At 47.0% G+C, this 144179-nt stretch overlaps 1 protein-coding gene across 1 annotated transcript; it reads left to right on the top strand.

Annotated features, from left to right (window-relative positions):
* The first annotated feature begins 66668 nt into the window (after positions 1-66668).
* Positions 66669-126995, top strand: UBE2S (ubiquitin conjugating enzyme E2 S). The gene is made up of 4 exons (XM_086930419.1): positions 66669-66855; positions 84939-85086; positions 95521-95711; positions 126498-126995. The coding sequence occupies exons 1-4, from the start codon at positions 66853-66855 to the stop codon at positions 126783-126785; spliced, it is 630 nt and encodes a 209-aa protein (XP_086786545.1). The 5' UTR covers positions 66669-66852; the 3' UTR covers positions 126786-126995.
* Positions 126996-144179: the final 17184 nt, after the last annotated feature.

Raw genomic sequence — 144179 nt, 5'->3', positions numbered from 1 at the left:
TTGGCGTTTGGATAGCTCTTCTGCCAGAACTCGAATGGGCTTTAAACGTTACGCCTTTGGTCGTCCAGATGAAGGCGGATCTCAGGCGGTGGCAGATTCTCCCCCTTAACCCCCTGGGCAGGAGTGCGCTTTGCAAAATGATTGGCCTCCCCCGTTTTCTTTACATAATGCAAAACATTATTATCCACCTGCCGGGTAGTTGGTTTCGCGAGCTTGACAGTGTCCTCACCCGGTTTCTCTGGGGAGGGGGGGAGACCACGCTTATCTCTGGCGCACTGTCGTATTCCCCGCTTTTATTGAGGTATGGGGGTAACCAATCTCCACCTTTACTACCTGGCCACGAAGCACATCGTCGTCCACGATTGGTATGCGGGCGGCTGGTCCGACCCTGCCTACCGCGTGGAACTCAGCATGTCGGACTTTACAGAGATCCAGGTTTTTTTGTATGGTAGCCCAGTCCCATAGGCCCTGTCCTCTGTCACCAGGACGGTGTTTCTGGCCTGTCCTACGGCCCTCCGCCACGTGCGGTGGGACCGGAAACTCACTCGACAAACGCCACTTTGGCACGGGTCCTGGATGCAAGAGGTCTCGTTCTTGCAGGAGTTCCGGCAGTGGGACCTCATAGGAGTCTCAGTGCTCGGAGATGTTTGGGTGGGGGACCACATCCGCTCCTTTGCGGACCTATAGCAGCGTCACGCCCTTCCACACTCCTAACATTATAAATACCCACAACTCAGACACGCCCTTCATACACATGTCTCACCCCCTATCTCCCTTCCAGAGTTCAGCCCGTTGGAAGCTCAGGTGATGATGGGAAAGCTAGCTATGGGAGGAGTGTCTCGTATCTACCGATCCTTGGTGAACAATGGTCCCGCTTCTCTGGACCGACTCAGGGCTCGATGGGAGGGTTGGTTGGGCCCCCTAGAAGAGGCGGACTGGAGGGATGCCCTTATGGCGCCCAAAACCCTGACCACACCCTCCAAGCTACGCCGGGTCCAACTCTATTACCTGCACGCAGCATATCTTACCCCGACACGGCTATTCCCGGCCCGGCTGATACCCTCTCCAGCATGCACATAGTGTGCCTCCGCCCCAGCCGATTTCTATCACATGGTATGATGCTGTCCGGTTTTGGCGCCGTTTTAAAAGGGGGTGGAGCTTGAGCTCACGCAAGCCCTGAGCTGGGAGGTTCCCCATGACCCACTACGTATGTTGCTAGGGGTGTTCGACGGCTTGGATTGCTCGAGGGCAGACAAGCGCCTACTGGGAACAGCTGTGGCAGTGGCCAAGAGAGACATAGCGGCGCATTGGTCCCAGGCTAAGGCGCCTACGATAAAAGGTTGGAGGAGGGGAGTGGACTGGTGCGGGATCCAGGAGGAAGCCATGTTCGACGCCCGGGGGTGCCCAGACTTATTTAGTAAAGTGTGGGGTAAATGGTTTAACATGCTTCCCCCCTGATGATCTGCCTTTGCCTCCTTTTATTTTAGTTTTATTTTATCTTCCTTCATGTACAATTATCTCTAATGTATGGACTGCCATGAGCTACCATGAGAGACAGCTATTCTCCATGTCAATTGTATGTATTGTCATGCTTTTCCCGATGTTTATTGATCTGCAACCAAGGAACTTATATGTTGTTATAAATCCAATAAAACTGATTATCAAAAAAAAAGTGTCACTTCCTTCTTCTGTTCTTCCTTCTTCACAGCAACTTTCTTGGTCTTGGAGGACCTGGTACCTGCTTTCTTTGGGCCCATCTTCTTCAGATGTCAGCAGCAATCAGTTTCACAAGTTGCAGAGATTTCTGGTCAGGTTACACCACACGTCACGTACAACAGCAGGATGTCTGTCTGGCAGTACAACGGGCGATGAATGATCACAGACACCTCCTCCTCAGTCTTTTGTGACTACGCTGAAGAGTGTAAAGAATTCTACAACTTCGCGTTCACTGTGAAGCGCAAAGTTGCCGAAACTTCGCAAACTCCGCGAGCGGAGCGTAGTTTACCGCCCAGGGTTAATTACGATCTTGCCAGGAAAGGCTCCCAACAGGATCCGGATTAAGCGAATCCGATTCGGAGCCTATGTTTCTGACCGAATCGTCCAGATGACGAAGTAGATGCGAGGAAGCCGGCTGGGCTGATCGAATTGGTTCCGAGCGCGATTCAGGCAGTCTGACTCGTTCAGAGCCGATTCATGCAGCGCAATGCGGACGGTTTCCGACTGAGCCAGTACGATGATCTATTCTGACACAGCCGTACCGACTCGGTTTTGCTGAGACTAAACGGCTGTGGGAATCGGACTTTGGGGGCCCTTAGGAGGTCCCCATCACCTGGGGCCCTCTGAATCGGCATGTGGGGTACCCCCATTTCCATGCATGCACAGTGTGGAGGGCACCGCGGAGTGCCCACGGCAGGGTGCACGGTTCTCCCCACCCACCCCTTTTTTCAATGGGAGTCTGTGTTCACATTGGGTACACAGGCTCCCAAGAAATGTAATGGGAGTCCGACCAAACTGAGTCCTTAAATATACAAACACATCATAATCCAAAAATCTAGGTGTCTTGTTTGACACCAAGTGTGCCTTTGAAGCACAAATCATCGCTACAACTTCTGCATGCTTCTCTATTCTGAAAATGTTGAGGAAAATCCTCCCGGTAATACATATGGATTTAAGGAATTCAGTGGTTTCAGTGTTGATCTCCTCATGACTCGACTACTGTAATGCTCTCTTTTCTAGTGCTCCAATGGCGTAGCATCAACAAACTTCAAACGGCCCAGAGCGCAGCTGAAAGATTATTGTTGGGCATCTCTAAATTTGACTCAGTCTCAGCAGCTTTGATCAAGACTCCACTGACTACTGGTGACTAAGAGGATCCAATTTAAATTATTATGTATCGCTCTTAAATCTCTCAAAAACATGGGGCCACTACAGCTGATGACATTTCTTAAGCCTTGCACTCCTGCCAGATCGGCCTAATTGAGAAACAAAATTGCTTCCAGAATCAGCAAGGTGAGATGGGGCGGTAAGAGCTTCACAGCCACAACAGCCAACCTTTGGAATTCCTTGCCTATCACGTTGAAAAATGAGAATAGTCTCTTTAAATTTAGGAAGGGCCTCAAAACTTGGTTGTTTTCGGTTTCATTGTTTTACTTCCTCTGTACTGATTGTAGCAAAGGCAGCGCCTAGACACCCCATGGGTATTTGTCGCGCTCTGCAAATTTCTCATGATCATCATTAATCTGTCAGTCGGTGGGACTCCCTGAGTGCGATTCGTATGGATAGCTTTCCGGAACCAACTCGTCCAGAAGGCTTTCTTAACGAGATCGTAATCAGCCCCAAAGTGTTATCGACATTTATTAGGAAGAGGAGTGTTGCAGAAGGGGAATCAGCAAAGGCAGTTTCTAGTTGCCTCAAATTTGTTTCCAAATACTGTAATTACGTGTGGAATACTCCACAAACCCCCACAGAGGCACTCATGCAGGTGCATTTAATATAAACCCTCAATTATTCCCATTCTATAATCATATCATTAGTGGAGCCTGAGTTCACAACAAAAAAGGCAGTGATTGCCTCAGAAATAGTGTGTTTGTAGACAGTGTCACAAAGGTCTGAAAGCTGAAATCGTCAAGTGTATATGCATGTTTGCTCTATAGCCCACTGTAACATCAACAATAGCATATTATTGTCTGGCACAGTCTCAGCGAGATATTCAACATCAGGTATTGGCATTGTGGCAAAAAATAAATCAATGCACGAGTGTGGAAAATAAGGAGTACAACTCAGTGAAGTGGAACACTGCCCTCCACAGTAACACCACCCCCTCAATTTGACATCCACTTTGTACTGCAGATCTGGGTGCCGGGTAATGGAGGGAGCATATCAAGCCAGCCAACAAATGAGGTATAATGTCTAAAATAGCAATTTTACCTAGATAAGGAGTGTACAGAACCAAAACATGAAGTTAACTGCCATCTACCCTCGCTGAGATACACACATATCTACCTTTAGGGTCAACCTTCTGCACCATTGGGGTAAATGGGATGCCAGGTTTTACCCATAACAAAACACCTCGGACATGAACTGAATGAGTATTACAGAATAGCTGGCTATTCCACCCAAGGTCAATCTTCAAGCTGTCAGATTTAGTCAGGAGGGTTTTTAGAAAAATTGCGAAGTCAGTCTCACGCTGTTAAGAAATGAATGTACTTGGTGTGTCTTGATTGGTTGGCCTAGTCCTCGGACATTCTATGAGGAGAAATGATATCTAATCCTTGGGGAGATAGTCAGGGGCCACCAGGAACTATACGTACTGGATTATCATGTATTGATGACCAGAGCCATGTTTGGATAGCGCGCCAGTAGTGGGGAGTGGAGAGGGATCCTTCTAGATAACAAAATACCTCAACTTTCAATAAAATATGGGCCCTTCGTTGCTGTCAGCATCTTGTGAACTCACATATGAGAATAAAAGGTAAGTAATATCAACAAAAATCAGTTCATCATGAACTCCTCTCAAGGGGCCAATTTTAGAAATACCTCATGCCCGGAATTAATAAACAAGTAGTGCACGTGTGAGGGTATGTGGTACGGTTGACGTGCACTTCCAGGACAGGCACAGACTCCAATCTATGTGCTGAGAGGGGATGACAACAATAGCGCCTGTTACTGCTAGAGATAAGGACAGGGAGCAAATATGTAGCACCAGGGCGAAACAATAATTCATGACAAGCATGTGAGAGCCAGGGGAGGTCTGGAATTAAACAATGCCTGGAGTTCAGCCTTCACTCAGTGTCAATCTAATAAGGAGTGGGCACTGCTAATAGAGGAGCACAGTGTAAGACAAAACATTAAAATTTTGTTTCAGCAGCATAACAGGGTGTATTCCCATACAGTTTCCCTTACAAGCAACCCAGAAGTACCTTCAGAAAGAAGCATTACTTATATAGTCATCTGCTGTCTGTGGAGTATTTCTTGGAAGGTCTTCACGGCTGGTGCCCAATGGAGATTCCTTCAAAAAGGACAAAAGACCTCAGTCAATGAGTTGTAGCCGCTGCTATAGTGGCATCTCTGGACTCCATATCTTGTTGTTTTGTGGGAGCAACAGCGCAATGCTGTGAGTTGGTCAATGACTGTCCTAACATCTTCCATCACTGGTTTCTTTTGTTTTGCTGTCTCCACTTGCTGGGCGAAGAGGGGTGCGCTGGCTGGACGAATTATTGGATCCAATCCCAGGCTGCCTTAAGGGATGTGAAGAACCATGATTTTTGATCTGCGACCTTAGGCGTTGCAAGGAATAGTCGTGCATAATGGATACCCCCTGTCTCTGGGCTTCCTCCTACACCCAGTAAAAGAAGCGCTAAAGTATTGTCAGGAAAAATGACCACCTTCTTATCTTCCACCATAAGAGCCATGAAAGACAGCATCATATAATGAAGTAGTTTAGCAACCACTAGCCTCTGCGGAACCAACGGGGGGTTGAGGAGAGGGAAACAATGCACTAGGTTCTTGTGCACCCTCTTGATTGTTAAAAAAGGGGCTACTCCTAGAGCAGCTGCCACCGTATCTCAAAATAGATCGCCATGTTTTGGCTATCCTATGTCTCGGTAGTCCCATCACTCGCACATTGCTTACAGGTCCTTGAAGGCCAAGTAGCTGGCCGGCTCCAGTATGCCTCTCTCCTAATTGGAAAGGGTCTCAAATAAAAAGGGGGGGGAACTCATAGGTGTTCCACACAAGCTACACAAAAATGTTAGCTTCTCAGAACACAGGCCTCAACCCAACTGGTCATAGCATTGCTGTGGAGCTCTTTTACGGCAATGGAACACAGCTGCTTCACAGGTCCCAACCGTAAGGTATCCTGGAAGTTCTCTGATGCGCAAAGCGCAACTGAAATTCGGGAAAACTCAGATGAAAACCCTCTTGACTGTCTCTCAGGAGACATCTCTCCCAAGATCACCACCAGGATGGCTTCTAGAAAAGTCCCAGATGACGGGCTAAGCACCACATGTACAGTACCATATCTTACCACTTTGTCCTTGTAGAAGTCTTCCAGCTCTCGCAAAGAACATATGGGAGTGACAGCTCAAACCTACTCTGTCACAGAGTTAGTATGCGATTGCAAGAGCCTCTGAGTACAGGGCCGACAGGATTTGCATAGATCTTCATATTTCCGATTGCCGACCACTTATGTGTGTGGGACACCCTTTGGAGTGAGGGGACGAACCACCACAGCAAACGCGGTCAGACCCCTTGTTGGCGTTCTCAGGAACAACATTAGTATTTTCAACTGTTGCCAATGCGTTAAAACATGCAAGACTATATTGCAAGTGCAATATTTAGAACAACCAGCAATCATGCGATAGGGCATTATAATTTGTCAGCGACACAGGGCAAATGACTACCATGACAGCAATCAGAGGCCTGCGTTTTTATGTTTCTTCTTTGATGTCTGAGTATGTTATGTTATGAGCACTTGTGTGATGTGCATCTCACCGGGCAGGGTATCCTGGCGCCTAAAGAAAGGAGGTACCGCCATTGTGTGGATCTGTTGAAAGAGCTACTCTTTTAGCTCCTTGTGAAATTCAAAGACTGAACTATTTCTTTGATGTGCAAGTGGCGGTTGTTCCAGGCTTTAACGGCCAGGAAATTAGAAAGCATAACAGCTGGCTCTAGCTCTTCTGATACAGAGGGTGAGCAGGAGGACAGCAGAGTAGAGGTTTCTGATCAGGGCACAGAATCTAATGTAGCTGTTCAGGTAAGCGGGGCCTGGAATGTGTAGAGCTTTGTACGTGTGTGTGAGGAGCTGGAGGAGGGCACATTTGTAAACTGGATGCCAATTAAGGTCTTTGAGTTGTGTGGAAATGTGAGTGTGGGGTGGGAGTTTTAGAGCGAGTCTGGCAGCAGTATTTTGGATGAACTGGAGTCTTCTGGTGAGGTGTGCGGAGATACCAACATGAAGAGTGTTCCTGTGTTCCATGTTGCTGGAAACCAAGGCCTGTGTAACAGTTTTTAATGTGAAACAATGGTAATATTTTCTGAAGAGGCTGAGGGTGAGAAGCAGGATGCAAACATGTTGATCTGGCAAGTCATTGAGAGATGGTTGTACACTACTATCCTGAGGTTACTGACTGCGTCACAAACGCAGGGGATGCCTGGTTTCACCTTGGAGACTCCCAGGAGGGACTATCTCACAGGGAAAGCCAGGACGGGTTCCCCAGCGGTCTATAGCGCTACGAGGCCTGCGGTGCGGGTAGCAGTGCGCTTTACAAGACACACAATTAATTAATTAATTAATTAATTGGTTCGAAGGGTTAAGTGTTGGCCCCAGTTTGACCAGTCAGAAGGCTAGGTCTACAGCGAGGAGTCCTTATCGAAGAATACCACGTCAGGCTTGTCGGAGTTGAACTTTAGGCAGTTAGGCTTCATCCAAATGACAGTTCAGACATGCAAATAGTGAATTTCATCTGGGTGTTGGAAGTCATCAGTAGTCTGAGACGGAGAGTTTCAGCTGGGTGTCCTCAACATATGAGATGATGCGGATTTTGTGAGCATGGACAATGTTGGCGACTCATGCTGTGCTAACATTGTGGGGCTGAGTGAAGATCCTTGGGGGACTCCGCAGATTCATTTGGCAGTAGCAGAGGTGTACGATGCTGACAGACTGGGTGCGTCCAGTAAGGAAGGAGTTAATCTTCTGGAGGGCGGGTCCTTGTATGCTGGTTTCATGGAAGTGTTAGTTGAGGATGGGATGGGAGACGATGTCAAAGAAAGCTGAGAGGTCAAGCGGAATGTGTGCCACTGTGTCTCCTCTGTCCATGATCAAGCAGATGGCAGCAATGAAGGAAGTCTTGGGTGATTTGGCCTGAATCCAGATTGAGAGAGCTATAGGAGGTAGTTATTGAGGTGGTTGGCCAGTAGGTTTGTTTACACATTTTTACAGGACCATGGCTGGGTAAGGAAGTAAAGAGATTGGTCTGTAGTTAGTCAGAGACTTCGGGTCTGCTGAGGGCTTTTTCAGGGTGGGTAGTATGGCAGAGTATTTCCAGGTGTCTAGAAGGCAGTTGTGGTGAAGGAGTTGTTTAGTGTTGGGATGAATTAGCACCAAAGAGGTCAAGTCCTTTGGTGAAGAAGAAGTTAGGGCATGCAACTGGTCCAGTATAACTTCAGTGCAATATGCACTTGTGGATTATATACACGTTATACCATAATTGCATTATTCTGTGTGCACTGTATTTATCAATTAATTGGTGGCTGTATACATTTTAGTAAGAGCCACACAAGTATTGGAAGTGTCATCACAACTTATATTTTTGTGTTAATTGTAAGTGTTTGGAATTCATTTTAATGCTAAGTTAGTCTAACGTATAACTAGGCCAGAGTAACATGAATTTAATTTTATTAAATGGCTAGCTTACCCGTCGCATGTTGCTGCGATCTAGGAAGAAAGGAAATTTAAGGAAACTTGTTATGATAACATTCAATGTACATTGTGTCATTTTTATTGAAACATATTCATTTTAATATGGAAAACATTTTAAAGTGTTGTTTTAATTCTATTTATTTTTTCGAGTGCTTGTGGATACACGGTATTTTTTGTTTTTCCTTCTGGTGCGTACACGAATAAATCAGAAGGTTTTCCCACGCGTGAGCTGGCTACGTACAGTTGTCCATGTGAGAAGCACGGATTATCCAAATCTAGTCCACACACTTTCAGCGATTGTCCTTGTGCTTTGTTGATGGTCGCACCGTAAACTGTAAACGTTCAGTATTGGAAAGATTATGAGGGCCCTGGGGGGCCGATATTTAACACATTTTTCTTTATTTTCAACGGCGGCAGAATCAAGGACTGTCTGAGTGCAGTCTTTGCGTGGTTTCAGCGGCACAGCCTGAAATGCAACTCAGACAAGTCTGAGCTGCTCTTTTTCGGCTGTGCCCCTGATCCGGGTTGGAAGACATGGTGGCCCCAGGACATGTTCCCCCCAGAGAAACCATCTTCTCAGGTAAAAAATCTTGGAGTGGTGTTTGACGATGATCTTTCTTTCCGTCCACACATTCTGGGATTAGCAGGGAAATGCTTCGGCATCCTTAAGATGCTTAGGAAATTCCTTCCTCTGCTTTCACTGCAGTATCGTAGGAATGTAGTCCAGGCGCTTGTGGGATCCCGCCTGGACTATGCAAATGCGCTTTTTGCAGGCCTACCTAAGTATCTGTTATCCAGACTGCAAATTGTCCAGAATTCGGTGGCCAGAGCCATCTATGGCCTGCCCAGGAGAGCCAGTGCCTCTGCGCTCCTAGCTAGGTTGCACTGGCTGCCAATCTCTGGGAGAATCAGATTTAAACTCCTCACTCTGGCGTTTAAAGCCCTCCATGCGATTGGTCCCAACTATCTGAGGAAGCGTATTGCTTTTTATGTGCCACGGAGGTCGCTGCGGTCAGCGGACCTGGCCAAAATGGAGGTGCCTGTGGTCAAACGTGTCCGGGTGGGAGGTCGATCCTTCCAACACGTGACAGCTTGCTTGTGGAACGAGCTCCCACTTTCTCTTCGGAAAGCGAACAACCTCCTGGCTTTTAGGAAGGAGTTGAAGACTCTGCTCTTTACCAAGTAATCCGCTGTGACTGTAGTGTGTATGCCTTTGGTTTCTTGTTTCTCTGGGCCCCTTTGCTAAAGCGCCGGGACACCCTTTTGGGGTAGCCGTGCGCTCAAAAAGTTCGGCTTAACATTAACATTTTTTTTTGCCAGAAACCTTCGCGGGAGTGTACTCAACAACTTCCCAAAATTTCATGGCGATCGGATGAATGGTGTAGTAATGCATAAAGGACAAACAGACATACTTTCGTTTTTATATATATAGACTTAACAGTGTCTTGTTTTTTCCCTCTTCTGCAAGTGTCTTATCATGTGGCTCTTTATCTTAGATTAGGCTCACTGTTTATTCTATTAGACTAGAAGGCAACTGAAATTTAGTTAGAAGTTGGCCTCTTATATGGACAGACAGTGGGAGAGATTTTCCTAAACCAGGCAGACCGGACTGATGTTTCATCCAAGGTCACTCAGATAATTAAGCGCTAAGAAATTAAGGAGTCTATCTGCTCCCAGTGGACAATGTCTTTGGATTGGTTTATTTGGTGGAAACTGATATGGAGAAGCTGTCTAGAATCTTCTTCTAGTGCTTTGTGTGATCTTTAGAATAATTGTGGAGACCCTGTCCTGACTTCCTGAGACAAGACTTCTTCTAGACTCTGCTTATTTCCCTTGTCCCGTATTTAGCTTCATGCTTGAGCACTCATGCTTTCCTCTCAGAACTTAAACTTGGGTCATCTGATGCTGCCACCATCCTCCTAGAAATTCCCTTTGCCATTTTCAATGTTTTATTTAGAATAGGAAAGTACCTTTATGGAACTTGCTTAGTTGATATTTTGCTTGCTATATGTGATTCTGTTTTTTATCTTTTCCCTTAGAACATACAAATTCAGATTACATGATCATTTAAATATATATGCTCTTAAAGTATTTTTCTTTCAGTATAGCTGACTAATTTAACATGTAACCTGAATTGTTAATAAAACCCTTTAGGTTTAGACACCATCCTCTCTGTCTGTCTTATGCAGCCAAATTGGTTTCACTGTACTTCAAAGGTATTGGTAGTTGGCTCCTTTCTTACACTTCAAGTCAACAATCAAAGGTCCATCTGACCAGTGAGGAATTCTCTTTGATGAATTTTACTAAGAGGCTGAGAGTCAAGAAACCCTGCTCTATCAAATCCAAGGGGGCTCCTGAATGATTGAGCTTATGGCAGTGGTCTCTTTCAAGGTGATGGTGGGCCAGCAGGTCATTGTAATTTATGGGATGTTCGTATCGCCAGGTTGGAGAGCGGGGAGCGTGGATAGGTCCTGAGTATGACTGCTTTTTGGCTCAGCAATCCCAGGAATTACTGTGAGATGCTAAAATTCAACGTTAAACGCAAATTTGCTATGTTGGAAGCAGTGGGGATGTGAAACTTTTCCCAAATTATTCTAAGACGAGCATTAGAATAGATACTTTTTTTGGGCTATTTTGTTTATGCTCCAAGATTTGTAGTCATCAGTGTAGACCACAGTTTCATCCTCAACTGGCGATTACACTTTCTGTACGCACAGGAGAGCCATAGCCTAGCAGATAAATCTACAAAAAACAATTTTAGATAAGTGATGGAGTATTAAAATTGTGACAAATTTCAATAAAAAGCACAGTAGCCGTTATAAATTTTACATGGACGGACAACCTTAAACTTCTAGGCACACTTCACTAGACAAAGGGCTTTGCATACATCAGAGGGTTCTACACCTATTAATAAATTAAAGTAAACCAAATGAAAAAATCAAGGTATGGTAACACCGCAGAACTTAGAATGAGAGGCCAACAGAATGTGCATGGCAACTAAAGATGGACAAATGGAGATACTGCTGTCTGATGGAAAACAATCTTACTACTTTACACATCATGACAGGAAAATTAATGCATGCAAGCTGTGACATCAATCATTATTTTCAACACTGCCACCCCAAGATATAAACCAGAATTATATTAGACATTACAGTTGGAAAAATTACTCTTTTCGGCAATACATTTACCTAAAAATAAGAATATAAAGCAAATCTGATTAACTATTTAAGTTACTCAGAAATGAATGGCATGGGCAAACTGGAGACCGGAAAAACTGCAGACAATGTAGGAAGGCAGCGAATTCAGCACATGGAAAGAGAAAATAAGAATGCTAAATTAACTAACACAGTAGTAGTCAATAATAAATAGCAGCTACTACAAATAGGAGGAGAAAAAAGCAAATGTATTGACAATCGACAATGGATAAATACAGTCCCACCATACAAAACCCTTCTGCTGCTTTCCATATCTTGCCTACAACAGCACCAAAGAAACTGGAAAAATAATTATTCACTGTGAACCCAGCTGCAAATGAGTAATGAAAGATATGGGAAAGCAGCCTTAAAATGGCTGCTTGATGGCAAAAAGCACATGATGAACGAAATATCTAAAGATAAATTAATCCCATATATTAAATATTGAGTTCACGCCAGATGCAGGTGTGTAGATAGAGCAAGGCAATAAATTAGACCAGATGATTGTTGTAACTAGTAAATGGTGACACAGAATTACAAATAAAAGAAAATAATCAAATTAGACCATTAGAACAAAGGCCAAATTGCATGAATAAAATTAAACCTCACCCTTGTGTATGAACAACACATCAGAATATTAGTTTGAGTAGGGCGACTCAGAATGCATCTAAAAATTAACCAATCCCCAGCAGCTCCCACAACCTTAGTAGTTTATATGATAAAAACAGAGCATAATGTCAACTGCAGCCTTGCACCACCTAGCCTGGTGTGCAAGTGTGTGTATTCAGACAAAAACAAAATATTATAATAATCAAGGAGCAGAAATTATTTTTGTCTTTTAGTATATATTTTAATTGTATGTGTTGTAAATTCTTTGTATAGTTATTATTTGTTTTTATTATAGTTTGTAAATTTATTGTTGTGTTTAAATTTAATTTAATTGTTTATTTGTATTTTAAAGTCATAGCGATTTGTGTTTTTTTAATAGGGGTACAGGGTAGGAAGTGTATTAAGTATAATTGATTTATATTAAATATTTAATTCATAATTATTTAAATTGTGTAATTAATGTTTAATGTTTTAATTATGTTAGGTTTTAGGTGCAGCTTTGGGTGTATGTAGCGGTATATGGTAGGAAGTAATAGCATTATAATTAATTAATAATAATTTAAAATGTATTCATATTTAATCAATAAGTATGTAAATTGTTTAATGACTTTTTTTAATTCATATTTTTGGTGTAGGTTGTGTTTTTTGTAGGGTAAAGGTGTGAAGGAAATGAATTATAATTAATAATTATTAATAATCTAATTGATAATTATGTACATTGTGTAATTTAAAAAAATGTCATGTTATATAGGAGGTGTGAGTTGTGTTTGTAGGGGTAAAGGGTGGTAAGTTCATTAAATATAATTAAATTAGTTAATTGTTATTAATTGTTTAATTGATAATTGTGTAAATTATATAATTAAGATTTGTTTTAAATATATAATAGGTGCGTGGTGTTAGGTTTCTAGGTATAAAGGGTGGGAAGTTAATTAAATATAATTATTTTGCTATTTACTAGTATTTAATTGATAATTATGTCAAATTTGTAATTATTATGATTTCAAGATACACTTTCAAAGTGTGTTGTTTACCTTGTGGTGAATAGGGTTGGAAGTAATTTAAGTAATAATAAACATACAAATTGTTATTTATTGTTTAAAAGATGTGTTATATTATGTTTAAATTGTGTTATGCTTTTTAATAGTAAATATTATTTGTTGGTTGTTATAATTGTGAAAATATAGTGTTATGTTTTAATTATGTTTAAAACATTTATCAAAAATTGTAGTAATATGTAATTTGTTTCATTAAAAAAGTATATAAATTAAATTTAAATATTAATATTGGTTGTTATTTAATCTAGCTGTTAAAATATTTTATTTGTTGGAAGTGAACTACTCTCGCTCTACTGTTAGTGGGAACAGTACATTTCCCCCCTCCACAATCCAAAACTTTCCCTACTGTTACTCTGACTGGAGTGGGAATAGTAAATTTGACCCCTCCTGAGTCCAACAATTTCTTTACTGTTGCATAGATTGGGGTGGGAATATTATATGTATTATTCCTACAATGTTAATGTGTTTTGTTTATATTGTTTACATTTATATTATTATGTTTCTGTGTATTTAACATTATATTATTTATTAATGTTTGTAATGTGGTATATATTTTTTTGTAAAATGTAATTTATTTTGTTTACTTTTTTGTGTGTAATTAAACTGTTGTTTTTAGATTTTTTTCCAATGTATTTGTTACAGTTTGTGATTATACACACTTTTTTTAAGATTACAAAAAAATGATAAAATTGTTAAATAAATTATAATTATTTTAATAGCTTTAAATTATATATGTTTCAAAACATATGAGTTTTTTAAAAAGTATAACATGTATATATCATTTAAAATTATTTAACTATATTTAATTTACATTATATTACTTATTAATGTGAATATATTTCATGTTTACTATGATTATCTGTTTATATTAAAAACAATATTTTTGTGTTCCATATTACTGTATAACAATGTTTTCCCATGTTTTTGTTATTTACATTATAAGTATAAGATAACAATATTTTTGTCACGATAATTCTGTCCCCACAAAAATGCCTGTGGAAAACCATCAAGGATGCCCCATGAAATAGAAATTGTGACAGCATGAACCGATTCGGATTGTCACAATTTGTCTCTCCTCCCACCTCCAATTGGCTGACTGTTATCAGATCTCGGCTGCGTTTTCCGCCGATACACGTCAAGCCCTCTCTCTTCGCCTAGCTGCTTTCTTTGTTATTGATTTGCACTGACGTGCCACGCTATCAGACCTTATGCAGCATGTCATTCTATTGTTCTGATGACTCCAGCCTCCTCTATGCTCCAGACCCTTCTTGATGCTTTTCCACAGGCATTTTGGTCACAGGCATAATTGCTTATGTCCTAATGATGATCCTACATCCTCTTAGGGGGTCGAAATGTCGTCGACCGTAGTACCATTACTCAAATTGTTGATATATAATTGTTCATGTGAACATAGGTACTTAATATTATATGTGACATGAACATTATTATGTTTTCATTGTAGTCAAATGGAGGAATGTCTGACCCTAAAAGTTTTTAAACTTCTCGTGTTTATTCTCCCACTCAATTTATGCATTAATTTTAACCAACTAAATGTATTGATGTTCCATTTGGACACCCAACATAGACCTCATTGTACCTCTATGTATCAATGTTTGTGTTATTTTGCAAGTAAGGGACCAATGATCCTTTAAAAATACTTAGGCCCCATTACGATGACGTGCGGACACTAACGGGAAATAGGACCGATCGCTAGAGGTGCGGCGGTCCCACAATGCCAGTTAGGATGCGGCCGCCACACTGGCGGGCGCATTCTTGTCCAGACTCCCATATCCTGTGACTCTAGCCTGGCTGCTCTAATAGAGGTTTATACTAATTTGTTCAAAGGAAGAGATGCACACCTGGTCATCCCAATTTCTTTTTCTCTTAGACATGTTTGTTTCGAACAGCGCGCATTAACCTGCTTTGCGCTTCGTCTCGGTGCGCTGTGTCGAATTAATTTTCACAAGGATTCCCCGTTTCCGATTCCGTCAGGTTGCACAGCCAGTTTGGAAATTGAATCAAATGATTCAATGTTATGTTAGCTTCTCTCTTACTTGTTAATCATTGTTTTAACTATTTCAAATCGTTTCATCTCATTTTATAGTCAATTCATTTTACTCAATGTTTGATAGATGATGAATGTTTCAAAAAAGCTCGGGGGTCCCATAAGGATTCCACATTCCATAATGTTTATTAAAATCGCCCAATGCATTTTGGAAAGTACATTTCCTTCTTTAGGGTCTTCTACAAATATAAAAACGCATTTTAGCTGACATGTATAACTTGGTTAAATACTTCATCACCTTTAAAATCAAACGTCATCCATTTTATAATCATGACTGGTATCCCAAACCATTCAAACAATGATTACTCTCACAGCCAGAAACATTTCCTTCTTCGTTTCATCATTTGTTTAAAGCACTTTGTAACCCAGTAATTCTAACCCAATATGTGCTACACATCGTTGTTCTCTTATAAGCTAATTTGCGCTTACCATGCACTTTTAACATTGCGGACGGAGCTGCACCCAGCAGCACCGTCCGCAATCTTAAAGGCCAGAATGTGGGGGATGGAAACTAAAGTGAGAAAGGAATGAGAAAGAGGAGAAACACAGCTGGGTGAGACAAAAGGTTTGTAAACAGAATCCTGAGACTCCAAAAGGACCTATCAATATCGGTAAGATATTTACTGACACCCGCCTCAAAAAAACAGCCTACAATATAGTAATATAGTTTTCATCTGACAGCTATGGGGCAAGACCAGAAAATTGATTCAAAAGGTCATATATGTTTTGGACGGCCGAGGGGTAGGGCACTTGTCCTGAATAATAATACAATTTCACTTAAATCAGCTATTTTCTCGTGAAACACTGATGATTGTATCATTGCATTGTTTAGGGCACTGAGGTAATCTCACCCTTTTCTGCAGTGGTCTATCTTGGCACAACAGAAGAAATACTACCCATTCACAACTTACTGAAAATGCTGCAGTCAGACTAATCAATAGAAACAAAAATTTTTACTCACAGTACATTTGGAAGAAATCGCTGGAAAAATGTTGGTCCTGTATAAAACCAGCCCCATTGAAAAGGAATCACTTGTTCTGATTACACAGAGCATACTGGACCCCAAAAAGACTGTCTACATTCAAAGGTAAAAATATAAAATCATGCCCTAAGTGCGGAGAGGCAAAAGCTGATGACGTCCACATGTTCCAGAACTGCCCCGCACTCTCTCCCTACTAGCTCGAGATCAGTAAGACACTAACCAATGTAATGGAAACCCACATAACTGTAAATACACCTCTCATTATTTTTGGGATACACAGCAATATTGAATTTGATACGGGTAACCTAAGTAAAAAGCACGAAAGCTTGTTGTTTATGTTGATTTTGCTAGCGCGAAGAGAGATTTGCATCAATTGGGTCAAACCGGCACCGCCTACACATGAAAGTTGGCTAAATTCCATAATAAAAACTAATAAATTAGATAGGAAAGGGAAACATTCCAAGAGAATAAGATTCTGGGAAATTTGGGAACAGCATTACCAGTCAAATTATTAACTCCTTCATATCACCGGAAATTAAAAATCCAATGATTAAAGCGGAGACAATAATTCCAGGCAGTACTGATCACTGCCGAGTAGCCTACCAGGCTAGCTCCTCCCATATACCTCGGAATTATTTACCACGATAAAGGGTGTTAGGAGTAAACTGGAGAGGGAGAGAAATGATGGATTAAAGAGGGAATTGTTATTAGTGGAGGAAGAACTAAGTAATAGACCAGACGAGAGTAGTAATGGAGATGTATTGGATCCTGTTTGTATGAAACTCGCGAAACTGCGAATGGAAGCAGAAGAATATATAGCAGGGAAGGCGGCAAAACAATATCTGGTCAACAGAGAGAACTCCTACGAGATGGGTGAAAGGGTTGGTAAAATGTTAGCCATTAGAGTAAGGCAGAAGGTATCATTCGGAGAGATTAAAGCAATAAAGGACAGCGCAGGAGGAATTGTAACAAATGTGAAACAAATAAGAGAAGTTTTTAGGAATTTCTATGCAAATTTATATAATGAAACCGATGTAAAAGATCCCAATGATATAATGGAATATTTGAATCACTATGAAGGGGTTGAGCTGGATGAAATAGAGAAGCATAGGTTAGATAACCCACTAGACCAAGAGGAAATAAAAGGTGCTTTGAAGAGTTTACCATCTGGAAAAGCGGCAGGGCCAGACAAGATCCCACTAGAATTTTACAAGGTGTTTTGGGAGGAGGTAGGGGAAGATATGGTACGTACTATGACACAAGCACAGAAAGGAGTGTCAATACCAAACTCCTGGTCCGGGGCTGAAATAGTCGTTATTTTAAAGAAAGGAAAGATACCCACCGAACCGGGATCGTATAGACCAATTACGCTCATGAACACTGACACTAAGGTCTATTCAAAAGCGCTGGCAATAAGGTTCGCTAGTGTAATAACACCATTAGTAACTGCTACCCAACACGGATTTATACCTGGACGAGGGACTACGCATCATACACGAAAACTGATAACTCTCATTGATAAAATGGAGGCTAGCGGGGAGCCGTTTTCGGTTTTATTGTTAGACGCTGAAAAAGCATTCGATCGTGTATCCTGGGTATATTTGTGGAGTGTATTGAAAAGAATGGGGTTTGGAAAAGGTTTCCTTTCAGCAATAAAGACCTTGTACAGGGACCCAGTAGCCACGATCAGAATAAATTCGGGAACAACGGAACAAGTAAAAATAAATAGGGGTACTAGACAGGGATGCCCGTGTTCCCCGTTACTATTCGCAGTATATCTAGATCCGCTGATACGTAGATTAGAAGCAAATATGAGTATACCTCCAGTGGCGACACATAGGGGGGACTGTAAGATACTAGCCTACGCCGATGACGTGGCTGTTGTAACACCATTACCTACAGAGGCTATTAGACATGTGGAGTTGGAGGCTAAAGAATTTGGGAAAGTGTCAGGATACTCTCTGAACACTGGAAAAACACAAATTATAAAAAATAACAAGGCTACATGTGAGGATCCACGGGTGGTACAAACAGGAACGTATCTGGGTATAACTATAACTACAGAATTAGGAAAGCTAGTAGAGTTAAACATAGACCCCATCATACATAAAGTGGGGAAAGAGCTAGATAGATTTAATAACCTACATCTTACACTGGTTGGCAGAGTAAATATCATTAAAATGTTAATACTGCCGAAATTTCTATATTTGTTTAGGACAATTCCGCTGTGGTTTGATAACCTTTGGTTTAAAAAAACTGAACGAATGATTAATAGATTCATCTGGTCTAAAGGCAAAACTAGGAGAGCGGCAAGGTTTATGGCACTTCCACGGGACAGAGGAGGATGGGCTTTACCGGACCTAAAATTCTACTATTGGGCTGCAGCATTACAATACATGACAGGGTTAATAGGTGGCGCAGAAGCAGAAGGAGAAGATGACTTGGGTTCATTAGCTATATATGGTATACTGATGGGAGAAGAAGTTAAAAATATATTTTTGAAACATTTTGACACTGCTTATTTTAAAAGAACACGATTTAAGACCATTCTGGGCGCACATATTATTTGGAAGGGGTTTGTGAAGAAATTTGGACTGGGGAAATTTAATAGTTACACGAGGATAAGAGAGAATACACTATTTCCTGAAGATATATTTTCTGACTCAGTGTATACAGAGTGGTATCGAAAAGGGATAATAAAAGTGGGGGATCTGATGGCCCCACAGGGGATGAAACAATTTACAAACTTACAGGCGGAGTATGCTTTGTCGACAAGACACTTTTTTAAATATTTACAAGTAAGAAGTTTCCTTCAAAATAAAAGGGGGGGAGGGAGAGGATTTGAGAAAAATTGTATACTGGAGGTAATACATAATGGTGCAGACTGTACAATCAGAAGGTTCTACGCAGAGCTACTCGAATCTAAAACAGATGATATGGTTAAATGGGGGCAAAGTTGGTCGGCGAAGCTGGACATAGAGCAGGAGTGTTTTAATATATCAGTAGAACTAGGAAAGAATATTTTGTGCTCTGCGTCGCTGCAGGCTCAGCATTATAAAACGATTTTTCGGTTATATTACACTCCAGCAAAACTTGCACAATGGGGAGCGACTACTGGCATAAATTGTCCTAGATGCGGAAGCTTAGAGGCAGATGATGTTCATATTTTTGCAACTTGCCCATGTCTTGCTACAATTTTGAAAGAGATAGAAACATTCTTCCAAAGGGCATTGAAATTATCTATCAATTTAACACCTGCAATTATTTTGTTGGGGGTAGACTCGGATAATGAATATGAAGAGGGCAACTACTTCATTTTTGTTGGCATGGCAGTCTTTAGATTATGTATTGCCTCAGCCTGGCTAGAACAATCTCCACCAGTATTCCAACAATGGTTAGCCAAGCTCCTAAGTATATATAATCTTGAAAAAGCAATATATTCTAGAAGAGGAAAGAATGCAAGGAAATTAGGATTGAAAATATGGGAGCCAATAACGAATTGGAAGGAAGAAGTATAAAATGTATATAAAGTGTATATAACATGTATATAATGTATAAAATGATAAAGGGATACAAGGGAGGGGCATTGGTAATAATACGTAATACAGTGATTTATAACTTGTTTATAAGTAAATATGTAAGTTCAAATGGATTGGGTGATTTTGAGCTCAGTATGGATTGTGTGAATATTAAGATATGAAGGAGGAATTTTCAGGTGTAATATAAGATATAATGTGTCTTATGATGTGTATACTTTAAGTTTATATATTTGTTTTCTCTTACTCCCATGGTGGAAGCATTGTTGAGTTAATGTTGGAATCTGTTCCTCACCCCCTCTCTGATCCAGAGGGGGAAAAGTAATTGTAAAAACTTGTTAATAAAGAGATTTAAAAAAAAAAAAAAAAAAAAAAGGAGTAAACTGATTGGTTATATAACAATACTCCCCAAGGACAACGGAGAACAACTGGGCAGTGAAAGTTCCGAACGAAAAACCATCAGACTCCCAAAGCCTCCTTATCTAGACATCCGCAAGATGAGGATAAAAAAAAGAAAAAGAAAAAAAAAAAAGAAAGAAACAAAAATTTTTACATGTATTTCCCAAACTATCAACCTTACTGGACCGCTGATTTATCTTTAATGTCTTACAATCTTCATTACGTAATCCAAGCTTCTGCCCCTTCTTTTTTAGCTGCAAAGTTCAAGTGCCATTCCCCTGTATCAAACTTAAAAATCATCCAACCAATTTTTTCTTCATATTTCTTATTTGTGTAAAGTAAGGTCAGGAGATTGAGCTTTCTCTATATCAGTGACAAGACTCTGGAATTCCATTTCTCTTCAAATAAGCTCCCAATCAACGCTGCTCACTTTCTGGAAACTAGTAAAATCCGGGGTCCTCACAATATTGTGTAGTTCTATGGTGAAAGTGTTGTGTGATTGTTACTTTAAAGCCAAGAACCTTTGGCAGCAGTGTGTGCTCAAATAACCAGCAACAATATTGTCCTTAGCATTTGCATTTAGCGGACATTTGTTTCATTGTTGGAAGGCAAAATGTGAGGGATTGGGTCTGACACTTTCAAGCACCTAGTACAAAGAACTGGGTGTCCCGTCATGGATGTCACAGGAAGGGATGCAGACTGTGAGGGCTATTTGTGTCACAAAAAGTAACAAAAACAAACCACCTTTATTTGGTTTCCATACAGTGCCCCTTAATGAAGTTCTTTGCCTATGATAACTGAGACGCTGGCCTGGTATATGATGTCCACTAATGTAAGTGGGCACCTTGCACCAGTCCAGACAACCCTTATGGTGATTTAAGAGGTTTTAGACAACGTTAGAAAGCTCTCTAAGTGGTAGCTCTGAAGAGCAGCCTTCAGTCTCTTCAGCGGCGTGGGTTCGATTCCCACAGCTGCCACCAATGTGATAAGCTGGCCTTGTATATGATGTCCACTAATGTAACTGGGCACATTGCACAAGTTCAGACAATCCTTATGGTGATTTAAGATGTTTTAGAGAACCTTAGAGAGCACTTTAAGTGGTAGCTGTGGAGAGCAGCCTTCAGGCTTAGTGCAGGAGGAGTGTAAAGCACCAGAATGCAATACTATACAATAGATTAAGGGAAAAAGAGCCACACCAAGGGCCTCATTAATATGACGGGCGGATTGCCCCCGCCAGGCCGGCGGGGGCAATCCGCCCGCCATCCCTGTAGAAAAGACACCCCGCCATATTATTATGCCCGGGGGGTCCGCGGCCGACTGAAAGACCGTCCGCTGCTTTTCCGCATGGTTGACATGCTGACCGGGCGGAAAAGGGTTCAATGTGGTGGCGTTGTCTTTCAGACACCGCCAGCCATATTAGATTGTGCCTTTGTGAATGCCTTTAGGTGGCGGCATTGCCGCCATGGAAAGGCATGCGGAGTCTGCTTGGGGGGCCCGTTACGGGCCCCCATGGACTCCGGGGGGGTGCACATGGGGGGTACGAAGCAAGGCGCTTCACGGGATACGGAGCAGGGAGGCCGATTTTCATTATTGCGAAACAAGGACAGGACCGGGAGGGCACCCCCCAGGCTCCACATTTTCCTTTCGCCGTACTGGTGACCCAATTGAGAAAGGTTTCCGAGTTGCAGCGATTGGCCAGTTACAAGGATTTATTAGACACATCCCCCCCTTCGAATAAACATACGGTGGCTCCACCTGACAGCGCATCATCCTTTAAGAACTTAATCCATAAAAATGTTAAAGGTTTCTCAAATGCTCCTGAATTCAAATATAAAGGGCATTGAATACGGAAGAGAATTAATTTATCCCACTCTCCCAAAAGACTGCCGAGACCGGAAGGACCAGCTTATTTTATAGTTAAAAAAAAAAATCCCTGAAAATTGATGAACCACCCAACAGAGTTTTTTCTTCACGAAAAAATACCTACACATAAAAGAATCAGTCCTGAGGAAGGTGTACCACAAAACAAGCCGAAACGCCGCGTCGACTACTTTAAGATTCTTTGTTTTAATTAAAATAGTTGTATATGTTTTTTATAAATTGTTATGATAATGAATTTTTTCATGTGTTTTTAATTGCCGTATGAACTTTTGTATACTTAATAAGAGAATAAAATTGTATATATTTTTTACCATATTACGTTTTGTCATGAGCCTCAATAGCTAAAAATGTCAGTAGTGCTAAAACCTCATACGCATGCTTTATGTTCTGTGCACTGATTTAATTTAAAGAAGTTTATGTTGTTGCCAGTACCACGCACTGACTTTTTGTAACTTTGCCTCTCCCGCTGCAAGACAGCCTGTCTGTGACACACACCACTATTTACACTACACATATAGGATAACCTTAGAGTATCCACCTAAGTAGAACGCTTTTGTCTTTTCCTAGGCACCATGGGGTGCCTGCCACATGGTGCTGGTATATGTATGGGCTTTAACAACAGTTTTACCTCTGACACCATAAATCACACAACATTTTTCAAACACAGATGTCCCTTTTATTGACTCCGTGGTTGTGCTTATTAATTCTATTTCTTTAACAAAACTTTCTTGACAATTAGGTATCCCTACATCTAATACACAATAATCTCAGCAATATTTTGGGTCACAATTATGCACAACACATATACAAAACAAACTTTGCTAAACAACAAAAGACCAATATTGACAAATGAATACAAATATTAGGTTTTGATTCCCTCCTGCCATTAATACTCTCATGTCTAGGGAGTCACCTAAATCGATATGTGTTCCCCGAATTTCTTTAAAGTCCTACTATTGTCCTGCCTGAACCAAACTTATTCCTTCTAGGAACTTTCTGTATTTGGGGTCCTATTAGGGGTCTGAGATTGTTATAGGACTTGCTAGAGTGAGCCCAGACAATCTGGCTCTACTCTCTGAATCAAACAGTGTCCCTTTTGTGTTTTTGTTCAACTCTGGTCCGCTAAAAATGATGCCAACGCATTTTGACCTTGTAGATTCTGGACCATCACTTTATATAAAGGTCTTCATCAGGACGAGGTAAATATGAGGTAGGACATTGTTCAATCTGTGTAGAGAATAATAAAATAACTATTTTTAGTGTTTGGACTTTTAAAATGACTAGGATGTGCAAGTTGGTTCATTCACATCTTACGTATCAACTTTAGTGGCAAAATACTCTTGATGGAGATTTGCTGCCTTTATCAAAGAATAGAAGGACAAATAAGATGTCTTGATGTTCACTATAATTGTCTGAACTAATAGCAGGTTTCTTTGTCATAGACCTACCAGTATAGCTCGTGGGATCTCACTATGGGTCGTCTGTTTTTTTTCTCTTTGTAGTGTATCCAGGCTTGTGTAAAGTTCGTGCAACTGGTGGAGAAAAAGACTCTGAATTACCTCTTTAGTTGAGGAAAAATGTACAGCTTCGGCATATCTTATTTATCTATATTGTATGAGTTGTCATAAAAAGCCATCTTAAGTCCAGCATGGCAGGATGTGATATCGCATACATGCACTGGCCATGCTTTCTTATGGAGGGAGATAATGTGCGGTTTCAATACGAAGCGTGGGGTCACTCTCTAGATTTAATCACTTGTGGCTCTCTCGTGGGTGTGCTCATGCAGCAAGTGTCTGTTAGTTAATCGTGCCTTGGTTTATGAAATTAATCGTCAAAAGCTCGACCGGAGCTAAATACCTGATTAACGCGGCACGTTTCACTGTCTCAAAAGGAGCCCCTCGTTTCAAACGCTCCTGTCTCTCTGCCTCCCGGCGTTTGCGGCTCTGCCCGCGGTCTCTGTTGACAGGGCGTGTGACGTCTTCACTACGCGCAGCGTTTTCATGACGACGCTTCCTTTGCTTTTGGCGTAGTCCTCCTATTTGCGCATGAGTGTTGTGACAAAATTCTTTGTAGTTTCACTTCTTATGTCTGCATTTCCATGGTGGCGCTTCCTGCATCTTGTTGTTTACTCTTGCCTTTCGCACATGCGTATTACGCCCATGTTCGTGGCGTTTTAACTTCAGTTGTACTCCCATTTATTAAACGTTCTCCTCTTGGGTTAGATGTTTTAATTCTCTTATCCTGCTCTATTATTCTTTAGTGGTATTCTAATGGATGAAACAGTGAAGATCCAGTTATACGTGTGTTTCTTGAATGAGAAGAGGGACAGATGTACACACATGCGGTCTGTTTTATCATTTTCCCAGGTTCGTCGGTATGGTCTAGTTTACCATTTTCGCAGCTCTTTGGTATGATTAATCAGGATGGTGAGATTATCCACAGTTAGTATTTCCGACATTTAATTCAGGCCATTATCAGTTGTGCCCAAAAACAGTATGGTCTTGGCTTCTATTTTAGATAAAAGGTTCTCAGTGTCGCTTCCTATTATCTTTCTCAGAACAGTCCATTTCATTTCATTTGGACTGTGGCTTTTTTCAATGCAATGTGAAACTAGAGGGGCATTTGGTGTTTTACATTTAATTTGTGAAAGGTGTTGTGTGATCCGATTTCTTATTGGTTGACTTGTTTTTCCGATATATGCTTTTGCGCAGGGGCAAATAATGCAATAGACCAAGTTATGGGTATTACAATTAGTGAATTTGTCATGTTTTATGAACTTTTTCCCATAAACAAATGTATTGCATTCAATCGTACTGTCGCACGAAGCGCAATTTCCACACTTCCTGTGCTCTTTGATCGGTGGAAGGGATAGCATTGTTCGTAGTGAGGTTTCCTGTTTTCTTATTTTTGTGTTGGCCCGTACTAGTCTATCTCTATTTTTCTTTAAGGCAAAGACTGGAACTTTCCTGAACGGTTCCAAACTTTTGATTGTATTCCAGTTTTTTCTTAAAATCTTTTGAAACTCGTTGGTAATTCCTGAAAAAGTTGTTACGCATACAAGGGGAGTATTCTCGGTCTTGGGTCTTGGTGTCAGCAAGGAATCCCGTGGGAGTATACCAGGCTCTTTTCATCGCCTTTTTCAGCAGCTTATTCGGATAGTTCCTTTCTAGTAGTTTCTTTAGAAGTGCCCCCGCATTCTCAAAGTAGTCTGCTTTTTGGTGCAATTGCGCCGAATTCTTAGGGACTGGCTTAAAAGGAGATTTTCCCGTAAATTTCATTGATGAAAGCTTTCAAAGTGAAGGAATGTGTTCCTGCCCGTTTTTTTGTTGTACAGTGTGGTGTATAGGTCCCCTTCTTCGTGTCTAATCATCAAATCTAGGAAGTTTATCTCCTGTTTGCTGTTGTTAATGGTAAACTGGATGTCCGGGTTCCTATTATTCAGCCACTCTGCAAAGGTTTGAAGATGGTCACGAGGGAGCATATTGGATTTTTCTAATAGAGATTGATTATCTCTCAATATCCGGACAATGTCCGAGTATGCAAAACTTATGTTAGGCTTTCCAACATCGAAACATACTTGACTCCAATAATTTATGCACCAGCACCCCTTACGTACCAACAATTTTACAGACAAACACTTTATGAACTAGTTGTAAATGTCCGAATCAAAGACTCTCAGTATTAGAGAAGAAGACATTGAGGAACTTCTCCGACGTCCATCCACACTTAACCCGGGGAATACTACTATCAACCAGGCTCAACAACAGATGTGGAAAAAATAACTAGACTCAAAAAGAAACAAATAACAGCCCTCCACAGAGAAGTGCTAATAGAACACCTTTGAGCAGGCACTATACCAGTTGGCCTTCAAGTAAAAAACGTACCAGTAATATTCATTGACCAGCCAGAATATTTAGATGGTTACAGTCATATTGGAACTAAATGTTCAAGGGACTGGATGTTCCACTCAATTTAAACAGCTGAACGACACAGTCTCAAAGACCTGGAACTCATTAAAGAACTGGAAGAGGCCCTCCTGAAAAACTCAGCTATAGAAAACGCCCAAGCAATACTGGTTAAAATTGAAAAAGAAAACGAAACATTCAAGAAAAACACCGAAGACACTAAATGATCCAAACTACATAAAGATATCATAAGCTTCTCCGAGAAAATAACGTATCCGTATCTTAACAAAGAATATTAAAACAACCACAAAACACCGGAGCATTATGAACTTACGGTGGACAAAGTAGACAACAGTTTCTAACGTTCTCTGACGCGTCATCCCTTTCAGATAGTTCCAGCGACACAGAGCCATCAACTAGTACAAGAAATAACCCTCCAAGACAATTCTTCCAGCCTGCTCCTTTTTTAGACAGAGGAAACAGACGGCCGAGGGGTCGAGCAAGAGCAAACAGATGGTACAACCCTCAGTCAAATCAATATCAAGGGGAAATAACTACGAGACAGAACGTCTACCGGTGGTAAATGAAGACAAAAGTCCGATCTACAACCTTTCAAACCACAATCTTTCTCGAGATGAAATGAATGTGCTTCAAAAGGGGCTTTCTTTTATACCAACTGTTAAATCAGAATTGGGACGAACAAAATGAGATTAAAAATCTTTTTCAAAGACAATCAAGATCAAGCACCAAGGAGCTATTCAGGATTAAAAAATCCTTCAACGTTTTTTCCCAATACAACCAACATGCCCATAGAACTATTGAGATCAGAGCAACCTGGAAAATAAGAACATTTATACCAAGTCGACCCTTCCCAAAAATGAAAAACTGGCACTGGACCGACTGACGAAAAAGGATCAACTTATTATCAAGCCCGCGGATAAAGGAGGAGGGATCGTGATACTCCGAGAAGCAGAAGTAACACGCCAACTAGCAGATGAGAGTTACTCCAGGAGAACTGAAGAAGATTTGAATAACAAAATATAAAATCCAAATTAGAATCTTTGATCAACATCGGGGAAAAAGAAGGATGACTTTCCAAGAAAGAGGCAGAATATCTGCTAAACAAAAATCCCAGGACCCCATTAATTTATGTCTTGCCAAAGATTAATAAAGACCACACAAAAAACCCGGAAGACCCATAATCTCCGGAGTAAACACATTGTTAGAACGTCCACCTAAATACATTGACACGTTCCTGAAACCACTTGTTAAAGGCACAACTAGCTACATAAGGGATACCATGCAGGACATTGTTCTCCTGGAAGACCAACCCTTTGAAGAAGAGCATTAAATCCTCGTGACCCTCGATATTGTGAGTCTGTACTCCAATATACCTCAAGAAGCAGGATTGGAAGCATTAAACATCTTTCTAGACAAAAGGGACCGTCCCCACAATGTCCCTACTGATTTCCTCCTACATCTAGCTGAGATATGTCTGAAATACAATTTTTTCTATTTTGATGACCAACAATTTTTACAGTACAAAAGGGGGTGGTGATGGACGGAGCATCTGAATCAATCAAACACTCACACCCAGTCAAAAGATCTGGGTTTAATCCATCACCGATCTTTAGCCCACTCTGCCACCCCAGTTCAGACATGGCTATATGCAAATCAGTCAGACCCTGTGCCTCATGGGAACAGTCCAGCCCGAACTGCCAAGCCATGTCTTCCCTGGACCGGAAACAAGCTTCCGAGGACCGGTTTCTGGCATTCCGGCCGTCTTCAGCCCGGCTTGCTTGAATCCAGTGACAAAGTGAGCAAGGGACTCGCGTCTGAGCATACCCTGCCACACTTATCTCTGTAACAATCTCTGACCCCTAATAGGACCCCAAATACAGAAAGTGCCTAGAAGGAATAAGTTTGGTTCAGGCAGGACAATAATAGGACTTTAAAGACACTTTGGGAACACATATCGATTTAGGTGACTCCCCAGACATGAGCGTAGTAATGCCAGGAGGGAATCAAAACATAATATGTGTATAAATATGTTAATACTGGTCTTTTGTTGTTTAGCAAAGTTTATGTTTTGTTTATGTGTTGTGCATAATTGTGACACGAAATATTGCTGAGATTATTATGTATTAGATGTAGGGATACTTAATTGTCAAGAAAGTTTTGTTAAAGAAAAAGTAAGAAGCACAACCACAGAGTCAATAAAAGGGACATCTGTGTTTGAAAAATTTGTGTGATTTATGGTGTCAGAGGTAAAACTGTTGTTAAAGCCTTTTGATCTTTGATTCTGGCCTCTGCCTACCTTAATGGAATCATCCCCCTTAACTTGATATCTGGGATATGTAGGGGGGCACCAGAGGTGCCCCCCAAGTCCCATGTCTGAGGGCCAAGGGGCTAAAGTGGTCCTGCCACGGGCCCCCAATGTTCCTTTGCGCCTGTCTTTTAATGGTGGGTAAACCACCATGAAACGGCCGGCAGGGAGGGACATCATAATCCCTACGGCGATGCCTGGCAGGCACCACCACCAGGGCCGGACTGAGAACCATAACCGGCCCTGGTAAAGTGCTCGGCCAGCCCCCTGGGGGTGCGACCGAGCTCTTTGTCGGGCCGGTTTTCGGCCGATTTTGTTACAGGGCTGCTTTTGCAGCTATGCTGCAAAAACGGCCCTGTAACAAAAACGGCCCCCTGGGCCCAAAACAGGCCCCCACCCTTGCGGCACACCGGGGGATTGCCCGGTGCCCGCAACGGCCAGTCCGGGCCTGACCACCACCATTGTAGGGATTGTGGCTCCCTTCGATGCACCGACGGGCTCCATGAACCCATCGGATGCATGGTGGTCTGTCTTTCCGACCGCCATACATCCGCCTGCCATCGTAATATGTTGGGCGGTGATTCAGTCACCACCGCCATGCTAATCAGCCCCTAACTTTCAGACATTTATTGAAGCACAGACCTCCCCAACATCTTCAAGATTTTCGGTGGATTCTCCCAGTTTCTCTTAAACCGCAGCACAATTTCAGTGGCTCCTATAAATGGCAGAAAGGAAAAAAAATAAAAAACAAGCATTGGCATAGCCAATAGGTCTCCCCTTTGGGGCCTTATAAGTGTTTAGAGAGAGCTATTGGCTTTGTTAATGTTTTTAATATGTTTGATCAACATATCTATAATTACACGGAGGAGGAAAAGAGGATATTGGAAATTATACACTAAAGAATGGGAAAGGATTAAGTTGGCCAACAAAGGAAGGTAGTAGATGAAGGTTGTGATAGCAGACAAAATCTATCGGACAAAGGCCCTCTAAAGTGGTCTACTCTATGTTTGTCAATGCCGTAACTAGCACACCTAGGCGACATTCCTGGCAAGTAGATATCCTGCATCGTTGTGAGGCAAAGTCCCATGCAGGTAATGATGCACCTTTCAATGCCATCAATTGTATTTTTCTGGCCAAGAATGCAATTCTACCTCCCCAGGGCCCCCCACAAACACTCAAACAGACTGATGTGTAAGTGTGGGTTTCATATGAATACATACATTGCACAATTTTATACATTTAATTTAATAATCTTGTAGATCAGTGGTTCCTAACCTGTGGTCCGAGGACCCTTGGGCGTCTGTGAGGCCTACTCAGGGGGTCCGCTACTGTTTAACAGAATTAAATGTTGTTACATTTTTTAAATTAAAATGTATAAAGTATATACTATTAAAGAAGCAAAATCAGAAATTTTGAAATGGGTTCTATATTTTTTATGAATTAAACAACTGTTTTCAATATTTCAGACTTTGTTTGGTGTATACTGGTTTTTGTATTTTTTGTGCATTGTTTTGTGGTCCAAACATTAGGAATTGCTTAGGCTAGGGGGTCCCTGACTTCCAATAAAAACTCATTGGGGGTCCCTGATTTCAAGTGATGATTCAATAGGGAGTCCACAGAAGTCAAAATGTTAAGAACCGAGCAGCCGACGATGGCGGCAGCCTAGAAGGAGAGCTCCGTGATTGAAGCGGCTCCCAGTTAAATCCGCACATTTATCCGCTGACAAAACTTCCCAGGCGGGAAGGCAACGAAGCCCAGGACCAGGCGGCGTCAGTTCGGATTAGCGGGACCTCAATCCGAGGTCGGGAAATACAGTTATTGCCAGCGCCCCGAGCGGACCTGTATGCGACACCCGGACCGGGGGGCACAGTGAGCGGCGTACTGGCAGGAAGTGGCCCGTGTCGGGCAGCGATCTACCGGAAATACCCGGCCACGGAGAGCGACGAGGGGAACGGAGACCGAGCCTTCCAGCCTCCGTCACCGGACTGCGGGGGGCCGATCTGCCTGACGGGAGGCCCGTCTGAGGTGAGGGGGACACGAACCCGGGCGCCCGGCGAGGACGGAGTCCAGCGCCCAGAGCGACGACGTGGGGACCTGGCACCGCCATCTTAAGCAGCGGCGGCCAGAGCGCAGAGTCTGGCGGCGGAGGAACCGCGCTGCCTCATTGACTGCACTGCGGCTCCCCCTCGCCGACCGGAGTGCCTGACAAGACGAAACGGACCCGAAGCCACCCCCGCCCGGACTGGGCCCAGAGACCGGCTGAGCATCTACGCAGGGCATTCGTCCTCACAGCGGTAGGACCTGTCTGAAGACAACTCGGGCCCCCCATCGCCATCAGGGGACCCAAGCACGTAGCTCCAGCGGCCACGAGTCAGGGGCGGTACACGCGGGGCCAGAGGGGGACAGAGGAACTCCCCCAGGGCGGCGACAATCGGTTGCTCGCCCCACGAAATAGTCCGGGACTCGACCGGCCACCGCACACCAGAGGCCCGTTCGTATCTGCAAACATCCTTGGACGCAGGAACCGGTGCACCACACAGGGGCCACTCTTACCCCCCTAAACACAGCGTGGGCCCAGGGACGACCCCCGGTAGCCGTCTGAAGGAGATAGCCCGGCCCAGGCGACACCAAGATGGCTGGAAAGGGGCCTAAAAACGGGGCGACACAATCACGCCTGGACCGCTTTGCATATGACAAACCCGGTTCTCCCTCTCCCTCGCAGGACGCCAAAACACAAGCGAGCAAGACAGCCGAAGTGACCGGAGGCAAGAAAGCGACCATTGATGACGTCATGCGGGCCCTCACGCAAGCCACGGTGGGATCGATCTCGGCCGAGATCACACTTATAAGGGCGGACTTTCATAAAATGACAGAAAAGGTGAACAATATGGAGGTCGTGACCAAATCCTTGGTCGAAGACGTCTCGGAACTCCAGATTAGTATGGAACGCATATCGAAGGAGAACAAAGAACTGCGCGACAAGCTCGATGACCAGGAAGGGCGCTCGAGACGGAACAACATCCGTATAATAGGTGTGCCAGAATCGGAAGACACGAGGGCGATGGACCTATATGTGGAGAGTTTAATCAAAGACACCCTGAAGCCCAAAGGACTCTCCGCCTTTTTCACAGTGGAAAGGGCGCACCGGGTGCCGGGGGGACGCCACAAGACAGGAGCTAACCCCAGACCGATCATAGCGAGGCTCTTCAATTTCAGGGATCGGGACGCCATCCTACAAGCGGCAAGGAACTCGCCCCCCATTAAGATCCAGAATGCGACGCTGGCATTCTTTCCTGACTACACGGCCGAGGTGGCACGGAGGAGACGAACCTTTTTTGAGGTCAAAAAAGAACTCAGAGCCAGAGAAATCCCATACTCAATGCTTTTCCCGGCCAAACTTCGGGTCGTAGCAGACAACAAAACTTGTTTTTTTGACTCCCCAGGGGTGGCGCAAGATTGGCTGGAGGGATGGAGAGCGGCGGGCCCTCGTCGCTCCAATAGACAGAACAAACACCGTACAGCTGGCTCCCGACAGGGCTCACAAGCCAACGACGAAGATGCAGAGCTACATTCCCCTTTATCCGACCGTCATGAGGACAGTGCAGACGGGGATCAATAAGTCACTGCCATGGTCCGGCTGAACGGAAGATGGTATAAGCAGGCAACGCCGCCTCGGACACTGGGCGGAAAGGCCTCCGCAGCTGAAGTAGGGGGCCGCTGACCACGGAGAAACCTTCACCCCAGCGAGCAAGTACTATGTTATGGGTTGGGATCAGGCACTCTGCTGAGTTGGGGGGGCGGGCAGTTCTGAGTCCGTTGAGCAGGGGGGCAGGGAGGGGGGGAGTTGGGGGTAGGAGGGGGTTTTGGTTTTTAGTTTCTGCACAGGGGCAGGGTAGCTACGATGGGGCACACGAGTATAGGATGGTATTGTCACAATGCAACACACAGGGTCACTACACAGACCTCCTAGTCGTCCACGAGCGCAAATTTACAGACCATACACCCAAACAGAATGGGGGAGGACACTAATGTAGGGCAGACGTCCCCGCTACGCCTCATGTCCTGGAATGTAAGGGGCCTAGGTGACAAAATTAAACGTGGGCTGGTCCTGCAAAGTATAAAGAGGCTGAACCCCGCCCTGGTCCTACTACAAGAGACACACCTCACCGGCACAGCTACGAAGGCCCTAGACAGGAAGGGGTACAGCATGGTGGTTCACTCTGGATTTACAAAGGGGTCCCGGGGCACCGGGATATTAATTCACCGCTCGTCCAGGTTCATAACCCAATCAACTGCAACAGACACACAGGGGCGCTTTGCAGCGATACATGGCCAATGGGAGGGGAAACCGCTAAATGTGGTCTCGGTGTACATCCCGCCAGCACTACACACCATAGCTTTCCCGGAACTAGGAAAATTCTTGTTAGACCTTTCAGAAGGGGATCTTGTCGTGGGGGGTGATTTCAATGCAGTGGCACAAGACTCCCTAGACCGCCACCCGATGCGCACACGAACACCAGGGCCCTCCAAATTGCATGACTTCATGGAAGCGCAGGGTTTAGTGGATGTGTGGAGGCGGCTACACCCAGATGTCCGGCAATACACATACCACTCGGCAGTCCACGACAGCCTATCACGGAAAGACTATTTCCTGACGTTGGGGGGGAGTCTCCTCACTTTCACTGATTCACAAATTAGACCAAGAGGGATCTCTGACCACTCCCCGCTTACACTGACTCTGTCCAGTCAGGGAAGGACCCGCAGACGAGTGTACCCTATTTACCCGGGTTACCTTAGAGAACCGGGCGTAACCAAGGCCTTGAAGAAAAGTACACGGTCCTACCTTGCAGAGAATGTGGGATCGGTGGAGTCGCCTACAATACTGTGGGAGGCTTACAAGACAGTCCTCCGCGGGCAGGCGATTTCGGTGATCGCACAGCACAAGCACACACAACGTCAGGAGCTGACAGATCTAGAGGAGCAACTTGATAAGGCAACACAGGAACACGAAGGGAACCCGACTGGGGACACCCAGCACGCGCTCCGACTGGCCCAGCAGCGTCACACCGACTTTCTGCGCCGCAGAGTGCGGGACAATATGTCCGCAACGGCGAGCAGGGTGTACGACATAGGCGATAAGGCAGGGAAGCTCCTGGCGTGGTTGGAGAGGGCGCGGGGAGGCCAGCGGGCGATATTGCAATTGAAGGACTCTAAGGGTGAGATACAAACCAGTCCGGCACACATAGTGGAACTCCTGGCAGACCATTTCCACTCCGTATACTCCCCTGACTATGAGGTCACACGGGAAATGGCAGAAAGCTCACTTGTGGGAGTGCCGACCCGCACTCTCTCCCCAGACCAACGGGACGAGCTCGACTCCGATCTGACGGAGGAAGAAATACAGACAGCCATAGCGGCAATACACCCCGGGAAAGCACTGGGCCCCAATGGTGTGCCAATAGAATGGTACAAACTCATGTCCGAGACACTGTCCGCGCCATTGCTCGATATGTTTCAGGAGTGTCGGGAACAGGGGCGGCTGCCTCCTGATCAGCGCACGGCCACAATCGTCGCGATACCTAAGCCCGGCAAACCCCCTGAGGAGTGCGAATCTTACCGCCCGATCTCCCTCCTTAACGCCGAGAGTAAAATCCTGGCGAAACTGTTGGCCACCAGGCTACTGCCCCATCTGGCACACCTCATACACCCGGACCAATCGGGCTTTATGCCACACCGGAGTACGGCACTGAACTTGCGACAGCTACACGGGGTGTTAGCCCGAGCCCCGCAGTTGGAGGAATCGGCAGCGGTATTGTCACTAGATGCCAAAATGGCATTCGATATGGTGGAGTGGCGCTATCTCTTTGCGGTCCTGGAACACATCGGTATTGGCCCAACGTTCATATCGTGGGTCAGACTACTATACACCGAACCCATGGCAAGAGTAACCGCAAACGGACACATATCAAGGGAGTTTCCGTTGGCAAGGGGCACGAGACAGGGGTGCCCGCTCTCGCCGCTACTGTTCGCCTTAGTGCTAGAACCCCTGGCCACGATTCTCAGAACCACCCAGCTGCTGAAAGGTATACAATGGGAAGGTGGAGGCGAAGATAGGGTATCCCTATATGCCGACGACATGCTTGTCTACCTCATGGACCTCACGAACAGTATCCCGGTCTTACTGGCACTATGTGAAAGCCACGGTACGGCTTCGGGCTATAAACTCAATTGGTCCAAGTCCGTTATCTATATGGTAAAGGGCGACCTTCCAGCCTTGCCTGAGGATTGCCAATTACTCGTAGAACACGTCGCCTTTAAATACCTAGGGATACGGATTACGAGGGAGCACTCGACCTTCCTTGACCTGAATCTTAAGCCCCAGCTGGACAAATTGAAGACAGACGTACGCCTTTGGAAAAATCTCCCCTTAACACTGCTAGGTAGGGCGGCGCTCTTTAAGATGTTGGCGCTCCCTCGCTTCCTTTATGTTCTGGAAAACACGCCGGCAATGGTCCCCGTCTCGTTCTTCCGCCACGTGTCGGAGCAATTGTCCAGCCTTCTGTGGGGAGACAAACCGGCCCGGGTTGCACAGTTGAAACTAACCAGAGACTGGTATAGTGGGGGAATAGCCCTCCCCAACCTTGAACTATACTACTGGGCAGCTCACCTTAAGGTGATTAACCAGTGGATCCACGCAGCGCAGGACGACCCGGCGTTCAGGGCAGATAGACACCAACTGGGCATGTCCACCCTGCTGGCCCCACTCTATAACAAACGGATGGTGAGAAAGTTGGAGGGGCCTACCAAACACACTGTAGCCATATGGCACAAAGCTCAGAGACGGTTGGCATGGGAGGGAGTGATCACCAGACTCACGCCACTATGGGACGCCAAGGCCCTCGGTAACCTGCGCAGTTCCAAAGGGTTCGATCAATGGGACAACATTGGGATCTCCACGGTGGGCGACCTATGGACCAGAGAGGGTGTGCTCTCCTTTACGACCCTAAGGGAGCAATACAGCCTTGCGGAGACCGAAACATACAGATACATACAAATCAGGCACGCACTCCTGTCGGTGTTGGAGACTGGTGTGACGCTTCCGGAGTCGGCTCCGTTAGAGGACCGATTGCTTACAGACTACATGGAGTCCGGTGCGACCTCCCTCACTTACCGCAAACTCATGAATAATCTGCCGGATCCCCTGGGGAAGCTAAAAGAGTACTGGGAGGACGAGATAGGGGACCTAGATGAAACAGACTGGAACGCAGCCCTGGCATCGCCCAGGGAGGCAGGTATTTCCACTCGATTCAGACTGGTCCAATTCAAGGTACTACACAGGGTCTACTACACCCGCACGACACTGCATAAAATACACAGAGCAGAACACCCACATTGCCTGAGGAATTGCGGGGAGGAGGGTACGCTGTATCACACTATATGGACCTGTCCACATATACAGGACTACTGGAGGCGTGTCACACGCACGATCGGCCAGACCCTCCAGAACCCGTTCGCACCTGACCCTAGGGTTTGTCTCCTGAATGTGTGGGGCCCAACAGATCTATCACTACATGCGAAAAGGTGGGTGGTCATTGGTGTAATGCTGGCAAAGCGAGATATCGCGAAAAACTGGGGGGCACAGGAAACACCGACACTGGCGCAATGGTGCAGAAATATGGATGTGCTCATGGTGACTGAGCGGGCAGTATATCAACAGAGACATAATCCTCGAAAATGGAACGGGATTTGGTCACCCTGGAACACATATAGAGGAGACATTTGTGAGCCTCTGCCTGAAGAGGAGGATGGGGACAGCTCAGGGGATGACGAAGATCTAGATTGATGGGAGGGAGGGGGGAGTAGAATGCGGAGACAGTGCATGTTACAGGGCCCTAGGAACCTACATGTAGATGAACATGCTGGAATGTGTATCTGAACCAAGAACTGATAGTTGCATTTGGACACACCTATGTTGATATAGACCAATGTTATGAATCGTGGATTTTAACCCTAAAAGTAGCAAGTTGAAGTTGGGGGGGTAAAATATAAAAGTTGCTCTACTGATTATGGGCAGCTGAATGTTGACGCTGCATTGAAGGCCTACTGTCCGTTACTGTGTACCATGTGATAGCAACAACAAAAATAAAATTTACAAAAAAAAAATTTTAAAAAAATGTTAAGAACCCCTGCTGTAGGTCAAACATTTCATCTCATCTCTAACTGTAAAAGAAGCTCATTCCCTTACAAGTGACAGAAATGCTAAGACTGTGGCATCGCTTCCTGCCATGTCACTCAGAACCAAGTCACTGCGCACTGTCTATTTGTATTGCCTATGCTGACGAGTCCCCCCCACTGTTTTTTTAGGACTCAGGTCTCATAATTAGGTTTTTGGTAGTGCAGTTTCATGGTTTGAAGAAGTATGCTGTTACATACTCTAATCTGTGACTGTCACATTAGCAACAATGGCCTGGCCATAGGAGCTTTAAGTACAGTCAGTGCTGTTAAGTCAAGTATTATTGAAGACACACTGAGGGCACTATCGGCAGCCATTGCTGTCCATATGTCTATTAATGCTCAAAACGTATTAAAAGTAAGTAAAAGTTGCGGGAAACAAGTAACAACTCCCTCCACCGTTATACTGTTCCTGTATTGCTGTGGTGGCTGCAAGGTGATAATGGGCAGACTGCTCTTCTTCTAATGTCTCGGGTGCAGGAATTTATATTTGACTCTATGGTCACAAGTTCAAATTCACTCAGCCTTTCATCCTTCTGAGGTCCATAAAACAAGAACCATTGAGCTGGGTAGCAATAAACATCTGGTAAATAGCGACATGCTGTGGGGAAGTCAGTGTTTACATCACTGCAGATGACCTGTTTATGGTGGTTAGGAGGGAGTAACAAGTGATGGTCACATGCCGCAACCAGCACACACACAAAAAAAAAACATGCGAGTGATGCCCGCCGTGCGCGCTGCACTAATTAACAAGCAACAGCTGTTTTCGGAAGTCTTCACTTTTCAAGCACTACACTTGTGGTGCGCCGCCGCTCGCTAACGCAGGTTGGATGCCGCCACAAGCACGAGTGTGTGCTTGAAAATGAGCAGAGCAACAGCTAAAGGCCCACCTATGAAGCGCATGCGCGCTGCGTAGGCGAGACCTAAAAAGGAGAAGAACTGACAAGAGACCTATGCAGACTTACAGGGATGTGAGAACACAGACAAACCATAAGGAAAACAGTGTATCAATGGAAATGACAGGAGGAAACTTCACTCCCAATGATTGCTCTACAATTAAAGACCCACCAGTGTATTTGCCAGAAAGCACACGGATGGCATGTAGAGAGCAGGATGTGATAGTCGATGATTTAAACCACTGACCATCACTTCATGTGGCGATCCTGTGGATAATGTAGCTCACTGGAGAAACTTTCATTTTTTAGGGGAAAATCATTTATATCACAAAAACATAGGGTCAGATTACGATATTGGGCAGTGCAGTCCACTGTTGTGGCTGTGAAGAGACTGCCCGACATGCAGTCGGTGGTCCGACCGCCCAAATATGATTTGTCCGTCGTAGTGGTGATCGGAAAGCTCATTTACACTGTAGCTTGTGCTGCGCCCCAGGAAGGGCTGCAGCACAAGCCGCAGTGTGAACGAGCACTTTGTGCACATCCATGCACTGTGTGCCATGCGCCATGTGGTGCATGCCACACTGCACATGGATGTGCGTGGGGACACTACATGGGTCCCCTGGGCCACTTTGCAGTGGCCCACGAGGGACAGGGGCCCTGTTTGGGGTCCCCATAGTTCCTTTCATGGCAGTCGGTGAGTTTTCGCGCTAATTGAGGGTGGGCTTTAAAAAGCACTCTGGGGCGATTGTGCAGCGTGAGTTTTCGCGCTGCTGCTGGCTGCATTTTAAAGGGTTGCAGTTACTGCTTTTGTTCATTGCCTATTTGCACACATTACACTCGCTGCTCAGCCTGCCTGTACACAGGATAGATTTTAATCCCGCTTTCTGTCAACTTGCTGTTTCTTGTTGTTTTTATTTTTTCTCTGCCGCAGTTTGGCTGTTGATCAGCCCGACTTCCTCTGCTCTCTTCCGGTTGAGCCCGTCCGTGCGAGCGGGCCCACCGTGTTTCCGGGGTCAGAGCTCTAGCTCTAATTGAGGGTGGGCTTTAAAAAGCACTCTGGGGCGAACGCGCAGCGGGGACGCCGGCGTGCCAAAGGCAAGCCCGTCTGCGCCCGTCCACGTCCCGGAAGCGCACGCGCTGGAAACGCTGCTGGAGGCTCCGCAAGTACTATTGCCCGTCAGACTTTTTCAATAGATAGCCTAAGGGAAATGCGTAAAGGTGTAAGCTGCTGCACCCCACTGTCCCCTGGCAGTATATCTAAGAGCACATTGTGCTCCCACTGTGGTTGGGTGCCCATCCTATCCTTTGAACCTACCAGAATCCCCTTGACCCAAGCTTCCCCTGTGTCCTCTAGCTTGAACAAAGACAGGACGGAAGGCAAACTGCTTTGCCTGCTCCTCAACACCAGATCTATGCATAAGCACGCTCTCAATATATTTGAATTATTGGAAGAGGTTAGCCCGGATTTTCTATTTTTAACGGAGACCTGGCTATGTGACACATCCAATCCTGTCATTGCCTTAGCCATTCCCAAGGGTTACCAAATGATCCGGAAAGACCCCTTCTAACGGCAGAGGTGGAGGTATAGCCATTATTTTAAAGTACACCTACTCCTGCGTGCTTCTTCACTCAGATGTTGTAGGGGCTGAAACCCTAGGTTTCCATCTGGTAATATCTCCTCACCAATCTATGGCCGGTTTACTTGTCTATAGACCACCGGGTCCCACTAAGATGTTCAGTGAGGCTATCAGCAAAATTGTTGCCCCCATTGTGCTTAAGTATAAGCATTGTATTATATTATGGGACTTTAATGTCCATATGGATATCATCAACGACCCTGAGGCTACTAGTTTAACGGAGGTGCTGAATATCTTTAACTTGAATCCTTGCTTCTTGACTCCAACTCACGAAAAGGGCCATACTCTTGTCCAGGTCTTTTCCACATGGGACTTAGATGTTTCTCCTCCACAGCCTCTGGTGTGGTCTGACGACTTTCTTTTACAGTTCAGAGTGCATCGTGAGACCGCACCCTCTAATACTCAGAGTAAGCCTCGTATGGGCAGTTTTAGACCATACCACCGCATTACACCCAAAGCGGCGATGGCGGCCCTCAGCTCCCATCCACTCGTTTTGAGTGGTAATGTGGAAGACGATGTTACTGACCTGGACAATTGGTTGCTGCTGCGGGCAGCAGAGCTCGCCCCGCCCTGCCTTGACCTCTCGAGCCTCAGCTCCCTGGTTCACGCCTGCTCTTAAAGAAAGCAGGAGGACCTGCAAAAAACTTGAGAGAGCATGGCGGAAAAATTATGAGAGGCTTGAAAAGACTGCTTATAAACAAGCACTTAAAATGCACCATAAACTTATCCTCAAAGAGAATTTTTTTTCTCATCTAGAATAGAAGCTGCTGGTAATACAAATAAAGAGATTTTTAAAATAGTAAATTAATTTGCATCCCCGAATGCTGTAACTAGGTCTTTCTCCCCTTCATCTCTATGGGTGAAGCAGATTGCTCTATTTTTTGCTGATAAAATTAGAAAGATCTAGGACACTTTCCTAGCTCCCTTGAGGCTAATATCCAGGATAACGTGCCCTCTCACTCTGACCCTCCGGAGAGTGGCTCTTGTATCTTCGAGTTTCCTCCTTTGACATTGGCTACTTCAGTGGGCATTTTGAAGAGCCTAAAATCAGTGGTCCCTTCTGACCATTGCCCTAAGTCTACTTTGACATTAAGAGCTCCTTCCATTATTTCTTATGTGAACTCTATTTTGAATATATCCCTGCAGCAGGGGCTGGTTTCTGACAAGTGGAAGGAAGCTCTTATCCTTCCCCTTCTAAAAAAATACAATTTGGATCCAGAGCTTCTCGCTAATTATAGGCCAATTTCTCTTCTGCCTTTGTTTCCCAAGTACTGGAAAAATATGTTCACTCAGTAACTTCTGCCTTTTTGGAGACGAATAACATCCTGCATCAGAGCCAATCTGGTTTCCGCCCTAATTTCAGCACCGAAACAGCGCTTCTGGAAATTTCAGAATCTATTAAAGACGTCCTATAAAGGTGGCAAGGCTATGCTGATATTGTTAGATCTTTCAGCAGCCTTTGACACCGTCCCTCATAGTCGACTCCTGAAGAGACTCCAGGAGGCCGGCTTTAGAAGGACGGTTCTCAAATGGTTTGCTTCTTTTTTGTCTGGGCGCCAACAAACTGTGTGAGCTCCTCCTTTCTCCGCCCTAATTCCTCCTCTGGAGATTGGCGTACCCCAGGGCTCGGTGCTTAGCTCAACTCTTTTCAATTTGTACATGTCCCCATTGGCCAGTCTTGTTGAGTCGCATGCAGCAAAATTAGTGTTGTATGCTAACGACACCCAACTTCTATTTACATGCGACAAAGTTACGGAGTTTAAGGGGAAAGCTACTATGGCCTGCCTCTTGGCGGTGTTCTCCTGGCTCCAGTTGAATGAACTGAAATGTAATTCCGACAAGTCGGAGATCATGTTCTTTGGTTGCCCTTCTACCAACTTATGGCGAAACTGGTGGCCACAGGACATGCACCCACCAGCTAATCCAGTATCGTCTGTAAAAAACCTTGGCATAAAAATTGATGACTCTCCGAGTATGAAGCTACAGGTCCAGACGGTGGCTGGCCAGTGCTTTGGGTTTTTGAAAATGATTAAACAGTTTCTTCCTTTGCTCTTGATCCCCTGCAGGAAAAGTGTGGTCCAGGCCTTGATTGGATCCAGGCTGGACTACGTTAACATTCTTTATCTGGGACTTCCAGAGTATTTACTCACCCGCCTCCAAGTAGTACAAAGTGCGGCAGCCAGAGCTATCCTTTCTCTTGTCCCCAGGACCCGAATGTCAGCTCATCTGAAGTCTCTCCACTGGCTTCCATTTCGGAAGTGGATTCAGTTCAAGGCCTTGGTGCTGGCTTTCAATGCTTTACATGGGTACGGTGCCCCTCACTTGAGGAAGTGGGTGCAATTTTATCATCCTCAGCGCTCTCTTTGCTCTGCCACATTGGCTTTAGCATGCACTCCGGTGGTGAAATAACCCTCGTATTAGAGGCCACTCTTTCGGCTGAAAGCGGCTAAGCTATGGAATGATCTGCCGCTTGCTGTGAGACTCCTCCACGATTTATTTTTATTTGTTTTATTTATTTTAGCGATTTCTAAAGCGCCTGGTGACCCAAGGGCATCCCCGCGCTATAAAACTTGAATTCCTATTGAGAGGGAAGGTGACAGAAGGGTGTTATTTGGGAAACAGATGGGTCTTAAGATTTTTGCGGAAAGCAAGGGAGTTGGATTCCAGTCTGAGGGCGCGAGGCAGTGCATTCCAGCCCTTAGCTGCCTGAACGGAGAATTGTCGACCTCCTGTGCGGGTTTTTTTGAATCTGGGGATGCAGACTAGATTCTCCTTTTGAGATCGTAGTGATCTGGTTGCTGTATAAGGTGTGATCATTTTACTTAGGATCGCTGGACCAGATCCGTTGTAAAGCTTGTGTGTTGTACACATTGCCTTAAAGTGCACCCTTTGGCGCACAGGGAGCCAATGCAGGGTTTTGAGGGCTGGCTTGGCGGATATTCTGGAGGGGGTGTTGGTAATCAGGCGTGCTGCCGCGTTCTGAGTCCGCTGGAGTTTTGTGATGGTCGCCTCGGGGGCTCCCAGATAGACCAGGTTGCTGTAGTCCAAACGGGACAACACTAAACCTTGGATAAGGAGCTTTCTGGACATAGGTGGGAGTAATGGCAGGATTTTACGGGTCGTGCGCATGAGTCCAAAACATGTGCCCGAGGTCTTGGTTGCCTGGGTTTTCATCGTAAGCTGTGGCTCAAGCCACACCCCGAGTGTCTTGATTTCAGATTTAGGGGGGGGAATTTCTCCGAACACATCGGGCCATATTGTAGGCGGGATAGTTGTCCATTGCTTGCCGAGTAGCATTACCTCTGTCTTAGTCCCATTCAATTTCAGTGATGAGGCATTCATCCAGCTGTGAATGTCTATGAGGCAGTTAGTTAGATTTTCAGGGTGGTCAATCAGCTGGGACAAGGAGACGACTAGTTGGGTGTCGTCAGCGTAGCTCACCATTTTGATGTTGAATGGTGTTACCACATCCTCGAGGGGGGCCATATAGACATTAAAAAGCGTCGGGCTTAGGGAGGAGCCCTGGGGGACGCCGCTAGTGAGTGGGAGGGTGGATGAATGATGGCTGTCGTCCCACACTTGAAAGGTGCGTCCTGTGAGAAAGGATTCGATCCATTTGATGGCTGTCCCGGTGAGTCCTGCACTTGCCAGTCTATGCAGAAGGACACGGTGGTTAACCGTGTCAAAGGCTGCACTTAGATCCAGGAGGATCACTGCCACTGATCCTCCTGAATCTAGTAAGCTCCTTGCCTCTTCAATAACTGCGAGGAGTGCGGTGTCTGTTCCATGGCCTGGGCGAAATCCCGTTTGGGATTGTCGAAGCAGTTTATTTGTTTCAAGAAACTGGGACAGTTGGATGTTTACCAGTTTCTCGGTGACTTTGCTAATGCCCGGGAGTAGGGATATTGGTCTATAATTGGACAGGTCTGATGGATCTAGCTGGGGTTTTTTTAAGAGTGCTTTGACCACAGCACTCTTCCAACTGTCGGGAACGATTCCGTGGGTGAGTGAGCAGTTGATGAGGTCCGTAATAGTAGGCACAATTACTGATGCTACGGTCTTGAGGAACCTCATAGGGGCTGGGTCCAGAGGGGATCCACTTTTCATTTTTACTAAGGTTCGCTCAACCTCTACGGGGGTGACAGGTCGAAAGGTCTGAAGCGATGGACGACAGATGCTTTCAGTCTGCTCGATGGAGGTGCTACTTTCCGTGGGGCTAAGGGAGATGGGGGGTGGGAGGGAGGCCAGGATGCGGGTGATTTTCTCGTTGAAGAAGTTGGCTAGCTCGTTACTTCTATCAACTTTGGGGGTGTTGGAGGGGGAGGTGGTGGGGACCTTGGTCAGCTCTTTGACGATTAGAAAGGATTCTCGGGCTGAATTGGATGCTTCTTGTATTCGTGTGTTATAGTAAGAAGCTTTGGCTGACTGAATGGCCTCTTTGTAAAGTTTGACCGTGGCTTGGTAGGCTTCTTTGCTGGCAGATTGCCAGGTCTTTCTCCAGAGTCGTTCGGCCTTTTTGCAGTTTTTGCGAAGTGTCCTTAGTTCTGCGGAGTACTATGGTGCTGAGCCAGGTTTGCCGTTTTTATTTTCCCTATTTCTGAGAGGGAGTACTAGGTCTAGGGAAACGGTGATCCATTCCCTGAATCTTCTGTCTGCCGTGTTTGGATCTTCAGCGTGAGCAGGGATGTTTTTTTCAAGGGTCTGAGCCCAATCGTCTATGGAGAGTTTGGGCCAGGTCCTATCCTTACTAAAGGTAGGGGGTGTACGGTTTTTCGTGAGGGTTCCAGGTAATTGGAAAGGGACCAAGAAGTGGTCTGTCCAAGGGAGGGGGAGGGCCTCCTTTGCTAGCATTGGGAGCGAGCTGGTAAATACGGGGTCTAATAAGTGGCCCTTGATATGGGTGGCTCCGGAGTTTAATAGACGGATATCGAAGGCCGCTAGGTCTTGAATCAGGTCATTGGCTATCGAGTCGGCCGGGTCTTCTAAGTGAATGTTCAGATCCCCAACTATCAGATAGTTCGATAATGAGTGGGCCTGAGTTGTGACTAGGTCCAAAAGAGAGCAGGTGAAGGGGCCTGGGATGCCGGGGGGGCGGTAAATGAGGAGTCCTGTTAGAGAAGTAGTTGGGTTGAGCGTGATGGTAAAATGCAGACTTTCAGCGTCGGTGATCTGTGCGTCGTGGGTTTTGCAGTGCAGGTGTTCTCGATGGATGATAGCTACACCACCTCCTCTACCTAGAGGACGGGGTAGGGATTGAATACAGTAGCCCTGTGGTGTTGCTAGTGCCATGTCTGCTTGTGAGTGGGGACCGAGCCATGTCTCCGTGAGGAAGAATATATCGATTCCATGATCTTCTATGATGTCGGCAATCTGAGTCACATGTTTTGGGAGTGAACGACAATTTAGAGAGGCAAGGTTAAGGGTGGCGGATTTGCTGGGTTTAGTAGGTAGGGTGAGCTGGACTGGTTTGCATAGGGAGCAGCGAGTGAAGGGTCCCTTGAGATTATGGATGTAATCACAGGAGGGTAGGGGGGGGGGTCTGAGGCTCAATAGATCTCTACGGGAGTACCTTATGGTTGGGTGAGGGGAATCGGGCAGGGGTTCTGGCCCTGGGCCCGGTCGTGCGATCTGCTTCCTTTCAGAAAAGCCATGAAAACATGGCTGTTTCAGCAATAATGCAATACTTTGCCCACTGTACACTTGGTTGCTTGGTTGTTCTTCCTGTCTAGTTCAGTCATACTCACCCAGCGCCGGGACACTCAGTAGAGTAGCTGTGCGCTTTATAAAACCCCGGATAACATAACATAACCACCATGAAAAGGCTGTTGGAACGGGACATCGTAATCCCGATGGCGGTGCCTGCCTCTGCACTGCCTCTTGTCAGGAGTATGATTCCGACCGTCGCCCCTTCGGGATCAGATGATCCTGTCGGTGGCGGCAGTCTTTCCCCCAGACTTCCTGCATTGTAATGTGGTGGTCGGACCGAAGGCCTGTCCGTTGGACCACCACGGCCGACTTGTCGGTGGGGGTCCGCCTGACATCGTAATCAGGCCCATAGTATCTTCTGAGCAGTTTCGTCCTCCACTGAAATGAATAGGCCATTTGCAGTCTGAGGTCACCAACACTAGGTTACTGTCTACAAAACATGGCTGAAAAAAACAGTTATTACAGAGGAGAAATAAATATTAATTGCATTACATACATTCTATGAAGGATATACTTGCTATATAGTACATGCAAATACAAAGAAGCTAAATGATAGGTTTATGCTAGTTTGGGGCAGGGGCATGGGTCCAGTTGCGAGATCCAGCTTGTTGATGAAGTACTAAAGGGGCTCGAAAAATCATAAACATTTTACTAGACCTGCAGGTCTAGTAACTTTAATAATCTACTTGACCTAACTGTAATGTACTTGACCAGTGAACTGGTCTCAAATTGTGTGATCCTATGCAAATAGTTTGTCTTATGGAGCCGCCTTTTTCTTTATTATCACATAACACAGCACTTTCAAATATGCAAGTTCACTATTTCTGCTGTATAAAAAAACTATTTACTTGACTAAATGTTTGCTCCATGTATAACAAGAATTGAGCCCATAGAGGGTACGCATGATCCCTGGCTTGCCTCTTAGTTCACTAATAGCATTGTCATCTGAGCAGCAGTAATAATTCCCAGTTCAAGTTTAAAAACTCACTTTTAATAAATATATTATCAAAGCATGATGTGGTAGTTCACTGTCTTTTACACATAGCATATTTTCCATTGAAATGGCCACAAAACGTTCCCACTAATATGTAGTTTTACTGATAATAGCGCATAAACAATGTTTGGAAATTGGGTTTCAACAAAAATATTTAAAATGTACACATCACCAAATAAAGTGTTCTAATTTCTTTTTATCCTATTAAAATATTTATTTTTTTATCACAGAACTACAAAAATGGGCATTCATACCTAGTGAAATATATTTGAAATGCTTGAACAGTTCACTTAGCTATTTCAGTATTGTGTTAGAAAAAAAGCCTAGCATTGTACAGCCTTTCATTTAACATGCTCTGCGCAGTTCAATTGTCACACAGGTCACTTAACAAAATCCTCTAGCTTTAGTCACAAAAAGAAAACTAAATGTAGGAAGACAAACTGACTTTTGACCTCAGTCTCTGAAAGCCAGCAAATGTGACAAGATAACAAGATTTAAAGGCATTTTTATTTGCGTTCCACTTTATGAGCTATAAACAGACCCTCCAGCCTTTCGCGATTTCGCGATTTGCAAAAAAATCGCGAAATCGGCTGACTAGCGCGATGGCCGCAATATTTACAATTATTGCCGCGATAATTGTAACCAATTCAAACATTACTCTTTTATAGGCTGTTTGCGCACATGTCACTACTGCCGCCGTCCAGCCGCCGAATACCTGCTGTGTCCCACTTGACAAGATCCAACCCTTTAGCCTGCGTGGCTTTGATATGTAAATGCAGCTACTGGCACCTCGCTCCGGAAACAGGACTTTCTCTCATCATGACGCCTGAGGCCAATAACAAACTCTGAGCCTGCTGGCGAGGTCGCACCCCTTCCTACCTTCTGGCAGGCGAGTACTGTAAGGGCAAAGGGTCACGGCTTACATAATTTCCCAAGCGCTAAAGTTTATCTCCCCTTCACCAAACCCTGTGTTTGAGGCTCGTGTGCAGCGTCTGTTTACCTGCTGCGTTCACCTTTCCCTTAGAAAGCTCAAGGCCGGTGCTCTGGGAGGGTGGGTACAAGGAATGCGACTCTTTGCCCCCAAGTGCTCCAATACCGCTCACTTTACCTGTGTAACTGAGTATTTAGAACTAATAAATAGTGGAGCGGCCCGAGGCACTGCCGCAGTAAGGAATTGCGACACTGAAGAAAGATGCGAGGACAATTCTTGCACCTCTGATGTGTGGAAACAATGGCCTCTGCCCTGTCCTACATTTCAGCTTTAAAGCCGGCTTCAGAGAAACTGAATCTGTGATCTTTCGAGTACGGGGGCAGTCAAAAATAAAGCTGGAACATTACCGTATTACTGCTGCTCGAGTCCACAGTCCAACAAGTGAGCGAGCGGGCGTCTCTGCCGCTTGACCTAAAGCTAGTAATATGGATAGAAACAGTGAGGGAAGATTTAGCTTAAGAACACCCAGCGATGCCACATTCAAAGAAGGAGAAAAACGTCTAATGTTAGATTTGACCGGAAAAGCTGACTGCGAACAGAGAATCAAAGAATAAAGATTCACACGAAAACCAAATATAAGTACTGGTGAAAAGGTTCAAATGGACTCGTCACTGCAGATGGCCGTGACTAGATGGATGACGTGGGGCCTGGTTGGATTGTTGCAGTCCACTCTCTTCCTCACTCAGGACGCAACCCACCGAGAAAATGCTAGGATGGCAAGCCAATCATTCCCAGAGCAGGACATCGCTTAATTTGAGGGGGGGGGGGTTGAGGGGGGACACCGAATCAATGGGAAAACACACCGATCGGGAAGAGAGACAATTAAGATGGTAACCCCGTCACAAAAGGAGAAAGCAGGGCCCTGCCAGAGTGAGATAATAGAGCAGGGAGTGTCTGGCAGTGGAGTACCAGGCAGGAGGTGGATTTAAGACAGGCGCGCAACACCCATTGGGCTCACCGGGCTTCAGCCCCCCCACCCGTCGTTTGTGTCAGCCCAGGATGACACAGTTTGGCGGGCTGGCGACGTCTAATGCAGCCGCACCCGAGTACCAAACAGGTCTTTGAATCAGGTTACAAAGGCACTAGGCTAATGTCCTTCCTTTTCTGGTACTTTGCAGCAGTTTCAAGATATTCTTAGAGTTTCTAATTGCTCAAATGGGGGTATTTCTGATATTTATTTGTTTCCCTAGACTTCATTGCTTGATTTCGCTCAGGAGAAACTGTCACTCATAATCGTTGAATGTCACTCATATTTACACTTAATTTATGAAAATGTCACACATAGCAACCTGAAGCCTTGGCAGTTCTGTACCCTGCAGCAGCGCTTCAGAACTGCTGGGGATATTTTAAGGCCCTTTTAGACCATTGGGTTTCAGATAGGAGGATAGTTTTTTTATGGATTTCCTTGCTTTTGTCCAGTCACAAAGTGTCACTTAAATTGTCCACTTAATTCAATGCATTACTTTCTAGTAAAGCGCTCTAGCAGCAAAGCAAGACTTCCTGTATGGGCCATATTTGTATTATCAATATATTTTCAATGTTAAAAAGGGTGATAGAAATGACTTGTTTTTAAAATGTACGTGTCCAGGAGGCAGCAGTACCCCAGCAGGGGTGCATACATGGGTGCTATAACACCCCAGGGAGAAATAGGCCCCCTCTCACGAGGTGCAGATTGGAGCTGTGCTTCTGTAGAACCGCAGACACTTTAAACATGCCAGTTTCACAGTGGAATTCCCTGTTAAATCAGTTTACATTGATTTAAGGCTGAAAAGGAATGCTTACGAGTAAAATAAAGTGCCGCAATAATGCCGCTAAATTTCCATTTTTGTGCCGCTAAATTTCCATTTTTGTGCTGCTAAATATGCAAATCTATGCCGCAATATCCTGGGGGGTCTGTATAAAGATGCCTTTAAATCTTCTTATCTTGTTAAATTTGCTCTGCTTTCAGAGACAGAGGTCAAAAGTCGGTTGGTCCTAATACATTTACTTTTTGTTCTGCGACCAATGTTTATTTATTTATTTATTTGTGTTCCTATATAGTGCCAGAATTCGACCCCCGAAGGGGTATCTCCGCGCTTTTCGCTTTACCAAAGGGGCCCGAATCTAGTTCTAAGCTGTAAGAGGAGTTAAACGAGATTCTTAGCAGGCAACAAATAGAAAGGTTTTCAGAGTCTTCTTGAAGGATTGAAAGTTAGTGGTGTTTTTAAGGGCAGGAGGCAGTGAGTTCCAGAGGAGGGGGCCTTTGTAGGACAAGGCTCGCCCTCCCTGCCTAACTTTTTTGATCCGTGGAACCTGAAGCTGTTGCTGGTTGCTAGAGCGCAGAGTGCGAATGGGTTTATAGGGCGTGAATTTTCCTTTTAGATATTTGGGTCCATTGCCAAACGGACACTTATGAATAGTGCAGCAAATTTTAAATCTTACACGCTGCCTTATTGGTAGCCAGTGGAGTTTTACCAAGAGGGGAAGTGAGGCAGACCTTGGCTGGGTATTGAGAACTAATCTCGCAGCAGTGTTCTGGACCACCTGCAATCTCTGTAGTTGTTCCTCATTTGCCGAGATCATAAGGCCATTACAGTAGTCCAGTCTACTGATTACCAAGGCCTGGACGAGAGTTTTCCTGTAGGAGTCTGATAAAAATGGGAAAACGCGTAGTAGTAGTCCAATGACCCTGAAGCAAGATCCTGCTATTATATTTGTGTGCTCTTTAAGCAGAAGTGTTTTGTCTAGCCGCACACCAAGGTTTTTAACGGTCTGTTTGGGACTTGGTGTTGGTCCTAAATCCGAGGGCCACCATTCCGGGGACCACAGAAGTATGGCCTCCCAGAACAACATGAACTCTGTCTTGCCTACATTACACTGGAGGCGATTTGTGGCCATCCAGTCAGATATTGCCCTCATTCCGTCCGCAAAAGATTTTTGTATTGCGGGCTTTAGGGTTTTGAAGGGAAACAAGAGCTGAGTGTCGTCAGCGTACGACACAGGGGTGAACCATAAGATCTTACCATGTCCGCCAATGGGGCCACATACACGGTGAACAGTGTGGGGCTTAGGCATGAGCCCTGTGGCACTCCCTTGGTGAGCTCCCTTGAGATGGAATGGTGGGAGCCCAATCTGACCCCTTGTTGTTGGTCCGAAAGAAAACTTTCCAACCAGAAGGCCGCACCTTCTATGCCCATCTCCTTCAAACGACGAGAAGTATTTCGTGAGACACAGTGTTGAAGGCAGCGGATAGATCTAACAGCACTAGAATCATGGAATCCCTTCCGTCTAGTGACATTTTGATGTTATCAGTCACTGAGAGGAGGGCAGACTCTGTGCTGTAGTTGGGCCTAAATCCAGATTGAGAAGAATCTTGGCCCTCCGCTGCCTCGATGTATTTGGACAAGTGAGTGTTCACGTGTTTCTCGGTCATTTTGCTGAGGTAAGGCAAGAGGGAGATGGGTCGAAGATTGGAGAGGTCAGTCCATGGAAGTGCAGCGTTCTTTCGGATTGGGTTCACCACTGCTTGTTTTCATTCTGTGGGCTCAGATCCTTCCCTGAGAGAGTGGTTGATTAGTGCTTGGATATGAGGCCCAAGCAGGGTTTGCAGGGAGGCAATTGTTTTAGCTGATAGAAGGTCATCTGAAGACCCTGATTTTATGTGGCTCATAAGGAAAGTGAGATCTGAGCCATTTACTGCTGGGAATGCTGTAAGTGTGGTATTTCTCCAAGTAGGCAAAGTAGGGGGAGAGAAAGAGTTGTTGTTGTTTTTAGGTCTCGCGACCTATCGATGCGCGCAAGCGCATCGAGCGTAGCGAGAATTCATGTGGCGAAAACATCTTCAAACCAAAGGGCTTTCAGCCCCGCGGTTTTCATGCAGTGCCCGTGTACATGCACGCGCATCGCATCCAAGCCCAGCCCAGTCCTCCCCTAGCAGCACTCCTCCCACGCCAGCAACTCCCCCCTCCCACACCAGCACCTCCCCTCTCTCGCATTCGCGCCATCCGGCTTCTCCTCCCCTAGCAGCACTCCTCCCACACCAGCATCTCCCCCCTCCCACACCAGCACCTCCCCTCTCTCGCATTCACGCCCACCCACCAGGCTCTCCCGCCCCCATCAGGCTTCCCTCCCAATCCGCGCATTCACGCTCCCCCTCCAGGCTCTCCCGCCCCCATCCGGCTTCTCGCATCGCACTCTCTCCTCCCCCCTCCCTTCTCGTATTTTCTTGTTGTTTTACCCTGCCATGCGGTCTTTTGGAATCTCTGCCCTGTTTCCAGGGTTAGGGTGTTTGCTTTACTCCTTTCCATTTTATCATGTTGATTTCTCTTTAGGTCTTGCGCTCTCTGTAGGGAAAGGACTCCTGGCACTAAACTCACCTCGCACCAAACACCGCTCCCAAAGCCGTTGTGTGATCTACATTCATTCCGCCCCTCACTTCGAATTCCGAGGAACGAGGCCTGCTTGCATGTGAGACCCTGGCTGACATGCTTCAGGTTCTACACAGTAACCAGTCTGTACGCTGGGTGGGGGCAGGAGGGGTGGTTGGTCGGAAGCGTTCGCAGTATCGACAGGACTGCTGCAGCCTGCCGCATTCCCCAGACAGTCTATTGAACGTCACGGCAGGCCAGACGGCTTCTGCCTTGCATTTCTCGGAAGCATCGCGTCGTTGTGTTTATTCCTTCGCTGCCAGCTCGCCGTCTTGGCTGTACAGCCCGCGCCGGCTGAGGATTTCTTCTCGAGCCTCTTGCGACAGTGCCCGGGCCTGTGCTTGTTTGTCGAAGAGCTCGGAGCTGCCTCGTGCACTGCACGGGGCACTTGGAGAGGGTCAGGAAACTTGCTTGACATATTTCTGTGCAAATAAAACGGATTACGTCTGTCCTGGGAAGTATTACAGGAATGTGGCATGGAAATGTGCTGTTCTGTACAAATCGCCTACTTCTTGCAGTAACTCATCAAAGGACGTCTCCGTGACACACAGACATCTCCTCCGAATGTTCAGCGCGTTGCAAAATAAGGGGAAGTTTCAGCCCCTAGTCATCTCTACACGCCTCTCGCCCCTTGACCTGACACCTGGTCCCTCTAGTTTGCTCACTTCCCGGTCTGCTTTTGACTCCCGTTTACAGGGTCTCCAGCTTTACATGTGATACAACTCTCTGCCTGTCCTTTTCTGCTGCTCTGCGTGGCGCCGTCCTGTGCGTTTACCGCCCCACTCCTGTAAATTACCCTAAGCAGTGCTTTAAATGGGCCGGTGCTGCCCGGAACGGAGTATTTTAAGAGGGAGAGTACCGGCACTTCTCAAGAGATATAATACATTTAATTAGACAATACCGGCGGCACTTCTCAGAAACGAGTCCCTGCACTTCTATTTTTACATTTCAAGCACGGCTCCCAAGCTGCCATTGTGACGTTCGACGTTCGCCGGGTAAAACAAGCCGCCTATTTTTTGTTGTCTGGCCTCCCACACCAGCACCTCCCCTCTCTCTCCAAACCTTGATCCAGCACCTCCCCTCTCTCACACCAGCACCTCCCCTCTCTCTCCACGCAATCGCAGCCTTTCCCTAGCAGCACTCCTCCCACACCAGCACCTCCCCCCTCCCACACCAGCACCTCCCCTCTCTCTCCAAACCTTGATCCAATCTAGTAAATTCCCATGCTGTCCTCCTCCTGTCCGCTTCCCTGGGTTAATTAAAGTGCCCTCGTTAACTTCCTCTCCTCTTGACTCCTCGGTGCAGTTGGCTGCGCTTCAACTCCTCCCCTCAAAACTGCTGTTTTGACCACAGCGCCCACCTCAGCCCGCAGTAAACGGATCCCCGAAACAGAACGCACCTCGATCCAATCTAGTAATTTCCCGTGCTGTCCTCCTCCTATCCGCTTCCCTGGGTTAATTGAAGTGCCCTTGTTTACTTCCTCTCCCCTTGTCTCCTCGTTGCAGTTGGACGCGCTTCGACGCCTCCCTTTAAAACTGCTGTTTTGACCACAGCATCTGCCCACTTGGACACACTTTATCCTAGGGGCTCCCTTCCGGTGTATATTGAGTAAGTTTCAACATTGCCCAGCCACTCCTACAGTGCTTTCCACTGTCAGCACTACCCAAATCCTCACTCTGTTCCTTTTCCACACAGTTGGATCTCTACAGCCTTCCGCTTAAGACCACCTCGGCCGCGATTCGTTTGCTGCCAGTAACTTTTTCCGCCTCTCAGCGCCTCCAGACAGCTTTTGGTTTGAGGTCACCACAGGAGCCCACGGAGCTTCAAAGTGAGCGCTCTCACCTTCCGGATTGGTGTTGAGCCCTCCCCACCCTCCGAGCACGAATGCAACGTTTCCCTCAACCCACCCTTCCCCGTGCATAGAGTGCGCAGCCATCCATGTCCTTACCAGAAGAGGGGAAACTTTTAAGCCCTTTCTGTGGCATCATTGACCAGCTTGCAACACGCACTCATTAAGCTGGACAGGACGCTTTGAAATCAAACTTTTTTAGATGAATATTTATTTCATTGATAAAGTACCCTGAGCAAAGTTGTATTTTCTATCTATCACTCTATTACTGCATTTGCAGCTTTTATCTCTCCTCCTCTGCGAGCTTTCCAATCGTTCCTGCCCCCCCTCCCCCATTTAATTTGTTTCCTGTCTCTTCATTGCTTGCCCGTCCCCCAAACCCTGTGCCTTGCTACGGTTTTCAGACTGCCGATTCTGCTGTGAAACCACTGTTTTGCCCTGCCTGTGTTTATGCTGCATGAGTTGTTTCTAACCCTGCAACAACCTTAATTGCTGGGGGTTATATACAAGGGTATGGTCGGTGCTTAGGGGCTACATGTCTGTGGCCAGCTCACCATGATTAAAAAAATAAATATTCATTAAAAGGGAAATCACCCACGCAAGCCCACTATCACCCACGCAACACCACACTCACCCACGCAACGCCACTCACCCAAGCAACCCCACTCATCCACGCAACCCCACTCATCCACGCAACCCCACTCATCCACGCAACCCCACTCACCCACGCAACCCCACTCACACACGCAACGCCACTCACCCACGCAACGCCACTCACCCACGCAACGCCACTCACCCACGCAACGCCACTCACCCACGCAATGCCACTCACACACGCAATGCCACTGACACACGCAACGCCACTCACGTTGCCAATAGGTCTCGCAGTAGGAAAGTTGGAACCATTACAATTGCAAATAACAATGCCTTTTATTTTTTTTTCATTTTAAAAACATAAAGGGCTTTGTCATTTACAAAACCAATAGCTCCAACTTTCCTACTGCGAGACCTATTGGCAACGCCAGTGCTTGTTTTGATTGGAGGCCTGTAAGATTTTTTCGTAAATCAGGTTGATCTTGTTTTCGAAGAACAGAGAGATTTCATCACATAGTTTTTGAGAGAAATTGTTAGGGCTTTCGCATGCAGTGGGTTTTACAAACTCCTGAAGAATTTTAAATAATTCCTTAGATCGATTACCTGCTTCTGCAAGTTGTTGTGAGAGGCTATTCCTCCGTGCAAGTTTGATATTCTTATAATATTGAGTCTGGGCCTCGTGATGTGCTATCTTGTTTTCTTCGGTTCGTGTCTTCCTCCATTTCTTTTCTATCCTCCTACATTTTTGTTTCTCTGTTCTGAGTTCCTCCGTGTACCAAAGTTCCTGTTTGGTGGCAGAGTATTGTTTATGTGACTTTAGAGGAGCTATTTTATCAATTGCTTCTATAAGAGATTTATTGAATTTGGTCAGTGCAATCTCTACACTATCCGTCTCAGTGGGAGTGGGCTGCTTCCATACCTTTTGCAATTCCTCTGCAGTAACTTTATGCCACTGTCGACGCCAGACAGGTGGGAGGGTGTTTTTATGGGGGAGCTTACCTGTCTCGGATATAGCAAATTCCACAATAAAGTGATCGGACCAGTTTATTTGAGCAGGGGAAAGACAATGTACTTTGGGACAGTTAGTAAATAGCAAATCTAGTAGGTGGCCTCCTATATGGGTGGGTTCGTGATTCTGCAGATCTAGACCCAGGGAAGATAAATCAGAAACCAAGGAGATAGTTTCCGGATGTGCAGAATTATCCGTGTGAATGTTGAAATCACCGAGAAGAAGAAAGTCTTCCTTGGCTTTAAAGTGTGGGGCTAGAAGTTCCAGTAGTGCAAGGGAGAAGCCTGCACTGGGTCCCGGAGGACGATAGACTAAGGCTCCTTTCCAAAATTTGTTGGTGGCGTAGTGCATTTTAAAGATCATTATTTCAAAAAGCGGACAATACTTTTGTTCTAGTATTGTAATCTTCAGATGTTCTTTATACATGATGGCTAGGCCACCACCTGTTTTCACAGGACGGTCTAAATGGACAAACTTGTAGCCCACAGGAACCCCTACGGCTATAGCAGGGACTGTATGAGGTTTCAACCAAGTTTCCGTTAGGAAACAGAGGTCAGGTTGCATTGTATGTACTAGGTCCCATACTTCTAGTTGATGTTTAGGTAGGGAGCGGACATTCAAAAGGAGACACTTTGTCCCCTTTGGTAAAGTAAAGGACTTTCAACCCAAGGAGTTCCTAAAAATAGCTCGTCCTGAATAAATCTTGCTTAACAATGCCAGTGGGTAAGTGGATTTCTCAAGCGCCAATAAACCTTAGTTTTTTTTGAAGCCCTGGAATTCAGCGTTTTTCAATATCATAAAAAATTATTTCCATTAATGTAGCCATTGTATCTCTCTTTTCTTTTCTCCATCAAATGTTTTCTAACATCCCCAGCTGTCATTCATATGCTCTGCATAGAATTACTCAGTATACTTTTTGATGTGTATTCATTACAAGATTCTAATTTTAAACTCATGGTTCCCAATCAGTCAACATTAAAAGACGTAAAACATGTTTTAATTACCAAAATATCATTCCAGTACTATCACTGGCTAATTTTAGGTTTCAAAATTAAATGCATTGGCAAGAAATGCAATAGGGTAGGCCATGGCTCTATAATTGCAGTCTTTATTATAAATTAAAATGCATTTTTAGGGTTGAGACTGTGAGAGCAAGATTTAATACAAGCATCCCGCTTGCGAAACACTGCTGTTAAGAAAGAAGACTTGGAGCCTGCCCGTTGCTTACTATTTGTTGGTTTATTTGGAAGTCTTCTTTACAGCCTCATACTTCGTCATGACATGCCTAACATCATTTCCGTTCCCCTCTGTGGAGCAGGGACTAAACACGGATTCATTCAACTTAATCAGTGCCCGTCCGCTGCTCCCAACATGATTGAGGAATAATTTTGTTCTGTTGAACATTTAGTGCCCAGAAAACAGAAGTTGTGTGACTGGCAAAAATGTGCCCAGCAGGACAAACAACATTGGCAAAATGTATTTTCTACAGTTAACTTTCTTTTTTTGCCAAGTCTTCTTTTCTCACTTTACGCTCATGTTTTCTTTTGTTTTTACTCATGGACCCTGTGTAGGAAGGTACATCCTGACTATGGTTGCCCCCAACTTTTTGCCCTGTGTTTTAGCTGGTTTTGGACATAGTCGACCTGGGACCCTGCCAATCAGGACCCCAGGCCTACTGCTCTCTCTTTAAAATGGATTCCATGTGCCCTAGGTGCATTTCCAATTGGTACTGGGCCACCTTATCAGACCCTGTAACTCAGGGCATAGGTGTACCCAGGGCCGCCAGGGGCTGCAGCATGTATTATGCCACCCCTGGCTGGCCTCCTAAATTTGACACAACTGGCTGCGTGACAGCTGGGGCGAAGTCGTGTACACACACTTTGCTTTAGATATAGTAGCACTATATCTAACCATACAATGGACACTCGAGTTCCTATCAGTCACTCCTATGGCAGGCCTTAACGATCCTGAAGGCAGAGTGCGTGGGCTCGTGTGAGCTAGGTTCAGGCCCGAGCCGAGCCCGGTTGCAGCTTGCGGAATCAAGACCCAATAGCTGTTCCATGGTAACGCGTACCACATCGGTAACTCCGGTGTCGCGTTACCCAGGCATGTCGAGTAAGGTGTCATACGAATCGGGGTGCTGCCCTCTCACCAATGCTGGCGACGAGGTTAGCATTCCACCCTTCTAGAGGGACACGACATGTACGTAACTGTGAACCCCGGTTAAAGTTAACTGAAGCCTCAGCTCCACAAAATGGATGCTGCCACCACAGACACGAGTCTGACCTCCTGCTGCTGGGAGTCCTTCCAGCGAGGAGCACTTGGACAAAGGGTTTCCTGTCGAGGGCGCTGTTCGCACCGTCCCAGACAGGGTTTGTGTATTCTGGGTAGGTAGGGCTTTGGCGAGAAGGTGACTGCGGAGTGGCACCCCGGTGCTCACTACGCATCTGCCGGTTAGAACCAGTTCCAGGGGCGACAGCCCTGGCCTGGGGAAAGTCCGGCAGGGGAGAGGGGTGTAACTACCCCCCTTCCTGGTCCCACCCCTAGGGCAGGACCTAGTCATGTACCCACCCCTTTCTTTAGAATAAAGACCGGAGCGGGGACCCTTCCAAATTAGATCATCTTTGACTCAAGAACTACTTTCTACGAAAGGACATTCAAGACTCTTCTCAAGATTTCTCCCTTGTGACTAAGGAGTAGTCACCCTGCATCAGCGGGCACCAACTAAGAACTCTGCGGTTTGCTGTAAGTCCTTCCTCAAGGAACCCGACGGCCCAGCTCGACGAGAACCGGCTTCCCTGGCACCTCTGACCTCTACCCATATCATCAGCTTAGCTGTGATCTGTGGGTGCGACGAGACCTCGAGGGACCGGCCATCATCAGAACCTGCACGCTCTTAAAACCAGCACGACCATCGAGGTAACTCTCTGGTGAGTGCTCTGGGGTCCGAGAAGCCCCGACCCTGAGCCGCTCCAGCACCGAAGTGCAGTCTCCCAGCATCTCCACGATCTGCGTGGGGCCCTTCTGCTCGCTGCTCAGCACGTTGTCTGGTCACTAGCCGCTGGCTTGTGCCCTTCTGTGACGACATCCGAGAATCATCACTGCTGGTCTGGTTGCTCCAGACTGGCCCTTGCTTCCATCTTTGCGAGAAGCACCCCGGACCCTCCTGGTCCACTCAAGACGCCATCTTAGGCCCACCACGTGGCCCTGAGATCTGCCAAGGCTTGTTGCCCCATCCTGGGCCCAGCGACGCCGACAGCATCATCCTTCGTGGGACAGCTCGCACCTCCACCGTGGTCGCCGACAACGCCTCCTGGTCCGTGAGACTGCAGAGCCTAGCGTCGCCCACTCACCTGGTCGAGGTGACGGCCAACCGGTGCCTTCCTGGTACCTTCTGACTACTGGCTAGTAGTACGAACTTGGTCCCCTCTGCTTTCAGGTTTCATCAATCTCCGATCCAGGCTTGGATCTCTACGAACTATTCAGCACTGGTCGCAGGCCAGCAACTCCTTTTCTTCCGGCTCCTGGCTCGTCAGCGAAGACCCCGACGCCTGTAAGACTTGTGCAGCCGCAGCCCTCGTGGCTAGGTAACTCGGCATTTCGGTGCCTGCATAGCCTCCTTACTCTAGGGTCCTGAGTCCCTCGCTTCCGACTTGCCTTATCGGGTCCGCCCGAGACCTTAATCGTTCCGTGTCCTCGGACACTTGTTTCAATTGTGCACTTGAAGTATTTGCTAAAGAGATTTGGTTTGTGCTTAGTACCCTGTCCTCATAAAGAGTACAGGGCTGTTGTGATTCTTAATAAATATATTGTTTATTTTCATAACACTTGTGTGGTGTCCTTTCACTGGGTGTTCAAGGGGTACATGTGTGGTAAACAGCTGGCTTAACGCGCCCTCTCGAGTCTTTAGCCTTAGACTGCTCGTATCCACGCTACTAGGATAGCTGGTCTATAGGTTGACTTACAACCAAACACCATAAGGGTCGTTGGAACGATACATAGCGGTCGCTAGAATAGCGAACGTTGCATATCGGGCCAACTTCTCACATTGGTGAGCAGCGGTTGGGATTTGAGCTTGCTGTTGTTTTACCACACGTATCCTAAGAATATCTTGTTGAAAGATCGCACAAGTACTGTTAGTACATATAACTAAAAGCTTAGAATACTCTGAGTTCTACTGAACCAGCTGTTGTAGCTCCTCAAGGCTTAGCACACCTTGGCTACAACTCTTAGCAAGGGTACAGTAGGTAAACACGTAGTGTAGGTAGGTGCATCACTTACACCACACTAGAAACAGTATGTTGGACAAAGGAGGAAACTCTGAGTCTCCCCTTGTGTCAGTTGACCCTCCACAGGTCATCCCTTCAGGATATACTGTGCTGAGCTTCAAGGAGTTAAGACGACTGTGTCACTCCAGGAAGATTCAGCAGGGGTCTAACCCCACAACGTCCTTTCTGATTGGTCTCTTGGAGACTTATGATGCCAGAAGAGCTGAGAAACTTCGTAGCTCTTCTAATCCAGAAGGAGACATGCCTCCCCTCGAGGGAACCCGAGACGATCCTGACCTCATCCACCTCGCAACTGAGAACGAAGATGTGGAGGAGGATGAGGATGAGGATCTCTCTGGGGATGAGGCAGATAAGGGACAGGTAGAAGTCGTCAGACTAAGCAGGTCCAACTTAAGCAAACATGATAGCGGTACTGGGGGACCCCTGGGGCCACTATCAGGTCAGCTTAACATTGGGAATGGACGAGCCCGATCTCTGTCAAGAGACTCTGGCAGATCCCTTCAAACCAATGGCTCTCACAACTCTTCTCAGAGAGGGATGACGTCCCCTCAGAGGAGAGTGTACGAAGCTAAGGAAAGGGCAGCCAATCTAAGGATTGAAAGGGAAGAACTTGCCCTGGCCAAAGAAAGGCTTGCCTTTGCTAGAGAGCAACAGTTAAGTGGGGTAGTCCCCACTGGTGGCAGCAATGTACCTAGTAATAGGGAAAAGAGTTTCGATACGAAACACCTTGGTAAGATAGTGCCCCCCTTTAAACAAGGGGACGACATCCACAAATGGATTACTGCTTTGGAGAGGGCCTGCACTGTGCAGGGTGTTCCCCAGAGTCAGTGGGCAGCTATCTTGTGGCTCTCCTTTGAAGGAAAAGGAAGAGACAAGCTCCTCACCACAAGGGTGGAGGATGCTAACAATTACCAAATCTTGAAAAATACACTCGTTGAAGGGTTCGGCCTAACCACTGAGCAGTACAGGGTGCTGTTCAGGGATACCCAGAAAAGGCAGGCTCAACATTGGTCTGATTTTGTCGATTGTGCCACTAAGGCTTTTGAAGGCTGGCTACTGGGTAGTAAGGTTTCTGATTTTAAAGGATTGTATAATCTAATTATAAGGGAGCAAATCTTAAATAATTGTCAGAACCAGTTATTACACCAGCACCTGGTAGACTCTGATCTGACCTCTCCACAGGAATTGGGTAAGAGGGCAGACAAATGGGTCAGAACCAGGGTTAGGCCTAAAAACCAGGGTGGTGACCAGAAAAAGGAATCGACCAAGCCTCAAGAGAAGGGTGGGGATAAATCCACAGAGAAGACTTCCCAAGGGCCCCAAAACTCCAACAAGGGTGGTGGGTCCCAGAACACTCCTTCAGAACAGAAGAAACCTTATTGCCATACCTGTAAACAGGTGGGCCATTACAAAAGTGATGCCAAGTGCCCTAAAAATAGCAATAAGGAAAACATACCCCCAAGTAATACTCCTAAACCTCCTGTTACCACTAGTGGTAATCCCCCAGGTGGTGGGAGTGCCCCCAAGAATGTGGTGGGCATTACTTTGGGCAATCAGGAGGACTATGGCCTAGCCAGGTTCCCTGACCACACTCTTGTCTGTGAGACTGGCATGGGGTTTGCCAACTTCACTACTGGACCCCACATTTTGGGAAAGTATAGACAAGAAGTTTTAGTGAATGGTCAGAAAGTTGAGGCATTCAGAGACACAGGGGCCAGCCTCACCATGGTGAGTGACCATCTGGTCCCCTCTGCTCAACTGACCCCTGGTTTTACTTATCAGGTGACAGACATTCATGGAGTGAAGAGAAGGCATCCCATGGCAGTAGTCAAGCTCAGTTGGGGTAATGTCACAGGGCCCATGAGAGTGGCAGTGACAGATAACCTACCTGTAGATTGCTTACTGGGGAACGACCTGGAACTCTCAGCATGGGCTGAGGTGGAGCAAGAAACTCACTCCAGAATGATAGGCCTATCCAGACAGGTTAGTGGGGCAGTAATAGCTACAGCCCCAGTCCAAGCACCATTCCTCCCTGAAAAGGTTGGACGGGCAGTGGTAGCCACTGCCCAGGCTCAGACAGACTTTCCAGGACAGGATAGGAGGGCTGTGACAGTCACAGCCCAAACACAGACTGAGTGCCCTCCTGAAAAGGTTGGCAAGGTTGAAATGGTCTCAGCCTCTACTCAAACAGATAGTGAGGTTGTGAAGCCTGAAACAATGGATCACTCCACTCAAACAGAGAGCATTGAGGAGGAAGAAGAGTCTTCCCCCTCCCAGACACTAGGTGAGAGCCAGCCTCCTCAGGGAACTGACTCTACCCCTGTTGAAGGAACTGCCCCAGAGGTAGCCAGGCCTAGCCTGGCAGAGCCCCTGATGGCAGTGGACCCTTCCCAGGTGGGACCCAGTCTGGAGCAGGTAACCTGCACCTCTCTACCCTGCCTCAGTCAGCCCAGGGCTGAAGAGATCAGGGAGGCCAGTGGTGGACCCCAAAGGGCCCCCTGTCCAAAAGAACCCCTTAATCAGAAGATTAGGATCACTGAAGCTGGTAAACCTAGCCAAGTGAAAATAGAACAGACTCCTGAGGGATCCCCCTTAAAAGTAGTTAGGGAACTCCCACAGCTGGACACTGTTGGGCACAGCCAAACATGGGGCCTAAAAACCCCAGACCTGACCTGTCCCTCCAGTAAGCCAAACAGAGGGACTCAGCCTCCAGCTTTAGGTAGCCAGAGGCTGACCCTGAGAGCTCAGTGCATCTCAGCTAAAGAAAGAAAGGCACACAGGATGAATGGTGATTGGAGGAAGTTGAGCCCAAAGGTAGAGGAGCCTCACTTCAGTACTCCATCCCAGCATCAGCCTTCTTCTTTCCCAAGACACACCGGAGACAGAGATTCCCTATGGTGGAGACCCTCAGATACCCTTAGGGTGAGGGGCTGCCTAGTGGACCATGACACAGGGGGAAACCAAGCCAGAGCTGGTCCTTCCTTATATGGCCACTTAGGTAATAGAGGCTTACCTGGACAAGGATAGCCTTATCTCCTTTCGTTTGGGGGGGGGTTGTGTAGGAAGGTACATCCTGACTATGGTTGCCCCCAACTTTTTGCCCTGTGTTTTAGCTGGTTTTGGACATAGTCGACCTGGGACCCTGCCAATCAGGACCCCAGGCCTACTGCTCTCTCTTTAAAATGGATTCCATGTGCCCTAGGTGCATTTCCAATTGGTACTGGGCCACCTTATCAGACCCTGTAACTCAGGGCATAGGTGTACCCAGGGCCGCCAGGGGCTGCAGCATGTATTATGCCACCCCTGGCTGGCCTCCTAAATTTGACACAACTGGCTGCGTGACAGCTGGGGCGAAGTCGTGTACACACACTTTGCTTTAGATATAGTAGCACTATATCTAACCATACAATGGACACTCGAGTTCCTATCAGTCACTCCTATGGCAGGCCTTAACGATCCTGAAGGCAGAGTGCGTGGGCTCGTGTGAGCTAGGTTCAGGCCCGAGCCGAGCCCGGTTGCAGTGGCGGAATCAAGACCCAATAGCTGTTCCATGGTAACGCGTACCACATCGGTAACTCCGGTGTCGCGTTACCCAGGCATGTCGAGTAAGGTGTCATACGAATCGGGGTGCTGCCCTCTCACCAATGCTGGCGACGAGGTTAGCATTCCACCCTTCTAGAGGGACACGACATGTACGTAACTGTGAACCCCGGTTAAAGTTAACTGAAGCCTCAGCTCCACAAAATGGATGCTGCCACCACAGACACGAGTCTGACCTCCTGCTGCTGGGAGTCCTTCCAGCGAGGAGCACTTGGACAAAGGGTTTCCTGTCGAGGGCGCTGTTCGCACCGTCCCAGACAGGGTTTGTGTATTCTGGGTAGGTAGGGCTTTGGCGAGAAGGTGACTGCGGAGTGGCACCCCGGTGCTCACTACGCATCTGCCGGTTAGAACCAGTTCCAGGGGCGACAGCCCTGGCCTGGGGAAAGTCCGGCAGGGGAGAGGGGTGTAACTACCCCCCTTCCTGGTCCCACCCCTAGGGCAGGACCTAGTCATGTACCCACCCCTTTCTTTAGAATAAAGACCGGAGCGGGGACCCTTCCAAATTAGATCATCTTTGACTCAAGAACTACTTTCTACGAAAGGACATTCAAGACTCTTCTCAAGATTTCTCCCTTGTGACTAAGGAGTAGTCACCCTGCATCAGCGGGCACCAACTAAGAACTCTGCGGTTTGCTGTAAGTCCTTCCTCAAGGAACCCGACGGCCCAGCTCGACGAGAACCGGCTTCCCTGGCACCTCTGACCTCTACCCATATCATCAGCTCAGCTGTGATCTGTGGGTGCGACGAGACCTCGAGGGACCGGCCATCATCAGAACCTGCACGCTCTTAAAACCAGCACGACCATCGAGGTAACTCTCTGGTGAGTGCTCTGGGGTCCGAGAAGCCCCGACCCTGAGCCGCTCCAGCACCGAAGTGCAGTCTCCCAGCATCTCCACGATCTGCGTGGGGCCCTTCTGCTCGCTGCTCAGCACATTGTCTGGTCACTAGCCGCTGGCTTGTGCCCTTCTGTGACGACATCCGAGAATCATCACTGCTGGTCTGGTTGCTCCAGACTGACCCTTGCTTCCATCTTTGCGAGAAGCACCCCGGACCCTCCTGGTCCACTCAAGACGCCATCTTAGGCCCACCACGTGGCCCTGAGATCTGCCAAGGCTTGTTGCCCCATCCTGGGCCCAGCGACGCCGACAGCATCATCCTTCGTGGGACAGCTCGCACCTCCACCGTGGTCGCCGACAACGCCTCCTGGTCCGTGAGACTGCAGAGCCTAGCGTCGCCCACTCAACTGGTCGAGGTGACGGCCAACCGGTGCCTTCCTGGTACCTTCTGACTACTGGCTAGTAGTACGAACTTGGTCCCCTCTGCTTTCAGGTTTCATCAATCTCCGATCCAGGCTTGGATCTCTACGAACTATTCAGCACTGGTCGCCGGCCAGCAACTCCTTTTCTTCCGGCTCCTGGCTCGTCAGCGAAGACCCCGACGCCTGTAAGACTTGTGCAGCCGCAGCCCTCGTGGCTAGGTAACTCGGCATTTCGGTGCCTGCATAGCCTCCTTACTCTAGGGTCCTGAGTCCCTCGCTTCCGACTTGCCTTATCGGGTCCGCCCGAGACCTTAATCGTTCCGTGTCCTCGGACACTTGTTTCAATTGTGCACTTGAAGTATTTGCTAAAGAGATTTGGTTTGTGCTTAGTACCCTGTCCTCATAAAGAGTACAGGGCTGTTGTGATTCTTAATAAATATATTGTTTATTTTCATAACACTTGTGTGGTGTCCTTTCACTGGGTGTTCAAGGGGTACATGTGTGGTAAACAGCTGGCTTAACGCGCCCTCTCGAGTCTTTAGCCTTAGACTGCTCGTATCCACGCTACTAGGATAGCTGGTCTATAGGTTGACTTACAACCAAACACCATAAGGGTCGTTGGAACGATACATAGCGGTCGCTAGAATAGCGAACGTTGCATATCGGGCCAACTTCTCACACCCTGTTCCCAAAAGATGGGAATTATCTTATTACAAAGTGACATTTTTTCTTTCTTATGTGTAATTTCTGAAATTATGGGTTAACACATAATCAAGCGGTACACTCCAATCCACGCCACCTCTTCTCACACCAATCCACCCCACTCAATCCAATCCACACCAGATCAATCCAATCCCGAGCAGTATTGTCCTTCACTGATCAGAACAGCAAATTTGCAGCCTGAGGTTCACTCCAAACCTCTCAATCCAATCCAGTAAACTCCTATCCACCCAGACCACCCCAATCTAAAACAATCTGCCCCACTCCAAAACAATCTTCCCCACCTAAATCTGCATCGCTCCATTCTTCCCCTTTCCAACCCATAACAATCCGCCCCTGTCCAATCCACCCCCCCTTTAGTCCACCTCATCCCAATCCACCCCACTCCAAATTCAACTCAATCCACCTCTCTCCAATCCAATCTACTCCAGACCACCCCAGTCCAATTCACCCATCTCAATCCAATCAACCTCACTCCAGTCCACCCCACCATAATCCAGCCAACTCCAAGCCAATCAAATCCGCAGTCCAATAAACCCCTTTCGGCTCCAGTCCACCCCACTCTACCCCTATCCAATTCACCCCACTCAATCCAATCCGCCTCACTCCAATCCATCCCACTGCAATCTAATCTATTCCACTCAAAATCCCCCTTCAGTCCAATCCACCCCCCTCCAGTCCAATCCAACCCCTTCCAGTCCAATCCAACCCCCTCCAGTCCAATTCACCCCACTCCAAACCACTACCCTTGTCGAATCCAATCCACCTCACATGAAACCAATCAATCCATCCACTCCAATCCACCTCGCCCCTTTTCAATGCACCCCACTCTACCTCGATCCATTCAAACAACTCCACTTTAGGACAATGCACTCTACAATACTCTGCCACTGAACCACACTCCACTCTATGACACTCTACTCCCCATATTCCACTCCACTCCACTAAAATCGATCTACGACCCTCTACCCCACGCCACTACAGGGCTCGACAAATCCACTCGACCGCTCACATTTGCGAGGTAAATTTTATGAGTTTGTGCTATTTTTAGGTCCTACTCGCCCTTTCTGGCAAATAGGAAAACATACTAACTTTTGTACTCAGTCTTTGAAAACGGAGCAAATGTGACAAGATAACATGATTTCAAGGCCTTTTCATTGCTCACAGAGCAAATGAGCAATAAAGATGCCTTTAAATCTAGTTATCTTGTCACATTTGCTTCGCTTTCAGAGACGGAGGTCAAGTAGGTTACTGTTAGGTCGAGAAGTTTTTTTTAAAGTACTAGACCTGCAGGACTAGTACAATTTTCAGATTTCTCGAGCCCTGCACTAACCTTTAGCCATGCCGAACAGCAGCCACACTGTGTACGACATAGCAAAAACACATTGGCAAAGCCAATAGCTCTTCTATAGGCGAGACCTATTGGCTTTGTCAAAGCTTGTTATAACAGCAATTGCATTTACCAGTGCAGACCTACTTCTGAACTCCAGCATCACAGAAATTCCTCTGGAGTATGGCTTTACAGTCTATGCCATTGACAATTGCTCACTGTGAGCGCCCATAGTCAATCCTGCTGCTAACCTAACTCACTGGCCCATCTAGAATGTCGTATGGCAACAGTCTAATTTCCGGGGACCAAAAAGACACATGTGGCATTGTGGCAGCAGCAGCCGATTTTAGAACTGGGGAAGCGGGTTCGAGTCTGTGAATCGGCTCAACGCCCTAGGATTCTGGGCAAATCACTTACTCTCCCCGTGCCTTAATAAAAAATAAAAAAAAACGACCTTGATACTAGCGATCGTATAAAGCGCTCTAATACATCCGGCTCTATTTCGCGCGATATAAAAGAATAATGACGCTATCTTCCTAGTCCATCACTAAACTCATCACAGTAGGACCTATTCCAAACCGAAACAACCACTTTCGGAGGATGGTTCAAGGAAAAGCACGTGCGTAAAACGCAGCCAATTAGCACATGCTAATTAAATGCGGCGTACTAGGATTGGGTTGATGTGTCTCAAATGCTCCAATGCCAGGTGATTTTAGACATTAGCAGTACCGCCCACTCCCACACTACTTTGTGAATATGTTCCGCTTTGGGATTGGTTGTTGTGCCACCGGAAGTGCAAAAATTATGGTCAAATGATATCCGTTGAGAGATCATCAACGGACAACGGCCATTAGGCTGAATTCATAGACCGTCCGTGTAAGTCGCGGGTAGTGGTCACCTTCATCACAAAGAAGGCGCCGAACTCCCGCACGGCCAGCGGTGTTCTAGAAGATTCTGCGTCCCGGAGATGGTAAGCTCAGGGAAATGAGGATGCTCGTTGCGAGTGATGATGGTTCATGGTACTCAATTGGGCGATGAGCCATATAAAGTGTTGTGCTTTAATTATTCGCGTAGCTTGGTGTCCTAAATAGTCTCAGCTATGTGATAGAAGGGGGTTGAAACATTAGTATTGTAGTTATTTATCACAGGCCGTTGCCTATAGTACGTTCGTTCTGTTGTTTAAGCGTCCAATTGAAGTAGTTTTTGTAACCGACATGACTTACACAAGTAAGTGTAACGCGAGGTGCGTCATATACAGTTTTTGTAGAAAGTCCACCGTTTCTAATGGTATCCCATAAGTGCTGTTACATTGCCTAGCAGTAAACTTACTCTTTTGTAAGAGCTATACGCCTCGTGTGTTTTGTAACATTTTTATTTGATCTATGCCAGAAATACATTTCTGTATCTGAGTGCCATTTGTCATCGATCATGTCCAGAGTTTGAGATTTCCAGAATATCGGTTGTGTAGCACCAGGCAGCCAATTGGTACATATTGTGATGCTCGTTAATGTTACCTTGCAAATCATTTTGTCTGGTCACGAGGATCCGCAAGTGGCATCACGCCCCAAACAGCAGCTGGTTGGGATGGCCCCAATGATGAAGCATGTCACCTTGGGGCAGCCCTGGATGATTGAGGGGAGAAAATAATTTTTCACACATTCAGCTGAATCCCCATTACCTTGGTTACGTTTTTACTATCTGACATTTCATATTTATTTATTTATTATTTTTTTGTGAAGAACTAGAGGATAGCCTAATCTGTGCAGCTTGGGTTATATAAACTATAACATCTGACTCTAACTACTTAAGACCTGCTGTATTTAAGACCTGTTGTAATTACATAAAAATGCTTTTTTTCTTAATGTTTTTTAAAGTTATCGGAGAGACCGATGGATTTAAATGAGTGCTCACATTTGCTGGGTCCCACATTCACTGCCTCCAGTATGCTGACGACAATCTACTATCCGATCATACGGTGGTAGGATTGAAGCGATCTTTGAAGTCTCTCACACTCTTGTGCTAAAAACAAACTTATCCAGAAATGACATGTGGTAAGCCTTAACTACCTGAGCATCTACTTTGATAAGCGTGGAGTACGTCACGCACCTTTCCAGACTAAAGGAATCCACCTTGTCTGTGACAATGAGCTTCAAATAATTTGCATCAAAATGAGCGATCTATCTCTTCTTGGCATCTATAAAGTCGGATTCATTCCAAAAACTCACGTATGATTCATTAATTTTTAAAGATGTTTCTTCCTGACTGGGCAAAGTGCGATCAAGATATTAGATGTCTAGTCAATCTTCCGGACCCACATACTCTCAGCCACGACTGGAATTTGGCCTTTATAAACAGTTAACCCCTTGTGTGCTTGTGACGGAACCGCTCCGTCACAAGCCACGGGTGAGCTGTGCTTGTGACGGAACGGTTCCGTCTCGGCGCGCCTGCGCGGCGCGTTCCATTGAGCGGGCGCGTTTGTGACGGAACCGTTCCGTCACAAGCACAGCTCACCCATGTGCCGTGACGGAGCGGTTCCGTCACAAGCACGTGACCGCCGCTCGACCGCCCTACCCCCTTAGCTCTATTCCGCCGCAGCGAAGGGGTTAATATGCTGACCTCTTGGTTCTGGGATATTATGCAAAACTGAAAAATGCCCAACACGGGTCTCTAAGAATTGATCAGGCAAGGCATCTGTTAAAACAAAAAATCCTGTTGGAGCCCTATGTGAGGAATGCAATTGGGTCTGTTGGCGTACAGAATGTCTTTAACCAAAATTGAACTCCAAAGCTCACTGCAAAATTGTTGGCTAAAATGATGATAAACAAGACCTTTCTCGAAAGGCTCGTGCAAGTGTATGTGAGATTTTGTATCGCAAGCAGTTAAAATATCCAATCCCTCCAAAAAACTTTTGTGGCCGAGATACAGCCACATTCCATTAAAATGTGGGTGTTTCGCTTGAACTGTGGAACACAACTGCTATCTGTTGGACTGTAAGAAGGAAAGCCTATCCCATGTGGTATGCATCTGTCCAGCCTTAAAGAGCTTACACTGATTTGGGCTGAAAGTGTTCTGCAGAACAAAGAAAAAGGGACAAACCCCGCCAAATGATGTGGTGGTCCCGACACTGGGATCCCAATATATATGGGGTGATAAGCCTAGGAGTTGGCACTGCACATGACAAAATGAACTCAATCCAAATATACTCCAGAGAAAGTTTTTAGCAAATATATATGTATGTTTTTATTTTTTTATATATACTCTTAGACCTGATATAGAAAACACTTACATAAATAACACATAATTATCTTTGGGATATTGCACAACATGCATAAGACAATGGATAAAGATAAAAGTAACAGAAATTCATTTTACTTTGGAGCCTACCCAGTAACACTTCACACTTCAGTCATACTCTCAAATTTTCAAAAAGTAATCCTACCTAAAATTCTATCATTCCACTTTCATTCTTCCATATATTCCCATCGTTCTGGTGTATGCTACACATAGATGGTAAATATGTAGCATAGAACAGAATATTATTCCAGGTAAATATGTAGCATAGAACAGAATATTATTCCAGATAGACAATCTTAATACGGCCCCTAATTAATGTAACACAGTATGCCGTATTTCTGGAGACACAAGCCGACGTGCGTTTCGGTGACAGGCCGGGTGGGCCACACCTTCGTCAGGGCTGGGAGTTGTTGACTGGGAGGGAAGGAGATAATGATCTGATATAGTCTTAAGAAGATTCTCCAGGACAGATGCACATTGAGTATATTTTCAGGGAACCTGGATCCTGAATCGGTACGCTTGTATATCCAAGGATAGGCTCCACTACGCAGGGATTGACGGCGGAAGGGTACTTGAAGAACCGCTGTACTTTAGAATTTTTTTGGGACTCGCAGTATCAAGCAGCTATCCCGTAAGTGACAAGGGACTTTTAAAGCGGTGAGTCTAGAAGGGTATAAGTCCATCGTTACTGCTGGCATGTGCAGGACAACTGGTATCTTGAAAAGGTACCGTTAGGGATAGATGAGAGTAGCCGCTACGTCTTTCAATTTTTGAGACGGCGCGTTGCTGCAGAGGGCGCTGCCTAGCGTAGTGGAGGCGCAGTCCATGGATGGGGTTCCGTCGATCAGCCGAATCGACCCTTCATCACGGGGAACAGTCCTGTTCCCCGTCAACAATTGAAAAACGTAGCGGCTACTCTCATCTATCCCTAACGGTACCTTTTCAAGATACCAGTTGTCCTGCACATGCCAGCAGTAACGGTGGACCTATACCCTTCTAGACTCACCGCTTTAAAAGTCCCTTGTCACTTACGGGATAGCTGCTTGATACTGCGAGTCCCAAAAAAATTCTAAAGTACAGTGGTTCTTCAAGTACCCTTCCGCCGTCAATCCCTGCGTAGTGGAGCCTATCCTTTGATATACAAGCGTACCGATTCAGGATCCAGGTTCCCTGAAAATATACTCAATGTGCATCTGTCCTGGAGAATCTTCTTAAGACTATATCAGATCATTATCTCCTTCCCTCCCAGTCAACAACTCCCAGCCCTGACGAAGGTGTGGCCCACCCGGCCTGTCACCGAAACGCACGTCGGCTTGTGTCTCCAGAAATACGGCATACTGTGTTACATTAATTAGGGGCCGTATTAAGATTGTCTATCTGGAATAATATTCTGTTCTATGCTACATATTTACCATCTATGTGTAGCATACACCAGAACGATGGGAATATATGGAAGAATGAAAGTGGAATGATAGAATTTTAGGTAGGATTACTTTTTGAAAATTTGAGAGTATGAGAGTATGACTGAAGTGTGAAGTGTTACTGGGTAGGCTCCAAAGTAAAATGAATTTCTGTTACTTTTATCTTTATCCATTGTCTTATGCATGTTGTGCAATATCCCAAAGATAATTATGTGTTATTTATGTATGTAAGTGTTTTCTATATCAGGTCTAAGAGTATATATAAAAAAATAAAAACATACATATATATTTGCTAAAAACTTTCTCTTGAGTATATTTGGATTGAGTTAATTTTGTCATGTGCAGTGCCAACTCCTAGGCTTATCACCCCATATATATTGGGATCCCAGTGTCGGGACCACCACATCATTTGGCGGGATTTGTCCCTTTTTCTTTGTTCAGTTTTCTTTCCCCCCAACGACCTGCCTACATCCTAAAAAGCCCACTGGGGAACCCCCTTCTTTCACTTTTTTGAAAGTGTTCTGCAACCTGGGCATAACCTAATGCAACACTGCTAATTTCCGTGTGTCTGAGTGGTGTGGGTGTGCAGCTATCAGTTGTTACCTTTCTTCGAGAAGCACGTAAGCTATTGAACTCTCCTCTTAGAGGTTGCTAAAATGCGGAATTTCTAGGTCCTCCATCTCCTTGAAGTCGTCCCATTTATGGCAGTAGAGTACAGGAATTCTTGCTGTGGCAGGGCTTATTCCAGGCGGGCTAGTCTTCTATCTGCCCCTCACCTCAACTGAATCTGATCATTCGAGCACATCCACTATGAACTTCTCATGCCGTCGCATTGCACTTTACCGTTATTCAAATTCTACTTGGATGTTTAGTTACTTATTCTGCCGCAGTGATGCTTGCCAGATGTTATTGCACTTGAACAGGTCTCCCTGCATATTTGCACAAATTTGCTTTAATAGCTCTGAAACGCTGGGCACTTTTTGATCCTCGGGGGTTTGTGCTCTAGTCCCTATCCATATGTATTTAAGGAAAGGTGCTGTGTGAAGGCGGAATGGGTGTGCTGAAGGCAAGGCTGCCCACGCCAGCTGTTCTGCCAGTTTTGAAACCGAAGGCAGGCCTTGGATCACCTATGATACTACTACCCTGTGCAGACCTGCCCTGAGTTGTATTGCACGCTCCACATTCCTTCCTACATACTAAATACTGATTTTTGTTGTATACACCACCATTGAACACCTAAAGTCTCAAATAAGAATAAATCTATCACTTATGCACACACATTTAGGTACATCATACGATGTTAGCGGTTCTTCTGAATGTCCGCTCTTTGCAGAAGCATGAAGGGCTTATTTGTGAGCTGCTAGATAATGAAAAACCAAATCTCCTATTGACAAACGTGGCCTACAGAATATTCAAATCTCACCTTAGCCGCAGCCTTTCCTCTGGGATATAACACCTTGGCTGCTATGGGTTTTCCCCTCCTGTGCTTCTTTGTGAGCTTTCCCATTATACATGACGAGCTCAGCTCGTCATAAGCACAGCTCAACCGTGCCTCATGACGAGCTGGGCTCGTCATGAGCATCGAAGGGGATAAAATCCTTATGAAAGACCGTTTAAGGGCGGCGGGGTGGCTATAATTTATAAAAGTGAGTTTGGTTGTTTCTATCTCTCTGGGGGGAACTTGATGGATCCAAAAGTCTGGGCTTTTGTTGCTCTCAGTCTTCTCAGCAGTCCAGGGGCTCGAATTTTCAGAGCCCTGGTCATGCCTGCCTTTTCCTCAGAGCACTAAATAACGTCCTTGCTCCTTGGTACCTTAAATATTCACACATTTTAGTGCAATGTGATTTTAACCTCCATATGGACAAACCTTTAGATTTGGAGGTAGCCTCCTTCACAGATATTTGTCCTCCCTTGTTCTTGCCCTACAGGTTTTCAAACACATCCAGCAGCCTGGGCATATTATTGATCAAATCTTTTCTAATGGAAAGACTGTGCTGTTCCGACCAAACTAATGGTAAAGGTTTGATCATTATCTAATCGGGTTCAAATGGTTAAAATCTAACCACAATCCCATTCCCTCCGAAGAAATTAGGACCATGGCTAGGGCATTACATAAACTTCTCCTGTTAGACCTTTGCAGTGCATTGAGTGCATTGGAAGTACATCCCACCACGTCTAAATGGTTTTGAATGAGTCATGGTCTTCTGGAACGGTGCCTACCAAATGGAACATGCCACATTTCTGCCTCTATTTAACACCATCAGTTCTGCAGCAATTCCCCCTCTGTGCTACTTCTGAATTATTCCCATTGTTCATGACGAGCTCAGCTAGTCATGAGCACACAAGCAGTGTACTGCATGACGAGCTGAGCTCGTCATGAGCATCGAAGGGGTTAAAGCCCGCGGCTGATCTTAATGCCAATTACAGGCCGATCTACCTTCTGGCATTTTTTGAAGAGTATTAGAAAATGTCAATTCTCATATTTCAAGTTACCTCGAAAGTAACTCTCTTGCATCCCAGCCAGTCAGGTTTCAGAGCCAACTGTAGTATGGAAATATAGGTTTGCTAGAAGTAGTTGATTACATCGAAGGCACTGTAGATAATGGGTCAAAGCAGACCTGGTTAGGTTTATCGGCAGCATTCGATATGGTCCCCCCTGAAAGATTGTTGGCCTGTCAACAATCTATTGGGATTGGAGATTTCAACTTGACGTGGTTGGCTTCCTTTTGAGCAACACAAGTCAAGAAGTGTGGGTTCCCCTGTTTTCTTTCCCGATCTGTGAGTGTGCAGTTGTAGTACCTCATGGTTCGACATTGAGCCCCACCTTATTCAAAGCTACTCTTACACCTCTGGCCATCCTGGCTGAGGCGCTGGGGGTGAAAGTAATATCGTACGCTGGTGATACTTCGTTGCTTTTCACTTGTGGAAAGAGGCAGAATTTGATATAGTTATTAAATCCTGCCTCACCAATGTGTTGACCGGATTGTCCCCCAACCAATTAAAATTCAATCCAGACAAAACGGAGCTTGTTTAAAAAAATAAATTAAGCTCCACCCCACTTGATGTTTGGAGGATTTGGTGGCTCCCGGGAGTGCCTTGTCCTTTCAATTTCAGGCTCTGATGGGCTCTTGTTTTGTGCTGCCACGCTCTCGGAAAAAAAGTTTACCTCTTCTATGTGTGGTAACTAGGAAAACGGTGATCCAGGCCCTGATTATTTCCAGGCTTGATTATGGGAAAGCTCTTTACTTGGGTATTCCTGAATATCGTCTGTCGTCTTCAAGTAGTCCAGAATGCGGTCGGCCAGAACCAGTCTTAATCTTGCTCCAAGAACCCACATGACTCCGCATTTGAAAGCTATTCACTGGCTCCCTATTAAAAAGAGGATTATTTAACACTTTTCCTAGCTCCTAAAGCCCCTCCTTAGAAAGCAGTGTACCTGAGAAGGAAGAATCTGTGCTTTCGCTCCTCTCAGGGTTTTATGGTCCACTCGCGGCCATTTAGCCAGCATCCCTAGATTTCGCCGGGCATGAATTTAAGGAAGATCCTTTTCTTACCATGGCTCGATGGGCTGGAATAAACTCGCTTTAGACCTTTATGCCATCTGTGAGCTTTCTGTTTTCAGGAAGAAGCTAAAAACTTGACTTTTCCAACTGTTTAGGGCGATCAGCATTAGTTTGCTGGTTGGCTTGCTTCTAGCGCAAGGACACTCTTTTGGAGTATGCATGCCCTTAACAACTGCCTTTTCAATCAACAACTCCATTATGTACGTTATCCTCGCTTCCTCTACAGGTCCCTTCTGCATAAAAGACCCCAGCTGGCCAAAGATGATTACTTTGGGCCCCTGAAGTTTTACACACCTATCTTGCACATGTAAATGTACATGTATTTATATAGCGCAAATCACTGACCGAGGTCGGTATCTAAGCGCTTGCTTAGGGAACCCGTCCTGGTATTCCCCTGTGAGATAACCCCGGCAGGGTATCCACAAGGTGAAAGCCAGGCATCCCGCCGCGAGGGGCCGTTGTGGAGATTAAGCAAGCTATTGCCCAGAGTCGCAGAGTTTGAACCCATGAGTCGAGGGCACCGGAGCGAGAATTATCGAGTCCGTGGAGAATTTTTTTTAGCCCAAGACCCACCGAGGCGGGAAATTGAACCCTGGTCCAGGGTCGATCTCAGCTTCCGGGTCTGCCGCCTCTAACCCCTGAGCGACACTTCCCCACATGATGATTGCTGCTTGCACTTTGTTTATTGGTTATTCCAATTCTAGCACAATGATATTGGAGGTCAATATTTAACTCGCAAGACGTGCTGATCACAACAGTTGCTTTGCATAATGCACTAACTGACCTCCATATCTGCCTGGTCCAGCTTAGGGTGACACTTTTGCTCTTCATCAGATCCTTATACAGCACATGCTACTCTCTAGCCCTTGCTAGTCCTGGATTGGAAAATTGCCTGGGCCCAGGCACGCAGGGAGTGTTCACGGGCAAGGAAGATGGCAAGAGGCACTGTTGCTCATTAAATCTGAGACTCCTTTCATTGACCAGGATGTGGGGCCATGGTGCCACAGGATAAGGCTGGTACAGGGGTGCAACATAGCCCCATGGATAAGCAGCTGACAGACAGCTTTGATTTAAGTGATTTTTAATTCTATAGGAGTTTAGACTCTGCAACAGGCACTTTATTGAACTTTCCCATTTGTAGTCTGTTTTACATCAGGGCTTTTGTACGTAAATGCCTGGAGGGGGTAACCATTAAATTCTGCCTTCAAGTGAGCCCCAGGCCGCTCCGAACATTGGAATCCCCCTTTGAAAAAACTAGATTTTTTTCTTTCCATATATTAGATCTGTACTTTCAAGACTTATGAGTTGCCAAATGCACAGCAAGTATGCTTGACAGAACCGAATAAGTCCTATTATGTCATCTTGCTATTTTTACATTGTTGTCTTTATATTGTGATGGATATAAATAACTTGAAACAATAACAATCTATATAATCACATATGCACACCCTCCAGTTAGTCTCCTTCACAATCATGCGTGCAAGTTAAGCGTACACTTGCAACTGACTGGATTTATGAGTACAAGATTGTCACAAAAAGTGTCCATGTAAATCTTACTTCAATACTATGTTGCCTCACAATGGCAGGGGTGTGGAGGAATTTAATAAAAGATCTACTTGTCCATGGGGCAGGTTGCTTCATAAATCTACTTGTGCTTTAACAAAATCAACTTGTCCCTTTGGTGCCATGTAGTGCAGTGACAAATTATGACAGCAATCTTCTTATATAAGAGCTCTGATATAGCCTCTCTGGTTATGCCAGGGCTCATACCATAGTAGTGTTTGAATACTTGCAATTCCCATATGTTGCCGCAGGTCTACATACTGGGGCTGAAGTTAGTGGTAAGCAATATTTCCATGGTTAGAATGCTGTTTTGAGTCTGTGCAAACCTAACTTGCATGTTTTAAGGGTTTTCAACAACTCTTCACTAATCCTTTTTTTCATATTGAGAAATGGTAGAAATTAGCTCCTGACATGGGCAGACTTTAACCTTCTTCCAGAGTGGGGGGGGGGGGCGTGGAGGGAAAGTAAACACTCAGATTTTCGCATGGGCAAATCTAAGCATGCATATTTGGTCATGCTAAAATGCAGTTCACAAATATTTTCTGGGAGTACTATTTCATGTCCTAACTTTGTAAGTTCTTGGGAATTTACAAAAGCCGGTTAGCTGCACTTAATGCAAAAACATATACCATGGGTGCACTTTTGAGACTTTATTTGATATTTGGGCTCCTAATTTGGTCTGGCGTTGACCGTGACGTTATGCGTTTATTAAAATTCTGTCTCTGTATGTATCGGCTGGCTTCACTGCGAGTGACCATATTCTGTTCTTTCAGAAGGAGCATATCGGCACACAAAGTAGTTTTGTGCAAAATTGATGCTAAGTTATCCATGCATAAACAGATCAACCTGGATACCTCCTCTTGCGTTTACCATCTGAAGACCCTTAAGAAAATCAGGAAATTCTTCACCAGGGAAGCAAGCACCATTATCATGCTGGCCCTGATCATGTCCAGGCTGGATTATGCCAACGCCTTCAACTAAGGGCTCCCTGCTAATCAGACCCATAGGCTGCAGCTAATTCAAAACAAAGCGGCCAGGCTGGTCCATCAGCAACCTAGACACTGTTGCATCAAACCACTTCTGGAGCAATTACATTGGCTTCCGGTGACCCAACAGTCCATGTTTAAACAGCAGATATGAATTTGGGACCCTTCTTGCTAAGTGAGTTGAAGACCATGCAGCCTAAGATCTCAAGGTATCACACAAAAGGAATCTCAGATCGCCCACTATGTTAATGGCGAATATTCCAAGATTCGAGCGCAAGAGAACTGGTGGATCCAGCTTCTCTGTTCTCGGCCCTACTCCTTGGAACTCCCTGCCAATGGACATTAGACTACATCTGAGTACACCAAATTCAGGAAACAACTGAAACATGGCTGTTCACTCTAGCATACTGTTAGTAGTCCTTAGGAAGCTTCTCCCTCCCCTTATAGCACAAAGAGACCTTTTGGTATACGTGCACTTAGCAAATTCCATAAACATTTGTTCAGAGCCAGGTACTGTGACAGTGTGTGCTTTTTGAGATCAAAAACAATTTTTACTTTTGCCAGTGTTTGTTATAATGGTGAGGGCCAGGCAGCTCCCACACATATAAGGTTTTACAAAAACCATGCCAAAACAATTCACAAATTGACAAAACTAAAAAGCTGACCACCAATTTCAGACCTGCTGGCTTAGACCATGCTTGTTAATTTTTGTTTCCCATAATCATTGAAACTGGTTACTCTGATTTTTTCCAAGTATGAATATTTTTGGGAAATACCAGCATGCCTCGACAGATAACTCAACGATGCTGCAAAGAAATGGTACCTGAAATCTTACCGTAGTTTAGCTAAACATCTTCTTTCATTTTTTTAATGAACATTTTATTTTGAAAGCAAATAATCCTCTCTTGCTTTCAAGCGTCTGCAAGTATTTGCTTCAAATCAGAGCATTTTGGTAGCATTATACACAGCCTCGGATAACTAAACTCTGAAAACGCGTGAACACATTTTTATACTGGAACCACTGACAGTAGTGCAGTCAGAGCTTACATTTACTTAGAGCGCTGACCCTAATAATAAAGACTTTCAATTGATGAACCATAAATTCAAGTTTGAACAGTATTAACATATGGACAAAAATATTACCTTAACTGCAGACAGGGACCTTCCCTGATCCATAATGTGGCACTGCAAATTGGCATAAAACGGGTTTGTGCTGCAGGGAGTTTGGCCTACTTGTCCCAAGGATGAAATATACATGAAAACGTGTTGCTCTTGACTCAAAACAATGTCCCGGGTGTCTGGCTATAGGAATTCCACATCCCCCGCAATGGGATATAGTTATAGGTGGGTAAATTGAACTTCAGTGTTGGAGAGTGGGATTAATGTTCAACGCCTATGGCCAGTTTGGAAATGCCTTTAAACTCATGTTTTTTAGTTTTCTCCATCTTCTCTTTAAAGTATCCCAACATGGGTATTTGTATACAGCAAGGGCACCCTATATTCTCATGGAAACCAAGGTAATAAACAACATAATTAGTTTCAATATACAACAGAAGAAAATTATTGTCCTATGGGTCTCCTGTATGTCAATACCTCGCTTCCAGTTGAGAGCTAATTAAATTGTCTAAGTATTCCAAAGTCTCAATTCATTGTATGCCATAAAATATTCAAAAAATAAAACCAATCCACTTTTCTTGTTTCTGATTTTTGTTATGTCAAATCGGATAAAGGTCCAGACTGTGCATTGAAAATTAGTGCCGATTATGCAGTATTGTGAGAAAGTGAGCATACATACAGAAATTCCAAACGGGCATTGTACAGAACCCAAAGTATATAATTACTAGCAGCCCGTCCCGACGTTGTCCGGGTATGAATTGCTGCCGGCCAGTAGTATATTGTTTTGTAGGATTTCGTTTTGATAGCATTACTTATCTGTGACAGGCCTGTGAAACGCTCCGATTCACAGTGCACTGCTGATGCGCGTTCAGTAGTGTGTGAACTCGAGTTTCCCTACTTTATGTTTCCTTGCAATATTATATAGCGCGAACTCGACAACATGGCATGAGCACAATTTACATTACAGAAGAACACATTCATTTGTGGTAGGCACGGGGAGACAAAGCGATTTGCCTGGAATCACCGGATGTTGAGCTGATGCCGAGATTCAAACGTAGCTCCCCAGCTCCAAAGTTCCCAATTCTAGAACTTGTGGCGGGAGGTGTGTCTAAAAGTGTATGTCGGTGCTGGCCACCAATGAGAGAGACCTGTGCATTTTTCAAATGGGTGGTGAAAAAATATGAGTATGTTGCTGGAGATGTGGGCCGCCGTGTCACCAATGTACTTACCAGGGAAGGGTAAACACCCATTATTCGGCAACTTTCTTTCCGCATACCATCCCTCCGCTTACTTTCATTACGAAAGTACCATGACTCCGCAATGCCATTATAACGCATGGCATTACATTTTATATGCTTTTACCACGCATACATTTACAACGAAATTCGTTGTAAATGCATGAATGGTAAAAGCATGTTTTTTTTAATGTTTGGATAAGGTAAGTATGGGTATAGGGGTATATGTTTTGGGGTGCTGAGGTATATGTTTTGGGGTGTTTGGGTATTTTAAGGGTTCAGATATAGTTTTGGGTTATGGGGTACAGGGGTAGTTTTAGGGTTTAGGGATAGGTATGGGTTTTGGGGTACAGGGGTATTTTTAGGGTTCAGGGGTAGGTTTGGGGGTACAGTGTTATTTTTAGGGTTCAGGGCTAGGTTTGGGTTTTGGGGTACAGGGGTATTTTAGGGTTCAGGGGTAGGTTTGGGTTTTGAGGTACAGGGGTATTTTTAGGGTTCAGGGCTAGGTTTGGGTTTTGGAGTACAGGGGTATTTTTAGGGTTTAGGGATAAGTTTGGGTTTTGGAGTACAGGGGTATTTTTAGGGTTTAGGGATAAGTTTGGGTTATGGGGTACAGGGTATATTTATAGGGTTAAGATGGGTTAGTGTTTAAGGGTGTTGGGGTATTTTAAGGAGTAAGGGTGGGTTATGATTAGAGTGTGCAGGGGTATTTAAAGGGAGCAGGGTGGGATCAGCACACTATATGAGACATGGCATGAAGGGCGGAACGTACCACACGCCCCCAGCGTTTGTCACGCCCACAGCACAACGCAGACACGCCCACACAGGACTACTTTTCAGGCACGGTTCTTTTACCTTTTAAATGTTTATGGTGGGCGTCTGCATAGCCTATGTCCTTCTGCTGCAACTGCCCTTTCCAACGCTGTATTGGGTGTTGTGATTGGTGCTGTGGTTCCTGAGATTACCAGCCTCAAAGGTTTGGGCTCTCTTTATTATATTAGTATGGATGAACTCTTCTTCGGGGAACTGTACCAGTTCATATGCATTCCCTCCATTTGAAACAATTCAACTTTAGGTTGTGTACAGTCTGTTTGTAATTTCTGTGTATATATCCTTTCTTTTGCTTAGCATTGCCTTGTCTTTGCTAGTTTTTATTACACCTACTGCACTTTTATTTGATTTGACAAATAACTAATATCTGGAACAAAGGGGGAAAGGCCACCTACCCGAATACTTATGGTATCCAATGGATTGAGACATGATGAGCATTTTCTCAAGCGTAACTAATTTAATTAACTTTTTAACTAAGCACAGTATTGATCTAAATGAGCCCTGGACAAATTCTTTGGCGTACTCCAACCTGGAAATGGTCTGGTTGCCTCATGTAAAGGGCGATTGCATTGGAAGGGGTTCTTCATAAGAGAAAAAATATGCCACCCTGACCTCCATTAGGCAGGTTGGAAGGAGGAGGAGTAGGGGAATTATATTCCGCCATAAAAAGGATAGTATTTCTGTAAGTGTTTGAACAGCAGTCACACCGCTGGAAAGGCTTATTCACAGAGATTCACATTATTTTTTCAAGTACATTTGGAAACCTGTGAAAGGTGCAACTTGGAAGATGCATTTCAGAAGAACATTTTGTGTGTGTACAAATGCGCCCTGCATGTTCAATTAACTTGTAGTAGACTTAAAGCTTTGGTAGCACTGCACAAATGCTACACTGCCCTTTTCTTAAGATGATGATTCTATTGGCAGGGCCACTGGATTTATGCAGCAGGGGTGACTAAAGTATGTATCAAAAGGCAAATTACGTCTCATAATACAGCACACTTCTTTATTATATTCGTTATTTTGTAATTTTTACAAATGGTAATCTGGATTTAAGATTTCACCTAATTAGTACCAGTTTAATGACCAAACGCAACTGAAAGATAACCAGTTAACCTTTGCGAATGGCATTTCGCTGTGTGCAAAAATGTTGCCATGAATTTAGTGTGTCGATCCTTTTGAGCTCAAAGCAATTTTTTTGGGATAAAATTTGCAGATTATGCAGCAAATTATGGGATATGCTAACTATAGCAAATCCAGAATTGTGCGGGGTAAGAAACCCACACCCACAGAATCACATAATTCTAGTGGCCCTGCCTAATGTACAGGCTGATACCTGAATGGAACTGAGCAGGTAGACTTGACTCCAACCCTATGTCCTTATTGGGTGATGCTCGTCTGCTTGGAGTGTTAGTTTATGGAAATAACTGTCAGTTTATTGTTTAAAAAACATTTGGATACCCAAGCGAATGCCCCAACGAGTAGTATCCTCTCTGCTTGTCCCTGCTTCTTAATTGCCAGCTCAGCCCCACAGTGACTCCCCAACATTCCACGACCTAATTCGTGACAGTGCAGAAAAGGATATAACAGATAGCAGGGTATAACAGCTTTTTGTTGGGAGGGCCCTTTGAACAGCAAACGGTATCTTGTTTTTTAGGTCTCGTAGCGATACAGTGCGTAAGCACTGTACTCGCCGAGATCTAATGTTACGGACACTGCTTCCCAGGAGACAGTGCTGGCCACGCGCTTTTTTCAAAATGCGATCGGCGCAGGCCACGCGCTTGCCGTGTCTGTCTCCTGGGAAGCGCATACATACACAGGCACACACCCCCCCCTGCACGCATGCGCGCACACATACACAAGCACACATGCATGCATGTAGAGACATTCCCCCCCCCCCTCCCTCCGCCGTCGCACACACAGACACACGCACACGCACACATACAGGCATCCCCCCCCTTCCCCGCTCACCGGCACTCCGGACTTGTGCAGCCTCCGTCCGCGGGGCTCTCCCTCGGGCACCACTGCTCCTCCAGGCACTCCGTGGGCGCGGGCTTCACAAAACGGAAGTCCCGCCCCCACCATAGGTTTCGTTTTTAGGAGTGCGCGCGCAGACGTGTCCTCCTCCGTGTCAGCAGCAGACCTCATTTCAGCACTCTAGCCCAGAGCAACAGGAAACCACGGACCCTACTGCCCCTTCGGAAATACAAATATACTGAAAACATGACTCAGAAGCTTAACTTGTCAAGCCGAGCCCGCCCCGAGCTCCGTCCCCTCTGTGTTTTCTTTTCCTCCTTCCCTGCTCCGCTTCGCCTTCCAGTTCGCTGCCTCTGCGCCTGGAGCGCCCAGGAGGTTTTAACAAGCGCTACATTCCAAGTGACAGCCAGACACTTTAACACTTCAGCCAGACACTTTAACACTTCAAGGAGAAGGTTGATTTAATCGCAGGCCTGTCATTTATTATTTGTCTGCCTCGCTCCGCCGGGGCGCCCGCTGATCAACTGCCTCGCTCCCTCGAGGTTTGTCTTTTTTTTTTTTTTTTTTTTTGTTATGTTTAAATCCTTAATACAAATTGCTGCGCTCCCGGATGTCCCAGAGGGCCCCATTACCGCCTGCGGGGCATTAAGAGTCATTAATAGTGCTGTCAGCGGACTGGCCAGTTGGTTAGGTTCTCATAAATAGGAAATTAATCCGTCTCCTTCATTAATAATGCCTGGTGTAAGGTATTCTGTTGCACTTGGTGTCGGCGGAGGCCGCTGTATTTGTCTGTAATGCGAGAGGACAGCCCGGGTTTGGCTGTGGGCTCGATCTTTCGTAAGAGAGGCGGTTTGCTTAAAAAAACACAGACAACCAGACAGGAAAAACTCCGATTTCCTTCCTCGTAGGTATGAAGCCCCCATGAGATCTTTCTTAAGTTTGCTTTTCACACCGAAGTCTTTTGGATAGCCCTGTAACTCTGTTGCAGGTTTGCATAAAGAGGGCGACCCATAAAGCCAATGATTATTTAACGCGATCTTGCCCCGAAAATAACTTCCCTGAGGGGGTTAGAACAACCTCCCAGGTGCAAGCGCTCCACCCTGCCCCCTCCCCAATCTCCAGCTTGTTTAGAGTGATATCATGCAGATAAAAGCGGTATCGTCTGGCAGGTGAATGCTGTGCTAAGCTGCAGCCTGTAAAATTGTCGCTTTATGTGCGCTGCAGACAGCATCATTACTTGGGAAAGTGCAGCTTTTACAAACCATGCATCCAAAGTGCATTGTGGGAGCTAGCTCTGCTGCAGACTTTACAGCACCTTCCACTATCAGGTAGTAAGTGCAACAACAGGTCCAAACTTTCGAGGTATTGCATCCGGGGTGCACAATGGGGACAGGGAACTTTGGGACACTACCTCAGAACTGCACTTTTCACTGGGCTCTAGTTTACTGATGAACAAGAATGTATACAATTACTAGATGCACATCTTATGTACTGATTAGTGTGTAAAGCTTACTTAGTAAATATCTAATTTATTTTTCCTCATAGGTGTTGTACTAAATGATCGTTATTTTCCCACTGCAGGAAGCAGTATTAAATGCAGTTCATAGGGGTTTACATCATTTCATGATTTACTTGTTATTTGTCGTGCGAGAACAAGTTGAGAGACATTGTTTCAGCAGTCCCTGGGCTGCTGAACAGGTGCCCTATCCTCGCATTTTCAGGTTGTCTTTCCTCGGGTAGGAATATTTAGTAAACCTATTTCATCTAGGGATACTTTGTGACACCGCTCAAACAACCAAACTGGGGGAGTAAAGCCCTCTTTAGAGGACCCGCCCCAGGGAGAAATAGTCATTGTGGTGTTCTGTTAACTGACAGGTCATTTACTGCTTGGATATTGCACCAATCCCTGGCTGCGCTTCGCAGAACAAATAACTGCGGTACTGTCAAGAAATATAAGGCGCCTGGCTGTCTTAGAGTACAATTATTTTACTCCAAGACAGAAAGCTATCTGCTTTCATTCCTTGTTTAGGTCTGGTGCAAGCATTGGAGAATAAGACACCATTGTACACTGGAACAAGAGACGGTGACCGCTAGGACAGGAGTCGCATGCAGTACACTGGGACATTGGAAACGGACAGAATGGAGATGAGACACTGACATGTTCAATTAGGGATGCACTTATGTGCATTAGGATGGCAAGGCATTGAGTCAAGTGGCCGACATTCACTTACACTTGGGCACGGAAAACTGACTACACTCTAGGAGAGGAGACAGCACACTATAGGGAGACAGCACACTATAGGGAGACAGCACACTATAGGGAGACAGCACACTATAGGGAGACAGCACACTATAGGGAGACAGCACACTATAGGGAGACAGCACACTATAGGGAGACAGCACACTATAGGGAGACAGCACACTATAGGGAGACAGCACACTATAGGGAGACAGCACACTATAGGGAGACAGCACACTATAGGGAGACCCTGCTGTGACTATTTCATGCTTTTTGTCCTAACTAGCTGAAACTGGGCAATGAGACACTGACAGTGTAATGACGGGTATCAAGGACAGCACTGTGTGAAGGAGACACTGTCACAGGGCGTTTAACAGGCACGAGCACAGAACAGTGTGACAAAGTATTAACAGGCAACACTGAAATTGTACTGCGGCAGGAAGAGATAGGCTCATTCAGAGACCGTAGATAGCGACACAGGAGACGCTAACAGACACTCGTGTTGATATACCGACATGCTCTGGCAGACGCAAAGACAGCCTGATATACGTACAGGGAGGATGGAACAGGGGCACAGTGACAGCGCACGGTAATGGGTCCGCCATCACAGCTTGCTCTAGAGTCAGAAAACACTAACACTAACTCGCATAAGCAACAGCTAACCATTCACAAATAATGTTTATATACCAATTGCAAATTAAAGAAAAAAAAATTTGCAAAGCATTGTCATTTACAATGCCAGTAACTCAAACTTTAATGCTGCGAGACCTATTGCATTGCAAATGCTTGTTAATTGTTGCAGATGCATTTAAAGTTACTTTAATTTTCTAGAATTCAAACGTTGAGAACCTGCCTCCACATATAATCCGCCTGGTGTACAAGGAAGTCTCCACTTTAACATCGGACCCACCAGAGGGAATCAAACTTTTCCCAAATGAGGAGGATATCACAGATGTGCAAGTCACTATTGAAGGCCCAGGTAACAGCGCATATGTTCATTTTTTTTCTTCTCCATAACTACACATGAGCTCCACTTTGAAATGGGATTACAGTGTTATTACTAGAAATTGATTGTAAGGTAAGATGCATGACATGTATGTGCTCTACCAAAGTTGTACTTTCTTGTGCATGCATTGCTAATTGTCAGTGTAATGGTAGTATATTGATCTTCCTCATGCAAACAATGCACCCCTACTGTGTTGCTATTGCCCTGTGAGGCGGCTAAGTCCAGAAGAAGCATTAATTAATTGGGGTCTGCATTAGCTTGCAGTGCAAGCTACGTTGCACTCGTAGCGCCACGATTACAACTAGAGGCTAGTATAGGCGATTATAGCTGCTTCTTCGGTTGCTCAGTAACCACTGCTTGCTGTCAGTTCATCATATTTTTTTTTACCCTAGTTCTTTATAACCACGGGTAACATTGTACACATCACTGTTTAGACATATCAGTGCTTTACAGTAACAATCCACTTTTTAGGTCTCGCGACCTATCAATTCACACAAGCGCATTGAGCGGAGCGAGAATTCAAGTGCTCAAAATGCTAGTCAACCAAACAAGCACGCGCATCAGCCTCCCTCCTAATCCGGCTTCCCTCCGGCCATTTGCCACACTCCTTGCCTCTGCCGCAAAGGACTCCTTTCCCCCCCCCCCCCCCCTGTTGACACCCCCTACAGTCTCACCGTGAGCTCCTCGCTCACATTCGACGTTCTAGGTATGATACACTTGCATTTCAAGATTTGTTATGTTTTACATTTTGCTCGCTGAAATTTCTCGTATCCGAATTAGTACTACGTGTCCATTTGTTAAAATGTTACACCCATTGAGCATGTTGAAGTTTTTTCGCTTTTGATGCTCGTAACTTTATTATTCACATTCTCCATTTGAAATTGCATATCGTGACTTGCCCCTTTAACCACAAACTACAAGCACCGTCACTTCAGTACTTAACCACACCCACCTTCACTACGTCACACGCTGACTTGTTTTCAACGGCATGGACTCAGAATTGCTGGTAGTACCGCGTACATATGCCGTATCAATTGTGCACACTGGTAAGCGCCTAGCACTTGACTTTTTTAATATACGTCTTTTCTGTTTATTTTAACCCCGCACATGGTTTATTTTGCCACGGCCATTGAGAGGGTTCGTTAATGGTTCACGGACGTCTCTTTAGTCACGATGCGTCTCAGTTCCACAGTGTTTTATTTACCTGGAGTCTTATGTTCTGTACACGTACCCGTATTGACAACATGAACTCCTTTTACTTTTATTTGATAAGCACGTTTTCTGTTATCCAGAAACTTGTCACTTCGACAATAGTATTCATTACATCGAGTCTACTTAATGTTCACCGCGTTGTTCACATTCATGAATCCTACACTTTCTTGAAATGCACAGTGGATCTTACACAGAACTACGGTGATGGTCTCACTCCGTGGTGATTCCACATCAGTTACGTTGTCTACTTTCATTTATCATAGATACTCCCTTAATAAAGGCAGAGTGCCAAAATGCATAGGGAAGGAAATCACGTGCAAACAATATCGATGATGTATGCTGCAATACTTTAATCAATTTATTTGGATTGCAAACAACAATTGAGATTAAGACTTTTCATGGATCTATGTTTTAAAGACTAATAACCTTCTCATTCAAACTTGTTCTTCAGAACTTTTTAGTTTAGTTTTGCTGTGTGATACAGCACTTTAATAATAATAATAATAATAATAATAATATGAAACTTATAATGCGCTCAGCTTACCCTGGGGCATCCCGGCGCAGACTTTAAGCTACAGTGCCCAGAGAGACACCTCCACGAGTGTGGAGGTGCTACTTGGATTTATATTATTTACGTTCCCGAGCGGGGAACGATTCACTGGCACACGTCTTGAACTGGACCCAATAACACGCAGTGCACGATCGCACTTCATAAATATAATAAGAACACAACTCTGATCCTCACGCATATCAATACCCAACTTATATAGGCCATATGACCGGTGCACTCTTCCATCAAGAGCACTTCCATGAAGTAGCATGATACTCGTCCACAAATCAGAATCTGCACTGGTCAAGGTAATGAAGCGGTGTGTAAATGCAACAATAGCACAAAGGAAACACATTCTGCCTTTTTATATTGGTAGCTAGGTCCTACAAATCCAAGAACATGGGGAAAAAGCCTTACACTGCTAGTACCAAAGAAAGTGGCTCAGCTATAGTCCAGTGCTCAAGCACTTCAGTCTAAACAGGACCACCTCAAACTGATATTTCAGCACGTTGCCTACTATACATGAAAGCCTTGTACAAACATTGATGACACTTACCCCGTAATCTATACCAGTGCAATCTAAGCACTCACACTGCACTTTCCAGCATTTTCAAGCAGCCTCAGAGCTCCCAATGCTTCGACAAAACACATTTGCACATAAATGAATATTACAGTTTTAAGTGTCTCAGTGCAGAATCTCCCACAATTGGGCTATTGATAAAATAACCACTCTATTAGTAATGCTTAGATTGTGCCATAACTTACATTTATTATTTGTTTTACTCACAACCAGGCAGTTTGCTTTGTGCCTCACCACATAAAAATACCCTCCTAATCCGGCTTCCCTCCGGCCATTTGCCACACTCCTTGCCTCTGCCGCAAAGGACTCCTCCACCCGTCGACACCCCCCTACAGTCTCACGTGAGCTCCTCACTCACATTCCCGCCCCCTCACTAGGCTCTCCTGCCCCATCCGGCTTCCCTCCGGCCATTTGCCACACTCCTTGCCTCTGCCGCAAAGGACTCCTCCCCCCTGTCACTCTCCAAAACAGCTTTGTTTGTGCTCTTGTTTTCCGTGAGCTCCTCGCTCACATTCCCGCCCCCTCCCCACCAGGCTCTTCCGCCCCCTCCGGCCATTTGCCACACTCCCTGTTTCTCTCGTTTTCCTTCGCTCTCATTTCTCTTCTCTGTAATTTTCTCCTTTCTGTTTCTCTTCACAAAGTTTCATCTTTTTTCGGGTTTCCTTTTTTCTTTCTTCCCGCATGCTTTGCAAAATGTGTGGTAGATGGCCTTTACCTCTTGTCAGACAGCAATTGCGGGTGGGAAATCGTATTGCAGTGCAGCCCTACTGTACTGAACTTTGTTGTCGGAAGGAGAGCCTTCCAACTATGTGGAAATGTAACAGAATACATGTGCTACCATTATAGTACTGATTCGTATTTTTCTACCGCAGATGTGGGACGAAAGTTCTCTTTTACCCTTAGTCATACATGCAAACCCTTCAGTGGGTGCATTATAGAAATAGTGACTGATCACTATTGCGAACGTGTGATGAATGAAGACTGAACTTGATCACGTGCATCAATGTACAGTGACGTCACCGACCATTCTATTGCGCGGACGGTCACGCAGGGTCACCGTTCTGAAACACATTGTCGTCAGGCGCTTTGCATTGTGATGCCAGAAGCTGCCGTATGGTCTCGAGATGCAGCAGCTCGGACATTTTCATTCCACCGCTGCGTGCCTGACTGCAAAGGGAGGTTAGTATTTGCATCTAAGCGGTACGGTCCGTGTTTTGTTCTTTTTAACAAATTCATATTATTCCAGAGGTGTAAATATCTGTGCTGCAGCAGGTACAGTTCCACCGTGGCCCGGTACACCCCTATTGATGAGTTTTCCTATAAACTAGGGACAGTTGCTTGCATTAGGGCCCTTGGCATCCCTGCCATGCCACTGTATTTTTCAAAGCACGACGTCCCTGTGCTGTATGTAACAGGGAGATGGCCAATGAGCACTTTTCTTGGGGCAGATGTGTTCTAGCGCCTGCGTTATTGCTTTTTTTATTACCGGTTTGAAAAAATAAATGCTTCAGGTGACAGATTTGAAGGCATGGGTATAACTATCCTTAGCGCAGCAGTTGCCGTGAAACCAGGGCCTACTGCACAAACAAGCACTTGCGTTGCCAATAGGTCTCGCAGTAGGAAAGTTGGAGCTATTACAATTGCAAATAACAATGCCTTTTATTTTTGTTTTCATTTTAAAAACATAAAGGGCTTTGTCATTTACAAAACCAATAGCTCCAACTTTCCTGCTGCAAGACCTATTGGCAACGCCAGTGCTTGTTTGTTTAGATGTAGGCATCGCAAATGGCTACATCCCTAATAAACGTGCTACTGCAGAAACAATCAATCTTGGTATGCAGTGGAAATGGCCTTGTTTTGTATGTTAATCATATTATGATTGGAGTTGGTTTGTGATGGATTGAACACCGTTTTCAGTAATTCCTGAAAGTTGGAGACTGGGCAGCCTGCCTGTATCTCATGCCAGTCTTAATGAAAGTTCGGAATGATACCCACGTTTTCATATGGTGTCGTGTAATAATGCTGTGAAGTTTTAATTTGCTTCAAAATACCTTTCTTTTGACCACCAAACATGTAATTGGGGGCATAGGATGTTTCTAAAATTGTGCCAGCATTGAGCTAGCTGCCAGTTGCAAACATGTTATGAGTTTGACTAAAGGGGTTGTCAAGGAGTACACTGAGTTTACACCTCGAGCCTCCCTACAAGAGGATCCGTTGAGTCGCACTCTTGATCACCTCCCCACGCTGGACCACCTCCTCCCAATAGTTGCGATCCATTGGACCACATATTTAGAATGTCTCCTTTTCCCCACACCCTATCCAGCCCAGGTTAGAACCACAAATAATTGATTTAATTAGGGTATAAGTGAGGTACCATCTGGTTAGAATTGTATGTGCATTTTCCTTGTGTTGCGTACACACAGTTGATTTTGTTGCCCTAGACCACACACCAATGTCTTCTGATATCTCTTGGACCAAATCCCTGTTCCATGTGCTAGTATAAGTGAGGGGGTGGTGCCGTATGTGATTTAGTGCTGTGTATTCTAAAGAGCCTCTCTTTATTGTGGATTAGGTGCTCAAATTGTCATATCCCTAAGGGTATTAATTTGGATTTCTCTATCACTCTTCCAATGTAACAGTTGGGTCAATGTGGCTGGTGGAATTGGTCTATGCAAGCGTCTGCTGGTGTCCAATCCTGTAAAAATATCCCAATCTTGGAGGGTGACGGAATGGGGTGTAGCCTTCAAGGATTTGTAGAGTGGAAGGAGGTTTTTGAGCGTGGTCTATTTTTACACAGCAGCCACAATATATGATGCAAGGAATTGAATGTACTTCTGCACTAAGTGTAGGGTAGGAAGGCTGATACCAGACTAATGCTGGTTGCAGTTGAGCAGCCAGTGTTTTGGCAGCAATGTTGAGTAACCTCACGCCTCTTTCCACCAGCTTCTTAAACATCGTAAGTCTAGACACCCTTAATGATTTGTTGCCCCAGACAAAATCAAGAAGCTTGTTTTGGGTTTATTTAAATAATGAAGGTGAGCACCAGGATGGATGTGCATGGAGGACTTATAAAAGCTGAGGAAGAAGTTAAATCTTGGTGCTAGTCGCACACTCTAGCCAGGATATCTTAATCTTCCCCCTTCTATAGAAGTTCTCAATCAGTACCACTAGTAATGTCAGATGTTGGCCTCGTAAATGTGTTCAGTGTCTTTTGTTAACTCGCTTCGATACCTAGGAATCACTTTATCACTCAAGCGGAATCCCACCTTCTATTGGTTTGGAGCTGTGCATCCTTTTGCAGAGGGAAATGCAGAACGCTAGCATAAACAGCCTATTTTATCTTGCAGCACACCTTAAACTTGTTACATTGCTTTTAGATTACTTTGGTGCAGCTTAGCTCTGCAACATCATAGGCTAAGTAAGGAAATGTATCCATTGTTAACTACCTTTTAGTAGGATGCAGGAAACTGGCTGTCTCCTTAGATAACTTTTTAGGTCTCGCCTGTCGATGCGCATGCGCATCGAGCAAGCGAGAGTATTGGGACTTATCCACTCTTTCCCCAACTTGCAAGGAATCATGGCGATTCCTTGCAGTGCCCGTGACTTTTAAGCTCAATGCGCATGCGCATTGAGCTTAAAAGCGCGTGCACATCAGTTCCCTCAGCCACTCCAGGCCCCTGCTGCTTTCACACCTCCCCGCTCCGCCCCCTCCCCTGCCCGCCGTGTCGCATTTCTCCTCCCCCCTCCCCTTCTCTCTCTTCCCTCTGTCTTGCTTCTCCAGCACACCCGGCCTCACTTCTCCTCCCCCTAATTACACTTCTTTCACTGCCGCCAGGCTGCTGTCACTTAATCTCCCCACTGCCCCACCCCCATTAGTGTCCTAACTACACTTCCAAGTCTCGCTACCTCGCCGCCTCCTCTCTATCCCTCTCTCCGTTCTTTTCCCATCTCTCCGTCCTCCCCTCTCCTTTTCTCAATATTCTTCTTTTCATACTTGTTCTTCTCTCCCATCCTGCGCTGCTCTTTCTCTCTCAAGCTTGCACAGAATGGCGGTGGCGGTGGCTCCATTTCTGTCGGGTTTAATTCATGTGGGGCATGAGTACCTCTTTCCCGTTTTCGCAGCTGAATTATCTTTGTCAGGGCCTTTTGGCTTTAAGTCTGACCGTGATCAGTGTTGCTGCCGTCATCTGCAAAATAAATCATTTTTCGTCCGAGTTCCAGGCTGACTGTGATGAATCCGCTATGTCACAGGGACCCGTAAATGTGGCTTTATGTGTGCTCTTTCTCTCTCAAGCTTGCACAGATTGGCGGTGGCTCCATTTCTGTCGGGTTTAATTCATGTGGGGCATGAGTACCTCTTTCCCGTTTTCGCAGCTGAATTATCTTTGTCAGGGCCCTTTGGCTTTAAGTCTGACCGTGATCAGTGTTGCTGCCGTCATCTGCAAAATAAATCATTTTTCGTCCGAGTTCCAGGCTGACTGTGATGAATCCGCTATGTCACAGGGACCCGTAAATTTGGCTTTACGGGGCTCTACATTTTGTGCAGTGGGAGCATGAACATGAACCCAGTTATACAGTACCAGTAAAAATAATTGTGGCCCAAAAACACAGAAGCCCGAATCCGGGTGAATGCTGTTACGTGTACAAGCTCACCCACCCACACATTAACACTTAACCTCTTCGCCGCTAATGACAAGGGTAACTCGTCATGGAGTTTCCATTGATTTCAATGGAAATTACATTGAAGTTCCACCAGAAGCATAGCATCCAAGTGGTTAATGCACGGGTCACATTCAGTGTTATTACATTATTGCCAGGAGAAAGGGCTTTTCATTGGCTCAGACTACTTGTCATAATGACGTAAAAAAGTAGAAGGCAAGCTAATAAACATTATATTATAATCTGCACATATACTATATGTCCATTCAGGTTCTTTAAAAACTGAAATGTTTTTAATCCGTGCGCATGTATATTTTGTGAAATGCAGGTTATTCAGATGGCGATTTTCTGAAATCAATCCAGCGCTCTCCTAATCCTTCGTTATCTCGCACGTGCTGAGGCACCACCCACGCCCCCACCCGGGCTCGGCCTTGCACAATTAACAAAACAAGGGAGTACTGGATTCCCCTCCCCTCTGCTGACCATCTTTTATTCAGTACAATGTTGCACATGGGCTCTGCATGCAAGCCATGTTCATTTTAGGCTTCTCAGCGCTTGGCAGTCTGCATGGCAGGTAGAGTTTTTATAGTTTGTAATTCCTGATGACTATTTGGTAACAAAGCATTACTAAAGTTAAACTTGGACACCCTTCTTATGTGTTATTTCACGCGTGGCCTTGTCCTGTGACTGGTGCTGGGGTAGGCTGAGGAGGGATCCCATTTGGCAGTGAAGCAGCGAGGCAGGCCATGAGCGATGTTGTTTCCTCTGATGCACCGAGGGGGCTTTTAAAGCCTTCTAACGGCCCTTCTCACCCTCACTCACCCTCAACACATCACCCTCAACCTCTACCCCTCACCCTCACTCACCCTCACCCAACCCCTCACCCTCACTCACCCTCAACCCCTCACCCTCCCTCACTCACCCTCACTCAGCCTCAACTACTCTCACTCACCCTCAACCCCTCACCCTAACTCACCCTCACCCTCAACACCTCACCACCTCACCCTCAACCCCTCACCCTCACTCACCCTCACTCACCCTCACCCTCACTCTCACTCACCCTCACTCACCCTCACTCACCCTCACCCTCACTCTCACCCTCACTCACCCTCACTCTCACCCTCACTCTCACCCTCACTCTCACTCACCCTCAACCCCTCACCCTCACTCACCCTCAACCACTCACCCTCACCCACCCTCACTCACCCTCAACCACTCACCCTCACCCACCCTCACCCACCCTCACCCTCCCTCAACCCCTCACCCTCAACCCCTCACCCTCCCTCACTCACCCTCACTCAGCCTCACCCACCCTCACCCACCCTCACCCTCCCTCAACCCCTCACCCTCAACCCCTCACCCTCAACCCCTCACCCTCACTCACCCTCACCCACCCTCACCCACCCTCAACCCCTCACCCTCAACCCCTCACCCTCACTCACCCTCAACACCTCACTCACCCTCAACCCCTCACCCTCAACCCCTCGCCCTCACTCACCCTCAACCCCTCACACTCACTCACCCTCAACCCCTCACACTCACTCACCCTCACTCACCCTCAACCCCTCACCCTCACTCACCCTCAACCCCTCACACTCACTCACCCTCACTCACCCTCAACCCCTCACCCTCACTCACCCTCAACCCCTCACACTCACTCACCCTCACCCAACTCCTCACCCTCACTCACCCTCACCCTCACCCAACTCCTCACCCTCACTCACCCTCCCTCAACCCCTCACCCTCACTCACCCTCAACCCCTCACCCTCACTCAGCCTCAACTACTCTCACTCACCCTCAACCCCTCACCCTAACTCACCCTCACCCTCACTCACCCTCAACACCTCACTCACCCTCAACACCTCACTCACCCTCACCACCTCACTCACCCTCACCACCTCACTCACCCTCACCACCTCACTCACCCTCACCACCTCACTCACCCTCACCACCTCACTCACCCTCACCACCTCACTCACCCTCACCACCTCACTCACCCTCACTCCCCCTCACTCCCCCTCACTCACTCACCCACCCTCACTCACCCACCCTCACTCACTCACACTCACTCACCCTCACTCACCCACCCTCACACTCACCCACCCTCACTCACACTCACCCACCCTCACCCACCCTCACTCACTCACCCTCACCCACCCTCACCCAGTGCAATAGGTCTCAGACCATTTCAGTTAGAGCTTTAAGAAATGTTTATGGCTTTTTTTATTTGTAATTCTTTAGCATTGGCTACAGGAAACAAAAATGCTAAACATTTACAAAAAAAAACCATAAACAATTCTAAAAGCACTAACTCTAATGGTGCGAGACCTATTGCATTTCCAATGCTTGTTAATGGTTGAGAGTGTAGATCTTACGCTAGACTGCATTTAACTAATCTTATTTAAAATGTGTTACTCTGTAGGTTAGTGCAGCCTTTGATTTGCATGTCTCATTCAGTAGGAATAGCCATGAAATGACAATTAGTTGTAGTGAGAGCAGAGTGTTTTTGTTTCGAAAGGCTGGTAGGGCTAGGAAAAGGGAGTTTGTCACACTTCGAAATATAAGCGACTTCACAGCTGACTGTCTTTCAGGAATCTGAGTAGACAGATTGCATCTTGGAACTCCCACTGCACCCATTGTTTGTTTCAAAAGAGCGGTTGACCACACTGTTGTCAGGACAGCAGGACCATCTTGACATTCTTTTCAATCCCATGTCTCACAGCATGGTGTTACTCCTACAAAATTTGTTGTCATACGAAATGCTTGTTAGCAAGCCTGCATCTAAAGAACGTTCTAAGTTTGCTCCTTAGGATGAGAAAATGTGTCCAGTCCAACCCCTGTATGTGTTTTGTAGGTTCCTGCAATTAAGTTAAATAGCTCTTCATATTATTAGCTGCATTACTTAGCTACTAACAGCAACTTTGTATGTGGCCAATTTTTATGGGTCATTTGCTCGTTATTTGCCGCTAGAACAGATATTTATTAGGAAGTCTGTAGCTCTATAATGTTGGATATGCCTCTTTCGAAACCAAGTATTTAAAAGAAAACCGAATAGAAATGTGAAAGGATTTAGTGCCATACTCTTGATTTAGGCATGGAGTAGATAAATGGGAAATGTTGCCTTACTTTTGATCACTATTGTTATATGTAATGTTTTTTTACTCTTACTTTTGTAATTCACTTAAATAAAAAGCAAATATTTTAGGCTGTATGCAGGTGAAATTTTTTAGTTACGTAAAATTCCATGTTTCTGGAGATGTATACACTTATTGTAAGTTTTCTTTGTATTAAATGTGTTAACTTTTCTGTATAAGTTATAGCAGTGCTTGGCGTTTTTACTCTGCAGCACCCTTGCACTGTCGTTTGTGTTGTGCGGCCTAGTAATGTTCTCTCCTTTCATTGTAGAGGGCACACCTTATGCTGGCGGATTGTTCAGAATGAAACTTATCTTGGGGAAGGATTTTCCTGCTTCTCCACCAAAAGGCTATTTTCTCACAAAGATATTTCACCCCAATGTTGGATCTAATGGAGAAATCTGTGTCAATGTGTTAAAAAAAGACTGGAAAGCAGAACTGGGGATTAGGCACGTCTTGTTGGTGAGTAGCTAGCCTGTATATTTCAGTGGCATTGGCTGAGCTCTTAACGTTTAAGAGCATGGAGTTGCATTTGAATGCATGTTTACATAATTTAGCGTTGTGTATGGAAATTCTTACTAAAGGTTAGCAGATTAAGATGCGAAAATCCAGAATTAATAATTTTACATCACGCTCTGTTATCAATGCAGGATTACTAAAGCATATAAATTGGAAGAGATGGACAGGCATCGACAGGGGGAAAATGGCAGCAGCTAGTTGAGCCGCCGCTGCACTCCGGTTTGGCTCCCGCGCTGACCTCTCATTCCCGGAGTAAGCGATGACCTGATTCCGCTGGGTTTCGCTCTGTTCGACCCGATGTTTCCTTTTGGCCTCTTGTTTTGTGGAGTGGATTTGATTTTTTTTTTTTTGGCTTGCTGTTGACTTTCGTGTTTCCCTGAGGATGCCGTCCGCCAACCACTCACTGCGCACTGTTCAGCTTGCCGGTCGTGGGTCTGGCGCCGCCCGCCTGCTCTGAACACATCGGTCCCACATTGAGGACGTTGTTTTTTTAGTCTCAAGACTTTGTTGTGAGGCTGAATGTGCTTTGGGGTTGCCGCTGCAGCTACCCCGCTGTGTCCTTTGTTGCGGTGGAGCGCGGCCGCTCTGGAGCTCCGGAGGGGCCGTAGAGTTCATGGCATCCTCCTTCATGGTGTTCAGGGCAGTGTCAGACCCAGCAGTGTTCCTGGGGCTGCTCCTGTTGCCGGTGGTGGTAAGGAGGATTGCGCTGGCAGGGGGAACAGAAGTGGAAACTCGGAGGAGCAAGTGCTGCATCAAGGGAGAGGAGAACTACAGGGGGGTGTTTCACCCTCGGTGTTCCTACAGGACAGTTCAACCGCCCTGAACTCCTGTGTTAAAAAAAAAGGCCAGGAAATGCAGCAAGAGTATTCAGCGTCCTAGGGGGGGTATTAGCAGTTGCAGACGGCCCCTTCTCTGAGTCTAGTAAGTCTGCTAAGAGTCCGGGTTCCCAGATTTGCATTACTAGAGACACTCCACATATTTGTGTGGCGAAGTTAAGGCAAAAACGTTTAATCCCATAAAGGCTACTCCTGCCCTAAGTAGAAAGGTAACGCCTTCTTTAAGGTCTTACTTCAAAGTTTTGCCACAAGTTTTGAGCCTGGAAAAAGAGGATAAAAGAAGGGGCTTCCAGTAAAACGTTACCCGCAGGTTTTTCCTTCGGTTGGAGCCTACGATATGGAAGAGCAGACTGGGGTCTCAGCAGTGGCTGATATTTTCCAATCTAAAAATTGAGCCCCAGGCACATTTTCTGAGGTAGCGATTTGCACATTAGTGCCTTCTGATGTGGGTCCAACGGAGCAGCTAACAGTGTTCCAGCAGGATACAACTCCTGTGGTAAGCAACCCCATAAAAGGGGTATAGACCCTACGGGAATCTCTTAGGAATCTAAGATTACGCCTTATCTTTAGATATTAAAAGGGGGTTTGAAGTCTCTACGGCCAATCGGACTGAAATCAGGAGCTTTTGTGAGTCCTTGGAGACTAAAATTGATGCGCTAAACTCTAGAACTGTAGCGTTGGAAGAAACAGTGGCGGGCCTGCCCATCTTGGCAAAGTAAACAGATATTGCAAACCTTAAAGATGTTCTCTCAGAGAATGGAGGTATTGGAGAACAACGGTTGACGCAATAACCTACGTATTAATGTTCCAGAGGGGAGCGAGAGAACTGACATTAAAGAGTACGTAATTACCCTCTTACAAGAAGCTCTAAATCTGGATCAATCAACAGAAGATCTGAGAACAGACATTCAAAGAATTCATAGGGATCCTTTCAGGATGAATCCACAGAGGTCCAAGCCTAGGAAGATTCTTAACTTTCATACTTACTCCTTAAAAGAACCAATCCTTAATCGTGCACTAAAACAGAAGACTTTGAGCGCTAAGGGCTTCCCCTTTCAGGTAAGATCGGAAATGTCCAGGGTAACCCTAGACAGGCAGTGGGAACTGGGCAAGAGAATAGAGGCTTTCAGAAAGCTTGGGGCGGTAGCACAGCTTAAGTTTCCGGCAGCCCTTAAAATTATGTATAACAACAAAATGTACAATGTTAGATCTGTACTAGCTGCTGATGACTTACTGTTCTGCCTGTCGGACCTAGGCAGAGAGTAAGGCTTGGCGGATTGGGTCTAGGTTCTGTTCGGCTTCAGTTTCCAGTAACTCTGCTTTTTGGCTCTCCGGGGGCTTTTTCTGGTTAGGCAATATTAGATTTTTTTTTGCTTGGTCTAGAGAAAAACAATATCGGAGGTCCTAAGATTAGGCAGGTAACATGTGAGTTTTTCCCCCCACTATGTGTAAAGAAAATGGTTATCCTTATTATTGTTAGTTTATGGGAGCAGGGGTCACTGGGAGCCTACGGGGTGAAATTCTCTGGACTTGGTCTGGATAGGTGGGGTAAGGGTTCCCCAAGGGGTGGTGGGCGGAGGGTAGGTATAGGGCATAGGGGTGGGTGTTGCAAGCTAAACTTTAAGAAATTTCATTCTCTCCTAAATAAATTCCGCTATGAACACACCTATGCTGTAACCAGTGTTAGATTAGATAGATCTATGGGGATTGCAAGCCAAAAAAGGACACGATGCAAGAGAAGCTATTCCTTCTATGAATAACTTGCAGATATTCTCCTGGAATATCACTGGCCTGCGGACTAGACCCAGTAGGGACAACATTCTGCAATATATTCGGGATTCTAGTGCGCAGGTTGTGCTTCAGGAGACACATTTATTGGAAGCAGATGATTTTATTGGCTGAGAAAAATAAATGGATTGACTTTCAAGTTTCTACAACCCAGACTATGAATATCGGGGGAGGTTTCGATACTGTTTAAACAAGCATTTACAATGCAATACGTCTCGCAGCATTAAAGTTTGAGTTACTGGCATTGTAAAATACAATGCTTTGCATTAATTAATTTTTTTAATTTGCAATTGGTATATACATTTGTTTATGAATGGTTAGCTGATGTGGTGGTGTCCCCGAGTGATGTGGTGTGAGGGTGAGTGGTGTAAGGCTGTAAGGGCGAGTGAGGGTGACTGGGTGAGGCGGTGGAGGGTGACTGGGTGAGGGGGTGTGAGGGTGCTGCTTTGGGGGAGGTCGTGAAACCATGTCGGTGCCCATGGTCAAAGCAATTAAGATATAATCCAACATTCGCTCCCTCTCCTGGACGCCATTCATATTCTAATTGCAGGTTTCCCTGTCCCAAAAAAACGCCAACTACTTATAAGCCGGCCCACATTCCCCTCCCCAACACCCAGCTCTGCAGGTTGCAAGTGAGGGATGGATGGATACACACACATATACATTACAACCTTACTTTCTTAATAAATCATTGTCACTAGATCGTATTTATTAATCCAGGATAAATTCACTTACTGCTCTATCTCACGCTCGGGAGCAGTCACACTCGGTCCCTGCGTTCTCTCCCACGCACTCGCCAATCTCTCTCAAACAGACATGCATTTTTCTCCCACGCACATGCATTTCACCCTCGCTCTCACACTCAAAGCGGATTCCCCTTCTATATCTCCCATCACACACGCCTGCCCTCTACGGTTGCCCTGCTTTTCGCACATTCGCCACTCTCTCCTTCACACTTTGATGCAAAACTCACTCACACCCAGCCCTCTTGCGCTCTCACTCTCGCATAGAAACACACACACACTCCGTCACACATACATATAGTATTCTAAAGCAGGGCAAGTAACTTTGAAACGTGGACTACCTTGTACTTTTTCTGGTCCAGTATTTGTACTGTACGAATTTTAAAACTCACTTCCCCATATCTCTGTACAAAATACATTTAATTAAAGTAGCACAACTGCAAGTTTTGATGGCACGCGCTCCCTGCGAAAACTTTCACTTCCAGTCTCGACACGCCTGTAGGATGGAGGGGGTGGGAAGAGGGGTGGCAGCCACAACCCACAGAAGAGTGGGGGTTTCACTGGTAAATCAGGCAAGGGTTATAAGGATTATGGCCTCAGTTCGTCTGGCGGGGGGGCTGGAGATAGCGATATAATTATGGCACCGGGTGGATTAGGCGGGGCGCGCACTAGGCATCGCTGAGGAAACACAACTCTGACCTCTGTTGGTACAACTCGCAGTGTGCCCATCTACTGAGAGTGAAGCAGCGTTGCAACCCCGAGCCTGAAGCGCTACCAGCGGTGTTTGCAGTGCCCTGTCCGCCCCTCTGCTAGCCCCCCATTCACATTTCTGCTAATGACCCGCTGTTCACCCTCTGATTACAGCAATATTTATTTGTTGGTTGTGATGCGCCATTCCCAAAACATGCCACCCGTGGCAGCTTAGTCAGTCAGCAGGCGCACTATGGCCCAGTTCCCATAGTTTGTTCCTTTTTTAGGTCTCGCGGCCTATCAATGTGCGCAAGCGCATTGAGCGGAGCGAGAATTAATGTCCTCAAAATCCTCGTCAAACCAAGGGCTTCTTGGTGCGGTTTTCATTAAGTTCACGTGACCAAACAAGCACGCGCATTCACGGCTGCACAGCACATCAAAGGGCTTCGACCAGCGTGCGCTCTGCGGCTTCTCCTCCCCTAATTAATCATGGCTGGCTGGCCGGCCGGCCGTACTTTCAGTTTCCCGGCAGCTCTGCATTATCAGGTACGTGTTGGTGACACATTATTTCACTTTGTCTCAACTTTCTTCCGGATTCTCCCCCCTTCCTGTGTATCCTCTGCCTGCATTCGCAGTCTCTCGCTAACCTTTTGCTTTCAAGCTCTCAATTACCTTTCCTTCCTATCGCAATCTGCCTTTTCCCACAAGCCTTTCTACTCTGTGTTCGCACTCTGCATCCTCAGTTTCCTCCGCCTGTGTTTAACTGCCAGTCTTTCTTTTGTGACCTTCTCTTCCCCCCCCCCCCCCCCCCTCTTTCCTTTCAGTCTACCATAATTTCTCTTTCGTCATGTGCCTATCTTTCCTATTCCTCGGCCTTGATCCTCTCTCCATCCTGTCTCACTTCCTCTGCATCTTTCTTAGTCACTCTCCGACGTCTCCGTTTCCCCCCTTCGAATTCTGCAGTTTTGCACGTCTTTCTCCTAGTCGCCTCCCCGTAACCTCTTTCATTTTTTATTTCTCTTTTTTTATTGATTCTATTGGTAATGCACATACTTTTATAAACGCATGAATTTTGCACGCACTCGAGCCGAACTCAAACATTAAAGAACAAGCATTGGAAATGCAATAGGTCTCGCATTAGGAAAGTTTGAGCAATTGGTATTGTAAAGGACACTTTTTTTTTATTTGTGTTGGTTTTGAAAATAGCAAAAGAAATAGCTTTGTCAGTTACAATGTCAATAGTTTTAACTTTCTCAAATGTGACACCTATAGCATTTGTAATGCAATGTGTGTTGTCTTTACGTGACTTAGATGTATTGATATTGCAAATAACAATGGCTTTTAATTTTGTAAATAATTAATACTTAAATAAAATTTATTGTAATTTATAATGGCAATAGCTTAAACGTTTGTAAATTAATTTTGTGAAGATTATGTTCAGTGTATTTTATTGTGACGAAAATCCAAGAACATTGCATTTGCACCTGGTGGTGGATGTGGTAGTGGTGGTGGTGGTGGATGTGGAGGTGATGGTGGATGTGGTGGTGGATGTGGTGGTGGTGGATGCGGTGGAGCATGTGTTGGATGCGGTGGTGGATGCGGTGGTGGTGGATGTGGATGTGGTGGTGGATGCGGTGGAGCATGTGGTGGTGGATGTCATTGTGGAGGTGATGGTTGATGTGGTGGTGGTGGATGCGGTGGAGCGTGTGGTGGATGTGGAGGTGATGGTGGATGTGGTGGTGGTGGATGCGGTGGAGCATGTGTTGGATGCGGTGGTGGATGCGGTGGTGGTGGATGTGGATGTGGTGGTGGATGTCATTGTGGCGGTGATGGTTGATGTGGTGGATGTGGTGGTGGTGGATGCGGTGGAGCATGTGGTGGTGGATGTCATTGTGGAGGTGATGGTCGATGTGGTGGATGTGGTGGTGGTGGATGCGGTGGTGCATGTTGTGGTGGATGTGGAGGTGATGGTGGATGTGGTGGTGGATTCGGTGGTGGTGGTGGTGGATGTGGTGGTGGTGGATGCGGTGGAGCATGTGGTGGAGCATGTGGTGGTGGATGTCATGGTGGATGTGGAGGTGATGGTCGATGTGGTGGTGGATGCGGTGGTGGTGGTGGATGCGGTGGTGCATGTGGTGGATGTCATGGTGGTTGTGGTGGTGGATGCGGTGGTGGTTGTGGTGGTGGATGTGGAGGTGGATGTCATGGTGGAGGTGATGGTGGATGTGGAGGTGATGGTGGATGTGGAGGTGATGGTGGAGGTGATGGTGGATGTGGAGGTGATGGTGGATGTGGAGGTGATGGTGGATGTGGAGGTGATGGTGGATGTGGAGGTGATGGTGGATGTGGAGGTGATGGTGGATGTGGAGGTGGATGTCATGGTGGAGGTGATGGTGGATGTGGAGGTGATGGTGGATGTGGAGGTGATGGTGGAGGTGATGGTGGATGTGGAGGTGATGGTGGATGTGGAGGTGATGGTGGATGTGGAGGTGATGGTGGATGTGGAGGTGATGGTGGATGTGGAGGTGATGGTGGATGTGGAGGTGGATGTGATGGTGGATGTGGAGGTGATGGTGGATGTGGAGGTGATGGTGGATGTGGAGGTGATGGTGGATGTGGAGGTGATGGTGGATGTGGAGGTGGATGTGGAGGTGGATGTGGATGTGGAGGTGGAGGTGGAGGTGGATGTGGAGGTGGATGTGGATGTGGATGTGGAGGTGGATGTGGATGTGGATGTGGATGTGGATGTGGATGTGGATGTGGAGGTGGATGTGGAGGTGGAGGTGGATGTGGAGGTGGAGGTGGAGGTGGAGGTGGAGGTGGATGTGGAGGTGGAGGTGATGGTGGATGTGGAGGTGATGGTGGATGTGGAGGTGATGGTGGATGTGGAGGTGATGGTGGATGTGGAGGTGATGGTGGATGTGGAGGTGATGGTGGATGTGGAGGTGATGGTGGATGTGGAGGTGATGGTGGATGTGGAGGTGATGGTGGATGTGGAGGTGATGGTGGATGTGGAGGTGATGGTGGATGTGGAGGTGATGGTGGATGTGGAGGTGATGGTGGATGTGGAGGTGATGGTGGATGTGGAGGTGATGGTGGATGTGGAGGTGATGGTGGATGTGGAGGTGATGGTGGATGTGGAGGTGATGGTGGATGTGGAGGTGATGGTGGATGTGGAGGTGATGGTGGATGTGGAGGTGATGGTGGATGTGGAGGTGATGGTGGATGTGGAGGTGATGGTGGATGTGGAGGTGATGGTGGATGTGGAGGTGATGGTGGATGTGGAGGTGATGGTGGATGTGGAGGTGATGGTGGATGTGGAGGTGATGGTGGATGTGGAGGTGATGGTGGATGTGGAGGTGATGGTGGATGTGGAGGTGATGGTGGATGTGATGGTGGAGGTGATGGTGGAGGTGATGGTGGAGGTGATGGTGGAGGTGATGGTGGAGGTGATGGTGGAGGTGATGGTGGAGGTGATGGTGGAGGTGATGGTGGAGGTGATGGTGGAGGTGATGGTGGAGGTGATGGTGGAGGTGATGGTGGAGGTGATGGTGGAGGTGATGGTGGAGGTGATGGTGGAGGTGATGGTGGAGGTGATGGTGGAGGTGATGGTGGAGGTGATGGTGGATGTGGAGGTGATGGTGGAGGTGATGGTGGAGGTGATGGTGGAGGTGATGGTGGAGGTGATGGTGGAGGTGATGGTGGATGTGGAGGTGATGGTGGATGTGGAGGTGATGGTGGATGTGGAGGTGATGGTGGATGTGGAGGTGATGGTGGATGTGGAGGTGATGGTGGATGTGGAGGTGATGGTGGATGTGGAGGTGATGGTGGATGTGGAGGTGATGGTGGATGTGGAGGTGATGGTGGATGTGGTGGTGGAGCATGTGGTGGATGTGGTGGTGGATGTCATGGTCGATGTGGTGGATGCGGTGGTGGAGCATGTGGTGGAGCATGTGGTGGTGGATGTGGTGGTGGATGTGGAGGTGATGGTCGATATGGTGGATGCGGTGGAGCATGTGGTGGTGGATGTGGAGGTGATGGTGGATGTGGAGGTGATGGTGGATGTGGAGGTGATGGTGGATGTGGAGGTGATGGTGGATGTGGTGGTGGAGCATGTGGTGGATGTGGTGGTGGATGTCATGGTCGATGTGGTGGATGCGGTGGTGGTGGATGCGGTGGAGCATGTGGTGGTGGATGTGGTGGTGGATGTGGAGGTGATGGTCGATATGGTGGATGCGGTGGAGCATGTGGTGGTGGATGTGGAGGTGATGGTCGATGTGGTGGTGGTGGTGGATGCGGTGGTGCATGTGGTGGTGGATGTCACGGTGGTTGTGGATGTGGATTTTGTCGATCATTTAAGTATAAGCACTGTATGTCAGTCAACTACATTGTACTGACTCTAATAGATGGAGATACATAGTTTTAAGCACAATCACTTTAACAATGGAGAATTGGCTTGCTCAACACAAGAACGTTAAGATTTATCATAGGATACCCAACAAGGGACTTCAGTGAGACTAACATATGGGATGACCACACTCGTGAAGCAAATGGTCAAATAGTCCAATTCCTAAAAACATTTCTCTTTATACCAAAATAAATAAGGAATCACAAAATATAAGAAATTAGGGCGATCAAATTGGTGGTTCATTTGTAATTAGGATAGGACATACAGAGATAAGCATGAACGTACCAACTGTCCGGCTTTAGAAGATGGCTGCCGTACTTTCACATGTACTTGAAGTCTTGATATCTGCGATACTCAAACATATAGTATCATACAGTTGCACCAAGGGATTGATCAATTATAGATATGAGTGTCAAATAAAACCCAAAATAAATATAAAAATGACTTCGGCAAAGACGGCACAAATAGAGGTTATATAATATAGACAATTACCAAAAATAATGAACAGAGCGGACTTTTTAGTCCTTAAAGATGGCCGCAGTGTAAACGACAAACCAGAAGTCCTTCCTCGATCTTTACACTGGTAGACAAGGGAGGAAATCAACACACCACGAGATCACGCAGATCTCAGATAGTATTTCAACAGGAACACGGGAGTCTCTCACTCGAGCGTACTCTGCCTCGAGGACCCCGGGAGGCGTCTCGATAACTTTATGAAATCCGAGAAGGTAAGAATTACTGACAGCAACCTTAGGTATATGCGAGCGAAAACGAGCTAATCTCACTTCTAAGAGCCGGCGAATAGCTATAAGAGAATAATTTATGGGACCTTTTTACTTTTTTCAAGAACACAAGGGGTTTTAACATATGGCTGGGGAGTTGCAAAGACCGTAACACGGCGGGCAGGGGAGGGGGCGGAGCGGGGAGAGGTGCGACACGGCAGGCAGGGGAGGAGAGTAGGAGGAGGGGGGAGGAGAGTAGGGGAGGCACGGCCTAGCGGCCGTGCAATCAAGAAGTGAGGGGGTGGAGCTGGGGGAGGCTGTGAGAGAGTAGGCAAGGCAGGCGGCTGGGGGCATGTGCACGCGCTTTTAAGCTCAATGCGCATGCGCATTGAGCTTAAATTTCTTGTGCACTGCAAGGAATCGCCACGATTCCTTGCAAGTTGGTTCAAGAGTGGATAAGCCCCCATAGTCTCGCAAGCTCGATGCGCATCGACAGGCGAGACCTAAAAACGTCTAGATTGTAATAATGAGTTACCAACAGGCATCTGCCTTCTCTCGGGAGAGGCTTTAATTTCCGATTTCTTGCTGAAATCACAAAGGTAAAATTTGACCCCAGCCTGTGTTAACAGCTTTTTCATCCAAGCCCACATCTTGAATGAGACATATCCTGCGTTCCCGAGTCAGCAGCGCCCTTTGGCTCTCTGCGGAACAAAAACAAGCTGTCTTAGTACGTATAAGGAACTTGAAATATTTAGGCGCTGTAACACTTCCCATAGCACCAGCAGCAACAATATTACTCCGTATGCAAAAGTATGCTAATTTATTTTTTCGCTTCTATTTTCGTTGCTGAAGTAACATGCACCTAGGTTCCTACGTTGTAAGTAAATAGCTAGGCATCGCCGTGCTCCACTTGCTTCACCCCATGGACAGCAAACTGGTACTTCAACTGGAGAGGAAGGCTTCGTAAACAAACCCCCACCCTACACCATGACGTCTGGGGTCGCTGAAAATAAACTGCCCACCTCTGATGCACGGAGCCCTGCTTCCGTACGGCTCTTCGTTCACTTCACCTGCTGCTGGGCCCCATAACTTCATTTTGCACTTGGGCCACTGGAGGGATCCGAGCAGGACTCGCGAGACAGCCTGCAATGCAGACAGTCACTCTCGGTCTCGGCCCCCTACAGCGCCCCCTGGGACGTTTGCATAAACATTGGCCCTAAGTGGAGGCAAGCTGCAGCCCTGCGGGGAGCCTCAACAAAGGGTGAGTGAGTGCCAATTACCCCTCATCATCCATCAAAAACCCATCCATCCAACACCCATCAGACTCCACCTCCCACTGCAGCCTCTCTTATCAAGGTGCCGACATCAAAACTGGGCCAATTGTTCTGCTAACTACTAGCGGGGAGTTTTGCATCTGCAGACAGAGCTCTGCTTTGATGGCACCCAGACACATTCACCGATAGCCAGGCCTGCCTTGTTCAGTCCGAGGCTTAAGTGGGGGGAATGACGGTGAGAGTGCTCAATCTGCCCTGTCCCACAGTCGGTGTCCACCTCTGGAATTGGACCATTTAAATATTATCACCACTTCTGAAAGGCTTCCCCATATGTTTCTGGCCACAGTTATCCCAACATCCTTCTTAATCAGACCCCCCAGGATATAGAGGCATAGATTAGCAAATTTAGAGGCATTTTTGCAGCACTTTATTTTACTTGTAATCATTTATTTTCAGCCTTAAATCATTGTAAACTGACTTAGTAGAGTATTTAACTGTGAAATAGGCTTTATAAACAGTCCAAGGGAGTTATTGTTGCAATATCCTCCTTTGTGATAACATTCTGGAGCATTGGCTCAGTCAAGCACAATAGCACAGGGAGACCCCAGACACACCCCTGACCATAGAGACGTCAGAGACCCCACTGACCATGGAGACGTCATCTCCTCACCCCATGTTCCACACAACAAAGCTGTTCAAGGAAAGAGTTGAAAGCACTACTGGCAAACTCTGTAAAGTGGCGCTAATGTGTTTGCGTGTGACAGAGAACACTCTGGTCACTTTGCAACCACTATGTCTAGTTGCATGTAGTTACTTTCCATATCATTTTTTTATTTTTTTATTTATTCACCGCTTCTGTCCTGAGGCTGCAGCTCGAACATAAAATCCAGAGAGAGACATTTCCAACAAAATGTTTATTTTTTTGGGGGAATTATTTCACATGCGAACGAATGGAAGAAAGGAAAGAGAGGCAAGCACCGCTTGCTGAAGGCACTGTTTTCCTTCAGCAGGCTTGGACGAGGGAGCACATGGGGCTGACCCCCTGACCCCTTCCACCCGACCTCCCCCCCACCCCCAGGCTGCAGTTGGAACAGAAAATACCCGAGAAAGAAGACGCTTCCAACAAAATGTTCCTTTCCTATTTCGAATCGATTTAACGTGGGAACGGATGAAGGAGAGGAAAGTGAAGGTAAGAACTTCTTGCTGAAGTAATGGTTTCCTTCAGCAAGTTTGGACGACGGGAGAGGAAAGGGAGCTCAATGGCGGGTGGGTGGGTGAAGCCCCCGCACCTCCCAGAACTTTTATGTATTTCAGCTTCCAGTAGGAGGAAGCTTTGTCATTTCGCAGAAACATTATTCTGCCTATTTGAAAGCCAATGCGTACCGAGCCCTGCGCTCACACTGCCTGGCTTTTTCCGAGACTCGCTAATTCTTCTTCTTCTTCCAAAACTTATTACGGCTGTACGGCACCACCTAGTGACGTGTGCATGTACAGCCAATAAGATGTCACCATTAGTTTTGCAGCCTGCTGGAGACCTTTTTCGCGGCCCAAAAGGTCAATATCGCGGTCATCGCGCTTTTCAGCCAATTTTGCGAAATGCTGGAGGGTCTGCTTAATGGTGGAACAGACATATGTCAGAGTACCGCACCTTCTTTGTTTCAAGGTGCAGCGTTGATGGCCATTGATAACATCACAAAGCATATTCACTGATAGACAACCAAACCAGCAGACAGATTTGAGAAACACACACCCCTCCCCCGCCCCCCAACACACACACACACACACACACTTTCTCTCTCAATGCAGTGGGCACAATTTCTCTTGTAAATATGCAATTAAATGCTGGTGTAAAATTACACCTACAAAGAACCGACTCAAATAATACATTGTGACTACGTCAATGACAAATACACACCTTGGACATTCCACTGCGATTCGACGTCAATGCGCACCCTGGGAACTGAACTGTTTAACCTTTCTTTACTTTCTTTCCTACTACGAGAGGACGTTCATAACCACTGTCATTTCACTACTAAGCAACTAAGGCACAGGGACATCATCTTATCTCATGGTTTGAAACTGTTATGCCAGTACTGAAACCAGAAGTGTTTTTTCACAAACGTTCAAATCATGATTTTAAACGCGAATTCACCTTACACACACTCTCTCCATAACACCCTCTACATCATACAAAGGCACACGCACACACCTTCATCCTCACAACACCACACACCATCGGAATACACACCCCCTCCCCACTCACACACAATTCACTCAAAGACCCTTACACACACAAATCACACACTAACACACTCACACACCCTATCAGCATCACACATCATATCACAATCAATCACCCTCACACTCTCACATTACACAAATGTCACAAAAAGACGTTAATATTTCACTTCTGTTCTTTTATTTTCCTCACAATGAAATACACTGAACATAATCTTCACAAAAGGTATTTACAACAGTTTAAGCTATTGCCATTATAAATTACAATAACTTTTATTTAAGTATTAATTATTTAAAAATTTCATAACCATTGTTATTTGTAATATCAATACATCTAAGTCACGTAAATACAAAACATTTGCATTACAAATACTATGAGTGTCTCATTTGCAAAAGTTAAAAGTATTGGCATTGTAAATGACAACTATTAATTTCGCGATTTTCAAAACCAACACATAAATATAAAATGTATCATTTACAAATCCAATAGCTCCAACTTTCCTACTGCGAGACCTATTTGCAACGCCAGTGCTTGTTTTTCTTTTTTGTGACATCAATGCTGGAGACAGAATTTATATAGCGCGATGGTGTCAGAGCGCTTTACAGTAGAACCAGTTACATTACTGAAGGACTTCAGAGTACATGAAGAACATCAAGGATGCAAACTGATATCTTAGTTACAGTTTTAAGGGTCCGTCAGGAGGCCTGAGTGCACAACAGCCTTAATCACCTGCCCCTCACAATAGAACGATTGACTATCAATCAGTGCTCTAAGCGCTACGATGATGGATGCAAAGGACATGGCAAAGTGCAGCCTTTCTATTGATGAAGTCACCTCTTGTCATGTTTCCCCGCTCTCATTCAACCAAATCATTAACTCTATTTAGGGGCAAGGAAGAGTACACTGCGTATGCAAGCTCCCGAGAACGGGGCGTGGCCACGGCAGACGTCCACAGATCAGGCAAACGTCATAATGCCACGCTCTCCTACTCTCGTTCCAAAGCGCATGCGTCGAGTACGTTAGCAGACACAACAACGTCATCATCACTGGGAGGCTGCAGAAGTCCAGAGTGGCGGTAAGTGGTCCTTAATTGTAGGGGGGTGGGGGCAGCGGTGGGGTCTCAGTGCGCTCATGTGTGTGCGCGCAACGTCAGGGGTGGGAGGGGTTCTCTGTATGTGTGCATGGGCGCTCGTGTGTGTGTGTGTGTGTGTGTGTCTCTCTCTGTGTGTGCTCATGCGTGTGTCGTGTTGGAGCTTTCCAGGAGAGGAGACAGGAGATGGCCACAGCGAGTGCGTTCGCGTGGCCCGCTCAATTCCGAGCGCGCGGCCAGCTCCTGTCCCCTCCTGGAAAGAAGAATCCCTCACAATAGGTCTCTGGCGAGACCGCGCTTCGCGCGGTTCAACGCTACAAGACCTAAAAATCAGTTAAGGCGCGCCTCATTTCAAAATTAGTGGACCCAGGTGGCAGATGGGTCATTGTGATCGTTAATATTTTGGGTGTTCAGATTACCATCGTGGGTTACTATGACCCAAATCAGGACGATTCTTCAGTCCTTAAAACCACTTTCTCTCATCTATTGCAGTTTCCTGAACCAGTCATTTTGGCAGGCGACTTTAATATTGTTTTGGACCCTCAGCTTGATAAATCATCTAATAGTCTAGCTTCAGTCCCCTCTAAGACCAGGACTTTCTTATTGGATGCTATGAAGCAATTTACCTATTTTGGTATCTGGAGGCTAAGGTCCGGGGAAAAATTGGGTTTTTCATTTCGTAATTATAAATATAGGCACCAGTCAAGAATAGATTTCATCTTGGTTAGTCATGTACTGAAAGGTAAAGCTAAAAGCATTTTATACTTTCCTTCCATCGGATCATTCTGCAGTATGGTTGGAGCTGGAGGGTACGGTCCCTGTTTCTCCTAGATCATGGTCTTTTGATCGCTCCATATTGTTGGAAGATGAGATCTCATCTTTAAATATGGTGACAAAGTGGTTTATGGAATTGAATCTAGGTACCACCTCAATAGCTTGTGTATGGGATACCTACAAAGCCGCCTTAAGGGGCCAAATTACAAGCAGGACTGCCTATAGGAAAAAATTTATAGAAGTGAGGTCTTTCATATTGAGGCTGAAATGAAAAAATTGCAAATTGAATTGGGTCAACCCACTAGAACTTCCGCTGAAGATTGTAACAATATACAAGATAAATTGGTAAGATTAAAAGGTCCGTTAGAAACAGTGTTAAATGCACGCTTGCTTCGTAGGGAGGCGAGCGAAATTGCCCATTTTGAGTACAGGGAAGGCGCAGGTAGGCTCCTCGCATGGAAAGCGAGAACCGGTCAAGCTTGTAATATTAGGTCAGTTATACAAGGAAATTTAACGTCCACATCAGATAAAGATATTAGGAGGGCCTTCCAGTCGTATTTCCAAGATATCTATAAAGAAGATAGTCGTATTGACTCTTCCCGCCTAGAGGCCTGGCTGAGTAAGATCTCTCTGCCCTCCCTAAATACAGTTCAGAAAAGGGGGTGGTGATGGACCGAGTATCTGAATTAAGCAGAAAACTCGTACCCAGTCAACAGATCAGGGCTTGATCCATCACCGTTTTTTAGCTCACTGCAGCATCCCAGCTCAGAACCTGGCTATATGCAAATGAGTCTGTCCCTGGCCCAGTGCATCATGGGAACAGGGCAGACCAAACTACCAAGCAAATTCTTTCACTGGAAAGGAAACAAGCTTCCGGGGACCGGTTTCTGGCATTACAGCTGTCTTCGGCCCGGCTTGCTTGAATCCTGATGGTGTAGTGAGCAACCCTTCCACGCTTATGGTGGACAAAACGATTCAGAAAAGGGGGTGGTGATGGACCGAGTATCTGAATTAAGCACAAGCGTGAAAGGGTATGCTCAGACATGAGTCCCTTGCTCACTGCACCATCAGGATTCAAGCAAGCCGGGCCGAAGGCGGCTGTAATGCCAGAAACCGGTCCCCGGAAGCTTGTTTCCTTTCCAGTAAAAGAATTGGCTTGGTAGTTTGGTCTGCCCTGTTCCCATGATGCACTGGGCCAGGGACCGACTAATACGCATGTAGCCAGGTTCTGAGCTGGGATGGTGCAGTGAGCTAAAAAAACGGTGATGGATTAAGCCCTGATCTGTTGACTGGGTACGAGTGTTCTGCTTAATTCAGACACTGTCCATCACCACGTCCTTTTCTGAATCGTTTTGTCCTCCCTAAATACAGAACAGCAGGCCAGCCTTGATCGGGAGATTACTCAGGAGGAGGTTAACGCTGCTATCGCAAGTTGTAAAAAGGGGAAAGCGGCAGTACCTGATGGGTCTTCCCTCGGAAATTTATACGGTCCTGGCTAAAGAAATTGTGCCGGTCTTGACTGCTCTCTTTAATTGCATACTTCAGGAGGGGGTAGCTCCCCCCAGTCTCATGGGACAACGCAACCATAACCTTGATCCATAAACCTGGCAAGGTTGCTTCCAACTGTGGGTCTTATCGACCAATATCGATACTTAATGTTGATTATAAACTTTTTTTCCTCTGTCATGGCTAAAAGATTAGGCCTGTTAGTAGGTGACATCTTGCATCATGATCAGAGAGGCTTTGTCAAGGGTCGACAGTTAAGCAATTTGACTTATGATTTGATCGGAGCCATCGCTATAGCATCTACCGAATTACTCCCTTTGGCCGTTCTGACTCTTGATGCTACCAAGGCCTTTGACTGGGTCCTCTGGTTATACCTGTCGGAGGTCTTGGGCAAGTTTAATTTCAAGGAAAAATGTTGTCGAGCGATAGGGCTGCTATATCAAAATCCTTCAGCATGCCTGTTGGTAAATAATAATCTATCAGACCCGCTAAAAATCACAAGGGGCATGCAACAGGGCTGCCCATTCTCCCCTTTCCTATTTAGTTTATATATTGAACCATTCGCTCAATTATTGCGGGATCTTAACATCAAGCCTTTTATGTATGGAGAGTGGGAGAGGAAGGTAGCCCAGTATGCAGATGATATTTTGACTTTCTCCTCTGATTTGCATACAGCCCTTCCTTTAGTTACTAAATTGGCCCAGGACTTTGGAGAGGTCTCTGGGTACGAGATCAATGCTTCCAAAACGGAAATCATGGCCTGGAACATGGGGGAGATTCAGCCGGGATTGCAGCTTAGTCCTAAAATGAGTTATCATGGAATTAACATTTCCCAGGATATCAATTTTGCAGCTGTAGCAAAGGAATGTAGGAAACTTATGCATGCCTGGTCTTTACTACCCCACTCTAGTTTGGGTAAGGTAAATTTAGTTAAGATGTCAATCTTGCCTCAAATCACATTTCTTTTCATCACTGTTCCCCCTTCATTTTGATGCATCATTACTTATTAAGTTACAGTGTGATATTAACTCATTTATTTGGGCTTACCACACGACTATGATAGCCTTGAAAAAACTAAGGCGGCGAAGAGAGAAGGGAGGCCTAGCTGCTCCGGATCTTCAGTTGTATGCATGGGCTTTTCAGCTTACCCATTCTCGCATGCTACTGAAGATGCCTACTAATACCAGGGTGGGGTGTATGTTTCGCGCCATGCTTAGTGGGGCCTGATACCACATGAGGGATTTTAATTTTCCCCCAAAAATTAAGTTTTAATGTTTTGCAGGGCCTAGCTAAAACCTGGGCTAAGATGAGCAGCACGGTCGCATTAGGATATTTTTCCAGCATGGCTCCCTTATGGGATACACCACAAGGCCCGGGATGGCTTAAAAATAGATTGGCTTTACCCCTGAGGGAAGCTTGGGTGGCAGTATGGGGTGATTTGTTTGTGGAAGGGACCCCTGTTCCATGGGAATCACTTGGGGAGAGGGTTGGGCCTGGGCGTTTCAGGTTTAAATATCTACAAATGGTGAGTTTGGCCCAGTCACAGACAATTACCCAGAGTAAATACCCAATTGGATTGGGTAACTATCTTGAATCCCAGCTTGTTAGCCAATCCCCAGGAAAGAAGGAAGTTTCTTTTTGGTACCACACAATATTGGAGGTAGAGGGTGAATTTCAACTGGCTAACCAGCTCTGGAATAGTACCCTCCCGGATCAGGATAATCAACACCAGTGGCTACACTCTGGGAGGTAGTCGAACCAGCATGGCTTCGTAGAAATATTCTCTTTACCCTGTATAGGGCTTATTATTCTCCCCAGAGACTATCAAAATTCTCAGAGGGCCCTCCCGTATCTTGTATGAGGTGTGGAACAATAGCCGCATCTGATATCCATATGTTTTTTGATTGTCCAGCCTTGTCGTCTTTTTGGGACGCTATTGGTAAATCGTTAACATCTTTGGACTGTCTTATTACAATTAATCTCTCGCTGGTTATATTCGACGTGAGGGAGGGAGTTACAGGTCCTGCTAAACAACTTCTTTTATACAATCTTATTGGTGAGAAGAGAAATATGGAAAAAACAAATAGAAGGAACCCTCACCTCCCACTTTGGTGGATTGGCAGTCATCAGTTTTACAAGTCTCCAGGCTGAACCTTTTGAGAGCAGGTAATCAAGAAAAGATAGCCTTTTGGAAACTTTTACAGAGGGATAACACCGAAATGGTGGACGGGGGTTTCGATTCCCCCGCAACCCCCCACCCCCGGTCCGATGATTATGCAGCCCTGCTATTCTGCAGAATTTCCGGAAGTAATCAGGTGGCACACTGTTACTACTGAGCTGGCTAAGCCTGGTCTGGCGGTTCCCCATAGGCTTCCATTCAAGCCTTGTGAGTATCCGATAACACTGGTAAGGGAGGGTTGTAACCTCCAGAAACCTACACATCCAGTATACTGGGGCAGTGTGTGGTTATCTCCAGGGTAATATGGAGCTAGCTGGGTGGAAAATGAGGACAAAAAGAAAATTGGTAGAGATCTAGAATCTGAGTCTTTCAGGTTATTGCTGCGCTAGCGCTATAGAGGCAACTACTATACTGTTGCCATTGTTTAACTTGCCACTCACCTTTTTTTTTAATTGATTTTGGGCACTTCCTAATCGCGCGCTGACTCCCCGGTCCATCGCAGCTAATTGGTGCTGATTGTGTGGAGGGAGATCAGTGCATAGCACCTCCTGGTGGTGCCATTAGCGGGTGGCCATCTTGGCAGGGTGACGCTCCAGCTTTTCTAGGAACCCAATCTACATAAAGGCACATGACACCATCGCGAAGCGGACGGGTGCAGCGGGCTTGCCGAAGGCGTGCCTAAGGGAAGTCGGTCTGCGCCAGTCCGCCCCCAGCCGGGTCCAGGGGCCATAAACCCTGGTCCTGGGGCCGGGAGCTTATACACCTACGACTCACGCCTATGTGAGCCAAGACCCCCTATCAATCCGAAATGCTTACATTCTATGCGCCTCACTGACGCTACGACCCACTGCACACACTGCAATTGGAAGTTGTCACCCAGAACTATCGGCAGACACTCTAATGGCAGTCTATGGAAGATGTTCCTTCTTAACTGTAGATCATTGCCTAAACATTGCACTGAGATAGCTCTTCTAATAGAAGAACTTAAGCCAGACGTTCTTTTCCTAACGGAGATTTGGCTCCAATTGGAAGCTGACCCGGCCATTGTGTGGGCAGTTCCCCAAGGCTACACAATAAAGCGAGCCAACCGTACTATCGGTAGAGGAGGCGGTCTAGCCATTATTCACAAAGATCTATATGTGTCGTATTATTTCTACTACACTCTTAGACTGTGAAAGTATGTCCTTTTCGCTAGACTTCTCCCCGATAAATACCCTCTCAGGTCTTTTAATTTATCGACCGCCAGGAGCTTTAGATCAGTTTATTTCGAACCTTGCTGACCTAGCTGCTACTTCAGCGCTTACTTCGGCCAACTTCACTGTGCTGGGCGACTTAAATCTACACTTGGATAACTCTCTTGATCTCTTAGCCAATCTTCAGCTGAGCCTTCAAACGATTGACTTGGTACAAAAAGGTTTTTTTCCGACACACATAATTAAGGTCATCTCTTAGATCATGTGTTTAGTAACATCGAAACCCTGACCCCTGAAAGGCCCTTGCCCCTTCCCTGGACAGACCACTACTTAATACCTTGACTTGGGTAACTGGGAGGTCTTTATCTGTCCAAGAACCTAAAAAACAGTGGGGCAGAAAGTGGTCCAAACTCTCCTCCACTCTATGGGAATCTGTTCTTGCTGACCTTAAACCCCTGAAGGTTTCTAATCCCAGCACGGCCAGTAGTCATTTTAACAACTGGATCCAAAATTCCCTTGACTTGGTCCTACCTGAGGAATCCATGCAGTGTATAAAGAGGCAAAAAGTAGCCCCATGGTTCACACCCATACTGAGGGACCTAAAACCATCTTGTTGCAGGCTAGAGAGGAACTGGAGACAAGACGGCTCCCAGTGTTGGAAGCAGAATATAGAACAGCAATTAGGCTATACAAAACTGAAATCGAGGCCGCACAAGCTCTCCTACGAAACAAAAATTAATACAGCTGCTAACTTACCAAAGGAAATCTTTCAGATAGCTAAATCATTGATTACTTTCCCCCCACCCCCCAAGAATCAGTACCATCAGGAGGAGCACTTGCACGCTGCAATAACTTAGCAAGATTCTTTTACCAGAAGTTTCAAACTATTTATGCCTCTTTTGCCTCCGAAAATTCTGAGCTAGATGCAGCTGCAATAGCTAGTCCTAGTATCCTGGCCATCTGCATGCTAGAACAATTTACCCACCTAGATACTGTCTCTGGACAAAATAATTCCCAAAGTCTCTTCAGGCTCCCGTATGGACCCAGCATCTCCACAATATCTTTCTTCAGTCATTGACTCGATTCGTCCAGCTATCCTTGACGTCCTCAACACCTCGATTGCCTCGAGTGTAGTCCCTACATCATGGAAATGTGCAATGGTCAGGGCCCTTTTAAAGAAACCCAATCTGGATCAACGCAATTTATCCAACTATCGTCCCATCTCCCTTTTGCCCTGGATGAGCAAATTGGCTGAGAAGCACATCAATAACATCTTAGTTGAGTATTTAGAGTCTAACAACCTGCCGTGTACTTCTCAGACTGGTTTCCGTCCCCAACATGGGACTGAGACAGCCCTGTTGGCAGTGACAGAGAAAACAAGGAGTTTGCTGGACGGGGGAGGGAAGGCAGCCATTATTCTGTTAGATCTCAGTGCTGCGTTCGACACTGTTAACTGTGCCATTTTAGTACACTGACTTAGTGGGCATGGGAGTGTCGGGCGCAGCACTGACATGGCTGGTCTCCTTCCTTGATGAGCGCTTCTTTCAGGTCTTTGAGGGAAAGGCTACTTCCACCAAGCAGCCACTTAGTTGTGGGGTTCCTCAGTGCTCTGCCCTGAGCCCCACACTTTTCAATGTTCATATGAGGCCTCTGGCGGAGTTAGTCCATCCATTTGGCATTAGAATTGTCAACTATGCAGACACCCAGCTTGTGGTTTCATTAAACAAAGCTGAAGGGTTGTCTAGCACTCTGGGTCCCTGTTTAGAGGCAGTAGCCAGATGGATGGAACTCTCCTGCCTTAGACTAAATGGGGGGGGGGAAACAGAAATTATGTTGCTAGGCAATCTATCGCCCAACATTGATTTTACTTTTCAGGACACCAAACCTCATCCACCTGTTATGGTCTGATGAGAGTGCTCTGGAAGATTCTCCCTTTGCTTCCGTTTCAGGCGAGGAGAATCATGGTTCAGGCCTTGATACTCTTGTCTGGACTATGGTAACGCTCTCTATCTGGAAGCCCCCAGGCTGCAATTAATAAGCTTCAGGTCACCCAGAACTGCGCAGCCCGACAGCTCTACCAAATACCACGCTGGCGGTATGCCAAACCTGCCCTAAAGAAACTGCATTGGCTCCCTGTTGCAGCCAGGATACAGTTTAAAGCCATGTGTTTGACTCAGAAAGCTATATGGAGGACTGGTCCAGCTATAATGCATCCTCTAGTCACTCCCTATCTCCCCCACAGAGCCTTGCGTTCCAGCTCATTTTACCTGGCCACTTCCAATAAGATAAACCAGGCTCGTTGTGGTGGCCGCTTGTTCTCTTTCAATGCTGCAAAAATCTGGAATTCCCTTCCCCGCACCCTCAGAAAGAATAGCAATCTGTTGGCATTTAGAAAGTTTTAAAAAACTCATCTGTTCGGAACCATCTGCTAGCCCCTGCTCTGTTGCTTCTCCGATTCTAGCCATCAGCGCTGCGAGGCCTCAGGGTAGTTTATGCGCTATATAAATATAATTTTCAATTCATTTCAGATGCTCGGGATCTGACCTACTGAGAATATTTTACTGCTCTTGGTGATTTTACTGTACTACTGCATAGGCTGTTGAAGTACTCTAGGCACGACCAACATCCACAATAACGTCTGTTGCAACCACCCAATTAAGGTCGCAAATAACTTAGTTTCTAAAAATTGTTCTGATGCCAGAAGGACATTTTGATTTCACTAAAATTGAAATGTAATTAAAGAGGCTTTCAGCTAGCCCTCTTCACCAATTGGTGTATGTTCACAGTTTTCTTCCACCCACCAACTACATCCTACGATGGGTCAGCCCACTGTAGCGATAGGCTATCTTTGCTGTGAGTGACAGCTTTCTGCCCTCTCACAACAAACAAATCTACTCAGTTCCTTCTGTGCCAGGCACTATGCTGACCATGTATTTGTGTTTTTTGTTCCCCCCCCCCCCCCCCCCCCCCAATGACCCATCAAAGCCAAGCTTTGTAGGTCTTGCCTAGCGTTGCAGCGCGCATACGTTGCTTGCTCTGCAAGGGCTTCTTGTGATCGATTTTTCATTTTAGAAGTGGAGTATAGGCTCCGCCCCTTCATTTGATTGAAACTAAACGCTCGCCCCTGATTGAAAACTAGTCTTAGTCCCTCCTTGTTACTGCCCTGTCTCCTTTTAGGACAGCCCACCCGGACTGGATCGTTTACTTGCGGCATTACACGGGGTGCTTTAGTCAGGGAGGACTATTTTCTTTAATAAATAATGTTGGACAATGACAGCGCATGAATTGCAGCGTGCCCATACAGCACTCGTGGGACAACGACTGCGGACACTACTTGCATGCGGAGCAAAGCGCTTGTCATTTGAATATTCACCAACCTCCATCACTCGCCATACAATGGCGTCCGTTATTTGTACACAGAGCGCAATGGCACGCTTTTACTCTAATTCATAGCATGGTGCCCACTTCAGGGACACCACGCTCTGTATTTTCTTTAAGCCTTTGGTGCCAGCTTCTCATCCTGCCCACGGTGGCAAACTACCATCCAGTGCCATCTCCTTACATAAACACTGCCACCGGTACCAGCTCACCACACGGTCCAACCATGTTTTTTTGTGGTTTTTTTTTTTTGTGTTTTTTTTTTTTTTTTGCACACCCCCCTAGGTCTGATCACACAGCCCAGCCGTGTCATTGGTGCTTCTTGTTACTCATCGGTTAGTACCTGAGCTCCCCTCTTCATTGGCAGCAGCCCTGCCAGCACCACATATGTCACCGTGCCAGCTCCAAGCCATCCACTAATGGCCTCTGCCACACTGCTCACTGGTAGAACCACACCCTTGCCCCCAGGGCGCCTTCCTACGCTGCCCACTTGTGATAGAGTAAAAATCTAACTACCGATTCCGGCATCCTGCTTTTCCCAGGTTTTAAACTTGGAAGAGTTGTAAATCTCTACTATTATCCCAGGTTAGCGGTACTTGTGTTATTTCGAAACAGTGAAAAGGATTAATCCTCCCTGCTTGACTTGACTCCCCCCATCTTTCAGTTGAACAGAACTTTGCTGCGGGTGCATTAACCTACAGTGCTATCTTACCAAGTATCACATTTTATTTGTTTTAACATAAAAAGTAGTGAGGCCACACAAGCACTACGTTCATAAGAGCAATCAATCGCAATAAAAACTTGTAGGACTTAAAAATACCAATACATAATATAAAGAACATAAACCCTCCCCATAACCTAAGAAGCTGTTATTAAATTGGTCTGTTATCGGTCACCGCAAACAGCAAATGCAATTAACTGTGCATGGTTGTAGTTTAAAAAAGGTCATACAAAACTCTTCAGGTGATATCAAAGTGCAGATGGCGGATTTAACTTCTAAATAACGCTTCCTCATATGTTTCACACAAGTGCATTTTCCATATTTGAGCAATATTTTCATGTCTCTGAGTCACCGAGCCAGGGCTAAGGACTCCATCCTGTATCACAACAAGACAGAATTTACATACTTGTGCTCCTACATCCTACAAGCTTTGCCCATGGACACATAATGGAAACAAGACACATTTAAACTTCATATAAATGTTTTGAACCAAGGTTCTTAAACTGCTTTTCAAGTAAAATTGCACTGGGCCTTAAATAAGCTGAGATCTGTCTGCAGTGCTCAATCTGCATAACTTTGATACGTTCACGATTCCAAAATCTGATTGCTCTTGTGCCTTGCGTTTCTTTCAGATGAGCACACCGCTTGTCCACAGTCCCGCAACAAGCACCCCTAGTTCTTTCGGGGTCAAGCGAACCACACCCAGGTCACCAGGGGCATAGCACTTCCCAGTCCTCCACCTCTGCAGCATCATCCTTCAAGCTGCTTTAGTTTGCCTTTACTAGCACATAAACCACCATGTGAGAGGGAGGATGAGACATTTCCCCAAAGCGTTTCAAAAAATATCTGACAGACTGGTGCTGTTGATTAATGAGGCTATCAAAATAAAAGATTTGATTATGTCCCCTTCACAGCCACCACCACCTGACACTTCGTGAAGAACAATGGGTTATTACAAGCAGTTCCCTGCCTTGGATCACACCACCTTAGCGGAACTGGCTATCCGGGTAAAATCAGGCTCCCCGAATGACCATTGCCCTCCTTCAGTGTTGCGAGACATCTGTCTAAAATTACCTGAGTGTATACTACCCCTGCTGAACAGATCTCTCTCCAGTGGCACGGTTCCCAGCTCCTTCAAGGAGGCCATTCTCGTGCCCCTTTTGAAGAAGCCTGGCGTGGACCCTGCAGAACTCACCAATTATCGCCCAATATCTCTGTTGCCCTACCTGTCTAAACTTATCGAAACTCATGTCACTAGATGTCTCTCTAATTTCATCGAGAGTTCACACTTCCTTGAACCCAATCAGGTGGGCTTTAGACCGGCCCACTCCACGGATGCTGTAATCCTGGCTGTTCTGGATACCCTGAGGAGGAATGCTGATTCGGGAAGCCCTCAGGCCCTGGTACTTCTGGATCTATCTGCCGCGTTCGACACGGTGGATCACAACATCCTTCTCCACCGTGTCGAACAGGCTGGCATCCAGGGCCTCGCTTTGGGTGGGTGGAGTCATTTCTTACCGGCAGAACCCAAGCCGTTCGTTTGGGATCATTCACTGTGTCCAAAACCCCCATCACCTGTGGTGTCCCCCAAGGTTCCTCTCTTTCCCCTTTATTATTTAATTTGTACCTCCGCCCCCTCATTCACTCACTTCAAAGCTGGGACGCTACAGTTTTCAACTATGCGGACGATCTACAGATCGTCCTTCCGCTTCACTGCCCACAAGCTCTATTATGACCCACATTCAGCAGTGGATGAATCCCAACCAACTAAAACTTAATCCTGGGAAGACTGAGCTCCTTCTCCCTGGTTCCAGTGCTGCTTACTGGGGTCCGCAGTTCTGGCCCATTGAGCTTGGCCCCCCTCCTGCTCCGGCCAAGACGGTGAAGAGCCTTGGAGTGACAATCGATGCCGAGCTCTCGCTTAAAGCCCAAGTAGGTGCCACGATCTCTTCATGTATGTTCCAGCTCCGAAAGATCCGGAAGATCAGGCACCTACTACCACATGCGGCACTGGCCCAGGTTCTCATGTCCCTGTTTTTTTCCCGCCTGGACTTTTCTAATTCCCTTTATCACGGACTCCCATGTTCTCTTGTGGGCCGTCTCCAGGTTGTGCAGAACCAGGCAGCCCGTCTTATTTTCAAAGTCCCAAAATGGCAGTCTGCGAAGCCCTTGCTTCATAAGCTCCATTGGCTGCCAGTAGAACGGAGGGCGGCCTTTAAGTTGGGCTGTCTTACGTTCAAATCCCTCCACTGCACCAGTCCTGCCTTTCTTAACTCACTGATCACTCCGTACCAACCTGCACGTAACCTTCGGTCAGCTCATCATCACCTACTTGTCACTCCGAAAGTCAAAACCAGCAAGATTGGGGGCTGTCGCTTTGCCCACCTCGCACCTAAATTCTGGAATTCTCTTCCAATAGTCATTAAATCTAATGGTTCCTTACTCCAATTCAGGAAGCTTTTAAAAACTTTTCTGTTCTCCAGCACCGGTTAGTTTCTGCCTTGGGATTCCGTCTTTGTTCTGTCAGTTAGCGCCAAGAAACCTCTGGTGTTAATGCGCTTAAGAAGTTTCACTTAACATAACATATGCTTTGCCATTCCCCTGCTACAGGTCCTACTCGCTTCAGTGTGTCTTTTGGAGGAGGCCCACCTGTCCATTTTGCTACAGGAAATGTAGGTTCTCTTGGCTAATGGACCCATACAGGGATTTGCTAGCCAAGAAATCAGGACTGGCTGTTACTCCAGCTATTTCCTCATATCAAAGAAGGATGGAGGCCTTCGTACTAGTTTATATCTCTGCCTTCTAAACCTCTTCTTGTTGAAGGACAAATTCAAGAAGCTCACGCTGGCCCAAGTTATGTTTACCATGGATCTAGGCGACTGATCTTGACTGTTTTTGCAGGATTCCTCATTTAAGGTTTACTTCCTGCAGTTGCACAGATGCTACTTGCAGGTCAAGGTGGCCCAGGACCATTTTTAATTGGAATAATCCCGTTCAGACTCACCAGTGCCCCTCTAGTATCTGCATAAGTGATGGCGGTAGTCACAGTGCCCCTTTGCAGGTCAAGGATTACAGTTGTAACCTTTCTGCTGCATAGCTAAACTTAAAAGGTCCCAAAGGCGAGACCCAATGGCTATGCCAATGCTTGTTTGCTTTGCCAGTGATTTTGCTTTAAAAAAAAAAAAAAATTTAGTCTGGTTACAGACAAATCCCCACTAGTTTGAAAGCCAGATAAACTAGAAACGTGCAAGCTGCCCCAGATTCCTTTGAGGCAATTTTTTAAAAGAAACATTGCAATGGGGTTTCAGCATGCCTTACTACTCACAAGGTGGAGATATTAAAAGTGCTTTACAAGATTAAATCCTAGGAGTGCGTTTTCAAACAATCTGATTATCTGTTTTACTTTCTAATAAAATCCTACATGGCCTTTACACTTATCACAGTTCTGTTTTACATGTCAAAGATTTGCTAGACTCCAAACGAGTGCTGAATAGGGCATTTTTAAACGGGACTTTAGAAGCTTCAATCCTCCTGGCTCAAAGCTTTTCACTCCTTACAACCAACGCTGTTTGATCTACTATTACAATGAGTTGGAAGTGAAAGTCTGCTATCCAGTTTGAAGATCCTAATCGTATGATTTGAATCTCATTTGTGGTTTTTGGTAGATATTTGCGTTTTGTGTCAATTTCTGAAATACTTGAGATACAATTGGGAACTCGATTTCATTAATTGAGGTCTTTCTTGCATGATCGTCATTTGTGAGTGATCTTGTTTAAGTACTTGTCCTCCCAACTGGATTCTTTGAATATGTACGTGGCTTTACTGGTTCTGTTGCTTGCGTAACTTTCTCTGTAATCTAACCACTCCCCCCGCCCCCCCCGCCCCCACACCTCCCCTTTAATCCACTCTCTATATTCATCCAGTTTCATTGTGATTGCTATATATTGTTGTTCTCCTTTCTCTTGTACTTAACTTTTCATACCCAAGACAAACTTGTGTAAGACTGCTTGGAGTGAGGCCTGCATTGCCACTCTCTGCAAGCACTGTTGCACTTCGTCTTTACCTGACTGGCACTTTAGCTGCTGCTTCGAAGAACGTTGTGATACTGTTGGTTGTACATATCACGTATGTGTAAGGAAGCTTTTACTGCTTTGGCCCATATTGTATGCGATCTCTATGGTTATTGATTACTCATCTGAATTGAAGTCGTTCACTTAGGAGGGCAAATCTTTTTGTGCAGTGAGTTTGATAATAAATACCAGCAATAATCCTTTAAAAAGGAACTTATGTAAGACCGACTTTTGCGATCCACCTAGCTTGAATAGACATGAGGCACACTATTTTACTTCACTAATGTGATCAATCGGGAGGTAGTGCAGTATTTGCAGAAAGTGATCGTTTTAATGGAAAATGCACTAAGTTTGTACATGTCGACAGTTATGGATAAAACTATTGAACACATTCCAACACACTTCAGAATTTAAAAATGTACTTCATTTTACTTTCCTAACTGCTGAATGCATACTCCTTTATTTACAGGCATTTGCATTTTGTTATGTTGGGGGGGAAATGACATCCTCCGTCTTTTCTTTCGTACAACAGGATTATCACATTCTTTACTTTTTCTGACTGCAGAGTGACAACCGTTCCTAAAAATCAGTCCCTATGTTAAAAAGCAGCCCAAGACACATCCTTACATTTGACCCCTGTCTTTGAAACTCAGCAAATGTGACCAGGTAAATGCAGAATTGAAAGGTAGCGACTAATCAGAAATGGACTTTCGACCCACAGTTGGGGGAGAAACGCTGCCATAAGGTGTTTCTAGAAGTACTACTGCTTGGGGTCTAGAGACCTAAATCATCACATTAAACATTAAGAAAAGACTGAACAAGTATATATTGTTGTACTGTAGCCAGGAGAATTAACACCCCCAGGTCTCTAAATTAGATTGGTGCCCCCCATGGGTTTACAATGCCGTACCAGATTATTGGCTACTTGCAGTTGTGCTATGATGCACAACATGTTTGTCAAAAAACTGATATTAGCTGTTATCCATGATAAATACGAGCCTATGTATGTATGTAGTATTAGAAAATCGCTGGAAAAGAAATCTTACATGGCAGGTCACCCAATCGACCTTCTCTGTTGGTACTTAAAGATGTACATAAACGTTTGCCCACAGACAACTTTAAGCTTAAGACCACCTTTAAGGGGGACAGTTCCTTCAAGGAAATGTATAACAAACTCTTAGGAAACATTTACTTAAAGGTATTTTTGTTGCTCAATTACAGGCATTTATTCACACTAGGCTGGTAAATGTTGTGTGGGGCTTTTTCTCTTAAAGAGGGTTATATTTGTCTTCTGTAAGGATTTGGTAGGACTAAATTGTCTATGTATTTTACAAAAAACAAGAGCATGCAAGAGTCCTAAGGACCAACCATTTGACGTAACTGCCAGCGTCACTCTACCATTTACTTAACAGAAATAAAATAAAAAATGCAAGCTTCTCTACTGTAGCATGATTTGGTGTATTTTAATTTAAAAATGCATATTGGATTATATGGATAATTAAGACCTACAATAATAGCACCAATAATATTCGAATTGCATAAAAGCAAAACATTGAACTCAAGCTAAAGGTTCAAGTGAAAATATAAATGTTTAGATGATTGTATGAAGCCATCGAATTCCTCCCTTTCAACACCAGTTCCAACCTAACACATTCTCAGTGGTAACCGGCAAATATTTGTAAGAATATCGTTGAGGGGGCAAGTATTGACGTGGCTCAGGGTTTCTTCCACAGTTAGGGGGGGGGGGGGGGGTTTAGGTACTAAACTTTATACAACACTTAGGGGGGTCATTAGGATGGCGGGCCGACTTTTTCTGCCCTCAATCCTATCGGGAAATGGGACCCCCGCCATAACGGCGGGGGTCCCTTGGGGGCCATTAGGATGCGCCTGCCACTGTGGCGGGCGCATCCTGCATACCTGACATTGGGGCGGGCTGTGCACTCAGCACCCCCCGCCACAATGCCAGGAAGGCATGTCGTGCACTTCCATGCACAACATGCCATGTTGTGCATGGAGCGACAGGAAGGGGGTACCTATGGTACTATAGGTACCCCCCCCTGTGCACCCCCCAGAGTCCCTGGGGGCCTGCAACAGGCCCCACAAGCAATTCCTGCATGCCTTTGTGTCAGCAGTGCCGCCTCGGAAAGGCATGTTTCCGGCCCCATGATATGGCTAGAGGTGTCTAACCGCCACCATATTAAACTTTTCTGCCTGGTCGACTTGTTGTCCGGGCGGAAAAACGGCGGACGGTCTTCATCTGTTGCAGTCCCCTCTGCCATAGTAAGATGGCGGGGGCGGATCGCCACCGACTTACAGGCGGCGGCGATCTATCTGCCCGATATACTAAGGGGCCCATTAGTGTTTAAAAATTGGAAAAAATGCCACCAAAGAAAAGTCTCATTCTGCATAAAGTAGACACACTCCTTAATTAGAGCGGACAATGAGAGCAAACTCAAATATATGGCTTCCTGATCTCAAGACTTAGCTTCGTTATTCAATAGCCAATAATACATGAGAAATAAAGCGGAGACACTAGAAAAGAGAAAGGAACTGTAATACCACTTAGTAAACGTTTCCCTTAGTTGCATTTATGCAGCTCCAACATGTCCTATAAGCCACACATTTGCTAAGCATTACTAAGACCTTGTCACAACAAGAATCTCGAGGAAGTCACAGTATTAAAACATTTCTTTGGTACTATTCTCAACCCCTTTACCATGGTAGGGAAATATTGGATTGTTACCACTGTAGAACATTTGAATCTAAATTCTGTTCACATTGCAAAATAAACCAGTTATCTGTAACCAAAGTGGTCGTGATTGAAACCATTTAATATTTACATGTGAACCACTCATCTCCCTGCGATGAAGGGTGTCTTTGAAATTAAAAATATTATGGCATAACCCCTCGTTACCAGAATGACTGATGCATTTAAAGATATTTATACAGAGGCATATACAGTTCATGTTATAGTGAGCCTTCATGGCTCCACTTATAACTGCTGACAAACACTTGGCTGAAAAATGCAGAGCAATTAAGCATTTGTTAATGAGTATGTTTGCATCATTGCAGACTTGGCAAATAAATAACCTTTTTTTTCCCCCCCTTTTTTTTCAAGACCATAAAGTGTTTGTTGATTCACCCAAACCCAGAGTCTGCATTGAACGAGGAGGCTGGTCGCCTCCTGCTTGAGAACTATGAAGAATATGCCAGCCGTGCCCGTCTTCTTACAGAAATCCATGCGCAGGTAACCAGCCTACGTTGCAAGGACCAAACTGACCCATGCTCCTCTTCTGGAGCGATCAATGGGGACGGGCCCATGGCCAAGAAGCATGCAGGTGACAGGGACAAGAAGCTAGCGGCCAAAAAGAAAACTGACAAAAAAAGGGCTCTGAGGAGGCTTTAGGTTTGATCGAACATAATGGTTTCCAGATCATGGAGTGAACTCAGTGTGTCAACTTTGGGTTCACGGCAGGATGGGAGGAAGGACTTGAGGCAACACAATAAAACTTATCTTTTACATTTTCCACACATGTTTTTAAAAAATTTTGTCAGTTCTTTTTGGAATATTAAGTTATTTAAATTATAAAATCTATTAAAGTCCCTTTTTTCTAAAGAGTCTGGTCTTGGTTTTTATTGTCTTTAAGCAATGATTGTTGAACATGGGAATAATTTATATACAACTTGTTTTTTCACAAATGATGCAAATCGCTAGTTTGTTCCCAAAGTTGAACAGTGGCTCAAAGTAGAATACAGCTGGAATAAGTGCATGTCAAACCTGTATTCTGGTCATGGAGTGCACTGAAAAAATATTAAATGTTGCATTGCAGATGGTATGACAGATGCATTTCAAAACAGAATTAAACTAAATTGCAAATTAGTGATCCTTCTCCACAGTCTCCCGTAAGGCTTTGTCGGTTTACCTGCTGGCACCTGTCAAGCTGGGGATTCAACGATAAGCAGGGTCTCAATTCATTTACTTTTTTTAAACATACTATCCACATTGCACAAACCATCCGACAGCCAGTGAGATGAGTAGACTTTGAGCTCTCATCCTGTTCGTAGTAAATTACTGCAGTTTACTGATGCCAAGGAAGTATTGCCAGACGTGTGTGTGTGTGGTGGTGGGAAGTAATGTTTTTTCGCGTACCACAGTAAGTGCATTTCTTACCTGGAGCCTGCTTATGTGGGACACTCCCATCGTAAAGAATCCTGTTCTGTAGGTAATGTCAGTATTTGCCCAATATGATTGAACTTCTTCGCAAAAAAAGAACAGCAGTGTTATTGAAAAGGTAATAAAAAGTAAATACCTCAAAACCAAACCAGGATCCTCTTTGGTAGTTCTACCTTTTTAGAAAGAATTTCTACAGTGGTTCCTCGTTATTTCATATCCAGAAATGGGCAATTCGAAAATGAGGACATTTCTGATATATAGCCTCAATATTGCAGTTCATTGACCCCCCCCCCCCCCCGCGCAGCGCCTCTTCCTATTACAGGAATGGTCTAAGTGGCTTTTGACTTCCAGCACTCCTTTGAAAACATGATGATGGCTGCAGGAGTACATTGCCTTTACTTTCCTAAAGGGACTTCTATTGTAGAAGTGATTTGTATCTGTCTCACTGGTGCAGGGACACCCTTTGTCTACGGGTTCACAAACGGAGGATCAACACTGTGGAGTGGAAACAAAATAAAAGTTTATTACATCTCATGAGCGGGCTCTGTCATACAGACACTGCAAGTGTCTGAGAGGGAACTGACAAGCATGGCTTCAAACCTGGTATTTATACAAATTTGGTACAGTAAGACAGCACTAAAACACCTTTGTCATTGTTACATAATGCTTACACAACCGCTTTATATAATGCTTAGATGCTGAACTGTTTAATCCTGCTAAACCCCCTCCCACGTCCCATTCATAGATGGGCAGGGGTGGGTACAGGCATTGGTGGGCTCATAGATTAGACCTCTACTTGCTCAAGCCTTTCGGCAGGATAGGGCCTCTACTCTGGCACGTAAGCATTATCAACACAACCAGCTTTCAGTGAACACGTAACTCTGACTTTGCAAGAAGCCCCATCAGAAACACAAAATGGGGGCTGGTAGACAAAATAGAAGAGAAGTAGAGGTTAACTTAACAGAATACATTTTTCACAGTTTAACAGTACCTCCTTTTAGACTCTACTAAACACATTTTGTCTGGTTAAATATTAAAATATATATTCCAGATACATAAAGCTTCATGAATACAGAAAGCATAAGAGGACAAATTAACATACTCGGTGATATATAATTACCATGACCACCATATTCCTCCACTTCTAAATCTGATCCTGTTCGTTGCCATCATCTGGATAACATGCTATATTTAGCTTTTTATTAAGACAGGCTATATGAAAGCTAAAAATCTTAATAGCATGTACTGCCCAAAAGACTCCAAACCAAGCTGTACAGGATCCATCGTGGGAGAATGGGAGTGGTATGAGAGGTGTCTCCATGCCCCCTCTTCCTGGTGTGCAGACCACAAACCCAGCAATCAAAAATATTAGCAATACTACGCGTATAATGCAACATTCAAACAAATGAATTGTTCTGGTAGAAACCTATGTTTCTCATCTAACAGTGAAAAAGTAAAATAATAACTTTCAGGCAGTGTAGGTGTTTGGCGTTTAAGTGTATGCATGGGAAATTTCACTTGTAAAAACCAGACTATAGCACAAATACTTGGGACACTAAATAGACTTGCCGTCAGACAAATTAATGTCCACTTATGCTGGGATTCTCTTGATGTAGGATGTTGAATATCCGGGCGTTCTTCCTCCATATTTGACATCCACAAAAATAAACAATGGCTTTAACTGTATTGTCTCTTACAATATTGCCAACTCTAGTTCATAAATATTCCTTTTCAGAATGTTTATAGTTTGTCCAATGCATATTTCAGTCAGTGGGGGAGATTTTAGAAAAAAATCGAGCTTCTGATAGATACATCTGCCGGTGGATTCATCACCTTGAGAATATCCCCCCTGCGTCAGCAACTGTTAGACGGACCGGGAGGGTCGGCCGAGGTTACGGGGAGAGGTCTCCAGGGAGAGCCGTCTCCAACGACTGTACAGATAAGTAACTTCCCCCCCACAGACGGACACCACACAAGGTTGAAGGTTAACGAGACTTTATATGCAATTCTTAGGTTACGATGATGGATACAAGGAGGTCTGGACTCAGGGGTCCCCTCGGTTCTAGTCTCTGGTTTAGGAAAGGGGTAGCGGGACAGTCTTAGTTACCAATGAGTACAAAATAGCTCTCAATCCTCGAGCTCGGCGTTCTAGATGATCGGGCCGTGGAGGAGCCAAGCAGGTCCCGAGATGGATGAAGGAAGGACGACGGTCCGCGGCGGAGCCTGCAGGTCCCGGTGGAAGATGACGGTTACAACGGTCCGCGGCCACGCCAGCAGATCCCGACGACGATGAAGGATGAAGGTTACGACGGCTGTGGCAGCGCCAACAGGCAGGACGATGGTGCACAGGACAGAGCTATGGCAGCGCCAGTAGTCCGTCCAGGATGAGTTCCTCTTTACGTCTCTCGACTCCAAGATACAACTGCCTTCCTGCTCTGGAGCTGCCCCAGTTATAGGGCTGGCGTGCTTTGATGTCCGGACCCTCGCACTTGGAGGTCGGGAGGTCCGGGATGGGGGAGTCCAGACACCCAGCAGGGGGGTGGAGCCAGCGCCCGGGGAGGCGATGGGCGAGCGGCACTTGGTGGGGGAGAGCCATCGGCACCTCTTTCTCCCATTGACTTGCCAAGTAGCCCGCTCACCTCCTGGGTGGAGGGTGGTGCCGGAATGTCTGAGGCCGGGCCAGGCCCAGGGTTGAGGTCGATCGGGGGCCAGGCGGCCTCGTGGTGGAGTGTCCAAGATGGCGCCCCAGGCTGGGCGCGTGGGCCGGCAGTGGATCGGACCCACGAGGTCGGCAGGCTCGAGGGCAGGGGTCCCTGAGGGGACGGAGGACGTGCAATGGTGGTGTGTGGTACTTGCGGGACTGGGCTCAGGCCTGGTTGGGCCGGGGGAGAGCGGCCCTTCATGTGGCCTGTCCAACATGCGTCCCCCCCAGCTGAAGGCGGGGAGAGTTACCCATCCTCTTGGGGACTCTCCTCGTCGAGGCGGAAAAACCGGGACAGGCCATCCGCGTTGGCGTGATCTGGCCCAGGCCGGTGTTCGACTGTGAAGTCCATACCTTGCAAGGAGATGGACCAGCGTAGCAACTTTGGGTTCTCCCCCCGCATATGCATCAGCCATTGCAGGGGTCGGTGGTCGGTCTGCACCCGAAAGTGGGTGCCGAAAAGGTAGGGCCGGAGCTTCTTGAGGGCCCATACCACAGCGAAGGCTTCCCTCTCTATGGTGCTCCAGCGTTGCTCCCGTGGTAGGAGTCTCCGGCTGATGAAGGCCACCGGTTGATCAAGGCCTTCGGTGTTCACTTGAGACAGGACTGCCCCAATGCCCTGGTCGGAGGCGTCCGTCTGGACGACGAACTCCCGGCTGTAGTCTGGGGCCTGGAGCACAGGGGCGGAACACATGGCTGCCTTTAATTGTTCAAATGCAGTTTGACACTCTGGGGTCCAGGTGACTTTCTTGGGCTGGTTCTTTGACGTGAGTTCTGTGAGGGGCCCCACTATGGTACCATAGTCTTTTACGAACCTTCGGTAGTAGCCCGTGAGGCCCAAGAAGGCTCGTACCTCGGTTTGGGTGATGGGGGGCTGCCAGGCCTGGATGGCGGCAATTTTCAGCTGTAGCGGGGCCACTAGGCCGCTTCCCACCTGGTGTCCGAGGTAGGTTACAGACCCTTGCCCAATTTGACACTTGCTGGCCTTGATCGTGAGGCCAGCTCGCTGAAGGGCTTGCAGCACTGCTCGGAGGTGGTGGAGGTGCTCGGTCCAATGGTGGCTGTATACAGCGATGTCGTCTAGGTAGGCGGCGCTGAATCCTTCGAGCCCCGCCAGGACCTGATTGACGAGCCGTTGGAATGTTGCTGGGGCATTCTTCATGCCGAAGGGCATGACCGTGAAATGGTAATGGCCATCGGGGGTGGAGAAGGCAGAACGTTCTTGCGCCCGGGGTGTGAGGCCGATCTGCCAATAGCCTGCTGTCAGGTCGAAGATGCTGAGGTAGCGGGCAGCTCCCATTCGGTCGACTAGTTCATCTGCCCGGGGGATGGGGTGCGCGTCTGTTCTGGTGACCGCATTCAAGCCCCGGTAGTCGACGCAGAACCGGAGTTCTGGTGTGGTGCCGGGGGCAGCTGCTTTGGGGACCAGTACGACAGGGCTGGCCCAGGGACTGTCTGAGGGCTCGATGACCCCGATCGTGAGCATCTTGGCTATTTCTTCCTGGATGCAGGCCCGTACCCGGTCTGGCACGCGGTAGGCCCGGTGGCGGATAGGGGGGCTGTCCCCGGTATCCACATCGTGCACACACCAGGAAGTGACACCCGGGGTGAGGGAGAACAGGCTGGCGAACTGTGATAGGAGGGCTTGACACTCCTGGCGTTGGTCTCTGGTGAGGGCCTCTGAGAGCCGGACCCCATCCACGGAGCCGTCTTGCTCTTGAGTCCGTAGGAGGTCAGGGAGAGGCTCGGAGTCTTCTTCAACCCCAGTGTCTGTGGCCATCAGGAGGCTGAGCTCTGTTCGCACAAAGTGGGGCTTTAGTCTGTTAGCGTGGAGGACCCGGAGAGGGTTCCGGGAGGATTCCATGTCGATGAGATAAGTGGCAGGACCCTTGCGCTCTATTACTTTGAAGGGCCCCGTCCATTTGTCTTGCAGGGCGCATGGCTCAGTGGGGGACATCACCCATACCTGTTGGCCAGGTTCGAATTCAATGGATGAGGCATTCTGGTCATACCATTTTTTCATGTCCTCTTGACTGGCCTCTAGGTTGGCCTTCGCTAGTTCTCTGAACCGCCGGGTCTGGTTGCGGAGGGTGAGGAGGTACCGGAAGACATCTGGAGGGTTCTTTAGCGGAGGCATCTCCCAGCCTTCTTTGACGAGACTGAGCGGCCCTCGCACTGGGTGTCCATATAGCAGTTCAAATGGGCTGAAGCCCAGGGATTTCTGGGGGACTTCTCGATACGCGAAGAGGAGGCACGGCAGCAGCACATCCCACTGGCGACGGAGGGGCTCTTCCAACCCCCCGATCATTCCCTTTAGCGTGCGGTTGAACCGCTCAACGAGTCCGTTCCCTTGAGGGTGATAGGGGGTTGTGAATCTGTAGGTGACCCCGCACTGTTGCCAGAGGGACTTCATGTATTTGGAAATAAAGTTCGTGCCTCTGTCGCTGACGACTTCTCGGGGGAAGCCCACACGGGAGAAGATCCCCATCAGGGCCTGGCCGACCACCGGGGCTGTCACAGTTCGCAGAGGAACAGCCTCAGGGTAGCGGGTGGCGTGGTCCACTAGCACCAGGATGAATCGATGGCCTTGTTTTGTGCGTGGGTCCAAGGGCCCCACAATGTCTATTCCGACTCTCTCAAACGGGGTAGTGACCACGGGAAAAGGTTGCAGGGGAGCCTTTAGTTTGCGGCCGCTCTTCCCACTGGCTTGGCACGTGGGGCAAGATCGGCAATGCTGGTGCACATCGTTTCTCATTTTGGGCCAGAAGAAGTGGGTCACTAGGCGACTGTAGGTTTTATCTTGTCCCAGATGTCCTGCCAGGGGGACATCGTGGGCCAGGTTTAACAGGAAGTCTCTGAAACGGAGGGGTACCACTAGTACTCGGTTGATCCCCCAGCTCGGCGATTCTTTGCTCGCTGTACAGCAGATCATTGTCCCAGTAGACCCAATGAGTTCCGGGGGTATCCCCTGTGCTTTGGGCGAGCGCTTGCTGGCGGAGTCCCTCGAGGGAGGGACAGGTCTTCTGTTCTTTGCGAAATTGTTCTTGCGTGGGCCCCCCTTCTTGAGGCCACTGGTCGAGGTTAGCGAGGTCGGTAGGTTGAGCTGGTTCGGCGGGAATGTTACAGTCGGTGTTTTCGGCCGGGGCGACCGGAGGCGGTGGCGCCGGCCATTCGGGTTCTTCTGGCTGGTGGTTGGCACGGGCGGCCATGGAACGGGTGGTGACGCACGCCCAGTCTGGGACGCCCAACATCCCCAGGTGTTCCTTTCGCTCCACGGCGGCCCACGGAGAGCTTTCCAGGTCATTGCCCAGGAGGCAGTCTACGGGGGCATCGTCTCGGACCGTCACTTTCAACATGCCGGAGACCCCCCCCCATTCGAAGGGGACGCAGGCCATCCGACACAGGCTCTCCGAGTTATCGGCTGATCGTACAGGGCAGAGAATGTTCGGTAGATACTGTTCTGGGGCCACCAGGTGACAGCGGACGGCTGTTACACTGGCCCCGGTGTCACGAAGGGCTTCGGCCTGGTGTCCATTGATGCTCACCCATTGGCTGTACTTCTGGGTGTTAGCGGGTAGGGGGACCCGCGGGACCATGTCTTTCCCCCCTAAGCAGGCTAGAGTCATGGCGGCTGGCTCCCACTCTTGATGCTCTTGTTCGTACTCTTCCTGTTCCTCGGAGATCTGTTCTTCCCCTAGGGCTGCAGCGGCCACTTGGCGGGGTCTTGGGCTCTGGTACTGCGGGCAGTTTGGGTCGTTCGCATAGTGGCCGACTCGTTGACATCGGTGACACGTGACATTGGCTCTGTACCCCGGTCGCGCTGGGGTGCTGCCCCGGTTGGCCGGGGGGGTGGTGTTGGTAGCGGGGGCGACCGGGGCGTTGTCTCTTCCTCGCCCTTGGCCCCCTCCTCCTCCTCTGGGTCGGTGCTGACCATTGTTGTTCCGGTTCTGTTCGTAGGACCCATTCCGGCCCACTCTGGTGATCTCCCACCGGTCAGCTTCGGCTGCGAGCTGCCGGGGATCCGTTAACTTGCTGTCGGAGGTGTTGGCGGAGTTCAATGAAGCAATTGTTCGACAGATGCTCCCATACCATCAGGTTAAATAGTTGCTCGTAGGTCGTGACGTTGCTTCCTCGGATCCAGCCCTCGAAGGCTCGGCTAAAGTATGTTACATAGTCCACCCAAGTTGTACCCGGGATGCGGGTGCACTCTCGGAACCTCTGACGGTACATCTCGGGTGTGAGACCATAGCGGGTGAGGAGGGCCGCTTTCATATGGTCGTAGGAGGTCATCTGGTGGTCCGGGAGCTGTAGTAGGGTGTCGCGGCCCTCATTGAGGAATCTTCCCCAGAGACCGGCTCCCCAGTCGCTTCTATCGATCCGGTGTGCAGTCATAGCGATTTCATAGGCTTTAAACCATTGCTGGATGTCGTCCTCTCTGAAGTATTCTCGGACAACATCCTTGGGGATGTGTACTTTTTTGTCTGTGGCCCCTGAGGTGGGGGGTCGCTCGGGCACCCCTGCTTCTTTATTCTGCTTGCGTAGGTTGATCTCGGCTAGGTTTCGTTCGTGTTCGTACGCTAGTTTTTTTTCCTCGAGCTCCCTTTGTCTCTGTTTCTCCTCTCTTTCTTCTCGGAGACGCAGGTGCTCTAAGTTGATTTTTTGTTCGGCCAACTTAAGTTCAACGTCCATTTTAAGTCGGGCCATTTCTAGTTCGTGTAGTCGGGTCCTTTCTCTTTCCTGGATCTCGCCTTGCGAGAGACCCGTTTTTTGCCCTTCCGGGGCCGTGGTCGTTTTTTCTACGGTGCTTTGATCAGGGGTTCCGGCAGCCCCGGTTTCTGCCCAAGATTCTAGGGCATGCTTAAAATCGTCCTTGGTACTCAGTCCGGTGGTAGCGATACCCAGTTCGATGCAGAATTGTTTAAGTTCACGATGGTTGTACTCCTCCAATTTCTCCATTTGGAATTTCTCGGTTGATCCGCTCTCTTTCGTGGTCATTGTGACTTCGTCGTGGGGTGAGCTACTCTCTGTACGTTTATGCGGTGATTCGGATCGCGCCGCTGGCCACCAATGTTAGACGGACCGGGAGGGTCGGCCGAGGTTACGGGGAGAGGTCTCCAGGGAGAGCCGTCTCCAACGACTGTACAGATAAGTAACTTCCCCCCCACAGACGGACACCACACAAGGTTGAAGGTTAACGAGACTTTATATGCAATTCTTAGGTTACGATGATGGATACAAGGAGGTCTGGACTCAGGGGTCCCCTCGGTTCTAGTCTCTGGTTTAGGAAAGGGGTAGCGGGACAGTCTTAGTTACCAATGAGTACAAAATAGCTCTCAATCCTCGAGCTCGGCGTTCTAGATGATCGGGCCGTGGAGGAGCCAAGCAGGTCCCGAGATGGATGAAGGAAGGACGACGGTCCGCGGCGGAGCCTGCAGGTCCCGGTGGAAGATGACGGTTACAACGGTCCGCGGCCACGCCAGCAGATCCCGACGACGATGAAGGATGAAGGTTACGACGGCTGTGGCAGCGCCAACAGGCAGGACGATGGTGCACAGGACAGAGCTATGGCAGCGCCAGTAGTCCGTCCAGGATGAGTTCCTCTTTACGTCTCTCGACTCCAAGATACAACTGCCTTCCTGCTCTGGAGCTGCCCCAGTTATAGGGCTGGCGTGCTTTGATGTCCGGACCCTCGCACTTGGAGGTCGGGAGGTCCGGGATGGGGGAGTCCAGACACCCAGCAGGGGGGTGGAGCCAGCGCCCGGGGAGGCGATGGGCGAGCGGCACTTGGTGGGGGAGAGCCATCGGCACCTCTTTCTCCCATTGACTTGCCAAGTAGCCCGCTCACCTCCTGGGTGGAGGGTGGTGCCGGAATGTCTGAGGCCGGGCCAGGCCCAGGGTTGAGGTCGATCGGGGGCCAGGCGGCCTCGTGGTGGAGTGTCCAAGATGGCGCCCCAGGCTGGGCGCGTGGGCCGGCAGTGGATCGGACCCACGAGGTCGGCAGGCTCGAGGGCAGGGGTCCCTGAGGGGACGGAGGACGTGCAATGGTGGTGTGTGGTACTTGCGGGACTGGGCTCAGGCCTGGTTGGGCCGGGGGAGAGCGGCCCTTCATGTGGCCTGTCCAACATGCGTCCCCCCCAGCTGAAGGCGGGGAGAGTTACCCATCCTCTTGGGGACTCTCCTCGTCGAGGCGGAAAAACCGGGACAGGCCATCCGCGTTGGCGTGATCTGGCCCAGGCCGGTGTTCGACTGTGAAGTCCATACCTTGCAAGGAGATGGACCAGCGTAGCAACTTTGGGTTCTCCCCCCGCATATGCATCAGCCATTGCAGGGGTCGGTGGTCGGTCTGCACCCGAAAGTGGGTGCCGAAAAGGTAGGGCCGGAGCTTCTTGAGGGCCCATACCACAGCGAAGGCTTCCCTCTCTATGGTGCTCCAGCGTTGCTCCCGTGGTAGGAGTCTCCGGCTGATGAAGGCCACCGGTTGATCAAGGCCTTCGGTGTTCACTTGAGACAGGACTGCCCCAATGCCCTGGTCGGAGGCGTCCGTCTGGACGACGAACTCCCGGCTGTAGTCTGGGGCCTGGAGCACAGGGGCGGAACACATGGCTGCCTTTAATTGTTCAAATGCAGTTTGACACTCTGGGGTCCAGGTGACTTTCTTGGGCTGGTTCTTTGACGTGAGTTCTGTGAGGGGCCCCACTATGGTACCATAGTCTTTTACGAACCTTCGGTAGTAGCCCGTGAGGCCCAAGAAGGCTCGTACCTCGGTTTGGGTGATGGGGGGCTGCCAGGCCTGGATGGCGGCAATTTTCAGCTGTAGCGGGGCCACTAGGCCGCTTCCCACCTGGTGTCCGAGGTAGGTTACAGACCCTTGCCCAATTTGACACTTGCTGGCCTTGATCGTGAGGCCAGCTCGCTGAAGGGCTTGCAGCACTGCTCGGAGGTGGTGGAGGTGCTCGGTCCAATGGTGGCTGTATACAGCGATGTCGTCTAGGTAGGCGGCGCTGAATCCTTCGAGCCCCGCCAGGACCTGATTGACGAGCCGTTGGAATGTTGCTGGGGCATTCTTCATGCCGAAGGGCATGACCGTGAAATGGTAATGGCCATCGGGGGTGGAGAAGGCAGAACGTTCTTGCGCCCGGGGTGTGAGGCCGATCTGCCAATAGCCTGCTGTCAGGTCGAAGATGCTGAGGTAGCGGGCAGCTCCCATTCGGTCGACTAGTTCATCTGCCCGGGGGATGGGGTGCGCGTCTGTTCTGGTGACCGCATTCAAGCCCCGGTAGTCGACGCAGAACCGGAGTTCTGGTGTGGTGCCGGGGGCAGCTGCTTTGGGGACCAGTACGACAGGGCTGGCCCAGGGACTGTCTGAGGGCTCGATGACCCCGATCGTGAGCATCTTGGCTATTTCTTCCTGGATGCAGGCCCGTACCCGGTCTGGCACGCGGTAGGCCCGGTGGCGGATAGGGGGGCTGTCCCCGGTATCCACATCGTGCACACACCAGGAAGTGACACCCGGGGTGAGGGAGAACAGGCTGGCGAACTGTGATAGGAGGGCTTGACACTCCTGGCGTTGGTCTCTGGTGAGGGCCTCTGAGAGCCGGACCCCATCCACGGAGCCGTCTTGCTCTTGAGTCCGTAGGAGGTCAGGGAGAGGCTCGGAGTCTTCTTCAACCCCAGTGTCTGTGGCCATCAGGAGGCTGAGCTCTGTTCGCACAAAGTGGGGCTTTAGTCTGTTAGCGTGGAGGACCCGGAGAGGGTTCCGGGAGGATTCCATGTCGATGAGATAAGTGGCAGGACCCTTGCGCTCTATTACTTTGAAGGGCCCCGTCCATTTGTCTTGCAGGGCGCATGGCTCAGTGGGGGACATCACCCATACCTGTTGGCCAGGTTCGAATTCAATGGATGAGGCATTCTGGTCATACCATTTTTTCATGTCCTCTTGACTGGCCTCTAGGTTGGCCTTCGCTAGTTCTCTGAACCGCCGGGTCTGGTTGCGGAGGGTGAGGAGGTACCGGAAGACATCTGGAGGGTTCTTTAGCGGAGGCATCTCCCAGCCTTCTTTGACGAGACTGAGCGGCCCTCGCACTGGGTGTCCATATAGCAGTTCAAATGGGCTGAAGCCCAGGGATTTCTGGGGGACTTCTCGATACGCGAAGAGGAGGCACGGCAGCAGCACATCCCACTGGCGACGGAGGGGCTCTTCCAACCCCCCGATCATTCCCTTTAGCGTGCGGTTGAACCGCTCAACGAGTCCGTTCCCTTGAGGGTGATAGGGGGTTGTGAATCTGTAGGTGACCCCGCACTGTTGCCAGAGGGACTTCATGTATTTGGAAATAAAGTTCGTGCCTCTGTCGCTGACGACTTCTCGGGGGAAGCCCACACGGGAGAAGATCCCCATCAGGGCCCGGCCGACCACCGGGGCTGTCACAGTTCGCAGAGGAACAGCCTCAGGGTAGCGGGTGGCGTGGTCCACTAGCACCAGGATGAATCGATGGCCTTGTTTTGTGCGTGGGTCCAAGGGCCCCACAATGTCTATTCCGACTCTCTCAAACGGGGTAGTGACCACGGGAAAAGGTTGCAGGGGAGCCTTTAGTTTGCGGCCGCTCTTCCCACTGGCTTGGCACGTGGGGCAAGATCGGCAATGCTGGTGCACATCGTTTCTCATTTTGGGCCAGAAGAAGTGGGTCACTAGGCGACTGTAGGTTTTATCTTGTCCCAGATGTCCTGCCAGGGGGACATCGTGGGCCAGGTTTAACAGGAAGTCTCTGAAACGGAGGGGTACCACTAGTACTCGGTTGATCCCCCAGCTCGGCGATTCTTTGCTCGCTGTACAGCAGATCATTGTCCCAGTAGACCCAATGAGTTCCGGGGGTATCCCCTGTGCTTTGGGCGAGCGCTTGCTGGCGGAGTCCCTCGAGGGAGGGACAGGTCTTCTGTTCTTTGCGAAATTGTTCTTGCGTGGGCCCCCCTTCTTGAGGCCACTGGTCGAGGTTAGCGAGGTCGGTAGGTTGAGCTGGTTCGGCGGGAATGTTACAGTCGGTGTTTTCGGCCGGGGCGACCGGAGGCGGTGGCGCCGGCCATTCGGGTTCTTCTGGCTGGTGGTTGGCACGGGTGGCCATGGAACGGGTGGTGACGCACGCCCAGTCTGGGACGCCCAACATCCCCAGGTGTTCCTTTCGCTCCACGGCGGCCCACGGAGAGCTTTCCAGGTCATTGCCCAGGAGGCAGTCTACGGGGGCATCGTCTCGGACCGTCACTTTCAACATGCCGGAGACCCCCCCCCCATTCGAAGGGGACGCAGGCCATCCGACACAGGCTCTCCGAGTTATCGGCTGATCGTACAGGGCAGAGAATGTTCGGTAGATACTGTTCTGGGGCCACCAGGTGACAGCGGACGGCTGTTACACTGGCCCCGGTGTCACGAAGGGCTTCGGCCTGGTGTCCATTGATGCTCACCCATTGGCTGTACTTCTGGGTGTTAGCGGGTAGGGGGACCCGCGGGACCATGTCTTTCCCCCCTAAGCAGGCTAGAGTCATGGCGGCTGGCTCCCACTCTTGATGCTCTTGTTCGTACTCTTCCTGTTCCTCGGAGATCTGTTCTTCCCCTAGGGCTGCAGCGGCCACTTGGCGGGGTCTTGGGCTCTGGTACTGCGGGCAGTTTGGGTCGTTCGCATAGTGGCCGACTCGTTGACATCGGTGACACGTGACATTGGCTCTGTACCCCGGTCGCGCTGGGGTGCTGCCCCGGTTGGCCGGGGGGGTGGTGTTGGTAGCGGGGGCGACCGGGGCGTTGTCTCTTCCTCGCCCTTGGCCCCCTCCTCCTCCTCTGGGTCGGTGCTGACCATTGTTGTTCCGGTTCTGTTCGTAGGACCCATTCCGGCCCACTCTGGTGATCTCCCACCGGTCAGCTTCGGCTGCGAGCTGCCGGGGATCCGTTAACTTGCTGTCGAGGAGGTGTTGGCGGAGTTCAATGAAGCAATTGTTCGACAGATGCTCCCATACCATCAGGTTAAATAGTTGCTCGTAGGTCGTGACGTTGCTTCCTCGGATCCAGCCCTCGAAGGCTCGGCTAAAGTATGTTACATAGTCCACCCAAGTTGTACCCGGGATGCGGGTGCACTCTCGGAACCTCTGACGGTACATCTCGGGTGTGAGACCATAGCGGGTGAGGAGGGCCGCTTTCATATGGTCGTAGGAGGTCATCTGGTGGTCCGGGAGCTGTAGTAGGGTGTCGCGGCCCTCATTGAGGAATCTTCCCCAGAGACCGGCTCCCCAGTCGCTTCTATCGATCCGGTGTGCAGTCATAGCGATTTCATAGGCTTTAAACCATTGCTGGATGTCGTCCTCTCTGAAGTATTCTCGGACAACATCCTTGGGGATGTGTACTTTTTTGTCTGTGGCCCCTGAGGTGGGGGGTCGCTCGGGCACCCCTGCTTCTTTATTCTGCTTGCGTAGGTTGATCTCGGCTAGGTTTCGTTCGTGTTCGTACGCTAGTTTTTTTTCCTCGAGCTCCCTTTGTCTCTGTTTCTCCTCTCTTTCTTCTCGGAGACGCAGGTGCTCTAAGTTGATTTTTTGTTCGGCCAACTTAAGTTCAACGTCCATTTTAAGTCGGGCCATTTCTAGTTCGTGTAGTCGGGTCCTTTCTCTTTCCTGGATCTCGCCTTGCGAGAGACCCGTTTTTTGCCCTTCCGGGGCCGTGGTCGTTTTTTCTACGGTGCTTTGATCAGGGGTTCCGGCAGCCCCGGTTTCTGCCCAAGATTCTAGGGCATGCTTAAAATCGTCCTTGGTACTCAGTCCGGTGGTAGCGATACCCAGTTCGATGCAGAATTGTTTAAGTTCACGATGGTTGTACTCCTCCAATTTCTCCATTTGGAATTTCTCGGTTGATCCGCTCTCTTTCGTGGTCATTGTGACTTCGTCGTGGGGTGAGCTACTCTCTGTACGTTTATGCGGTGATTCGGATCGCGCCGCTGGCCACCAATGTTAGACGGACCGGGAGGGTCGGCCGAGGTTACGGGGAGAGGTCTCCAGGGAGAGCCGTCTCCAACGACTGTACAGATAAGTAACTTCCCCCCCACAGACGGACACCACACAAGGTTGAAGGTTAACGAGACTTTATATGCAATTCTTAGGTTACGATGATGGATACAAGGAGGTCTGGACTCAGGGGTCCCCTCGGTTCTAGTCTCTGGTTTAGGAAAGGGGTAGCGGGACAGTCTTAGTTACCAATGAGTACAAAATAGCTCTCAATCCTCGAGCTCGGCGTTCTAGATGATCGGGCCGTGGAGGAGCCAAGCAGGTCCCGAGATGGATGAAGGAAGGACGACGGTCCGCGGCGGAGCCTGCAGGTCCCGGTGGAAGATGACGGTTACAACGGTCCGCGGCCACGCCAGCAGATCCCGACGACGATGAAGGATGAAGGTTACGACGGCTGTGGCAGCGCCAACAGGCAGGACGATGGTGCACAGGACAGAGCTATGGCAGCGCCAGTAGTCCGTCCAGGATGAGTTCCTCTTTACGTCTCTCGACTCCAAGATACAACTGCCTTCCTGCTCTGGAGCTGCCCCAGTTATAGGGCTGGCGTGCTTTGATGTCCGGACCCTCGCACTTGGAGGTCGGGAGGTCCGGGATGGGGGAGTCCAGACACCCAGCAGGGGGGTGGAGCCAGCGCCCGGGGAGGCGATGGGCGAGCGGCACTTGGTGGGGGAGAGCCATCGGCACCTCTTTCTCCCATTGACTTGCCAAGTAGCCCGCTCACCTCCTGGGTGGAGGGTGGTGCCGGAATGTCTGAGGCCGGGCCAGGCCCAGGGTTGAGGTCGATCGGGGGCCAGGCGGCCTCGTGGTGGAGTGTCCAAGATGGCGCCCCAGGCTGGGCGCGTGGGCCGGCAGTGGATCGGACCCACGAGGTCGGCAGGCTCGAGGGCAGGGGTCCCTGAGGGGACGGAGGACGTGCAATGGTGGTGTGTGGTACTTGCGGGACTGGGCTCAGGCCTGGTTGGGCCGGGGGAGAGCGGCCCTTCATGTGGCCTGTCCAACAGCAACGTTCGGAAAACTCTTTTGTAGCACGCCAGCGTGGATGATGTCACAGGAGCACGGCTGACGTCACTGACTCCGGCTGACGTCACTGACTCCGGCTGACGTCACTGACTCTGGCTGACGTCACTGACTCTGGCTGACGTCACTGACTCTGGCTGACGTCACTGACTCCGGCTGACGTCACTGACTCCGGCTGACGTCACCGACTCCGGCTGACATCACCGACTCCTTATTAGGCCTACGTCTGCGTGATGACATCAGTTCCCTTTTTTCCGCGTCGTCTTGCTCGCGGTTTTTTGGGATCTCTAGTGTTGTAGATAGTAACTTTGTTTCTATTTTTGTGGTGTTGTATCTTCTCGAGCCTCTGTCTTTCGTCGAAGACTGGGTTTAAGCTGTGCGGATTGTGTGCCGGGATGATGACCATAACTGATCTGCATGATTGCTTGTGTGGTCTGGGATCGGACCACGACGTCTGAGGCTTTCCGTCCTGTTCTAAGATGAACCCGGAGGCTCTGCAAGAACGAGAGGCTAAACTCCTTCTGGCCAAGGGAAAGGATGCAAAGAGGCCTTCGAGGTCAAGATCCAGACGCTTGTGGTCAATGCCGAAGTCTAGGTCTAAGACTAGATCGAGGTGTCGGTCGGAGTCTGCTTCGGGGCAGGCTTCGGGATCCTCGAAGAAAAAACAGAGGAAGAAGCATAGTTCGAGGCATCATTCCGGCAGGGAGTCTGATTGGAAGAGGTCTTAATCTCGTGAAGAAGAGGTCTTCATCTTGTTGGCATCATAAGGACTTCATGTCTCCATCACCATCTCGTGAGCCTGAAGATGAGGCCTTGCCCTTTCAGTCTCGAGGGCCATCGCCGGATACGCGTCCGGATCCGACTCTGGATCTGTCAGTCTTCAGCACGTGCGGATGAAGATACTCTGGCTCCGACGACTCCGGTGCATTACCCAGAAGATCAGAAGGGTCATGAAGGAACTGTTCCGGTGCATCCTCCTCTTGGGCAGCCAGTGGGTTCGTACCCACCGTTTCCTGGTCCTGGACAGGACCCCTCACATTTCCTAAATGCAATGTATGGTGTGTATGCCAGGGCAATGTACCCCACTGGTGCACCGGCTGGTCCCATGGGTACATTGTCTCATAACTTGGGCATCCCTCAAGCATACACCCCGGCGCCTTTTATGCCGTTTTTACAGACTCCATATCCACCATGGTTTGGTTTGGCGCCGCTGAGATAATCGACTCCGCGCACGGCTTTGCCGGCTCCGGAGCGACCTCTGGATCGGATTCGGGATTCAACGCCTGTTCTAGCTTCCCATCCTGAGGCTGTTCTAGCTTCCCATCCTGAGGCTGTTCCAGCTCCTAACTCTACGCCGGCCCCAGCTCAGTCGGAGTCGCTACCGGATCAGACGACTTCGGTCCGGTTGGAGTGGTCGAAGCGTAAGCCACAGCGTCTCTTGGAAGAGAAGGAGTATGAGGATCCAGAAGTAGATAAAGGAGAACTTCAGGATCAGGATGATTATTTTGAGGATCTGCATAGTGCAAGTGGTTTGGAATTTCCTTGAGTGGGGGTTGCCTGCAGTTTCTGATGCACCCTCTAAGGATGTGGCTCCATACCACGTTGTGATTGAAAAGGCTGCTGATCTGCTGAACTTGACTTTGCCTTCTGTGGACTTTAAGTCTAACATCTTGACTGAGGTTCTACATTCACCTTCTTCCGTTGTTGAGCCGACTCTCCCCTTCACTGAGGCTCTTACTGAACCAATAATGGAAGTCTGGAAAAAGCCCCTGTCTGCTCCTGCGGTGTCTCGGACTGTGGCAAGACGCTATAGGGTGGCACCTGGTGATCCTGAGTTCTTAACCTCCCATACTTCGCCAGAAAGTCTGGTTGTT

Source organism: Lissotriton vulgaris, chromosome 7 (genome assembly GCF_964263255.1).
Source record: "Lissotriton vulgaris chromosome 7, aLisVul1.2, whole genome shotgun sequence".
Taxonomy (NCBI): Eukaryota; Metazoa; Chordata; class Amphibia; order Caudata; family Salamandridae; genus Lissotriton; species Lissotriton vulgaris.
The sequence above is the reverse complement of the archived record's forward strand: the minus strand, read 5'-3'. Positions and strand labels throughout refer to the sequence as shown.

Excerpts from the sequence above, each read along its gene's own strand:
- UBE2S (XM_086930419.1), top strand. Across the intron at positions 85,087-95,520 it reads AGTCACTATTGAAGGCCCAG|AGGGCACACCTTATGCTGGC; the intron begins GTAACAGCGCAT and ends CTTTCATTGTAG. Across the intron at positions 95,712-126,497 it reads GGATTAGGCACGTCTTGTTG|ACCATAAAGTGTTTGTTGAT; the intron begins GTGAGTAGCTAG and ends TTTTTTTTCAAG.